Genomic DNA, 113346 nt, shown 5'->3' with positions numbered 1-113346 from the left:
GACCTCGTGGTAAACCATAGCTCACAGCTCATCATGAAGGCATGAGATCAGACCAGATCAGATACCCTCCATACGGCTATTGTAGACAGTCACTTGTTATGAGCAGGATAAGAAAAAAAAATACAATTAGCACCTCATGGTTGTCTTCCTGGACGAGCCAGTGAAGTTGCAGTTAACATCCATTACTGTCCAGACTCATTATTTGGCCATGACAGTTTGAAATGCTTCAAATGTAGGTGTTGCTGCGAAGTGGCTACAAATTCTAAGTATGGATGCTTCAAACACAACATCAAGCCAGCAGGACAGAAGACCTTTGACCTTTTGGATTCAAAATGTTATCACTTCACCATTTAATTCTATTAGCCATAACTAAGCTATGAATCCTTGCGTTGTGGCCAAAACGTGATGTGTGTTAAGTTTTCAATCACAACTCGAGCTTAACAGGTCCCGACGGGTCTCAAAAAGCCCAACGGGTTTGGCCAGGATCAGCCTGAAAATGTGGGCTGATTGGCCGGTTCAGGTAGAGCGTGGGCTGTGGAAAAAAAATACACACACACACACAAAAAAAAATTAACACAAAAAATAAAAAAATTCAAATAAGTAAATAATACAAAAAAAGTGTGTTTTATTTATTTATTATTCATTTAAAATGCAAATCCAACACATTGTAGATATTATATATTGATCAACAGAATGATTGATTTATATCATCTCCCATTTCTTTTGCTGTAGCATGGTGAATTTTTCAGCACCGGTCAGCTCCTTAACCACCTCAACTGTTCCTGACCCTCTCCTTCTCACAGGGAGGCAGGAAGACCAAAAGAGAGAGCAGCCAGGGTCCGTGCCGGACTCTCTGTCCTTCCTCCCAGCCAGAGCAGGGAGTTTCTCTAGCGGAGAAATACAGCGTAGAGAGTCGGTGATCCACCAAACTGGACCATTTTCTGCTGGAGAAGCACGTGGCTTGTGCCATCTCAGAGCTGATGTGTTCCAGGCATTAGTAGCCAACTAGTGTTATTTGGGAGAGTTGGGCTTGGTAGGGCTCAGGCTCAGTATTTTGTGTGATGATCTTCGATGGGCCAGGGTTTGGGCCTTAATTCACACACGTCAGTTTGGTCCGGGTTGTAATTTTTTCAGCCCGTTGAGAGCTCAAGTTGTGTGAGGACACAATGCCCTTAAACGATGACCTTTAAAATCACAAGAATAAGATGAACTCAAGGTCACAGTGACCTTGGTCTTTGACCACCAAAATCTCATGAGATCATCACTATCTTAGTGGACGTTTGTACTAGATTTGAAAAAATGACTTCTTGAGTTCTTGAGATATCACAGTCATGAAAATGGGATAGACAGACAGACGGATGAACAAACCAAAAAAACAATGCATCCGGCCACGAAAATCACAGGCTTAAAAAGGATTTGCAAAAATGGAGCATGAGTGGACCATTGTTTAATTTGAATTGTATCCGTTTATATCCAAAATCATTTCCTATCATCTAACTAAAATGGAATAAGTCTTTGACACCCAATCCACTTTACACTTGGCAGGTGAATTGCTGAGGACCCTAGGAAGTGCAGTGTCAAGTGCAAGCTTTAGAGATAATTCTATGGGACCATATGAATTAGTTGTCCATTATGAACACACTGTGTAATGCATTAAGAGGGGACCTCTATTAATTGTTACAAAGCCAAAGGCATGCTGGGTACAGCTTGTTCTCCATCTCTTGCTACAGTATACAAGAACAGATAAAGAAAGACAAATCAGAGATGTTGCATTATAGCAAACTCAAACATTTCACGCATCAGCAGTGTAACTTTTGGAATGAGCACATTTGTTCGTGGAAATAGCCTGGTTCTAAATTGCTTGCTAGCAAATGACGTGTATATTTTAGCATTGCAAGACACAACTTTGTCATGGCAGGTGTTTTCCTAAGGATCCAAGGAAACACAGTGTCGAGTATAAAGTTGTTTGGATGAGTGGTTGCTGAGAAAACTGCAAGCAGTTGGCCCGTTCCAGACAGGCACATTTTGAACAGGCACTGCACTACTTGTCTGAAATGTGTTTTCATGGAAAGCAGAGGATTCACACATCAGAAAAGCAGGTGCTCATGTGGATACACGTGTGTCTGTTTTGCAAGGACACTTTACATTGAGATGTCTGCAGTTATAGCAAGAGACGTTGAATAATCTCCATTGATAGTTTTTACCGACGGGGATGTTATGTAAGCTGCTAAAAGACCTCCATATCTGTGTGTCTCAAAGAAATACCACCTCTTCGGCTGAGTCATGTCCCATGTTTCAGCTGTGAATGGTAACTATTCCCACTGAGAGTCACCACAGTGTCATTATTGATAACCTATACACTTTACAGTGCACTGGGAATAACACCTGACTCATCCCTTTTGTGTTTCGAGGGACTTCAGCCAACTGAAACTTGTGCTGTGAAAGGGCGGCACATGTTTCTGGGATGGGTGCCCTGTGACGCTGGTGGCTGGTTGTGTTTTAAAGGAAAAATGCACATATCCATACATATATATGGATATTTATTATATATATATTTTCATTGTCAGACGTGCACAAAGTTCATTGTAAGGGCAAGTGATATGGTGTCTAATTTGAGATCGGTCACCCTGGTGGTTGACCTCTGTGCTAAGGATAGAAAGGCATCATTAGCTCCTCTACCTGCTTTTATCTCTCCTGATGCCCGTGTTAATGACATCAGTTGCCAGGAGCATTATGTTAACCTGAGTGCTCCAGTATTGTCACGCACACGAGCTCTGGTGATGGCAGGAAAATATAGATTGTAAACAAATATGAGGAATGAATCCAGAAAGATGTTGAGTAACTTTGGGTGTCACCAAACTGATAGAACCTGAGCTACATGACCTCCTCTCCACCATGGAAACCTAGTAGAGGACAAGCTACACAATCAAGATGCAAAACTCCTGTATGAACATGAGCATTAAAGATGGGGTAGAGCTGTTTGTGCTCTTGAAATGCATGAAACTGCTCCACAATTTTTCCATAAGACAACGGCAAGGCTGCAGAGCAAATGTGTCCATTATCCCTTACTTATTCAATTATTTTCCTATAATTTTAAAACACAATCAAGCCATTTATTGCAAAGCACCTGCCACAAAATCACATTGAGTTTTATTTAAGTCTTTGTTAAGATAATATTCTTAGTGACCTTATCATCTGTATGAACTGCTTATTTGTAGTTGTATAATCTGATACTGTAACTGTTAATGTCAACCAGTATGCTGATGACCTTCATCTGTATTGCTCTATTCAACTGACAGTTGTTACCAGATAAGTATAATCTTGCATTTTTAATCTGTTTTATTAAATGTATAAATTTATGGAGGTTCCACAACTTTATGCAGTCGAAAGGTGACAAATATGTGGAAATAGCAAACTCCACTTAGGATTGATCTTCATGAAATATGACAGCTACAGTAGCTTGGAAAAAAGCGACATGGGTAGTTAAGAGCTGGTGTAAAACTTTTAACAGCTGAAACAATTTAAATTCAGCCAACGACTTTTAGTAAAACAGAAAACACAGGGGAGGCGAACACATGTAAACTAGACTCATAGATAGACTAGATCATAGATACATAAAGCAGGTAGCGTTAGAAACCCAACATTCTGCCTCAAAAAAGAGAGATGAGAGGGGGGTGGAGTTCCCCAGTGTTTTTGGGCAAGGAAGGTGGTTAAAGCCACTGATGAACTCACGCTGTGCTGTTTCACATGGTACCCAGTGTGCCGCAACGAGAAACCTAGTACTTACAGAAGTGGGCTGGCAGCCAGTAATCGGGAAGTGGTTTCATCTACAATGTGTAAAAAATGATACACCCCTTGGGGGCCTCCAGGGGTCAATGATTATATTATTATTATATGTATTACAAATGTAATCATTATTGCTTAAATAAAAGTAAAGAAATATATTCAGATCTCTTTTTTTTTTTTTTTAAATTTGCCTTAATATCATCATTCATTCATTTTCAGTAATGGCTTATTGGGGGTCACGGGGGGGGCTGGAACCTATTCCAGCTGATATTGGGTGTGAGGCGGGTACACTCAGGACAGGTCACCATACTATCACAGACAGACAACCATTCGCCTTCAGCCAGATTGGAGTCACCAATTAACCTGCATTAACCTGTTGGGAAGAAGCCAGAGTACGGAACTCCACACGGAAGGGCTTCCCCGCCCCAGGTTTGAACCAGGCAACACATTCTCACTCTGACGTGAGGCAGCCTGCTTTTACATATTGACGTTTCATCATGCTAACTTTAAAGGACGCCTTTTTCGTTGGTTTCTGACACCACAAATCACTACCCAAGTGCTGGATTTCAATGACTTCGGAGTGAGGGCTCAACCCGGAACCCTCTTGCTGTGAGGCGACAATGCTAACCACTGTCCCACCATGCCACCCCTTGTATCAACATTCATCAAGGGGCGGCAGTAGCTCAGTCGATAGGGACTTGGGTTGGGAACCAGAGAGTCTCCTGTTCAAGTCCCCATCCAGACTGGTAGCTGGAGAGTTGCCAGTTCACCTCCTGGGCACTGCTGAGGTGCCCTTGAGCAAGGCATCTACTCTTATATTGTTCATCAGGAAATTTCTGCTTTTAGCCAAAGCTGTGATTGTTGTTCCAGATTGGGAGGTTTTCTTACCTCACTTATTACAGTAATAAAACTAGGACACACCTTTCTACCATGGTGCCTGAGATTACAGACAAGCTGAAAGGCTGAGAGCACATGAGCTGGATACAAAAGGTGTTCTAACCAGACCTCTTTCTTTGTAGCAAGGGAAAGTGGAAGTGTTGACGCACTGCAATTGTGCTAAGTCATCTTTTAGTGGAGAAAAAAGAAAAAAAGAAAGAAAGAAAGAAAGTGTAAAGATCTTTATAATAAACTTTATAAATAACAGCGTATCATAAGTGAGTTTAGTTAAGATTTGGATTGATTGATTTAGTTTATGTAACTCAGTTAATGTTACACCACTAAAAACCTTCACTGATTAATGTGTAGTATTCTCCCAGCTAAACACAGTAATGTTACAGTTTGTTTAGTAAGTGTGTATTGATATTAACGTTCTGTGGTTAAGGTCATTTTTTATATGCAGTTCCTGTTCATTTCAGTGTTGATGACAGTCGTCAAAAACATCTGTTGGAATGATTCTTTCTTTCTCTTTCAGAAAAGGTTACAAAACTGAGTGCTGCTTCATTTCATATAGACTCACACAAAGCCACACAAGTGAGTAATAGTTACTTCTCTATTGCTGTTAAGTGTAAAACAGTACAGCAGACCTTTTTTCTTTTCTTTTTTTTTTTTTTTTTTTTTTTACATCTGGACAGAGGGAATAGTGTAGTGTAATAGTGTCATAGTGTGGTAGGACACCACCCAGAGATGCAGGTCTAAGGCTGCTGCCAGTCCGGAGAGGATTGACAAGGCCCACAGGACAATTTTAATCTTAACAGAGGTACAAGGCAGGGATGCTGCCTCAGCCCCTCCCTCTTTACGTTATTTATAGAGCCGCTTGCTCAGAACATCAGACAAAATGATGAACTGGAAGGGATTAACATAGCAACAGAGGAGCATAAAATAGGCCTGTTTGCTGACGACATTATCACCTATCTAAGGAATCCAAACGTAACAATCCCCAGACTTCTAACCACCTTGGAAAATTATGGCAAGATGTCAGGATACAAACTGAACATCAAAAAAACACAGGTACTTTGCTTAAATTACCTACCGAACAGTAAAATTAGGAGTAAATATAAACTGAAGTGGGACACAAAATGGATTAAGTATCTCGGTGTAATAATTACACAGAATTTAAATGACCTGTTTGAATTTAATTACCGTACTTTGACCAACAAAATTCAGAAAGATATAACACGTTGGTCAACATTAATTTTAGATTTCAGTTCGAGGATAGAGGTGATAAAAATGAATGTACTGCCTAGGCTATTATACATCTTCCTCTCACTCCCCATTAGGATCCCAGAATTCCAGTTCTCTGTGTGGAACAAATTAATATCTAGATTTATTTGGGCAGGCGCAAAACCAAGGGTAAAACTCACAACGCTCCAGCTAGATAAAGAGCGAGGAGGTCTTGCCCTGCCTGACTTTAGACAGTATTATTATGCGGCTCAACTGCGATACATTGTCTACTGGTGTTCCCCAGAATATCAAGCCAAGTGGAAAAATATTGAACTCAATTTAGATAAAGTGCCACCCCCTGCTAGATTAGGGGGGAAAAAATGTATAGATCATAAGGAAGATAACACGATTTTGAGAAACACTTTGAAAACATGGTTTGAGATTGTTAAGAAAAACAAAATGGAAGGTGACAGTAGGTTGTTGATGTGGCCCTCTCATTCACCTGACTTTGGCCCCAGGGTATTAGATGACACGTTTATTAGGTGGACGGAGAGGGGCATAACAGCAATATGTACACTTGTTGAAGGGAAAACTTTTAAGAACTTTGATAAACTCAAACGGGAGTTTAATCTTGTAAACGGAGACCTGTACCGTTATTTACAGCTACGTAACTTTTATGACAAGGAAGTGAATAGGCACTTATCAGCGGAGACTAATGAGATGATTGTATTTTTGATGGGCGCATATAAAAGAACCCCCTCAAAGATTGTATCAAAACTGTATAGCAGCCTCCAAAAATGTAATGGAAGAAACTCATTATATATCAAATCAAAATGGGAACAAGAATTCAATGTCATATTGTCAGAGAATGATTGGTTTTCCATGTGCAACACACAACAATCTTCAACTAGTTCGAGAAGATGGCAAGAATTCGGCTGGAAAAATCTTATACGCTTTTTCATCACTCCACACATTAAGACTAAACAAATACAACAACAACAGAAATGTTGGAGAGGGTGTGATCATGTAGTAGCCAATCATTCTCATATCTTCTGGACATGTGCAAAAATACAATTATTCTGGAATAATGTTATCCAAACAATGGAGGAAATTTTAAATCTAAGAGTGCCCAAAGACCCACGGACTGTATATCTGGGACTTATCCCTGTTGAAGTAATTGAAAAGAGAGACATTTACCTCTTTAAAATATTGACTATTGCTGCTAAAAAGGCTGGAAACTGGATGAGAAGCGATCCCCCAGGGCCGAGACAATGGCTGGACATTGTTGAAGAAATACATGCCATGGAAAAATTGACTTTTTGTCTGAGAATTAAAGGAAGGGATTTTAATCAAAAGTGGCAAAAATGGACTACATTTAAGGTCAAATCCCAGCCACACCCTTAAAGAAGAAGAAGAAGAAGAAAGGGAAAAAAAGAAAAGAATGACAATATACAACGTCTCCCCCAGGTTGTTATGATGTTATTATTGTTATTATCATTCTTTATTTTTATTTTTATTTTTTATTTTCCATTTCATTTTTTCTCTTTCCTTCCTGTGTCACTTGAAAAAAGCAAAATAAAAAGTTAAAAAAAAAAAAAAAAAATCTTAGTGTGAAAATGTGCTGTTTAATGTGATAGCTTGCTAATAAGCCTTGCTAGCTAACGTTAGCCAGCTAACACTCGGTAAACCTCCACCACCAGAATTGGTCAGCTGGAAACTTTACCACAATTTAAGTAGTCAACCACCAGAAACTCTAAACAGCCTGAAATCACTTCACATTGTTTCAAAATTACCTAAAGTCATTGACTCTCAACTACTTTGCTAAACCATTGTCTAACATTAGCCTAAAGTATGAAACAAGATGGCGGACGGTCTAACGTTAGCTAAGGTGCTACATTGACATAATTTTCCATGTTCGTTCTGTGACCAACTGCATTAAACTAAGACAGCACATATTTATAAATATTAACATCACAGCAATTTATTTCCTTGCTGGGTTGCCTGAAGTCATTGATTTAGGTACCCACTCACCTCATCTCTCCTTTCAACTGCCACTGCGTGGTCACTGACCGGTCAGGTTAAGTACACCACGATTTCACTTTCAAAATGTATTCCTCCGCCATTGTCGTCTTCTTTTAATGGCAAATTGCAGTCTGGTGGAGCATGATTGTCAACTGATGTAGCATGACAAAAAACTGCTATTAATTCTGTATCTTGTAGATAGATGGAGATGCTACACGACTACATTTTAAGGACTATTTACACGGCACCTTAACCCTATGGGCCCAAATGAGGCATAGTGCGTCCAAATTCACACTTGTTCTTTTCTATTGATTTTCTCCGCGACCGTGAGCGGAACCACAGCTTTCCGATAAGACCAAGCACTTGTCGGTAGTCCAGTGTTTTCACAGCAAAAAAAAATGATAAAGTTACACTAAAATGATGTATAACAGAGCTTTCATACAGCTCTGCACACACATTACTCTTAGATGGATTACTTGCAAATGCAGGCTTGCACAGAAATGCCACGCATACTTGAAAGTGCAGGACCAGAGCTTTCCAGTGATACCACGCACATCATTGTGCTGTCATCCCATCATGCTATAAATACAGATCAATTGTATACAAAATAAAATCCTGACGAATTTCTTTACAATCCATTATACATATAGTGAGGAATATCGTATCTTACCACGTCTTAGGCTTGCGTGTGTTTCTCCCTGTCTATACACATTTGTAGTCCAGCTTTCAAGATGCAAATATCTCCATATTGTCCAGTTGACACTCCATCAAACTTTGTATGACAAGACCAGCCTCTTCACCTTTGCGCACCCAGACAACTGAGGCCTAATTATGCATGCTAACAGGGCAGTAGTCGCCATATACATTGAGGGGGACACGTCCCCCCCATTGCCCAATTTTTTTTTTTTAACTGCAAACAAAGTGGCAAATATTATCTTGGAGGACATCATTGCACTTGGTTGACTATTTTTCTGTTATCTTAGATGTAAATATTGCATGTTTCTTTCAGATAAAACACATTTTTGACTTGTGAATGAGTCAATGGAATTTCTTGCAATAATGAAAAATGCTGGCAATCATGTCCGCCTGGCACAAACCCAGTGGCGTGCACAGACTCTTTGAAGTGCAGGGGCGAAAAGAAAAAAAAGGGCACTTTAGCGCACATTTTGGCTCCCAAGAGGGCACTTTAGTGCATGTTTTGGCTCCCAGGAGGGCACTTTAGCGCGCGTTTTGGCTCCCAAGAGGGCACTTTAGTGACAGAATGTTCCAGCATCATGGTTCTTATATTGCCAGACTCTCCCCTCTTCATATATGGCAGAATATGTCAACTTCCAACTTGCTAGGGTAGTTACATGTAAAAATGTAAGAATTTAGTCACACGGATTTGTTTTTTTCATTGATATAAAAATGAATATAAAATACAGGCACATAGAAGGTCATGGAATGATGGCAAATCTGGATTGCCCAGATTGTCCTGAAAAAAAACAAGCATGTGTATGTAGCCTTTATAATGTGATCTTTAAAGTAAAGGCAGTAAAAATACCCCAAAAAAGGCCTAGGGCCCATAGGGTTAATATCTGAAGTGCAAGTCCATCCTCATTTGACAGAGAAAGCACTACATAAAAAGAAAGCATAGAGTGACCAAAGTGTTACTGTGAAGCAAGCTTATAAGAGGTGGATGATAATGGGTTTTTTTGTCATCATTAAACCTCAATACTATGCTGGATTTGTTGGTTGTTGCTTATTAAAGCTCTACTCAAAGTTGGCATGGATAATACAGCTCAAGGAGGGGGGTGAGAGAGTCGCGCATATAAAGCAGTAAATCAGATGACACTTAAATTTTTGACTGTGTCACAACGGTTACGATTTTAAGCTCAAAATTACCCTGTAGACAGGTGTCTCTTTGTCACATTTTGTGTGAATTCAACCGGAGCGTACACTTCACCCTGCCTCTGTGTGCAGCCATTACCCAGCTCCATAAATGTGTACTTCCAAAGTGTACTTCAGCCACACCCTCCGTTTTGTTTTAACAGTCACAGACCTGCTGCTCTCTCAGTAACACAGGAGAGACAATTTTACGTTTGCTTTCGGCATTAACCTACAGAAGGTGAAGTGTCGAAAGGGTTTTCAGAAGGGTTTGGAAAAAATAGCAAAGACATAGGCCTAATTTGGACAACATTTAAAATACACAATAATCACAAAAGAGAAGGTAATAGTAGAAGGCCAAATACCAAAAAATTATAACTCACAAGTCAGGGTATCTGGACCGTTGAATTTTGATTTGGTTTGTTTTTAAATTTCAAATGAATTACGAAGTATCCAATGATACCCTGAACCTTACACAATATGCAGGGTAAATTGTAACATGGACTTTTGATGTGGTTGGTTACACAGGGTCTATCCTCTCCTGCTTCTAGCCAGTTGACCACAATACCACCAAACAGTGACCCTCAAAATTCCACAGAAATTGGACGTGTTTCAGCTGAGTTCAGATTGTTTTCAGCTGACATAAGTAAATTTCTTTGTCATACTCCTTTTTTGATCACTGAGTTATCTATGTAAATCACCGAATCCAACCATATACCATCTTAACAACTGTCTTGCTGCCTAAAACAAAGCACCATTTTAACTACGTAACCAACTCCCAGCAAGTGTTAGCTAGGCTTGAAATAATTTCACCACAGTAGCGTTAGTTGTAATGCAGTGTTACAGCTAAGCCTCATGTCCTCAATTAAATGAGTTATGCTTTGTATTTTTAAATTTACCAGGTATCTTATAGAAACACAATTTTACAATCTTGTCAATATTCATACATTTCATACTCATATTTTGACATGTGGATCTAGGAAACCCATTCCATGTATATCTGAATATTGATGACAGACTAACAGATGGATGGATACCTGTACGGATCCCTATCCTTACCCTGATGAAGATGGAGACCTGTAGTATATTAATAGAATGGTATTGAATTAATTGTGTGAAGCAGACTTTTCCAGCAAGTGTTACAACTAACCTCTTGCCTGTTACAATTTACCCAACCCATGCATTTGCAGATGAAAGGTAAGTTCTAGAAAAAACAATAGCTGTTTATTTCTAGCAGAGATGTGTATGTTGTAAAAACAAAACAAAAAAATAATTCATCTTAAAGAGTTTTAATAACTTTCAGCCCAAAATAAAATGTGCTAGGTTGTGCCCTGCTCTCCCCTAAGTTAATTTGGTACATTTCATTGAACTGGCTCATATACCTGAGCTGAATTAATGACAACAAATACAATTAAGTTGAAATTCCATAACTCAATATGTTAAGCTAAATTAAAGCCAGAAATTGTTTTGACTTATTGGTCAGATCCTTTTTTTTTTACAGAGTTCCTTTTATATAATACCAGGGTGAGAATTTCAACAGTACACGTGACTAAATGTAATCTTTAATTCTGTAAAGCACACATCTATATCCATAACAAACCACAACACACAACAATAATGCTGGGAATTCTTTATTAACTGTCATATGCATCAGGTTTACACAACCACAGTGACACATATTTTAAACAGTTAAACACATCCTGAGAACAAGCGACTGCACACTGCAGAGATGGTAGGCTACAGGGTGACACATGAACAGACACACAGATCAGTGTCTGTCACTTATTGTCAGAAGGCTTCCTACTTGGGGTTGGAGCTACACAATGTTTTAAAATTTGGTTAATTCTTCAATTAATAATTCTTAAAATGAAGGGGCAAAATTGTTGAAAATGTGTTTTGGGGCACTGTTACTGTTCTGCTAATTGTTTTTTTTGTTTGTTTGTTTTGTCAATTAGGACTCAGGGATGAAAATAAAATACATTTTAAATTACCCAAATTACAACTTTCTCAGTGCAGCATAGAAATTTAGTTATGGTCATTGTTTTATATTTTGTCATGAGAAACGTCTTTAAATTTACCTCATCCTCACTAATGATATTGTCTCATGATACATATTTTGATAGGTGCACACAAAATGCACTCTTGTTTGCTTGTTTTGTCATTTTTAAGTGCTTGATCTTGATTGTTGAGGGCACAGTGATGGCTGACTGTGATATACCAACATAGTTTAAAGCAGGTTTACACCACTTGACAATATTACTTACAACATCTAAATAATCTCAACAATATCTCAGACATTTATTTCACAGTATTCATCATGTTACCACATATGTATCATGGCCAACACACAAACATTTTGTTTTTGGGTAACTGCTGTTCTTTTATTTAGCTATGAGCATGGCTTTATTCCTTTGGGGCTGAGGTGATGCAGGAGGAAGAGGAGGATGAAGGAGGTGTTTGTTACATCTGTGGAGAAGACATTCTGTCACATTCAGTTTGCAGAACTTTTATATTTACTGCAGGTCATTTACAAACGTTTGACATGTTTTAACATTAAAGTATTATATCAGTGTTAGAATTTTGATACAGAACCATCAGTTCAAAATGCAAGTAATGATTGATTGTGACCAGCAGAGGGCAACATTAAAGCTACAGTAGGTAACATGCTGAAACCGTAACTTTATCCTGACATGTATAAAACAGATAATCTGTGGGAAAAATCCCATTCCTCTGGCTCCTGCTAGTGCTACTCATGGCATCTGCAAGAATCTACTACACTTGAACAAAAACGACCAATCAGAGTCAGAAAGAGTCTCTAATGCATGTCAGTCACTGCTATTGACAGTTGACAGTTTGAGTAGAGACTCCTCCTGGCTGTTTTTGTTCAGGCACAGTGATGTCTTGCAAATTCCATTAGGAGCACCAGGAGGAGCTAGAGCAACAGAAAATTGTAAAGATAATCTCTCTCATGTGCTACTGTGTGAATGTAGTTCGAGCAAATATGACAAAAAGTCATTTTTTACTACAGTTAACTACTATACTTTTAATACAACTAAAGTCATGCAATGGATGTTGTTAATATGTCTTGAGAAAATAATGTATATTTGGCTTTTCAGTAGACCTTTTCACATTTTATGTCTCGACAGTGTTGCTTTAATATTATTTGTGAGAGATGTATATATATATATATATATATATATATATACATACATATATGTATATTAGCATTTGCATATTAATATTATTTGTGAGATATATATATATATATATATATATATACATACATATACAGTACAGGCCAAAAGTTTGGACACACCTTCTCATTCAATACGTTTTCTTTATTTTCATGACTATTTACATTGTAGATTCTCACTGAAGGCATCAAAACTGTGAATGAACACATGTGGAGTTACTTAACAAAAAAAGGTGAAATAACTGAAAACATGTTTTATATTCTAGTTTCTTCAAAATAGCCACCCTTTGCTCTGATTACTGCTTTGCACACTCTTGGCATTCTCTCCATGAGCTTCAAGAGGTAGTCACCTGAAATGGTTTCCACTTCACAGGTGTGCCTTATCAGGGTTAATTAGTGGAATTTCTGCTTTATCAATGGGGTTGGGACCATCAGTTGTGTTGTGCAGAAGTCAGGTTAATACACAGCCGACAGCCCTATTGGACAACTGTTAAAATTCATATTATGGCAAGAACCAATCAGCTAACTAAAGAAAAACGAGTGGCCATCATTACTTTAAGAAATGAAGGTCAGTCAGTCCGAAAAATTGCAAAAACTTTAAATGTGTCCCCAAGTGGAGTCGCAAAAACCATCAAGCACTACAACGAAACTGGCACACATGAGGACCGACCCAGGAAAGGAAGACCAAGAGTCACCTCTGCTTCTGAGGATAAGTTCATCCGAGTCACCAGCCTCAGAAATCGCAAGTTAACAGCAGCTCAGATCAGAGACCAGATGAATGCCACACAGAGTTCTAGCAGCAGACCCATCTCTAGAACAACTGTTAAGAGGAGACTGCGCGAATCAGGCCTTCATGGTCAAATAGCTGCTAGGAAACCACTGCTAAGGAGAGGCAACAAGCAGAAGAGATTTGTTTGGGCCAAGAAACACAAGGAATGGACATTAGACCAGTGGAAATCTGTGCTTTGGTCTGATGAGTCCAAATTTGAGATCTTTGGTTCCAACCACCGTGTCTTTGTGAGACGCAGAAAAGGTGAACGGATGGATTCCACATGCCTGGTTCCCACTGTGAAGCATGGAGGAGGAGTGTGATGGTGTTTTGCTGGTGACACTGTTGGGGATTTATTCAAAACTGAAGGCACACTGAACCAGCATGGCTACCAGAGCATCCTGCAGCGACATACCATCCCATCCGGTTTGCGTTTAGTTGGACGATCATTTATTTTTCAACAGGACAATGACCCCAAACACACCTCCAGGCTGTGTAAGGGCTATTTGACCAAGAAGGAGAGTGATGGAGTGCTGCGGCAGATGACCTGGCCTCCACAGTCACCGGACCTGAACCCAATCGAGATGGTTTGGGGTGAGCTGGACCGCAGAGTGAAGGCAAAGGGGCCAACAAGTGCTAAACACCTCTGGGAACTCCTTCAAGACTGTTGGAAAACCATTTCAGGTGACTACCTCTTGAAGCTCATGGAGAGAATGCCAAGAGTGTGCAAAGCAGTAATCAGAGCAAAGGGTGGCTATTTTGAAGAAACTAGAATATAAAACATGTTTTCAGTTATTTCACCTTTTTTTGTTAAGTACATAACTCCACATGTGTTCATTCATAGTTTTGATGCCTTCAGTGAGAATCTACAATGTAAATAGTCATGAAAATAAAGAAAACGCATTGAATGAGAAGGTGTGTCCAAACTTTTGGCCTGTACTGTATGTATATTAGCATTTGCATATGTCTCCAGCTTCCACTATAGGTCTGACTTATAACTCTATAATCCCTGTTTACTTACCATATGCTAGTCCAAACTTCTTTTCCCTCTGTAAATCACTGCAGAAGAACAGATTGAAGTAACATTAGAAAAATCATACATTTAAAATGTTTTGCTAATCTTTGTTTTATCACTAATTGCTGGGTGATTTCAGTTATTTTGACTTCAGATAACTTTTTAAATATTTATGCAGATTATTATGCTCACCTGAGCCAACGTTGTTCCCTAAGCAAGTAACTGAAAGGGCAGAGAGAAAAAGAGTTAAATTCAATTACAAACATTGTTGTCATCCACATCCAACATTTTTCATCTTCATCACCTTACTTCATCCTGTCGTTTCTGATCATTTAAAATGTCTGAATTGTCTTTACTGTTGTTCTATTTCAGATAATCCCAAATAAAGATACTGGAATTCCTTTACAGAAGTATATAAATATACTATGAAAGTATATACTGTGATTACAAACATAGGACGGAAAAATAAGCACTGAAACAAGTCAAATATTTTTCATAACCAGACAGTACTGTGAGATGCCACTGTCATACCTGAGTACATTCTCTGAGGGCAGAACTGGACTTTGCTGCCCTCTGGTGTGAGCGGAGCCACCACTACATTATAGACGTCCCCACACTGGACGTTGCCAACATCACAGCTGCTCTCCCCCATAGAGGCAGTGCAGGTGTAGCTGTTGTTGCTGCTCGTCATCTCTGTGATGTAGCTGTGGCTGCTGCCAGCACTGCGCCAGTACACCCGCAGAGAGTTACCGGCCATCCTGTAGAGCCGGACTCCTGATGGACAGCAGGCACCTGTGTGTGAGAAAGACGAGAGAAAGAGAGTGATGATGTGATGTGTCTGTTTTGACTTTATTTTCTCAAAGGTTATAAGATGTTGGTGGATATTTAATGTTAAACCGAATTTAAAACAACGATATAAAGGCCATTTCAAAGACAGTTGGAAAAAGAAACAGTAACAAGACCACCTGTGTGTTCTACACATACTGAGTCTTTGAGCTATAAACATTAATTGGACTGTTTACCCTAAAATCAAAAGTTTTTCCTGTTTTCTGCGGTGCTATTTATCAACCTAGATTATTTTTACATGAGTTGCTAAGTGTTGGAGACATCGGTCAGAAAGATGTCTGTCTTCTCTCACATCAACTGTATCACTGCGCAGAAGGAAGCATGCATCTACTCATGGACAAGCTTGTGCTTGTGACAGCATGAAATATAAACATTAATAATGTCCTCCTCATCTAAGCTGTAACGTCAGCTGGCTCAGTGGTGAGCTAGAAGTATCGGTTAGCTATAAACTAATCTCAACAATCTCACAATTTCAAAGGAGGCTTTCTTGTGAGTGTTGATATAGTTCCAACATGAAGCTGCTCACGAGGTTTGTGGATTATCTTGAGTCACCAGGTTATGATTTTTGGCAAGAAACATATCTGTGGACAAAATTATCGGTATTGTTTGATTCTATGTGTGACAAGTAATACATTGACGTTAACTACTCAAAATACATTTTTAAGCAGATACTCATTAATGAAGTCTTTGCTTCTTACTGGTTAAAAAACATCATCACTCACTGGACGAGAAGCCCTGATAGGTGCAGTTGGACATGCGCCCACTGTGGCTGTATGCCTCCATGGTGACAGTGTAGTTGGTTCCACAGGTGATGCATCCCATGAGGCAGTGGGAGTCTTCTGTGTGGCAGCGGGCGTGACCACGTGTTGATGTCAGAGAAGTGATGAATGTATGAGCCCCTTTGGCATGAGACCATGAGACGTTGGTCACCGCCTGCGTCACCTGTTCCACTGTTAGATTCGGCGGGCAACAGGGTTCTGTAAAAATAGATGATATACATGGATGTTAGGGGTGTAACAAAAAGCTACCATCTGTTTGTGTTTATGTCACAAAAATATCTGTATTGATATCTGTATTTCTATGATACCAATGAGGGTCTAGCCTATATGTATATACACATATGTTGTTAGAAATCATCTGATCTGCGTCACTTTCTGCATTAAATCTCTGTTATTTATACTCCTCATAAATAGTGTATCTACATGTTTAGCCACCAAAATAATACTGTATTTATGTACCTGAATTAATGCAGTGATAAAATATATTTACATTTATATATAATGGTTTTAGAGCTTGGCTCATACTGGAGGCTAAAAGTGAGGAAATCCTGGTCTGCACTGCTTCTTTTTCAAATCGGTTTCTCATAAATTCCCTCAACCTTATGGAAGTGCAATATAGTATAGGAAAACACAGCAGTACCTTTAAATGAATTGTAATTAATAACGTGCAATCTACAAATTATTTGAAATTCCAAAAATACATTATAGACAGTATATCATCATTCTTGAAATCAGTCTTTATGCTGACGATACATACTTTTACTTTAGTACTTTAGTATAGTGAACAGGAGACTTTAATTGTAATGGAGTAATTCTACATTTTTGTATTGCTACTTTTACCTAAGTAAAAGAAGATTTCTTCTACCACTGCCTATCAGAGATTTTGGACCAACGTGTTAGACAGCGCTCTCAGCACAGTTACTCAGACTTCTAAAATCACAGAAGGGTTGGAGCTATTCTGGAGGCCCTTGGTGACCCAACACATCACTAACTTGCTTTTATATTGTTTTTTTTCTTTAACTTGATACCTGTCTGTACCCTTTAATTGAGTGAATCAATCCAAATTTAACCACACTCACCTGTTTCCACAGAGTCAGAGTAGCTGGGTAAACTCTGACCAAAGGAGCTGGTTGCTGTGACACTGACTTCATAAGTGGAGCCGCAGGGAAGGTCGGTGATGTCACAGCTGTTTCCGCTGGTGGTGCAGGTGTGTTTGCCATCATCTCCCAATGCGCTCACAGTGTAAGTAGCAGCCCTGTTGTTTGCTGTCCAGCTGACACTGACGCAGGAGGAGTTTTTCGGTTCCAGCATCAGATTCATCGGCATGCAGGGAGCTGATGGGGATGAAGGAAAGAAGTTTTAAAATGGCTGAGTTCACTGAGTGTGTTTGTACCTTTGAGGGTCTGACCTCAGGGGTGACAATGATGACAAGGCTGTTCAGGTCAATTATGAGATATTGTAAAATTGTTTTCTTACAATTAGTGTAGTTTCATTAAATAAACAAGCAATAACAGACTATTGACTACTATACTATACTACTATATTCAACTAGTAATTTCTCATACTGGTTTAAAGTATGTTGTGAATTGTTCAGTCATTTTTTAACTAATCCTTTAAAAAAAAAAAAAGAAATATGTTTAACAAAATGTTTTTGTGCTTCTGTGTCTAACTCTTAACTTTGAATCGAATTTGAATATGCCCTATAAATAAGTTTCAGTCTTAAGATTTTATGTTTTATGTTAAATCTATGAACCAAAGTTGGCAACACTGTACAAGAGAGATAAACAGAAAAAAGTGAAAATGTAACAGGATATTTGCTGGATACATATATATAATATACGAACAGAAGTTTTCTACCTGTGTTTTGGGTGTGAGCTCTGCATGAACGCTTGCATCCGCTATATTCATTGCAGGGTGTCACCACCACGCTGTAGGCACTGTCACAGCTGAGATCAGAGAGGGCACACACCGGTGCCGTGTCGTTACACAGGATGACCTCTGAACTGTCTGCAGCCCGAGTCTCATACAGATCTGCCCCCTGCGCGGCCGTCCACGTGATCTCCAGTGTATCGGTGCTCACCACGGAGACTGATACACCCTCTGGACAACAGGGCACTGAAAGACACAGGTGATACACAAGCAAATAGACATAAACATATATTGATCATAAGCAGGAAATTGAAGAAAATCAGTCTCATAACTCAACATCTTGAAACATGTCACCTCAGTTGCTACTTACAGGTGGTGTAGTTGAGAACTTGCCCTGGAGGACTGCAGCCAGCTTGGTTGTACGCGAACACAGACATAAAGTAAGTGTAGCCACACTCGCAGTGGTAGGTGCAGTTATTGCTGGTGGTGTTGCAGGTCCCCTCGCTGCCGTCACTTCTCTTGATGAAGGCCCCGTAGCTGTCGGCATGAGGCACTGTGTCCCATGTCAGCGTGCAGTTTCCTTCCGGTGACTCCTCAACAGCCAGAGACTCTGGTGGGCAGGGGACTAACAGAACAGGAGGGCAGTGAGTTCAATCACACTCATATACCGACAGGGCCTTTAGAGCACCCTAATGCTGTGTCACTTTACATCCATAACTGTTAATGTGGTCATGTACTGTGTTTTTCTAAAGCAGTTCTCTCCAGTAATCACAAACTAGTCATTTCCATTTTCAAATGTACATTCTTACGTATAACAGACTAACGATTTTCTTCAGTTAGATGATTAAGGGTGATAATAACTCTTGTAGCTTATTGTAGTGTATTTTTAAGTATGTTTATTATTTAATTATAGTTACCATTAGTTTTAATTTATTAAATTGATGGGTACTGCAGCATGATTTGTCTTTTTAGATTTTCTTATATCTTATATTATTATGTTACAGTCGCTTACATTTTTTATTTTTTAAGAGAATATGATGATGAAACTAACAGCTGTCCCATAGACAAATCTTAAATATGCTACAAGTTGCTGCAGTCCTTAAAGGTGCAGACCTTTTTTCTCTTTCCCTTCTGTGTCTGTGCAGGTTTAAATGCAGTTTAAATCAAATTTATTTGTCTGCTTATGCGCCATAGATTTAATACCTCACAATTATAACACAGTAAAATCTAAATATCTGCAGTTGCGCTTCACCACACCAGTTTACAGACTTGTCAAAACATTATTCCATAGCACATTATTTGCCCTCTTTTTCCCCATTTGTTTTCAGCAGAGCAATTTCACTCAGGATGAATAGAGTTTAATCTTATATTAACTCCTGTGGTGTGCATTAACAGTAGAATAGTTAGTTCTCACACACTAAATTGAACTACAAAACACTCATTAAACTTTTCTTGTTATAAACCTATTATTTTACAATTAAATGCTAAATGTGGTTTTTGGTATAAGGCATGAGTAATATGTTAAAAAAATCTTATATAATGGTGTGTGTAATTTTTTATGTTATTTGATATAATGTGATGTCATGAAATATATGGTAGTTCATAGAGAAAATAATCGGATGATAATAATGATAATGATGGTAATGACTAATCCATAATTAATGAAACATCTGACAAATCAAAGTACATCATCATATTGATACATAAATAAAGTAAATCCTCATTAAATGTAATACTGTTTTCATAAATAAGGCCTGCTTGGTAGAAACACCTCTATTCTATTCCTTTTTTCTATATAATATCAAAGTCAAAATCAGTATCAAGAAAAAAAAACAGTATCAGCCAATATATATAAGTGTGTGGATCTGATCACAATCAAATCTCTAATACTCACAGGTGATGAACACCACAGGGTTGGATGGCAAGCTGGGCCCGGCCGGGTTGCAGGCGGTGACCTGGATAGTGTGTACCTCTCCACAGCCCACTGGCGACAGGGTGCAGGGGCTGGATGTGGAGTTACATGTGAGGTTCTGGTCACTCATCACATGGTACTCGATGTGTCCATAGACCTGCTGATCGAGTTCCCAGGATACAGAGAGTCCGGTCACACTGTTACTCATCACCAAAGAGACGCTGACAGAATATGGTGTTGGAGGTCCTGTTCAGACACAAGGAGAAAACATAAAGACACAGTTACCTTTTCAGGTTAAGATTTTATAATAAGTTGATAAAATATGATATATTTCTGATGTAGTGCACGTCACTGCTCATATTTCTTCACTTCTACTTACGCACCTATGTGTAGAATGTATTTACAATTGTTACATCATTGCCCTGACAGCATAAGTCTGTAGGAAAAAAACTGAGACAGTCCTGGCAAACTGGTCAGCCAAGTCATGCTTCATCCTACCACAAGGGGTTGTCAAAGTAGAGAGAACTTTTACTTGTAAGGAAGTATTTTTCCAATGTTATGTAAATGTTTTAAATACTATTTCCATCACTTTCAGTCGGGTACTTCAAAGCTCATGGAATTATTGCTCCTTTGCAAATATATGATTTCACTTTATATTTTACTGAGGTGGTGGTTTGGGTCTCTTTCTAACCCTAACTACTAGGATTGGGATGTCAGAGGGTTTATAGGTTTCTGAGAAAGTGTTTCTGCTGTTCTCTATGACAGGGTTCAGATATGTAACTGTATCTAGTTATTTGTTATTGTTTTTTTCCCACTTTCTTAATGTATAATATTTTTAAATGTTATCATAAAGGTAAACAGACTTTATAGCTACAGGTGTATGCATGTCGCTCTCCCCTATAGTATGTGATTACACAGCCATCCACAGAGTATATAAACAGTGTCTCTGTGCTTCCTTACTTGTCGTCTGGTTGAGGTACAGACTCATCTCCCCCTTTCGGCCCTCAGGGTCCCAGGCGACACCCTTGATGAAGTAGAGGGAGCCAGCATCCAGGCCAGAGATGGTCAAACTGGTGTCTGAGGTGTTGTGCTTCATGTCAGTGCTTGAGCCAAGCTTGTATATAGTTATGGAATATTGGACGGCATGAGCAACAGGAGCCCAGGATACAATGATGCTGTCGTTGCTGGGAGAGGAGGTGGAGAGCTGAGGAGGAGGAAGAACTGAGGAAGAGAAGAAAGATTGACACGTTTTACATGCTCGATGCAGACTGTACTTAAATACTTAAAGATGTTTGGGTTTTTTTGCTTTGATTGTTTGTGCCCTTAGTTTGCCACATATCTATGAGCAGAGGTGGGTAGTAACTAGTTACATTTACTCAGTTACATTTACTTGAGTAACCTTTTGGATAAATTGTACTTTTCAGAGTAGTTTTAATGCAAAATACTTTTTACTTTTACTTGAGTTATATTGTTTTAAAGCAACAATACTCTTACTTGAGTACAATATTTGGCTACTCTACCCACCTCTGATACATAATTACATATATATGTATATATGTATATATATATATACAAGAAACACAAATATATACTATATACTGTATATATATATATATATATATATATATACAGTATATATAAGAATATATTTGTGTTTCTTGTGCCTTGATTTATGTTATGTTTGTAAAGATTTAATTTATTTTTGTTTTAGTTAAAGGAGTATCGTTTAAAATACCTGAATTTGCAGATTATTATTTTTGATTGATTGATTACATTCATGTTCTTATTTTACAAATAAATCAGACGTTACTCAACAGTTACTCAGTACTTGAGTAGTTTTTTCACCAAATACTCTTTTACTCTTACTCAAGTAATTATTTGGATGACTACTTTTTACTTTTACTTGAGTAATATTGTTCTAAAGTATCAGTACTCTTACTTGAGTACAATATTTGGCTACTCTACCCACCTCTGTCTATGAGTCCCTCAGCTGCTCTTTAGGCACCACCACTGTATGAAAATCAGTTTTTATGCAGTTTACAGGCTAGGTGAGCAACTGACCTCAAATGTGTGAAATTAAATGTTAAAACTTTTTTGTCCTTAGACCTTTGTTTCATCTCTTTTGTTTCCAACATGTGACTGAAAAGCATTTTAAATTCATGTATATTATACTAAAGCTGGATCTCACATATTACATTTGTGTAATTAAATAAAATCAGAGATGAATAATGGCAAACATTGAACAAAAAACAGCGAAACTGTTGAATGGAGTTTATTTGGCTCATGTGGATCAGATTTTCCCCCCGGGATGGGGTGAGAGTTGACAGCTACGTTGTCAGGATGAGGTCAGCCCATTGTGTTTGACACAAAGGGGTCAGGTATAGTTACCATTGACACAAGAGGCCTTGAGGGGCTCTGAGGCATTTACTGGATAAGAAAAACCTGGATTTGCACAAACACTAAAGATGGTGTGTGTATACATATACTCACAGTACTGTACTTAGTGGCTCTGCTGTGGGACAATGAGACAGATCAAGTGACCTCTACAGGGCATGGGGGTTTATGAGGACAGGACACACTGTTTCTCAATGAATGTGTGATTCATTTCTTCACGTAAATCAGCCCTTGGCCATTTTTTCCCCACTTTTATGAGGTTTTGTTCCCTAGCTGTGTAAGTGGAAACACATAAATCCAACATTTCTTAGAGAAATAATGAGACAAACAACAGTACCTGTTTTGGTGGTAATGGAAAGAGACGGCTGATTCCGGCCTCCACGGTTCATAGCCATGATTCTGAGCGTGTACTCAGTGTATGGTGTGAGGGATGTAATTTTAGCAGGGGAGGAGGACACTGTGTCTTCTCTGAAGAAGCCATTGCTGTTCTCAATTCGTATGATGTAATGAGTCGCCCCAGTCACCAAGCTGAACTCCACTATCAAGGTGCTGCTATCCTGGGACTTCACTGTATGGATGGGATCCATCATCTCAGGGGCTGAAAGAGTCACAGTCAGAACGGATCAGAGATGACATCCAAGAAGAGGACAATGCTGTAAAATTTAAATTCAAACAGAAAGATTTTGGTAATGAGATGTGAAGAATGGCCTCTACCTTCTCAGCAATTGTTGGCTGTGAAAGCTACCTTTTTAGCTACAAATTTCAAGTATTAAGTGAAGGGAAACTGCATTTTATTTTGTCTCATCTTCCTGGGTACATTTGAGGAAACTACACACTGTATGTAATAATAAACAAATTCCTCTTAGATATTTTAATCACAATTAAGCGAGACTAAAAGTGACTCTGTGATCCTTTGTTCAGTGCACTTTCGCAGCTGCCCATCATCAAAATAACATTTAAGTGTTTATATTTACATTGTAGCATTAGTTATTACACTGAATTCACTATTTATTTTTTCAGGCTGTTTTCTGTGTTGACAATGAATTAGTGTGCCTGAACACTGAAGCAGAAACTGTGCTGTAGACATTTTTTTTTTCAGACAAAGTCAAACAAATGCAAAACCAAAATAGTAAAGAACTGCTTGTTTTTTAAATGGGAAATGAAACAACAACTAAGCACTAAACAGAACCTTGTATTACTAACTGTTTAAACATTACAGGTATATGGATACAAGTGTACCTCACCTGTGGATGACTCAATAACTGCAGTGCTCAGTGGCATTTGGGAATTATCCAGAGCTTCAACTGTGAATGTATACATGACGTTTGGGGACAGAGAGTTGATAGAGCCCATCACTGTGTTGGGACCAAATGTGGCAAACGCAATGGGGTCGCTCGGTGAGCTTTGGGGGGCGACGGTGATCTTGTACGAACTGGCTCCAGAGTACCTGATCCATCTGAGAATCACAGTCTTGGATGTTGTTGAGAACACGGATACCTGGAGATCTAATGAGAGAGATGTAAGAATATATGTAAATATGTGTAAACATGATAGAAGTGGATTTATAATAAAACATACAGTACCTTGAGCTGCAGCCTGCAAAATAAGATGAGAAAATACTGTTAACAATATGTGTGTCCCTTTTCAAAACATTTTATGAGCCTGAATTTGAAATGAGCTACAAAAAATGGTATTCCATTACTGTACCTGTGAGCAGATGCCCAACGACACAAAAATCACCAGCCACTTGATAACTCCCATTCTTCACGCCTGTCTCTTAAAACACTCTTCTCACTGTTTCTCACACTTTGCTTCTGTTAGATTTTTAAAACTGAATCACTCTTCACTGTTTTACCTTTTTTTAAAACATATCTGATGTCTGTGCTGGTTGAAATACCTGCCTTTGGTCCCTCCCACTGGAGACAAATATCCAGTCACAGGGAAGCAGAGAGATGCACCTTGGGGCAAGTTCAGGTTGGGCAGTATGAGAAGGAAACACCTTGTCAGCTACAGGCATGATATTCAATATTCAGGGATGTATAAGACACCACAGCATAGTTGTCTGAAAAAGTAGGTAGATTCCCACGAAGTTAAGGCCTCGAATTACTTCCTTTAACATTGAGGTGTGAGAACATTTTCTAAATTTCTAATTAGTATCATAATTATAGAAGGCTATTTCTGCCAGGATAGGAAAAATAGCTGAAAAGTTTGGAATAAAGACACTCAAATTTACGAGGTAGTAAGTCAAAATGGGGGTCCTAAGTTAAGACTTTTGACATAGCCCAATAAATAATATGAGATAGTAAGTAACACTCAAAGCATCACAGTTGTGACTTTCATAATATGAATTTAGTAAGTCTAAGGTTTAAATTATTATCTTATGTTTGATTTAATATAAAAGTTTTCTGACTAAGTCATCCCATTGTTATGATTTGAGTCAAAATCCTGATTCATGATCTCATACTTTTTTCTTACTAACGCAATAATGACATAATATCTAATAATTTTGACTTAAAATGTAAAAAAACCAAAAAAAAAAACCAAAAACCATTATGTCATATATAAATAAATAAATGAATATGGCAGCAGACACCTGAGAATGCAGAACAGGAGGATGAACTATCACGGAAGGATGAGCCTCTGCAGGGCATGTATCACCAACAGACTGAAGAAGTGGCCGACATCAAGAAATCCTATCTATCTATCTATCTATCTATCTATCTATCTATCTATCTATCTGCACCTTATTTTTACAGTCTATGATCTACACTCACACCCACACATGTATATATGTAAATTATATAATAAATTATGATATATTAGCCTATAGGTTGTTCAATCAGCAGTATAAAATAATTAAAGTTAGCTCCCTTTTTACTAGCTGCAACATTAAAGTGATGTACAAAGTAATATCACTAAGCTAAATATATTCCATATATAACATATAAATAATGTATTTTTCTGAAATGGTCTTTTGTTTCTAAGGAGTAGTCTTCTATTAATTTTGACAGACTACTTTAACTATATTTCGATAGAGATACTTTTTTTTTTACTGTTACTTAGGTAAAACTTAGAACGCAGGACTTTTACTTAGTTTAGTTTATTAGTTTGATTAACAGGGGCCATGCACAACACAACTGTTGAGCCAGATTTAGCGCTATGACAAATTTCCATCAAATAATAATACTTTGCATCTGCGGTACCTGGGCAAGAAAATATAAAAAGACAAAACAGTACAATACAATACCTGTAACTCATTATTTAGACGGTGGTCACGAGTACTTCAAAAACTACAGCAGCGCTCCGTCGCACACTTGTTGACGCGGGTGACGTCAGAGTGTGAGGACACGGGACAGGAAGAGGCGCAGAGGAAAAAAAAAACAAAATGGCAACGAGCGCAGAACACGGGCTGAAAAGAATAGTTTGGAAAAGTAAGTCCACCCTAACAGCACAGTGTTTATCGTGCATGTGAAAAAGCGTAACACTTCGTTTTCATAACTTAAAAGGCTATGAAGTATTTGCTGTTTTTATTCACTGTTTTTTGCTTTGTGACTTTGCATCTTAACATGACAGTTGACGGCTAAGTTTCATTCTGCTGTTTATCGCAACGGAAGTTTAAAAACTTGACTTAAGGGAGACTTGATAACACTAGGCACCCTTGTTTATCACAAGTTAACCGACATTGACTTGTTTTATTTCACTTCTGGAGAGTAACGTTAGCCGGAGACAGTGAGGTCACTGGCGGTCGTCCGGAGCCCCACCTCATATTTCAGCAGGCTAACGTTAACACAACACTGTACTAAATAAGTTAAGCTAACGTTAACCGACACAAACCTAACATCAGCTTGTCGCAGTTTGTTTTCTTTCCGGTCAAATGTTTGTGTTTCCCACAGCGCTGTCACCCTTGGTTGGGTTGGGTTATGGTTAAGATGTCGCACAGATGACTGTTTGGAGATGGGCTGAGGTTAACAGAAGGAAAATCATAACACTACACTCCGTTGTCGGTTTATTAGACAGCGACACATGAAGCTAACATTAATCCAGTCTTAATTCAAAACGTTATATAATGAATGACACATTTAGTTTTTATGTTGAGGTGTTGATTCAACGTTATACACAGCAAATCATACTTTTACTACTGCAAAGGTGAATTGACAGCTTTTGCAAACTGAACATAGTCACTTTATGAAGGTAACATTAGGATGTACTGCAGGGTTATTAGCCTATATTCAGTCCTGGGTGAACTACTCAGATCCTTTACTGAAATACAAGTCCTAATACCACTAAATAATCCACTACAAGTCCTGCATTTAAAACCTGGCTTAGGCTATATAAGTATTATCAGCAAAATGTAAGTTTGAAAAGTAGTACTCATTCTGCAGAAAAAAAATGTCTCAGCCACTGTTTTACCATTATGATGTTATTGGATTAATATTACTGCTTTATGACTGTTAATGATGCATTTTAATGTTTTAGATGTTTATAGTTGTAATAATAATAATAATACATTTTATTTAAAGGCGCCTTTTAGGGCATTAAAGGTCACCTTACAGAACAAGTGAAGACAGACAACTAAATTTAAAAGGGCTAAAAGACACATCAAACATCAACACAGTAAAATGTGAAATCTACAGCAGGGCAATGGCAATTAAATAGAATAGGCCTGTTTAAAAAGGTGGGTTTTCAGGTGGGATTTGAAAATGGATTATGAGTCAATGTTCCTGATGTTCCTGAACCTGATGGGAGGGGGAAACAGAGGAGTTGTCAATGGGGATGGTGAAACTGGTAGTGTTAGTGAGAGTGGATTTAGATTTCCTGTAAACAGTCACAGAGGGAGGAGGGTGGGAAGGTGGAGGTGGGTTTGGTGGAAAAGTAGAGCTGAGTGTCGTCCGCGTAACAGTGGAAATGGTTATTGTATTTACGGAATATATGACCAAGAGGGAGGAGATAGATGATAAACAGGACTGGACCGAGGACAGAGCCTTGGGGAACACCTGAGGAGAGAGGAGATGGTTGGGATGTGAAGGTTTTCAACTGAATGAACATAATGCGGCCAGGGAGATGGGATTTGAACGAGTCCAGGGGTGTGTCAGATATACCAATTGATGCTAGCCTGTCGATGAGGATAGTTGTGCTAATTTTAACTCCTGCATATACTGCTGGGTACTAGTTTAATCTAAATGAATGCAACATATGCTAAAAGATCATTGTATGTTTTTAGGGTCGCTGTATTGTGAGAACCACATATCTCTCAAAAGTCAGCTTTTCATGGTGTCAGATAAACAGCATGGTTTTCAGCTTTGTATCGATGCATTTTCCAACTGATCCAAGAAGGTTTTTACAGTTTATATAGCTTAAGAAGTAGAAGAATGTTCTCAACCCATAAAGGAACATTTTATCCTTCAATTTATCACAAACATTCAATGTTATCAAAACATCTGAAGATGTGTTGTTTTCATTTGACACAAAGGGGATGGCAAAACTGTAATCTCTAAAGTAAATAAAGCTCTCAGACAAATGTAGTGGTGTAAAAGGTATACTACTTGTTTCTGAGGTGTAGTGGAGTAGAAGTATGAGGTTGCATAACATTGAGATGTTCAAGTAAAGTACAAGCACATTAAAGTGGCCTGTTGTACTTGAGTAAATGTACTTCGTTACATTCCGCCACAGGTGATTAAACTGTGGAGGATTTTGCTCAGGTGTACCCAATAAGGTGTAATTAAATGAAGAGACAGACACTTCAACTGTAAAAGTTTTTACAATCTTTACTTTATTTCATAATCCAGAGAGTGTAATCAGAATTACTTACACACACCCACACACACACACTCCACACACAGTAATTAGTACTTTTTTTCTGGTTTCAGTTATGTTCTTCGTGTTGTTTTTATGAGTCATGTTCTCTATCCTCTTACAGGAATAAAAGATACAATTATTACAGACTGCAGTAAATCTGAAGTATGGAAGGTAGGACAACTCTCCCTGTGCTCAACACAGAGTCATAGGATTGTGGTGGAACTCCACATTAAAGATCCAACTTTTATGTTATTTATTTTACAAATGCACTGTGACTCAGAACAGAAGTGTAATTTCTGGCAACATATTACAGTGTGATACGTAATTTGACTGACCACTACTGATTCATCTTTTTCACAGATATTGATTCTGGACCCCTTCACCACCAAGCTTCTCTCATCATGCTGCAAAATGTCCGATCTGATGTCAGAGAAAATAACAAGTAGGTTTCCATAACAGTGAAACACTCATTTTTACACAATACTGTCAGTAGACTGAATTAACTGCTGTCTGTATGTGGGTGTCTGTAGTTACTCTGATAAAACAATTTATGTTTTCTTAGTTGTGGAGGACCTGTTCAAAAGCAGAGAGCCTGTTCTAGAAATGAAGGCCATCTACTTCATAACACCAACCGCTAAGGTTTGCTGTTATAACCTTGTATAATATTGCATTCACATTCAAATTTTCATGTCTGCAAAATAAGTCATTTTTTGTGCCAAATCGTGTTGTGATTCAATTTCATTTCATTTTTATAGTGTGTGGATGCCTTCATTGCTGACTTCAAGCACAAACCTAAATACAAAGCAGCATATGTTTATTTCACAGACTGTAAGTAACTTAAATCACTTATTTTAACTTCATTCACAATAGCAAAATCAGACAACAGATAACATACAAACTAAAAGCTTTTTCTGTCCCACAGACTGCCCCGATGACCTGTTCAACAACATGAAGCTGTACTGTGCAAAGTACATACGGGTCTGTAAGGAAATAAACATGTCCTTCCTGCCACAAGAGGCACAAGTGAGTGGTTGCGGAGTGTGTTCATTTCGGTTCTTTTGTAATGTCCTATTTCCTCTTTTTATCCAGAGTGTAACTTGCTAACCAAGGAAAATTAACTTAGTGGTCAATGTCGTGTTGCTGCTGTGAGGAACAGATTTGCAGTGTTCTGACTGAGTGTATCTAATGGGCGTTGGCTGCTTTAAGCTATGATGTAATGATTTTACAAACTTTGTATTTCACAGTGGCTTGGGAACTGTGACTGATTGTTCTTTGTTTGTTGGGAAAAAAAGGTCTTAATGTTCTCATTGTTTTGAGATTATTAAAGTAAATTATAGATACTTTTTTGTGTTGATATCCAGGAATTTAATTCTTGAAGAAGAAAAGATTCACGGGCAGCTATATTTTATACTCACATGCAAATTGTTCAAGCAGACAGTATCTTCTTTTTTTTTACTCTGGTGTGTTGAATGCTATTCAGGTGTTCACGTGTGATAATCCTGGAGCTTTCCAAAGCATCTACAGTCCCAACAGTCAAGACAAAAGGAAGACACTGGAGACAATCGCAGACCAGCTTGTCACACTGTGTGCCACGTTGGATGAGTACCCAGGGGTCAGATATAAGAAGTAAGTCAGAGAAGATTTGGTTTCTCAGGCCCTCAAGTAGAGACCTTTTGTGAGAAAGCTGGAATCGAGACTGTAGAATATGTTACCTAACTGTGCCAGAAAAGAAACAAAGCTTAATACAGTAGCAAACCCCACCTTGCTGCAGCTTAGCATAAAATTTAAATGTAAATCCAAACAACAGCAGTGTGTTGCTTTTATTATCTCACATGACATATGATTTTATTTTTCACACAATATACACAAACCATATATATACATGTGTCAAAAGCAGCAGACTACATGAAGCCAAAGAGCTTTTATCAAAAACACTCACCTAGAGTGGCTTAAAGCTATTTTTCTAGAAATGGCTTTCACCAGGACACTGCCTCTAAGTAATATCGGTGTCAGTGCAACTTCTGTGTATACGTACTTGACTGTAATAACTCATGAAAATACATTTATTACACTACCAGAGACAACAACATGGAGAATGCTAAGACCCTTGCGGAGCTGGTGGACAACAAGCTGGCCAAACACTACGAGCTGGATGACAGCGGCAAGAAAAAGGTGAAACACCTGCTGAACAAAAACTGTTGATATAATAAACACACCTTTAGCCCAGGGAGTAATGTGAACCCTGAAAATACAGTATTATTTTCCAGTGACAGCTTTTGAAAGAATGAAGATTCCCTCCTTTGCCTTAAGCAGATTGGATTAATGTTGCACTTCACCAGAAATTTGAAATGGGAAAAGCTTGTGGTGGCCGCTTAAGCAGGATGTGTTGGAGAAAGCAAGGAAAAAAAGCCAAATGTCACCAGACAGTAGCTGCTTTTGTTTAAAAAAATGCTGTGTTATTTTTAATGTTTTTAATCTGTGTATTTCACCCCTATCAAAAGGGAAAGACCCAGGCTCAGCTGCTGATAGTGGAGAGAGGGTTTGACCCTGTCAGCCCAATCCTGCATGAACTGACCTACCAGGCTATGGCTTACGACCTTGTTGATATACAGAACGACACCTACAAGTAATGACAAGCTTTTTCTACTGAATCTCAGCTCATGCACACATACATAGTAGGCTTACACCACAGTATTGCTATGCTCATATGGCCTTATGGTCATTTTTTTGATTAAGTTTCAGTCTGAGTGACTAAAGCAAACAACATTTTTTACATTGGTCCAGAGTTGAGCAAGAGTGAAACAGGCTGCAATGTAACCATTCAGGCAATTTTCGTTCACTAAAAGATCTCGTTTTGTTATTGACAATCTCAGATTATAACATTATGGAAAGGATCTCTACGGAGATAGGCTTTTTTGTTGAGGTATAAGATCGTATTGTTTAACGAGACATAGCCCCAAAATTGCTATGACCAAACCTACCAGACTCCATTTAGTAATTTTTGTCATCGTAAAACACACTTTATTCAAAGTTGACCGGAAATAATCTTACAAAAAACATCCTGTTCCAACAATCACCAACTTTGGTTTGGTTAAGAAAAATAAACCCTTAATTCACACAGTTTGATGTGAAAATATACTGGCCATATACACGCTAAAATTACCGTTTATTTAAATGGGTTCTGGTGGGTTTCTGATTAAACAAAAAGGATCTTACCCTTTAACAAAAGTTCAGTCTCTGTAGGGATCCTTTCCATAATGTTGTCAGACACTTAAAATAATGACCTAAACATGTCAGTGGCAAAAACAAGCACTTAAAGTAGACAGAAATTGACAGCGCAGACACGCCCCAAATAATTACATTGCAGCCTGTGTCATTACTGCCAGCTGCAGCTCAGTAGTGAACAAGTTTCAAAGCTTGTTGTTCCCATTTAGAAACAAAATAATGGGAAAATAGAGTCCAGGTTGAAAATACCGCAGTTACTCCTTAAGGCAATACATTTCTAGCTAACACCACCTCTCTGGTTATTTTTGTATCCAGGTACAAATCCAAAGATGGCTCAGAGAAGCAGGCCCTGCTGAATGAGGACGACGTGCTCTGGGTTAGGTTGAGGCACAAGCACATTGCTGAAGTCACCGAGTAAGTGTGCAAGATCTGAAGAATGGAGGTGTCCCAGTTCTGTCTTCCTCACCCCCAACCCTAACCCCATTTTTTTTTTCTCATAATAGAGCAATCCGCAAGTTAGTAAAGGAAATATCTGCTAGCAAGAAACAGCCAGATGGGAAGGTATCGTGCTGTGGTTTCTTCTTATCTGCTTCCCTGATCTCTTTAGCTTCGGGATTCTTTATACTTATAATGTATTAACCAAACATCTTATTTTATTGTTTTCTAGATCACAATCAGCAATTTGGCCCAGATGATGAAGAAGATGCCCGCATTCCGTAAACAGGTTACTGAGGTATGTGTTACCAGTATTTATTAAATAGCTTTTGGAGTGGTATCTGTAATTATAAGGCTACGTGATTATTATAGTGTAGCTGGGTGTGGTGCCTCCAAAGCCTATTTTCATGTGGGGTTGACTTCATCATGTTTTTAGCAGCAAAACAGATGAAAAAGTCTCAATTTCTGGCCTGACTTCCATCAAAGGAAATCATTTTTGAAACTCCAATAACAATACTTGGCTCTGGTTATGGTGTTCTTGACTTTTCTCTCTGTCCGAATTGCAGAAAACTATTCATCTGCAGTTGGCCGAGGACTGCATGGAACATTTCTCAAACAACGTGGAGAAACTCTGCAAAGCTGAACAGGTCTGTCTGTGCTCCGTCTTCTGTTTTGGTGGAACAAGTGCCAAAAAATTTTACCCTTCAACCTTGCTTGAACAAGTCAGTGGGTGGGCGGTGGTAGGGATAACAGTGGGTAGAAAGCCTAATGAGTGTAAGCACCTGCCTTTATGGAGTGTCCTTGAGTAAGACACTGATTCCCTTAGAGCTCTGGAGACACAGAGAAGGTGTGTTACTAATACTCGTCAGCTTCCAGATGTGAAATATGTGAATACATGTTTAAAAAGTCCAAACTTTTACAATATTCTAAGCCTAAAGACTTCTAAGAAAATGGTTTGTTTGTGTGTAGGACCTGGCAGTGGGGTCAGACGTTGAGGGGGTGAAGGTGAAAGATCCAATGAGGACCCTGTTGCCGGTGCTGCTCCACCCATACAGCATCCACGACAAGATCAGAGCTGTGCTGCTCTACATCTTCAGTGTCAATGGTATACCAATCTTCTCTTGCAGCAGAATGGTCTCCTTTCACTGTCTGGTCATTAGCATTCTGTAAAGTGGTATTTTGCTTTGTAGCTACTCAGTTCCAGGAACCTTAAAAAGGGCGGCGTCACCAAGAGATGTTAAAAGAACAGCTGTAGGCAATGAGAAACATTTAGGATATCACCTGTTGAGCTGTCCTTACTGAAAGAAATTCTTAGGTGACTACTATTCTGAACATTTCATAGATTAGTCTGTTTGATATATATTTTCAAATCTGCCAAAATATTTTCCAGTATTTAATAGACCCCATTACACAAATATACCACAGCATTAAAGTGAACACTCTGCCAGAGATAGGGATACCACTTTCCAGTTATAGTTATAAAATGGGCGTAAAACCTAAAGTTTTCCTTGTTGATCAAGACCTAATAAACTATTATCAGATACTTGCACTGGTTTGTTTGCTTGGTGTGTGTTAACAGGAACAACAGACGAGAACTTAAGCAAACTCATCCAGCATGTGAAGATCGAGGACGAACGAGAGTTCATCCTGAACTGGAAAGAACTGGGGGTCCCTATCATCACATCGGTATGTGGAGAAGAGGAAGAAGGAGGAAGAGATTGATTGAATTGATGCTTTTGATTGTTATAGGTTGTACAAGAGTGTATCCATCGGTTAAAAGGATCAACAATAGGGCGATATGAGTCGCAATTTTAATAGGAATGTTTATATTTGCATTTCATTTTACCGAAGGAAAAAAAAAAGTAAAAATGATTGTGATTTTGCTGGGGTCTGGTCTAAACAAGCATGTTCCCTTATGTCTGAAATATGCTTTGTAGGCTTTGGCGTGTCTGTAGCACTTAACCATATTGCTATTTCAATAATATTTTGATTAATTATGCAGCCTTAATCAGTAATCTTTATCGATAAAACAAATTGTAGCTGTCAGCATGATTTTTCACCATGGTTCACTCTGGGTTTCTTTTTCATGTCTTCTTCTCTTGGTCATTCATTCTCAACTGAATCTGGCCTCTTGTTTCTTGTGCTTTTGTTTCCAGCCAAGTTTCTTCTCTCGCAAACCAACCAGACGAGATCGTTCCCAGGATCAGACTTACAACCTTTCCAGATGGACTCCTGTCATAAAAGACGTGATGGAGGTCAGTGAGAGCAGATTAACATGTTGTATAATGATTTCTATTAACAGCTATCATCTCTACATGATCACACAGCATTTACACCTTTAATTAATCAAATTTACATACTATTCCTTGAAAACTCTTTCTGACTGGATTTGCTTTATGTAACAGGAGGTTTAGCAGCTGTAGATACCATAATGAATTAAGTATTGTAACCCCAGGAAGCAATGATATAAAGTAGGTATAGATAGGATGTAGGATAGGAAGGATAAAGAAAAGAAGTTCCGGCAATAACGTAACTGAGGCCTTACAAATCTCAACATAGCTTGTTCTAGGTCACTGTGTTACCTGCGTCCACCTCTCAAAGGCATTTGTGAGAAAAAATATGAACAGAACTGTGACAGCACCACAAAAGGAAGTTATCAGATTCAGGTCATCTGATAGGCTGTGTCACATACATGTTTGTGTGTTTGTACTGCCTCATCCATTTGTAAAAATCTCAGCATCTATAGGGCACAATAACGCACCACTTGTATTGATCCCAGGGGATGATCCTTCGGTGTCAGCAGCGTCCCTCTGCACCGATCCTCAAAAGCTTTTACAGTATTTCAAGTGTGTTCCATTTCAGATGTTATTATATTGAGGTGATTGTATATTGTATATATTGTGTTAAAACAGAGGAAGGGTGTCACTGTCACCTGCTACCTTGTTTAAGTTTGTTCTCTAGAAAGAGACATGTCACGCACACAGCTTGTTGACTTGCTTTTTCACCCTGTCTTGTGATGAGACTTGCTTGTAGCTGGGGTTTTCTTTAGTCTGATAAGTTGCATTAAAAATCTATGCTTTTGACTGCAGTTCTCAAAATTAGATGAGGAACTGAGAGGCAAAGTAACTCCGGTGTCATAAAATTAGGTTATTTCTAAAACCTGAATACTGCCTCTCAGTTCTGTAATTTCATAGGACTGAAATTCCACATTTTGGTGTCATGTGATGTCTGATAAGGAAACAGTTGGTCATAAAGAAAGCTGAGATTGTATTTTTAGAAGCTTTAAGTCTCATTGTTACAATTTTTCAAATAGGATTTAAAATTATATTAAAAAAATAACAATCCATCAAAGAGGAACTGGCTGATCTGTAATATAACAAGTTCCTTTGTATCCTCTCCTCAGTTTCACTTCCCTTTCCTGTTATTACCTGAAAAGCCATTTCTGTGCTGTCTTCACCACCCAGGCACCTGGTTTCCTGTAAGCTGTCATCAACAGTTTCCTCTTACAGCAGGAAACTGACTAGTTTTTCATTGTGTGGCAGCATAAAATCAGGTCGAAATAAATTGAAACTAAAGTTTAGAACCACATTAAAATGTAAAGTCTGTGACACTGAGAAGCGCTTGACAGCAGATTGCTCCTTTGTCTTTAAATTGTTTTTTCATTCCTGATGCATCGTGTAGTTGGCAGCAGAAATTGTCATGTAGTGATGTGCTCATTCTATAGTCCAAATATTACACCTACTTTGGAGTTTGGTTCTTCTATTATTTGAAGTGATTCACAGACTGTTTTTATGCCATTAATGTGAAAAGTCTAACTTGCATTTCAGATGTAAAGAGAAGGGAAGTAACACCACCTTCAATTTTATATTTTAAAACCTGGTATTAAAGGGTGTGTTTTTTTGAGTTTTTGATGTAAGGCTGTACACTTTCTTGGCGTTACCTTGCCATCAGACAGCTCTTTCCTTTTAGCGCTACATTTTCTCAACCTTTAACTTCCATATTCCTACAGGGAAATTGCCCAACTGTGCCGTGCGCTGCATTACACCACAGGTCAGCTTTTCGGGTCAGAAAGTGCTTTCGCAGAATCCCACGGAAACGAAATTTAACTTTTCTAAATGTATCTAAGATGGTGCATTTGGTTTTTTCTGGGCTTTCCAAAACAAAGAAATGAAAACAGCTGTGGCTAGCTGCACTGAATATAGACATCAACACTCCACCTCCAAGAGTGAGACAACTTGACATTTGCAATGAACATTTCTCTCAAGAGGATTATGTAAAACCACTGCCTAATAAGTGAGAGAGATACTACTGTACCCAACCATTAAGTAAAAATAATGAATTAGTAATTAAGTATTAGTTCATTAGAATTAATAAATTAAATAATTAATCATGAGGTAGGCCTTTTTTAGGTGGCTAAAAAAAACCTACAGCCCCACCTTAAAAACTATCCCTTTAAGTGTTGGTTTGTTGGTCAGACAGAACTATTTGATCTGTTTGGTTTTCACCCACTCATCACAATATTATTAAAGTGACCACTGAGCTGTTAAACTTCAAATCTTTCACACTTTCACAGCATTGCTTAGAGATGTTAGATTTCTGTGCATCTGACTGTATGTAGGATACGTCACATAAGTACAAGCAAGAGCTAGCCAAAAAGATTTGGTCTATGTGTGACTTAACTTTTACAAATGACAGATAAATAACAAATCTGTTCCTCTCAGGATGCCGTGGAGAACAAACTGGACACCAAAGAGTGGCCTCACCAGTCTGAGTGTCCTGCTGCCTGGAATGGCTCCGGGGCTGTCAGGTACAGTAGGTTTTTTTTATTACACTTGACCTGGGTCAGTAGCTTCTTGAAATATTTATAAATGCTGCCAGAAATGCTCCAATCCAGTTTCTTAGGGGTTATTCCAATGACTGACTCAGTGTCAAAAGCTCCTGTATACCACTCTGTGGTAGAAGCCAACACCTTTTCCTTGTTTCCACCTGTTAGAACACTACTGAAAAATATCAATATATTTCCTTATACTGTCAGTTCCTCAAAAGAGACATCTTCTAATCTACACACACAAGGTCCCAATTGGCTTTTGACAGTTAAGAGGGTGGTAAGTTAGCGCCCTCTAGTGATAATTTCCTACTTTGAGCTACAGTTGTTCATGTGGTGGTTTTTTAGGGATTGTTTGAGGTGTAACTGCCACTGGGTTTAATAACAAGAATGATCTGGGTCTATTTATGGAATCTAGAGTTAGTTCTGAATATCTGTCTGTCACCGTCTTCATGTCTTTGTCACCAGGATGTTAATGTGGTTATTTCTCTTTCTTTCCCCAAGTTAAACATTCAGCTCCCATTTCTTCTTTAGAATTGTTTCAGTACATTTCTGTTGTCCACCCTCTGCTCCTCAGTGCCCGACAGAAGCACAAAGCCAGTGCTCAAGATGAGCGCCGGACCGGCTCACGCCTCATTGTTTTTGTTCTTGGGGGAATCTGCTTCTCTGAGATGCGTTGTGCCTACGAGGTCACCCAGGCTGTAAAGTCCTGTGAGGTCATCATAGGTGAGCATTAATACATGATTGCACTAGTGACAGGTTAAATCACCTATTTCTGCTTCTTTCAGCATTTTAAATTTCTTTAGGAGTTTGTACTCAGTGACATTGCAAGGAAATTTCTGTAGTTCTCATCAGTTCCAGTTGGTAACTTCATTCAAATAAAGTAAAAGCCAATTTGATACAGCACCATAAACTCTATTTTAATTGGGCTTTTAGCCTGGGAAACACCCAGTGAATTTTAAACTAACTTAGATTTTATATTTCCAGCTTTTTTACACCACCTGCTGGAGCCAGTCAGAATTGCATAAGAGTTTAATACTCTTATCAGGGACCTAATATTTGTTTAATATTTTCTTTCCAGGATCTTCTCACATTTTGACCCCAACCGGTCTCCTGAATGACATCAAGGCTCTGAGCAAAGGCCCCATGGAGACTTTCACAATAGAGGAAAGGAGCAACGCCTGAGAGGTCTCTAACTAACACCTCCCCAATCTCACCCAACCTCCCTACATCTCATATCACCCAGCACAGTGCACTCAACTGGACTTCCTGAATGGAAGACTGAAGGGAATTTACCTTATACTTATCTTTGTGTTTAATACTCTTTTCAAACTCGGTGCACATTTACGGTAGGCATGAGGGAAAATTCTCTTTTAACTTGGTCAATAACTAAAATTGTGGCCTGCTTATGGCATTTATAGTTTGCTAATTGTCATTTGATCATGTAGATCATATTAAAAGTGAATTGACCTCATCCTACGATCAATAATTCAAGTAAAAACCGTCTGCCTATCTGTGTTTGTGTTGTCCATATAAAAGATTCTGGTTATGTTACGTGTTGAACGACATCTGAGAAAACTTCAGAGAGAGAATGGTGGTTGAAAGTAGTGCAAAGCTAATGTATATACTGTATGTAAGCACTGAGTCTCTGCTGTGTCATTCTGACTTTTTCAGTCACACTTTATGTAATTTTGAAGAGTGTTTTTAACAAAGAGTATTTACGTTTCTTTCTTGATCTGAACAACTGACTAATAAATGGATGAAGTGGTTCAAATCTGGTCTGAGTTCCAATCCAAGGATGAATAAGTTGTTGAAATAATGATGGTAAAAGCACTTAATCCCCCTTGTCAATCAAAACAGCTGTAATGTAATATTCCTAACAAACAATCCTTTTATTAAACAGAGAACCACATGTTCAATAGACAGGTCCACAGGAGCGTATAAACCTGCTGAACAGACAATAGATGAACCAAAGGCTTCTGTAATGTTATACATTTAATTCTGCCCTACTTCTACAGGCTTTATGCTTCAGTTACGTGGCATTTAGGTTGTTAAATGTGTATTCAAGATTGTGCATAATACAGAGAAGTGTACATATTTCCTTTTTTGAGAAGAGAAAACTTGATAGGGGTGTTTAATCTTTATGTGTTTGGGAGCTTTGTGCTGAAAGTTAATAGAACAAACTATAGTAGATTGGATTTGAAAGGAGGGATGCTTTACTGCAATTTGTGGTGTTACTGTATAGCAACAAAAGAAAGGTGAGGATGAAGCCAACGTTGATATCTGGTGGGGTAAAAGTTCAGTAAAATACATGCAAATGGCTTAAACTCTGTCCCACATCCTAACACTGCACAACACACTTGTACAGTCAGCATTTTCACTTCATCTTAAATCTCCCAACTCACATGTGCTACAGGAGTCATTCAATGGGATTAAAAGAACAAATCAAGTAAAACACAAATTAGATTTCCTGTAATTCTTCAAAATACAAACATGATACTTGTGAGACTATCATGTTTGTGGGAAGGAGAGCATATCAGAGCTCATCAGATGTGATGAAACTGGAGAACAAGGCAGCTGTCTGGCAGTGAGCTTTAAATCAGAATCACATTAGAGTCAAATGTATGAATAGTGTACACTCATACAGTAGCCATCAAACAGAACCAAATTTTGTAATTTATTCACTGGGGTTGTGTCTCAGGTTTTGTTTTTATTTTGTAAATGTTACTAAACCAATGCTGTAGTGGAGCCTATACAACATAAATACATAAAGTCAGAATAATAACAGTGCTGTTGTTTTATTGCCTGGTACTGGCTGGTTTTATATTCTAATACTACTCTTATATTTGCATCTTAAAGTGGTGGAAAAGTCCAGAGCCAGTGCAACCAGACATTTTTTAGGTTGGCTATGAGAGTCCATTAGCTTTGTCTTTAACATCATCTACTGAAACTACAGTATGTGAACAGCATTTAGTCTTAAAAAAAATCAAATTAATCATCAACTCATTACTTCTAAGGAAAAAATCCATTTCCCTCAAACAACAGCATTCAGTTTGATTAAATGTTTACTGCCTCATTAATACATGTTGACAGTTCTTGCTTTGTCTTGGTCTTTTGTTTGAACAATTATCTGAGGTAGGACATTTTGGAGGACACATATATAGCATAAGTTCTCAACACAGTTCTATTTAACTGTGATGATAAACATGATGTCAACTGATGTCATCCTCCACCACCTAACCTACCGCAGCATACTGAAGGCTGAAGCCAACATTTCCAGTGTCTGTTACAGGACGAAGTGTCAGTTGACATATCAATACACACACACACACACACTCACAAGGTGGTCCTGCTTCATTGACCCTATATAGAAGAACACTTACACCTGACAAGGATAGGCCTACTCTCTAACAATAACCTACTCTCATTTGCACACTACTATATATATATTTAATCATCCACTACCTTCAGCATGTGGGGGTCATCAAATACGAACAACCTGCATATGGCTCACTCGTGCCTACAGTTTAATTTGGATCTATTTGTTGAGACTACCACAATGAAAAGCTTTTAATTTGTGAGTTTCTAATGTATAAAATGTCAGCAAGGCAGCTACCCTGATCTCAAATCCCCATGTTCCATAGGCAGAAAAAACTCTTATAGTGAGTACACTGAGAAAAATTTAAAAATTCTAAATAAGTTTGAAGTCAAATAAATACAGTAAGTAAACATTTAAAGTAGGTTTGAAGTAAACTAAATAAATACAGTAAGTAAAAATGTACGTATGTTTAAAATAAGTTGGATATATTTAACCCAAAATCATAAATAGAATTAAATGCTATTAATATCCTACACAGTCCACAAATCAACCCATAAAGAAATTCCAAATAAATCCAAGATAATTTAATGACTAGAAGATCATTTAATGATAATTTGATTTAATTTAATTTAATGATAATTTAATTTAGTTGGTGTTAAGTGCCCATATTTGTGTTACTTTAATTGCTCTACAAAGGATACCTTAATAAATTAGTTATAAAATAACATTACTGAAACAACAATCAAGTGCTGTTAAGTTTTGGTACTTTGTCTTTCGTCTGCGCATGCGTAAACCTCCGCTGCTCCACCCGCACAGGATACTATTGTTGTCATGACAACGTCGCTTACAGGAAAGTCAAAACTCCAATCTGACTTCTTATAGATAAAGTTTTCTCCGCTGAGTAGTGCCTGTAACGTTAGCTCTAAAATAATAGTTGTTGAATGAAATGGGTTTAGGTGAATATTCTTCAGAGCGGAATATACCTCGTTAAAATGCTGTCGACCTGCAAAGGTGTTTCAGCAGACCCGGAGCGAGGAGGTGCGGAGCCGGGGGCAGGGAAGCAAACCGACGGCCACGGAGGAGCTGAGAGCGGTGAAGAGAGACGACAAGGGCTCGGTGTTCAGGAGTGGCCCGACGGGTCCAGATACGAGGGAGGATTTGTGAACGGGTTCAAACACGGCAAAGGGAGGTACACTTGGAGTAACGGAGAGGTAATGTCACATTAACAAGAGAAAGAATCAGGCACGACCCTCCTTTTAAGTTTAGGTTTGCTAACGCTAGCTAGCTAAGTTCATTTTAGGAGTTTAGCTAACGTTATAGTTTTGAAACCAAATAGTCAGTTATAATAGGGTTATTCTGTAATGGTTTAACGTGTGTGTGTGAAGGTCAGAAATCTCTTACATAAACATAATGACATTTTTTTTTTACTATTAATTTCCCTGTCTGCTCCTTTGTGTAGTTCTATGAGGGTTCTTTCTACAAAGACTACAGACATGGAGATGGAGTGTACTGCTGGCCCACAGGCCACAAGTTCACTGGCAAGTTCTACCTCAACAGAAAGGAAGGATACGGGCAGCAGCTGTTCCCGGATGGAGCCACCTTTCAGGTGAAACAGATGTATGACAGACATTTGGATACATTTTTTTTTAGTTTATAAATAAAAGTAAATAGCTAATGGACCTCTCCTCTCCTCTCCTCTCCTCTCAGGGTTTGTACCACACTGACCAGAGGTTTGGTCCAGGTGTGGTTAGTTATCCGGATGGGCGTGAGGATGTGGGTGTGTGGCTCGGGGAGCGCCTGCTGAGGCTCTGTACCTCTGTAGAGGAGAACTTTAGCCTGAAGAACTTTCCTGAATATGCTGCCTACATGGAGCCAGCTGTTGCCACAGATTCCCTGACTCAGGTACATGCTGACCACTGTCTCACCCAGTGGTGAACAGGTATGACAGACTGAAACGTCTTCATTTTCATACATGTATTCGCTTTTAAATGATCATGTCATAGTGTTTTTGAAATAGCATTGAGATCCAAGTCTTAGCAATGTTTGACCCAGCCAGTCAAACATCTCTCCTGGCCATATTGCCCCAAACTTGGTCTTCCCACACCCAACCTCACAGAGTTAAATAACAGGTCCATTACACACTTTGCAAAATCAGTAGAACGGGACACCACACATCCACTCAACCAATACCTCATCCCATTACCCTCATGGCACAGGTACCGAACTCTCAAATTCAGGAAAGCTCGACTCGGGAAGAGCCTGATCCCAGCAGCCATAGCTGCACTGAACAAAAGATCCTGTTGACTAAAAGTGTCCACCCCTGTAAATGACCATGTAATGTTTTGTGATGTTTTGCGATGTCTGTGATATGTCTGTGCTTGTGTTATCTGTGATCGATCTCTGTAAATGTACAGTTAGTAGAAACAAATTCCCCTCTGGGACAAATAAAGTAAGCCTAAGTCTAGTCAAACCATCTCTTTAAGACACTGGATCCCCCATGCTGGACAACACTGTAAGCAAAATGTTGTTCCAGAAAGTAGAACCTGGAGTCTCTCTGCATGTACACTGTATATGTTCTTGTATAATTTTGCAGAAGATTCTGAAATGACCTCTCTGCTCCTCTTTTCTCCTCACTAGCCTCCCACCAAAGGTCTACAGTCAGAAGCAAGGGCAGACTCTAGGGTATAGTACTACTACAGTTAACAACTAAATGAACTTTGTAACTGAACTCAAAACAGATCAGTTAATACCCCATCCTCCTCAGGTGGATACAGACGGGGATCTGCTGTCAGATGAGAATTTTATCCTTCCCCCTGGCATTGAGAGTTACTCAACAGATGGTGACCACTTGCCGTTGCCCCCTGGCCGGAGAAAAGAGCTGGATCAACTCTTCTTTGGCAAGCTGTGGGAGCCAGACGCTTACCCACATCGAGGCTATGAGCGGGACCCACTCTCCACCCTGCCCTTACAGGCCCGCATGCAGGCCCATATACACAAACACAGGTTAGGCATACATCAGAAAAGTATTGTTTGAACATTGGTGCCAAAACACTTTTTACTGGTGCCACTAAGTAAGAGAAAGAACATAGATTATCATGTACAGGTACAGTTTTATAAGTAATAATATTTTTACTAACATTTATGTATTTCTTTGTGTGTCTCTCAGAATGCAGACTGAAAATGTGGGCTGGGACGTGGCGGCTGTCCTCTCTCTGAACAGGGACAGTTTTGGTCCTAAAGGACCTTTGGAAGTCAAATCAGAATTGTTGATCCAGCATGCTTCCCGAGGGGAACTGCAGGCTGTGTCAAAGATCCTCCAGACCGGTTTGGTCCACCCTGATGTAGCAGATTCACAGGGACACACTGCTCTGATCGTTGCCACGGTAATACATTATTGCAGATTATTTGCCCGTTGTTTCATGATATAGTTGTTCAGTCATCTGCAAAATATTATTGTAAGAGTCAAATATTCAACAATTAGCAGCATCTCCCATCCTTGACTGTAGCCACTTCCTAAGGCACACCCAACAAAATGACCTTAAAGTGCACATACCAGCATAATGACACACATACCTACATATATACACCCACATACAGTTTTAAATCATTCTCTCATTTTAAAATAATTATTTCTCACATGCATGATAAGTTATTCTTTGGTTTTAGTCTCATGTTTGTCCCTCTGACTGTTTCATTTTGTTTCTTGTACCTGTCAGGTAAACTGCCATAATGATGTCATCCACCTGTTGTTGGATATGGGTGCTGATATTGACAAGTTGAATTGTGAAGGCATGTCTGCCCTGGCTGTGTGTCATGTCCTTTACTACCCTTTTCAGTCTCTGCACACCACTTTGGCTGAGTCACTTGCCAAAACTCAAGTAAGTTTCTACTTAATGTAGTTTTTTTTTACTCTGTGTTTCCTCCTTAGCACTACATCTGCAGGTCACATGTATGAAACCATGTTTTGTACTGACAGTTGAATTGAAACAATTTGCTCTGTGTCATCAGGTTTTGAGGTCTCCATCTGCATGTGGGAACAGTCCCCAGATCAGCCAAGTGGACTTCACAACAGACACATCCAGGTTTAACAACAGACCATAGACCACAAACACAAAGCAAAGTCACTGATAATGGTTCTGAAAATATTGTATTTATAGATTTGTCACTCCAACAACAGTGTTACCACCCTTTGACCAGTGATGTCTCTAAAACAAGTTGATGCATTCATTTCAGTCCCTTGTTTCTTTTTGGTATTTTCAGGACAGCAGCAGATCAAACAGAGCACATCTTATATCACAGCAGTAAAGTGTCTAATAACAGTGAGCTCATCACTGTGGGCTGGCCTGGCCTGAATGAACCTGAGCCCTCTGCGGACACTAAGCACCTACAGGAGGAGCAGAGAAAAGACAAAGAGGAAGAAGGAGAGGAAAGAGACTGCAAGGAGACAGAGAGAGAAGGAAGGAGCAGGAGTGAGGATGAGAATAATAGCAAAGAGGAGGGAAGAGAGACAGAGAGCAGCTGTGATCAAATGTGGGAAAATGGAGAAAGTGAGGAAAAAGTGGAGGAAGGAGAATTTAAGAAGACAGAGGAAGATTCAGAGCTTGGTGAGAGGAGTGAAACTGAGTCAAGTAAAGAGGATATGAAGGTGAGGGAGGTAAATGTAGAGAAGAGAATAAGGAATGTTCATGAAGAGGATGTAAAGGAGGGAGAAGAAAGAGGAAGTCCAGGCGTGCCTGGTGTGGAGCGCTCCATTCAGGTGCTCGATGGTCACATTGCTGTGGGCAGTGTGCAGTGGAGGGACTGTCGAGCTAAGGCAGCAGGAGGAGTTCAGGTATAAAGCACAGAGATCCCGTGTTATAATTGGTTTGATAACTTGGTGCTTTTTTGAACAGGCTTTTGTCTACTCATCTGTCTATTTGCAGCAGGGCAAAGACAAACAACTAAACCAAAAACAAACCTTTGACTCTGCCTGCTCCGTCAGCAGCTACAACATCCATATCACAGAGGAAGTGATGCAGCGCTCCGCAGAAGCGCTGAGTCGCACAGGGATCCCTCAGCGCTCTGACACTCAGGAGACTGTACGCAAAATGGCTGCAATGAAAATTGAGTCAGTCCGTGTTTCCCTCAGTCCTCTCGTTCTGTGTGCTGTCTGTTCTGTTCTGATGACATTGATTTTGTGTGTGTTGTGTCTGTCTGACCAGGCACCGTGTTTGTTTGAACACTCTGAAGCTGTTATTGGAACGGGGAGCTGACCCCAATGCATCCAGGGTCCCCATGCCTGTCCTCTTTTTAGCCATTATGGCGGCTGACGCTGAGGCCGTCAGGAGACTGCTGCTGTGTGGAGCTCGCACTGACATTCCCCTTCCACCTGAGGTAGAAAATATGTTGAGCCACAGAGAAAACCACAGAGTAAAATCTCACAACTCACACATAACAAAAACACAAGGAACCTTTCATCCATCATTTCCAAAATCCATAAAATAAGCCTCCACCTCTCATCTTTTGGTAGCGAAAAGGCCTGTATCCCCTGCATGTGGCCGCAGCACTGCCAGGTCCAGCAGGTCCCACAATCACAGAGTTTCTGCTCCATGCTATCACTGACCCAGACGCACAGGCTTGTGACCAGAACGAGATTTATGAACCAGATAAGGTATGTGTGTTTTTGTCCTTTAAAGGAACAGTTCATCCCAAAGGCAAAAATACTAATTTTTCCTCTTACCTGAAGTGCTGTTAATCACTCTAGATTGTTTTGGTGTAAGTTTATTTGTTTAGTGTGAGTCAGTTTGACAGCTTGTGGTGCTCAAAGCGCCAAAAACAAACCTTTCAAAAACTAAACAGCAATGTTTCTTTTCAGAAATTGTGACCAACTGTTTCACTGTGCAGAAAGAAGCATGTGTCTACCTCTAGCCCACTTAGCACCACTGAGCTAGCTAACGTTACAGTTCATTCGAGGAGGACACCATTAATGTTCACATCTTGCACTGCCATGAGCACGAGTCTCTCGTCCATGAATAGATTCATGCTTCCTTCTGCACAGTGACGCAGTTGGTAGGTGTAGTTAGGTACAAAGAAAATAGTTCCTATATGAAACTGCTCACAACAAGGTCTGTGGATTATTTTGAATAACTGAGTCATGTTGAGGTTTTCAGATATGTTTTTGGTGCTTTGAGCACCTCCAACCAAGTGGCATCTAGTTCCATTATATTCAAGAGAAGGCGGACACATTTACGACTGATATCTTCAACACTCGTCAACTCACACCAAAACAACCTAGACTGAAAAGCACCACTACAGGTAGGAGGAAAAATACGTTGTTTTGATTTATGGGTGAACTGTCCCTTTAAACATTTTCGAGTCCTTTATAGTAATTCTTAAAACAATTGTAAAACTGGTACGAAGGTCTCCGATTTTTTACAGATTTTCATGGATGCTCAGAAACCACTGAGCACCACCGAGAGCCCACATCTCAAAGAAGGAGGTCGAACGGCCCTGCATGTGGCCTGCCAGAGAGACAGTGACTATCGAGTCAGTTCATACCCTACATGCACATGCTCACATCTATACACCCTCACTGATAAAACATGATGCAGTTAACTGTTGTATATGTGTCGCATGTTGCACCTGTGCTCACTGGTCATGTTGAGTGTATTTACCCAGTGTCCAAGGATGACACAGGATACATGTTACACTCACAAATACATGCAGAGCTCAAACAGTTTGTTGTTGCAGTATAAAAAGTTTATTTTACCTTCAACAGCATGACTTTAAATGTTTCTGTAAAAAAGGCTCAGTATTAATCTGAGAAATCTAAAGAAATAAGTTTAACACCTTTACTACTAATGCAAAACTTTACATGGCTGTTGCCTTTCCAAAGAGTAAACAGCAAGGCAGAAGATCAAAAATATCATGAGTCTTGCTCACAATATTTTGTTGTATTTAAAGGACCTGTGTATGTTATTTGCAGAATGCCAGCAAGGTGGTAGCCCTCCTCCTCTCCCACAGAGCCAGCACAGACCTCCTCTGGAGTGGACACTCACCTCTCTCCCTGGCTATAGCAAGTGGGAATGACCTGGTAGACCACACACACACACAAACTCACACTTCGACATATATATGCCTGCAACACCTCACATTGTCCTAAACCTGTTCCTTTTCTTGCACAGGCAGTGGAGGAACTATTGAATGGACGTGCAAATCCCAACATCCCTCTGGGCTGCAGAGTGGGCAGTGCCCTGTGTGCCCTCGCCAACATCAACTACCACTTAGGTGGCAACAGAGCTAAGCTGGTACAGCACAGACATTAATGATGGATGAAAATGTTTGACAGAGATGTTTAAATCCTAAAGGCATTCAGTGGTTTAGATATTAGGCACAAAAAACAAAAATAAGTCTCACAGGCTTTCAGCACTTTCGGTCAGTTTATTTAGCAGCTAAATTTCCCAAATGGAGCTGCCTAACAATGTGACCATGTTGACAAGGTTTAGATTTTTTTGCTTATCTCCACTCTTATTTTTGTCTGTACTCAGGTGTGCAAAGATTATTTTTCACTGTGAATGTAAAACACTTCGATTCAAAGTTTTATTCTGAAAGGCATGCCTGCTCACTCAGATGAGCTCAGCTTGTCAGTATCATATCATCTCATATTTTGATCAATAAAGACTTGACAGCATTATCATAGTCACATATTAGTCAGCAGTCATCAGTGTCTGTGTATATGATAAAAAAAATGGAAGAAAACAAGGAATTATTCATTTAATTGAATATTTTTTATAGTTTATTTATAGTTTTTATAGTCTGTATAGCTACACTGTCTATATTTACGCCCCTGAGTTGAATTCTGTGTATGTGTGTGTGACTTTTATGTAGTTGGACATGTTAGCTAAGGCTGGTGCCGACATCTTGATGCCAGTTAGGATGGGTGATGAAGTGGGAACCGCAGTCGACTATGCACACTACTCCTTCAGCCAAGTAAAACACCAACTGCAAAAACACTGCACACATTTCAGTTGAATTCAGTCAAACACAAAAGCCTTGCAATAAATCATATTTTTGTGACCATGAGGATCAGCTTTTGTGAAGACTGTCAAAAAGTTGTTGACCTGACTTTGTGGTTCTTCTTGAATACATAGGTGGTACAGTTGTACTGGACTGTGTTATATGGGCAGGTGTTTCTAATATTTTGCCCCCCTCAGCGGTGGTGAACACCGGAGAGGTGAATCTGTAGAATGTCGTCTGAATAGCTGTCTGTATGTTATATGTTGCTATCTAGGACTCCCGTATCGCCAACACTCCCTTCCATGCTCTGAACATGCGGGAGAGGGAAACGTTCAAAGCACGGCGTCAGCTGCTGAGCATGATGGGAGATCTGCTGAGACAGACTGCTGGCCAGAGGGAGAGAGAGAATTTAGAGAGAGAACAATACAGCACGTTGTATAGTCAGTACAGTGTATTTTTCATAAGAAAATTATTTTTTGTTTTTGAGTATGTAAATCACAGTGTGTGTATGTACTGAATTTATATAACAGGCACCAGTGGTACAGAGAGGTCTGTGCACACAGGGGCAGATGCCATTTCCTCAAATGCTCCCCTCCCCAGCTGTGAAAATCAACCACCCATTACAGAAAGCCACAGGTACATATACACATTCATGAAAGGCACCTACATTTTTTTAACTTGTTCCTTGCCCAGCTTAACATCACATTGTAGTCCAAGAGTCCAAACTAAGGAAACAAATCTTTGAGGAGCCTGTGTCCAACTGTACATGTATGAATCTTTTCTCAGGAAACCAGCGTTCAAGTTCTGCTATCACTGTGGTCGCTCTGTATGTGTGAAGCTGACTGCTTGTAGACGTTGCCACAAGGTCTTCTACTGCTCCAGGACCTGCAAGCTCAAAGCATGGAACCAAAGACACAAAGAGGAGTGTATACAGGTTACAGGTGGGAATCAGAGCGTCTCCATCCAACAGTTAGAACCCAGCAAACCCAAACAGCACCAGCCTCCAATCTCTTACCCAGGAACACCAAAGCTCAGACCACAAATATCACCGAATAGGTTTTAACAAAATGACAATGTATAACTTTTCTCACAGTGTTTTGAATCTGTGATTTCTGTAGGATAAAGCCATGATGTTTTACAATATTTGGGAAATACTTATTGCATTTTATATTTTGGATGAACAGGGGATGTAAATATATTGTTTATCTGTCTTTCTCAATCCAGCATCTGCTGATGGCGTCCAGAAGAGATCTGCATGTAAATCCCCAAGAGGCCCCAGGCCCTTGACTGCCATGATGAAACCCAAACCAGCCCCCAGGCTGCTGAGTGTCAAGTTGAAATCCCAAACAGTCCCCAAGCCTGTGAGCATGGCAGAGAAGGTCTTGGAGAGCCAAGTCAACCTGAAGGAAAACTACAGTTGCAACTGATGGATACTAAAATTTCACATACTTAAAACCAGCTGAAGTACTTTACTACCTAATATCACACGTCTGTTACATCATCTCTTTTCTGATTCTGAGTCATTAATGTTACATGTTTGACTGAATAGTGATGACTATATACTGTGCCATAATCATTTCTCTTTGTAATATTTACTGGTAGGTTCACAAATCTGTTTTAATATTGGAATAATAGTGTAAGAATGTAATATGAATAACACTAAATAGCTGCATTTGCACATTTACAAATAAATCTAGTGGGAACTGGCACCAGATTTTGGCGTATGACTTATTTTATATCTGCACCTTCTGTCTAAAGCTATTACTGACAACTTTCATTGCCATACCATCCTCTGGTTGATGCATTAAAAGTATGACAAAATATATAAACTAAGCACATAAAGTAAGGAAATTTGTGTTTGGTAGATTATTTTTTTGTTGTAACAATGCTTCTTGGCAACAAATCTTATACCGTTGGAAAGCCTGTTTATTTTCCTTTTAAATGGTGCCACATTTGTAAGGAACATGCATTTGTGGGAAGAGCAGCAGAGCTGAGCATGTGGGTGGCGCCCATGAAAAATTTGCCAAATCTTCTCTGCCAATGCCAAACGGCTTTTTTTTTTTTTTTTTTTGCTGTTGACTCGTTTGGTGGATTGGATGATTTATGGATGATTGGATAACTTCCTTTTTTAAAATGTAAAATCCTTATCAGAAAAGCAGCCACAACTATCAAACATGCAGTGCAGTAAAATATTCAATATTTTACTCAAAAAATAGTGTTAAGTAGGAGAAAATGACAAGTACATTATATTCCACCACTTTTAATAGCACTCACCTCGTTTGTATTTTAATGGCGTATTATATCTGGAAAATGTATTAAATGCAGAACGTTGTTTGAATGTCTCATCCAGATCTTTATAACAACGACATAATATATTTAGGGTTTTTTGTTGTTGTTGTGCAAAGACAGGTGTGTTTTACATGATTACCGTAGATGACCCAATATTGGTCTGTTCTTTGTACTCATAAAAACAGCAGTAGGGTGAGGTTGCTGCTGTGCCCTGCGCCTTGCATCATATACTGATGAGTCAACAGAGGGACGAGCAACCGTGGACCAGGAGCAGACTGACACACACAGCCTGGTAGTGAACACTGACGGTTAAAGACGCATTTTAAATTTACACTAAATAATAAGAGACGAAGCCGCCGGAACAACTGCAACTCCAGACTTCTACTCACTAAACTCCAGCAGGAAACGAACTAATTCAGAGGAGACTTTACGAACAAGCAGCTTCACAAACAGCGGGAGGAAGAAGTGAAGTTTAGTCGGGACAGGAGGAGGTATGAGCGCGGACAGAGAGGAGCAGGAAGACGAACTGCTCGCGCTCCAAAGTATCTTTGATTCGGAGGAGTTCGTCCGAGATGAGTCGAAGTGTGCCGGAGAAATCCGAGTGTGTGTCGAGCTGCCTGCGGGCTTCACTGTAACTCTGAAAGAAGGTAATCGAGCCGGTTAGAGAGATGTTATGTTGTTGATGACATGAGCAGAAGGGTGTGGATTAAAAACAGCTATTGGCTTTGCACATGAAACTAAATGAGACACCTTGTGTGGCCTCCTACTGTAAACAAAATAACTCTTCCAAACACTTTTTTTGCAATGTATTATTTATTAATAATAATAAGTATATAATAATAATAATAATAACAATAATAATAATAATAATTAATAATAAGTTCAGTGTCCACACAATGAGTAAACCAGGAATGTTTTTAAGGTATGAATACTTAATATTTGTAATATACTTTGGTCATGTTGTCATGTTGTTTTTTTTCCTAAGGTGAATCACTGAGGAGGTATGACATTTCATTCCTTCCACCTCTGCTTCTGACCTTTGACCTCCCCGAGGACTACCCATCGTCCTCCCCTCCCTCCTTCACCCTCACTTGCAGCTGGCTGACACACACACAGGTAATCAGTAGAAGCCATGTGGCTCAGTTCAAAGATTATTGGTCACATTTACAACGTGCCAGGTCAACAAAGACAGAGAATAGTGAGTGCAGATTGCAGAGGCTCAATAAAGATTACATCAGTGTGTTTGCCCTCACCTCCCACAGCTCTCTGCACTGAGTGCTCAGCTCACTGATCTCTACCAGGCCACCAGAGGCACTGTGGTGCTCTTCTCTTGGGTACAGTTTCTTAGAGAAGATGCCCTCAGGTTTTTGGACATCAATTCTCTGCTGGAGCTCCCCTCTGAAGAACAAGGCACCCAGTACAATAGCCAGGACTCCTTAAGTGCTGCACTCTCAGAGCCAAAGAATAATCAACACCCTCCAAAGCCAGGACCAACAGATATCCAGAGCTGTAATGTCTCAGATCCAGGTAAACCAGACCTCTCTACTCCAGCTTTGGAAGTTGAACCTCCAACAGGGAGTTGTGCTGATGGCCGAGACCCTTCACCCTCAGACACACAGGAAGCTTTGGCTTTGAGTCAAAACACCTCTAATGATTGGAACCATGTTGCAGAAGCCTCAGATGCAAGGGAGGCCCTTCAAACCACAGAATTTAAGGCTGACGATCAGAATGATCTGTCCTCAGCAGCAGGCACACTGAAGCCTCTTACATTTGCTCAGTCTGATCAAAGTGACCAGGAAGATTTCTCAAATGAAGGAAACATTTCAGCCTCATTATTGGGTCCTTCTAGCTCCTCACACCCACAGGATCTAAGTGAAGAAGGAGCTGCTTCTCTGCCCATCCGCCCCAGAGAATCCCCCCAGAAAGAAGACCAAACATCCTCTGGTCTCTCCCTGACTCCGTCACAAACTCTCCTGTCCCAGATCTTGATCTATAATGAGGCCCAGAAACAGAAAGTTTTTGCCACCACGGTGTTTGACTGTGGCGTGTGCTATACGGGCTGGCTCGGTTCGGACTGTGTGAAGTTGCCGGAGTGTGGCCACATCTTCTGTCAGGGCTGTCTTGCAAAGTTCTGCAGGGTCCAGATAACAGAGGGGAACGTCCGGAGTGTCACCTGTCCTGAGGCAGACTGCACTGCCACTCCTACACCTGCACAGGTACAGTCCTAACCTGTCTGTCTGGTGTTTCTGCCAACTGCAGCCTCTTTCTGAAGCTTTTTTTTTTTGCGTTTTGAAGATTAAGGATGCTGAAAACCTATGCTAGAGCTTTCCTGACAGATGTATTTAGATCCTTCATTTAAGTGAAAGTATCAATACTACAATTTTAAAAATCAATTACAAGTAAAAGGCCTGTTTTCAAAATTTTACCTAAAGGAAAAGTGTGTACAATTTAGTGGGATTGAGTGGCATCTAGCAGTGAAGACTGCAGAGTGCAACCAGCTGAAACCTCTTCCAGTGAGAATGCCTTCAGTGTTCATTGTTCAGGAGGTTTTTAGCAGGAGCCGAATTATCTGCAGAGGTCTCTTACTCTCCAAAACAAACAGGCCCAGTGATTTAAACCAGTAAAAACACAGAATAAATCAGTTTTACGTTACAATGTAGTGTTTATCCAATGTTGATTGGCATGAGAGAGGCGGGCCTCTACCCTAGCACCCACTACTTTGTGCTCACCCTTTTTCTCTGATGACTTAGGATCCAGACATTCAGGAGGTTTTCACAGAGGACGAAATTATCCACAGAGATCTCTTCCTCACCAAATCAAACAGACATGGTGATTTCAACTGGTTAAAACACTGAATTAAGCAGTTTCACGTGACAAAAAAAAAATCTGTTTATGCAACGCCCTTGTGGCCCTGTGTAGAGTCAGTGTTTCTTTTGTTTGAATATACAACAGTTCTTATTTTCAGGAGATTATCCACTAAAGAAAACATACTTGTGTATATTTTATTTAATCACTGCCCCTAAATCCTACACACTGGACCTTTAAGTAAGAGTACAGGGGTATTACTTAAATGTATGTAAAGTATCAAACATAAAAATACTCAATATGCAAAATAGGGTTTATATTATGTTATATTACTGATGCATTAACATGTAAGAAGTCTGTTGAAGCTACAGAGGTTTGAGCTTAAGTACATTTTAGCTACTATATTTATGGTGTTTGGCATTTTCATCGATACAAATGCTTCATAGATTATTTGGTATTAAGTTATTTATCTAGTTAGTTGTTTGTTGTTCAAATAAGAGCACTGGAGTAAAGGTATAAAGAAGCTTAAATGGCAATGCTCAAGTAAAGAACAAATACCTCAGAACTGTACTTAAGTACATGTACATGTCTAGGATGTGTACTTAGCAGGATATTTTGCAGTGTAAAAATGAATTTGATCAGTGATCTTGTCTGTTGGACAAACTATGTAATGGAGATACTTTTTTAAAATCTCTCTGCACACATTTCTTTGGTCTTTCTGACTTGTTACTAAGGCTGTATGTGGAGACCAATACCAGTATAGTATCTGCAATAAGTAGTGACAGCCAAGTGAAGCTTCATGAAGCTTTTTTTTATTTTATGCTTTTTATTCAACAAAAGGTTGAAAGCACACTGAGCACGCTGACCATGAGTATCACCTAGTGGGCTCAAAAAATAAAGAAAATTCTTCATGAGGCTTCATTTGGCAATCACTAGCAATAAGCTTATATTGACTGATATATCGGTATGGCTCAGCAAAACATACAGCTATTTCTAAGCAAAAAAATACCTTGCATTTGGATGTAGATTAACTCCCCAACAAACACATAGTCTCTTTGTGGCCTATTTGGTAGGTGAGGCATCTGGTCGGGGAGGAGCTGTTCAGCCGCTATGATCGTCTCCTGCTACAGTCAACTCTGGACAGCATGGCTGGTGTCTTTCCTTTTATTCTTTTTAAACAGAGAATATATTCAAAGCCTTTATACTTCGTAGTGCCCAGAGATAAGAATATAGTAAATCCTCTGGGAAAGTCAGAGAATATTTTATTAGTCACTGCTTAGGAGTGTATTTAAATGATTTTTTAAAATTTGTTTCACTTAAAGCATGTCATTCTCAGCTGCTATTTTTAAGTCAATTGTAAAAACAAGACTAATATAAGACATCTACACATTTGTTAAAACATAAAATAAAATTTTACATGTGGTTCATGAAGGAGTCTCTGCTCATGTCACTTCTTTCTTCCCCTCCTTGTAGATGTGGTGTACTGTCCTCGGCGTACCTGTGGTTCAGCCGTCATTCGAGATAAGTCCAGCAATGCTGCACTGTGCTTTGTGTGCAACTTTGCCTTCTGTGTCACCTGCAGGAAGACCTACCATGGGACATATGACTGTCAGGCAAAGAAAAACATGAAAATGCAGGAGGCACTGCAAGGCAATTTACACCTGCCACAGTCAAAAGGTACACAAGCATGTGTGTGTGTGTGTGTGTGTGTGTGTGTGTGTGTGTGTGTGTTTAAAACTGGACAATTTAGAAGGAGCGAAACAAACAGTGAGGAGATGTTCTGATGTTTTCATATCAGTGTCTTGATTCATTTTCTACAGAAACATATCAGCTACTTGTAAGGTTAGTTGAAATGATTAGTTAATTAATCGATTAGTCAGTCACCAGAATGTTAATCATAAACTATTTTGATCATCAGTTAATTCGGGGTGGGAATGTCTAGGCACCTCACGATTTGATTACTATTCGAAGGGCAACGATTCAGTGATAAAACGCTTATCGATGCATCACAGTTTTTGATTTCTATACATGATTTATTTTCTCACTGTGTGACGACTTGATACTTTTAAAACATACTGTATTGTAGTGATCAATAATTAAACAGATGAATTTACTTGCATACAATGTGGCTCTTGTCCAGATACCTTTTCCCTTCAACCTTACAGCCAAAATGCTTCCATACCCAAGCATTTAAACCAGGGGGTGCGAGTCAGATTGTATCCACCTGTGGTTGCTCTTGGCAACCCATTGTGGGATATTTTTGCCAGCGTAGTGTCCAGTGTTTGCATACAGTAATATTTCACAGGAAAAAGTTGGCCTACAGGAAAACATCATTACTGGATCAGTCTATTACAAGTTAACTCAAGGGTGTGCCATGCAGTAGACTGTCTGGATGCTGCACTGCTCTCGTGGTTGAGTTCAGCCTTTCTCTTTCCATCAACATCACATAAATAAGCATTTAGATAATCAATTATTAACATTTTTGAATCGATGCCAAATCGTCCACATCGCGGTGCATCTGAGAAGAGATTATTTCCTTCACCCTTACGGTCAAGTCATTTTTCAAACAAAAATGCTCAACATCCACTCATTTCAGCTTTCAGTTATTAGGATTTTTTGCATGTCTTTGTCCATTAATTTAATATATTTGGGTTTTGGACTGTTGGTCATACAAATCAATTTTCATGTGTTTCAAGTGTTTGGGCATTTTTCAATTTTCTGACACTTTATTAGTAAAATAAGTTAATGATTGATTAATGGAGAAATATAAGTGGCAGATTAAGGAATAATATAAATAGTTGTTGCCCTACTGTAGCCCTACAAGAACTGTGTTAACGAGACACTGCTTCCATGTTTGAAATTTGGCTTGGTACATGTTCTGTGTTACTACTGACAATAGCTGTAATACTTTCAAATACGTTGAATCAGTCAATCTGTGAGAGTTACACAAACTGAAAGAGTGGAAAAACTGTCAAACTTATCTTACCATATAATGACGAAAACTCTGTCTGTGGGTGTGTTTGTTCCACGTTTTTCTCCTCACTGACTTGGTCTATCCATGTGAAATTTGGCACAGTGGTAGAGGGTCATGGGAGGATGTGAATGAAGCAATATTACATCAATTGACCAAAGGGGGGCGCTATAGCAGCCGATTGAAATTGCAAACTTTGAATGGGCATATCTCATGCCCCTTATGTCGTAGAGACATGAAACTTTGCACAGAGATGCCTCTCCTCATGAGGAACAAATTTGCCTCAAGAACCCATAACTTCCGGTTATATAGATTTTCCACCATTTTGAATGTTTTGAAAAACACTTAAAATCGATCTCTTCCTAGGAAGTTTGACCGATCTGCATGAAACTCGGTGAACATAATCTAGGGACCAATATCTAAAGTTCCCTCTTGGCAAAAGTTGGAAAACTTACTAAAACTGAGCTTCTATAAGGCAATGAATATTGTGGAGGGCGTGGCTCATCACATAAAGGTGTATAACATCTCAAGGGTTTCACCGATCACCACGCAACTTTGTAGGCATATGACCACACATAATCTGAGGGGACCCCTCCATTATTGACCCCATCAAACAAAATGGGGGTGCTAGAGAGCTAATTTCTTATCTAGGCCTAAACGCCATTTCGATTTTTACTAAACTTGGTAGATATGTAGAACAGGACGTCTCAAGGTGACTGGAGAAATTTAACTCTAATTGGCAACTGGGTGGCGCTATAACAACAGAAAAATGCTTAAAAATGGCTAAAATGTGACCAATCGCTGTGGCTCCCCCTGTGGCTGAATGTTTGGGGTTTTTTTTAATAATTTTTGATATGACTAAGTCATGGTGTGGTATGCTGTACTCAATAGGTATGGACTAGTGTTTTATGATTAGCAGCTCTTCAATCCTGGGTGATCTACTTAGTAAGTAGTTACAAATTAAGAGTTTTAGAATCAAATGCATCTGCAACTATTGAAGACTCCTCTCATTTCTAGCAAAACAGAACTTTATTTGAGGAATTTAAATATTTTTGTCACAGGGGTCAGAGAGGAACCTCTGTCTCAGTGGAAGCAAGTGACATGACTGGTTGATATTTTTATATTGTACATAACATATGGTTTTATTGGTTCTCTGAGTGAAGAGACTATCTCTCCTCTCTGTTACATAGTCCACATGTGTAGGGCTGTTCAGGTAGTCTTGATTTTTTTGGTCAACTTTAAGTTACAGTCCCATCCTGGATTGTATGTTCAGTTTGTGTGGATGCAGATGTGTCTGGATGTGTATCTAAAGCAGTGCTGTGTATGTGTGTCTCAGAGGGTTTGGAAGCTCTGTGGCATGACTATGCCAATGGCAGTAAGCAGAGGAGGCGCCTCCTGGAAAGCAGATACGGCCGTAGTGTACTGCAGGGCACTTTGGAGGACTGCCTAAGTGAAGACTGGATCGTCTCCAATAGCAAGCACTGTCCTCATTGCTTCTGCAAAATAGAGGTATTCAGTTATTCACTTAAAAGTACACATATACATGAACTCACGAACACAGACAGTCATGTGTTTACAGACACATCTTTATGACAGTGTAAAGTTCTGACTGTTTTCAACCACCATGTCTAATGCATATGTTATTTCGTGTGTTGTAGAAGAACGGAGGATGTAACGTGATGTCGTGCTCTCAGTGTGGACAGCGATTCTGTTGGGCTTGCCTCACCAGACTGGGATCAGGTCGTGTAAGCAACCACTTTGCTGAATGTCCCCCCTGTCAGTCCTACTACTAACCTACCCAGTGCTTCAGCTACTTTTACCACCAGTCACTGGCCACTAGCCATGGAGGGAATGGAGTCAGGAAATGTTGCTCTGAGTAAGCTGTGTTCAAATCGTTGTGATTCTAAGTGCACTTTTAAAAGATACTTATGAACGCACATAAGAAATAAAAAAGAACTATAATAATAGGTTGCCAAATAATAATAATGTTACCAAATAATCTCTCAACATAATTTGAATCGGTTAGTGGTGAAAGAACTACTCAGATATTCTACATAAGTAAAAGGAGCGGCTTTTATTGTGTAGAATGGCCCATTTTAGAATAATATTTATATTATTTTAAGCATTATAATTTGTGATGAGTTAATGTACAAGCATCACTAATGTTGCAGCTGGTGAAGGTGGAGCTAGTTTAAACTATTTTATATATACTGCTGGGTAGCTTAATCCATAATAATACATCATAATGTATAAGTTGATTTCATTTTGTATCAATAATCTGAACCTGCAAACTAACAGGTAACTGATGTTGTCAGATAATTGTTGTGGAATAAAAGTGCAATACTGACTTCCAAAATGTTGTGGAGTAGATGAATAAATTAGCATAAAATGGAAATACTGAAGTAAAGTACAAGCACTTCAAAACTATTTAAGCACAGTACTTGAGTAAATGTACTTGAATCTGTACACTATGAACATGACAGGCTATATGGTCTTTTGCTACAAGTGAAGAAATACAAAACCAAACATTTAATTTTTTACTGTCACTGATTCTACTGAAGCTTTACAGTCGTTCACGAAATTACAACAAATGTCATACTGTGTCATGACCACTAGAGGGCGCTAAATAACAAGAATGACAACACGGTGTGGGCACACTCTCAATTAACTTTACATGAGATTCCTTTTGATAATATCAAGAAATGCACTTTGCATTGAGCATGATTTATCATTCAGTATTAAACAATACATCAGTGAAAACTGTTATTTAACATGCATATTTGCAGCTCTAGATGCAAAGATGAGTAATGTATGACAGGAAATTGCCCAGTGTGTCATTTTTAAACCAAGTAAGGGGGTTCATACCAAAGCTTTAATTTCCCTCCTGTAATAATTAGGGTGCCTTGTGGGGCTACAACTGATTTTTTTTAACAACCTACCAATTATTTCTTCAATTAATTGATTCATCATGGGGTTTATAAAGTCAGCAAATAGTAAAAAATGGCCATCATAAGATCCCAGAGCCTGTGGTGATGACCAACAGTCCAGAATCCAAACGTATTCTGATAATTGTCATATCAGAATAAGAAAACATGCAGATATTCACCTTTGAGAAACCAGTACGATTCTTAAACGATTAATGGATATTTGAATTGTTGCACTTTACTTTTTTTGCTAATTGTTGCCGTTCCAGTACCCAGATAGTCACTTTCTAAGCTCCCTTCATTGTTTATTGTTTATTTATTAATTAGGATCCCCATTAGCCGATGCACAAACGACAGGCTAGTCTTCCTGCGGTCCTCATAAAAATGTTCAAGTTACGGCAATACACAGATCCAATTACAATAAAAACAAAACAACAACAAATAAAAAAAACAATAATTACAAAAGCAATAACAATAAGAGACAACAGTGACTCTCAAGCGTTCATAAGTGACTTTACATGTTTTTTAAAAGCTTTCTTACTTAGTATTTCTAATATTCAAAGGAAACTTTGAAACTTTAACTTCCTGTAATGTACCAGTTGTATTTTCAAAGAGTACTTTATCTCAAAGCATCTAAGGAGTTGTTCTACAAGAGTTTCAGCTGTGCAATGACTTTATTGATATCATTTTTATGAAGCTGTGGGACAACAGTGTGCTGTAAATAATAAATAATAAAAATTTTCATTTTTTTTATTTTCTGCAAGTTCTTGGACTATTGCAATTTGCACATCTGTATGCATGGAATTTATGTTTAACAATTGTTTCTGCATTTTTCTTTGTATGTTGTTTATTCATGCACTGCTGCTGTGACATGAACATTTTCCTTCAGGGATAAATAAAGTATCTATCTGTATGTCTGTCTGTCTGTCTGTCTGTCTGTCTATCTATCTATCTATCTATCTAAACGTCAAGTGAGACTGTGACCAGAGTGGTTATGTTGGTTAAAGTGTACTTGTTTTGATTGTTTATTTTTTTTTATTAGCAAATGTCATCCAAGTGAGTAGTGTCCCCATAACTGTTGAGCCCAGAAGAAAAAGGTTCATTATTATACAGAGTCACAGATATTGGTTGCAAAGACTGCTGGGAAATCTTTTATCCTCAACCCCCTGATCCGGACATTTTATAGGTACATATTCAGCCCCTATTCTTCACAAACACACAGTATAAACACATTTTAAAGCCCTTTCAAGGGCATCCTGTAGGTAGTTATTGGGGAGTTTTGGATCTACTCACTGATTTACTTCCTGCCTCCCTCCTGTCCTCTACTGTTTTGTCATAACAGTGGAACAAAGACCACTGTTGCATGTCTCCAGGCTGGCTGGCTGAGATATGACTGGAAATCTACAGCAGTCTTTCATATTACGCCAAAAAGCACTGACTCTCTCTCTCTCTCTCTCTCTCTCTCTCTCTCTCTCTCTCCCTCTGTGTGTGTCAGAGAGCGAGAGGGAGTTACTGTGTCACTTCCAGATAAAAAATCCAGTTTCCACACAGGGGTCATCACTTTCTCATAAATGTCTAAACAACTGTTTGCCTTACTGACCCCTCAGTCCTCTTAGCAGGGCCTGAAGGACTGGCCATGTGTTTGCGCTTGTCAGTCCTCTTTGGTGTTACATTTGAGACATTAAGTACAAATAACAAGACAAGGCACACGAACACCCTTAGAAAATAGAAAGGGACACTTAACACAATAAAAAAATAACAAGTCAAAATGGGGTTAAAAGAAAGAATGTGTGATATAACAATGATCCATCCATCCATACATTATCTGTAACCACTTATCCTATTCAGGGTCGCAGGGGGCTGGAGCCTATCCCAGCTGACACTGGCAAGAGGCAGGATACACTCTACAGTAGACAGGTTGTCAGACTATCACAGGGCTGACACATAGAGACAGAAAACCATTCACACTCACATTCACACCTGCAGTCAATTTAAAGTCACCAATTAAGCTGCATGTCTTTGGACTGTGGGAGGAAGCTGGTGACCCGGGGAAAAAAAACATGTTGTCACAGAGTGCATGGAAACTCCACACAGAAGGCATAACACTCGGACAAGTGACCATCTTGTGATGGGATCACACCAGCATCGATACAGTGATCTGCAATTTAAAATGTATGTCGGCCAGAGGTGTAAAGTGGAGGGCACCAATGGCCCCGTACCTGCACCCTACCCTCCTACCTCCCCTTGCTCAGACCGCACCCATCTTTGACTTTGGCCTTTATTGTGATCTCAACTGGATCTTTGATTTACCCTACATCAGCTGGCACCAAGGAAAAAAACACTGCTGTGCATGGGCTATCTTCAGTTTTTTAAAACCATTTTCACAGCCTTGCTGTAATAAATCCTTTTTTAACATTGCACAGAAGAAAAAGTACAGGTGTAAAGAGTAACTGATATACTCCATCTATCCATCCATTTTCATTCACTTATCCAGGGCCAGGTCATGAAGGCAGCAGGCCAAGCAAAGCACCCCAGACATCCCTCTCCCCAGCAACGCTTTCCAGCTCCTCCTGAGGGACCCCAGGGCGTTCCCAGGCCAGATGAGACCTGTAATCCCTCCAGCGTGTTCTGGGTCTGCCCCAGATGCCCGATCAGATCCTGATCACATGTCCAAACCACCTCAACTGACCCCTTTCGATACAAAGGAGCAGCGGCTCTATTCCGAGCTCCCTCTCCTCACCCTATCTCTAAGGCTGAGCCCAGCCACTCCACAGAGGAAACTCATTTCGGCCGCTCGTGTCCGCAACCTCATTCTTTCAGTCACTACCCAGAGTTCATGACCATAGGTGAGGGTTGGGATGTAGATGGACCAGTTAATCGAAGGCTTCGCCTTCTGGCTCAGCTCCCTCTTCACCACGATGGACCAGCAGCACCTGCATCATTGCATCACTGCAGAAGCCGATTAAGTTTATTTGATGATTTAAGAAAAATTAGTGTCAGGTCATGAACAACTCATAAAAATAAGACGCAGTGTGCTCAGCTCATGATTAGACCTTGAAGACTGGGTGCTCCAATTTAGCATTTTAATATTGTATTGTAAAATCTGTCATAAGCTCTGTATGAGAGGTTCATATTGATCTCTGAGTGAGGCACAGGACTGACAATCAGCTACCAGAACTGCCTGTTTGAAGCAAATGTTTATTGAGTCATTCTGGCCCACAATGACACTATGTTGCATGGATAAACATTCAGTGTAGAAAACTGTAATTGAGTCTGTTTATTTGCTTGTTTCATTCAGTGCTTAAAACTGAATAAAACATGCTCTGTACTCTAAACCGGTGGCAATGCACCTGGAGCATTTGAAGACATGAATTATGTATAAGAGTTATTAATATCAAAGTGCAAAAATCCAAGATAATATGAAGTATTAATAGTCATTCATGTGCATGAATAACTTTTAAAATGTACCCCTGATGAGAGAGCATTTATGCACAGAGGATTTTGGATGTGGAGCTTTTATCCAGCAGCTTTGTGGCTAAACATTTTATGTCTTGAACAGCAGCTACACAGTTTTGTCTCCATTTTGTTGCTGGTTTAAGTTGGAAACAGGCCTATTTAACATCAGCATTAGTGCCTACATACATGCATTTGTACTGCACTGAGTAATAAAGAAGTTGGACAGATATCTAATGTACTTCATACTGCTGAGTGCTGGCCCGATTCAAGCACTGATTTCATAGTTGCAAATAATAATGGTAGAAATCCAAACTTAAACCGGAGGCCAGCACACCACATTTCAGGCAATCTGTTCATATGGTTTGTGAGATATCCCGCTGACAGGCAAACAAACAAACTACCGGGGGCACAAGAACAGCTTTCTTGGCAGAAGTAATATCAAGAATAATGAGTAAAGCCTGGCTATCAGTGCAGTGGAAACTAGGCTATGGAGAATGTCTCCTCCCTGTGAGCCAATAACAGCGTCAGCTAACAGAACGGTTATTTTCCCCGGAGCGGTAGGAGCTGAGCTGTGGAAGAGAACACATGAGACACACATTCACTGTAATAATCATCAACTCTGCTTGGTTATTAACATCATCTGCACGTTTATTCATATTCATCTGTCAGAAAACACACACATACACACACACACAGCCTCAGAAATCAGTATATCAGTCGTCCAGGCATCCATCCAGTCAGTCAGTCAGTGGTATATTGGCAACGTTGTTCAGAGGCACTGAGAGTGTGCTGAGGTTTTCACAGAGAGTACAGGAGTATATACTGTCCTGCAGGGGGCACTGCTAAGAGCCCCCTGACAGGAAATGGAGGTGAGTGGTCCTGAATTCTGTCAGTGTACAAAACTGGCTCAGTCTGTAGACCAGGATATATGGGCTTTTCATGTGACACAAGCATAACCGATTCTATATGTTGTAATTACGTAACATAAATCAGTACAGTGGCGGTGGACAGGCATATTTAGCATATGCAGGAAAAGCAGACAATTTCTCAGGAACAGTGCAACGTTTTGGGAAATGACACTATTCTCTTTGTGGGCAAGGGTTAGATGAAGAGATTGATACCACTCTCATGTCTGTGTGGTGTGCTCAGTATGGATCTGGAGCCAGGAGGTGATTAGCTTAGCTTAGCATAAAGCAAGGGGAAACAGCTAGCCTGACTCTGTCAAAAAACAAACAAACAAACAAACAAAAAAAACAACCATATGTTGTCTGTGATGAAACCAGTTCTTAAATCAATTCACTTGATTGGGTATTCCAAAGGCTTTAGGCTGTATCCCACAACCTTCATCTCGTCAGCAATTTTGGACTCTTCTCAGAAATTTAAGGACCTATGACGTCTATGATAGCACAATACTTGAGCATGAGGAGGTAGTGGTGGTATTTTCTTGACCTTAGAAGCAAATATGCATGACCAACTCAAGGTTTACTTACTCAGCTCTTCAAGAAGATTTAGGCTGAAAGATTATCACAGCTATCCCCGGGTCAAGAATGAACCTTTACGGTCAAATATTTGTGGGGAGTTACTGTGGGGAAACTGGCGACTTTCAAGGAGAGGTCAGGGGAGAAGTCGCACAAAAGTGCTGGCTGGACAGACAAAGAGTTATATGTCTATAAACAGCTACACTACATAACTTCTCCTAAAACCATGAAGACCATGACTGAGACCAAAAAAAACAGATACATGTTAATTAATGAGCTTCAGAGGTGTGGTTGGCAGATTTTTGAGTTTTGGACAGAGCTAGGCTGGCTGTTTTCCCTGTTTCTATTCTTTATGCTAAACTAAGCTAAGCTAATAACCCCCTGCTTTAGCTCCACACTTAAACAACTCACGGGCATTAAAGTGGCATCAGTCCTTATCAATCTCAGACTCATGGTCAGAAAGTTAAAGAGATGTACTACCCAAACTTTGAAACTGTGCCTTTAACAGAAGCTACTTTGCAAATCCTGCTACAAAACCAATGACGTATGTAAAAGACCTTCTCAATCATCCAGGTTGTACTATGTCCCTGGACATGAGTTTGACTGAAAACATTTCACTGTTTATCCAAAGAGCTTCTTTAGTTCTTATTGTTGTGGGAACCTGATTGTAAGCAAAGACTCTTACATGCCTTTATTTTAACAGTGGATGGTCCCACGCTACTGGAAATACCTCGTACCTACAACGGTTGGACTTGAGAAGCATTTCAGATAAACAGAAAAGTCATGACCCAACAATCTGGATTCAGCTTTCTCCAGACAACTGATTTAAACACTTTCTATTGACTATTTGTCACTGTAATTTCACATACCATTTGTCTTTGATGCAAAGTTTGTGCTGAACCCAAATTTTGTAGACCTTAAAATTGTAAAATTTGGCTCATTGTAATCATTTAACAACAAGCCAAAGTCCATCATCTCTTTGTTGTATTCAAAATCAAACCGGCAGTGTCTAATGCTACTACATCTTTTTGATGAAATCATTTGTGCCAAAGCAATTTTCACAGGTTATAGTCACAGTGTTGCCCATCTGCCCTGGTCTGTCAGTCCAACAGTTCAACACATGGATAAACACACAGAATTACAGATATGATACACATCCATAACAGCCTCAATTTCTCACCTTGTAAACATTAGGATACAAATTATTCAGAGGCAAATAATGACAATGGTAGCAAAGTCTTTACTTAAACTAAACAACATATACTTTCCTTTATAAGTGTCTTTTTATATTCAGTGCAAAATCATTAATCCTTCCAATGCCCTTTTGTAGATTCAGCACAGCGTTTCCAATCAACCGAACCTCAGAAAAAAAACATTCTTGAACGGCATCCTGTCTTTCATATTTTCTCTCACTAATTAGAAACATTTCAACAGTTATTAAGTATGACTTTACTCATGCACAAAATAAACCAGATACAATTTATACGGTGCAATATGTAACACTTCTCTGTCATTTACAATGAAGCACTGACGTTCAACTGAAGTCATGGTGCTGAAACACATCAGCAGTCAGGTAACAGCATTGGTTAATAACAGTGAAACCAATAATTCTCAGTATATTATTACAGTCACAGAACAAAAGAAACAGTACCCCGGGTATTTGAGCATGTTACCAGACCATACGACAACGCAACAGTCTTGACGCATGAATGCAATCGTATCAATTTCAGTGAACACAGAGCAAATAAAAGTGCCGATTGCCAACATATTAAACCTGTTAACAGTTAATGGCCATATTTAGATGCCTTTATTTACCACAGTGTTTTTTCAATTGGATTTTTTGGTTGTTGGCTTAAAACATTTGTGCAACCAGTGAAGATCCTTAAATGCAGAATAGTGTTTAGCTGCAACTATATCCATCCAAAAATAGTCCTGTTTAAAAGGAAAAGTTTACCGGTGGTTTGGCATGTTTCAGCCCATTAACTACAAATGGTGTTTACTATGTTATTTTAGGCAATTTTATTTCTTTTCAATTAAGGCCTCCTGCTCTCAAGATGTTCTTGAATCAAGTGGAAATACCATGAGATTGACGCTTTTTGAGTCTCTTTGAAACGCCTTCAAATGAACAAAGAGGCTTTGGGTGAAATGTTAACTATGAGAAACACTTGTAAATTTATATATGTTGATGGCCTCCTTCAGTGTCTGACTCATACACTGAAGGGCCAGTGATCTTTAATGGGTTTTTATGTCTTTTGTGTTTTCCACCAATCTACAGTTGTTGCTGTGATAGCTGTAATATCATCACAACAAAGCAGAAGAAAATGCCTTATAGTTTAGACCAGTGGTTTCCAACTTGGGGTCCCAAGATAAGTGTGAGGGGTCACAAGATGATTTAAGTGAGAGTATAGTCTCTGCCACACAAAATCATGTTTGTCTGGTTTTTTTTTACAACTTTTCGCAAAGTTGTTTATCCAGAAATACTGGACACTGTCACCTTGAGCTTTAGACACAAGGCTGAACTGTACCTGTTATACCTGTTACCTCTGTCCCAAGCGCAGAAACATACTGTTGGGCCCTTGCTGACCCTTCAGCTGCCACCCTCTGTACAGTAAATTGTGTATATATCCTGTCGCCTCCAAGTTCCATCTAACACAGTGCAACCAGCAACCTATATGTAGAAACTTCAAAATTCACCCAGACACTGATATGCTGGAATGATACCACCTGACGAATGCCCTGGTTTTCAAGTGTGCAGTTGAATGCCACATAACCTCAACATGGTCAGGGCAGGGCCAGGAACATTAGCTTCATGTCATACCTCTCTCCTTCCTCTTGTCTCCTGTTTGCTTTTTCAATATGGACTTTCCAATAAAACAGAAAAATGCCAACATAAAAAATGTTTAAAAGAAAAAAAAAGGTTTTCAATATCTCAGCGAGGTTTTTTGATTAAACAAAATTTGTTGTAGGAATATGCAACAAGTCTGAAAAGGTCTTAAAGCTTGGCTTTGACACGTGCTTCCTCTACAAGACAGGAGAGGACAAGATCAGCTAACAATGCAAAACTTTGTTCAATTAACATAGTTTGGCATGGAATAAACCTGGGACTTCTGGGGACTCTGGGGCTTTTGGGCCCCGTCTTGTTTAAAGTAGTGTTGTCAAAAATATAGTTTTCTTGATACATATCGAGTATAAAGAGCTTCAGTGCAGAATTGATACACCTGTGCCTGCTGCACTTTCTCGCTCTCTCTCATTGTTAACCTTTCACACTCCTTCTGTTGTTGTCTGTTCCTAACTACAGAAAGAAAAGTCACCTTTGTCATGGCATACTCTCGTTATATCTATCTAGCACTGGATAATATCACCATCTAGTATTGAAAATAGTATTGAATATTTTTGACCAGTAAACATTCATCTTTGGTTGCTCACACTGAGGCCGTAACCTGTGATGGGGTCTCAGGTGGATATTTTAAGGGGTTCCGAGCCAAAAAGTTCAGGAACCATTGGTTCATTGAATCCAAATACATGACTGAACAGAAACAAAAAAGGTTTCCAGGCTATTGTTTCGTCTTAAGGGCTCTTTAGGTGATGCCTGTTAGCAGCCTGCCATACGATCTCCTCATTTCCTCTATTCTTTTGCAGTTCATTATTTCATGTATTTGCTGAAGGTGTTCAGTCGCTGCTTTGGAGTGTGAGCCTGTCAACATAATAAAAGGTTATGGAACCCATTGTTTCTTGTAAGACAAAGAGTGTTATTTCTAGGAAGAGGAGGAGGAGTGCTATTAACAGACTGCAGTTCAGTCTAATGCGAAGAACTCCTAGCTGTGTCTCACCCACTGCTTTGGTTACAGCTCTGCTTTCATCAGCTCATCATTGTTCCTTTTTTATTACACCATACAGCACAGTGGGCTAACAAAACAGCGGTGCCTGTTATTTTCTATGTTTTTGTTTGTCTCTGGCTCTCTGGCTGTGCCTCTCTCGCATGTTTAAATCCCTACACACCACAGTGCGTTGTCCTCAAAGTGCTTTTCTCCTGAGTATGATCAGGTGTGTGTGATTGTGCTCGAGAGACAAATAGAGGATGTGAGCAGCTGCCTCTCCCCACAGCTAACGAAACCAGGGTGTCGCTTTTATTTCACTTTATAACAACTTGGATTACATGACCAGACCAGGCTTTTGACTGACTGAATCATGTGGTGTGTGTGTGTGTGTGTGTGTGTGTGTGTGTGTGTGTGTGTGTGTGTGTGTGTGTGTGTGTGTGTGTGTGTGCACTTAAGTTAGAAAAGCAAATTTAAAGTGAAACAGGAAGGTTTGTCTTCTTTTTTAAACTACAGATCCACTCTATTTGTGTATACTGTGTAGGTGAAACATGTTGAGATCTGAAAATCTAGAAGAATTATTTTAACTTCCACATAAAATGATTATGAAGCATAAATAAAATCTGTTTTTCTATTTAAAGGATCAAAGAATCGTCAGTCTGTAAATAACATTTCAAAAGACAAGAGCTGTTTGTTTCAAACAATAAAAATGTAGCATTTTAGATCCTGTCATTGTCATCTCTGAAAGAGATGGAGATAGCCAATCTTAAAGGCACGGTGCACTTTCAGTTGTTTAAAGGATGACTGTCTTACTCCAAACGTCTTAGTGGCTGCACTGTGTTCAGCTCAGCACCACCGAACTGGAACAGATAATCAAATAAACAGAAGCAGAAAATCTAATTTGACTCCGATTACATAACTGATCTTTTCAGGATGGGCTTAACACTGCAAAACAGCTGGACTGAAGTCATAGGGAATAAAAAACAAAACAACATAAAACAAAAACAATCTGTTTACAAATCCAGGGAAAATCCATGTCACTCCTCTGCAGCTGCTTCACACTGCAGTAAAACCTGGTTATGTCCCCTCTGGGAATCAAGATTGATTGGGAGAATTAAATGATATGTCTTACAACCAGAAACATCCATGAGCAGTGCACACGTTCAGCAGCAATTTGCAATCTAATTAGAGGTGTGGAGTTAAATGCTTTCGGCTGCAAACATCAAGTTTCCAATGTCGCCCCCCCCCCTCCCCCTCACAGTGCCAGTTTGACTGTGTTGTCAATACAAAGATTGAGCTTGTGGCCTGCCTCAATCAAAGCTTCAAAGTCAGATGTCTCCTGGCATGTGGTTCTCCGGCACAGTCACAAAGATGAGACTAGCAGTTTTTAACGAGACGGATGGTACCAGAGTTACTCTACCAATGAACAAGAGCATCGAACAAAGTGGTACAGAAGGGCCTACGGTAAAATCCACCCACAAACATACAGAGACAGACATTCAGTCAGTGCACACTTTGTACAAGATTCCTGATAATTATTAAATAGATTATGAGTATTTACAAGATACGCTAGGCTAACATTAACCAAAGAATCAATAGTATTTTTGTATATCATCCTATATTTACATCTATAACCTCATTTGAGAATATGTACATATTATTTATGTGGATTTATCACAAGAAGAGAGACACAGAATATAGAAAAACCCAATCAATACTGTAGATTGGTTTCCACTATATGTCAAAATGGCTAGCCAAAGTTTACTCTTTAGCCTAATTCTCACTAAAGGCACAAACAAGGCTAGCCGGGGTGTAGCCTTCAGCCTGATACACACCAAAGGACCACTACGCTAAGAGGTCGGCTAAGGCTAACAGAGTCATCTAACACCACCACCTCTACCAGATGTTTGTTGTGCTTTGTCGTTTTAAATTAGCAAATAGTGCTTTGGATGTTTTTTTCTAAAGATGTTGAATTTGTAGCGCAGTGGTCACTAAGCAGCCCTGAAGTCCCTGCGGTAGGGCCTGTAGAAAAATACCTGTGGGGCTGATTCACACGCAGGAATTGAAACAAGTCTCAAACTTTGTCCTCGGTGATGATTGTGTTCCCAAGGATGAGACGTGTTCTGACCTCAGGTGTTTCCCTCTATACTTCCTTTTACTCTCACCAACCACTTTCTCTCTATTTTCCACATTTTGCATTCTCTCTTAATGCTTGAGCCAGAGAAATAAAAAAAGTCATTCTATTTCTATGGCTTGAACTCTCTAGATGTCCTCATCTTTCCTAAGTGTGCTTCCTCTCCTGTTATTTTTGCACTCCGTGCACCATTAGTTCTCTCTCTCTAGTTCTCCCCCTGTAGCCTGCACAAGCTCAAGATTTGCTTGCAATTCATTTGCATTCACCTGGATCCTGAGTCAGAGCACAACCTACTCAAAACCTCAGAGGAAGGCTGACCAGAGACAGTATAACAAAAGGTGATGGGTTTAAAAACGTGATCTGTGCCAGTGTCTTAAAAAAGAGACGTTTTGACTTCCCCATCAAAAATCCACCCTTTCCACAAACTCCTGTTCTCTGGGCACATGTTCCAGCCTGCTGTAAAATACAGACTAAATTTCAAGAGTAATACCCAGATCAAATAAATCCATCAAATCCAATTATAGCTTCATATGGTAGAACATTATGTCAAATACGAGGATTTAAGTATTTAAGTGTATATCAAATGAATTGCAACAAGATCTTGAGGCCATTTGGGCTAATCCCTTCACTAAATATGCCCTTCAAACACAGGGTAGTATTTGCTTTCCTGCATTTTGGATTTGTACTGTCTCTCCACCTATTCTGTCCCACTCTAATCTCGGTCTACCCCCCCTCTCCCCGCTTGTGTCTCTTAGCTGTAGCCGAGGTTCTCCATCTCATGGCGGTATCTTAACTCTGACACTTTTGCTTTGTGCTGCTTGCTTTCAAGATGCTGCCTGAAGTCCGTCTCCTGCTCGGCTCCACAGTTGCACATGGAGCAGTAGAACTGTCCGCTGGGAGTCACACACATGGCCAAGTCCCTGGGGATGCGCTGCCTCGGTCTAGGGTTGTAGTACGGCCCTAAAGGGAGAAGAGAGAAGAGACAACAGACAGGAAAGAAGTAAATTGTAGCTAAGCATTAAATGGCTGATTCTTAACAGATTTGTCTATCATGACAGCTGGAAGATTATTCAGAGGAGGACTAATGGTATTATTTTACCATGAGTTATTAGTTATTGTAATGGTACGCCAAAATTTAGCGAATAAAATGTCCGAAAATTGTGAAAATGCACAACATTCTCTTAAGTCCAAGGTCTTAAAATTGCTTGTTTTGTCCAGGCGTCCCAAACCCAAATATATTCAAATGTTGGTTCTCAGTCCAGACTAAAAAAAATCTGTTGCATGCCTTGCTAGGAAATTTGGAACAGGTAATCGTGGTGCCCAGAGGATGAAGAGGCCTACAAATGGCGATCCCCTGACTTTTCCTCTAGTACCACCATGAGTTTCACATATGTGGTTTTGAGTGAAATGTCTTGGCATATATCGAATGAACTAACATCAAATTTGGTAAGGACATTCGTGCCCCCCTTAGACTGAATTGTAGTAACTCTGGTGTTCCCTTAACATTTCCTCTGGCGCCACCGTCAGATCAAAATTTTAACATTTAGTAGTAACAGTCATCTATGATCAGTTACCTGCAAAACTAATGACATTCCCTTCAGCCTCAGCTTATCTTTGAGTTTAGTGTTAATTAGAAAATGTTGAGATGTTAACATGCTAAACTAAGATGGTGAACATGCTCAGCATTACACCTGCTTCACATCAGGGTGTTAACAGTGTCATTGCGAACATGCTAATGTTAGCATTTAGCTTAAAACACTGCCATGCCTAAGTACAGCCATTAGCATGGCTGTAGATTTACAGAGCGCTGTCTTACACCCGGCGCAAAGTGGCACCCAGTGGAGCGCAACTTTGATTGCTAGTTTCCAGTGTAACCAGCAAATGTACTTGCACCAATTTGTTTGCCAATAGGTCTTAAATTGAGGTGTGGTCAGGTGCATTGTTGATGGTTTGCTATTTTTAGGTAGCAGGAAGTGTAGACTGACCAAACGTCCTCTTTTGCCCGGACATGTCCACTTTTCACGTCCCGTCCGGGGCGTCTGGGGGGTTTTTATAAACTGATGATAATGTCCGGTTTTCCGTGTGTTTGTGTGTGTGTGTGTTAGAGTGCAGCACGGGCCGCATATTTCTGTCCGAACCCGAACCGAGCCCGACATTATTTAATGACCAAAGCACTGAGTTTCTGTCACACAGTTGTTATGGTTACAGGCTATTTAACAGGCCGGGCGTGCTCAGCGGAAAGGGAGACCTCCGTGTTTGAGACGGGAGCGGGCGGCTGGAGGTCCGACGCTTCTAGCGAGAGGAGAGGGAGAAATATATCAAAATAAGATAAAATAGGAAAAACCTGTCTCCCTGTTTTATTTTATTTTCAGCTTTTAATCAAGGCGGAGGCGGGCAGCTGGAGGTCCGAGACTTCCAGCGAGGGGAGAGGTAGAAACAAACAGCCAATGTGTGTGTGTGTGTGTGTGTGTGTGTGTGTGTTATGTTCAGGTCTTGTCACGTAAATAACAGTGCCCAAGCAATACACAGGACAGACAATAGGATTTTATTTATTTTTACACTACATGTTCACTGAAAGCTGACCGAATCCGACCCGAGCCCGAATACAATTTATAGCTACATTTTTTACCAAACCCGGCCTGACCTGTCGGGTACCGTCGGGCTCGGTTCGCCACACTCTAGTGTGTGTATGTGTCTCCTATTGGGGCCTATCTGAATTTCTGTCTTTGAGAGATATTATTTTGTAATATAACTGAATTTTCTATCCATACATATAAACTTTATATATAATAAAATTATAAGGCATCTTTGAGTAAACTGCGAGTATCATTTAAGTAGGCTATGTCGTGGCCAGGCCGAGTGTCCTCTTTTTTGGAAATCAAAATATGGTCACCCTAAGGAAGTGAGTGCATTTTTGGGTGCATTATTCAGAAAGTAAGACCACGCCTACATTGGCTGGTTCACAACCATCTTTATAAAGTCTATGTTCACAACGTGCATACAATCTCCTTGTTACACACACAGGGACGTGCAGATGGGTTACAGGTGGGTGAAATAATACATAAAAAAGACAAATATGGCTGACATTATCTAAAATATCAACGTAGCAGAGATCACAGCAGAGCTACAGAGCCACTGTCCGATTGCATGAGTAGCAGCGTAAATTCATTGGTTATTTCAGAAGCTAAAAGTTTAGTTCTGTTTCCTCCATCAAGTTTACAACTACAGTTTCATGTTACACCAAAAACACACCTATGATTAATGAAGGGGCTAACTAACACCCCTTTGCCCCTTACTCCTTACGTTGCACTCAGATTATGCACCATTTAACTAGCAAATGTGGCTGGACACACCCTATATGCACTTACAGCATGCACTTTAGACCATGTGCTATAGATCTTTTAAATAGCGACCAAAGTCTTGTTGCTCGATAAATGACTTACACAGCTGATTACTAAAATTGATTCATTCACCACTCATCTTAGCACAAATTAGATGTTTTCCACGTCAAATTTTAGGCTGGGGACACACCCAAAGCTAGTCCAGCATCACACACTTACATTGGTATATCACTGATGTGTGTGATAAAGATACACAAGTCATCTGGGATTACAACTAGGTGGATCATTGGAAAGCGTATTGCTTGTTTGTGCGTGTGTGTGTGTGTGTGTGTGTGTGTGTGTTACACAGTAGAAAAATGAGAAGGAGATTCGAGAGAGAGATACAAAGACAGCGAGAAGGCAACCGCAGGAGAGAGTGCAGCTATTTTGGGATTTGTCCATCAAGAAAACTGATTAAATCAGCAGAACGTTGTGGTGTGTGTGTGTGTGTGTGTGTGTGTGTGTGTGTGTGTGTGAAAAAGAGAGTGGATGAGAGAGAGAGTGAGAGAGGAAGTGAATTGGCTCTACTTTATGATTTATCCTGAATTATCTTGATCCGAGGTCTTACTGTTTTTGTCTGTGGAAAGACAGACACATAGCGGCAAGAAGGAGATGGTTGTTTGACGTCAGCAGAAAGTCTGACGTTATCTACTCTGTATCTGTTTTCACACACACACAAAGGTCGAAAGCAGACACTCACACTACACTAACACACAGGCAACATGGTAAAGTTAAAACTAGCTTTCAGCCAAAAATGATGTCGGCTAACCCTGTGTCAAATAAAAAACTGGTAAAATGTGCACAGCCATGTTACTCTCATAGTGCAGCTTCATGTCAGCTTTTCCAAAACACCCAAGGAGGTTGATAAGTGGGTGCTCCAATAAGTCTATAAAATAAAATTAAATAACAAACACTGGGTGAAATAGTCCACTTTTTACAACAGTATTTCTTAGCTTTATCTGCACGGTGTCAACTGCTGCTACAGCCAAGAAATGCTGCCTTAAAAGGCTGTTAGTAAAGAAAAATGTAACATCTGGTGTAGGCCACTGAAAGACACCAGTTAGGTGTCAGATAAAAAGCTGACTTTTTCATGATACACACAAAAAAGTCTGTTTTCAATTCAGAGTTTCCATATGGGGCAGCCTTAGGAATAGCATGTTTAGTATTTTCTAGTGTTCATCATATCTTTTTAACCAGCTGCAGCAGTTTACTTCACTGACGTATTCTGACATCAGTAGATCTGGAATTTTTCTCTCCCCCAGGGGATCCACTACAGCTCAGTGAGCTATTGGAGCTCATGGCGGCATTATGTGCAGCAAAGCTGACTTTCCAGCATACAGTACAGTATATACATTGTATGTATACGCTATGTGTGTAGAGGTCATTCTGGATTATAGCACATTAAAATAAATTGAGCAGCCATGGGCCGTATAGCTGTGCAGTTGCTCACTGTGCAGCACAGTTTTAGCATGGAGTTCTGGATGCCAGTGCAAAGGGATTACTGAGAGCTAAATTTTCTTTGAACCCAAAATAATCCAAATACAAAAGAAATAACCAGGACAAAGGAACAGTTGACTGCTGATTGTTTCTTTTACATAGCTTTTTGTATATGGTCAGATGTAATATTTTCTGTGGTTATGATTTCTTAATGGGGCAACATCAGCTGCTAACAGTAGCTCGTTAGTGTAGCTGATATGGGATTGTTCATTGTTTCACCAATAAACCACAAAAATAGCCACTGTTGGGTTCGTGTGTTATACTGTTTAACAGTTTAACATTAACAGTTCAAAACATGAGTTTGCATCTAGGTCTATGTCAGTGAGTGTCTCTGTTTTTAAAGGTGTAATTTATTTATTTTTTAATATTTTACCTGGCATGGAAGCAGGTAGCTGTGGGCTGCGGCGGTTTTTCACCAGTCTGTACTCGCTGCCATCTTTCCTGTTTCTTCTTGGGGCTGTCTCGCTGCTGCCTTCCCTGAAACAGGCAGAGCCAGAGTCACAGTCACTTCAGTTGTATCCAAAAGATGAGTAAGCCACATCATCTGGCTATGTGTTTCCACACTTTCAGCTTGGCTCGTTCCATAATCAACAAAGCCAAAACCAGCTATTTTTCTCAACTTTGTATTTGGGAGAAAGTCAAACTAGACAGTTATATCTTCAGTTATATCTGTATATCTTCTCAGGTCATTCAGATTAACATAAATGAGGCATACAACAAAATATGACTTCAAATTCATATTGGTTTGGAGACCTTAAATCAGTTGTGGCTCTCAGAAGATTTGAAAGATAAATGCTAGGCCAATATAAAGCTAAATAAGGATGAGACCTCTTACCTTGCAAGAAAAAATTCTTTACTTAAACCTACATGTTATTGGAGTTCTGTTGGGCCTCAGCGAGCCGTAGTTTCTTGGCATGGTTCTTGCCCTGGTAGTGGGCCTGTGCCACTGCCAGTGAACTGAAGGAGGCGTCACACAGCTTACAATAGTCATTCTCTGTGGCCAAGATGACCCGGGTCGCCCCCTTGTACTGCGCCTGCAGACACAGGACAAAGCAGTACAGTATACGTGGTGAGAGGAGTTAGGGAGTAAACACTGAGAAAGACAATACATTTTTAGATCTAGTTGGAGGAAGAGAAGAATTTTCAACAGAAAATATACACCAATGCAAGGAATTAAATCATTACAGAAATCACATCTAAGAGCTTAGGTCCAAAATAGTCATATTGTTAGTTTGACATTTTTAAAAGATAATGAAAACAACAGACAATTTCAGGTTATGTTGCCCATTATATTTACACTTTTAAGGCTTAATACAGTCATGTGCAAAAAGGACAGTTACAGGTACAAAATTTCCTGAGATCTAAATTGTAAAGTTGTGTGCTGGCAGATTTGTAATTTGTTCATGTGTTTAGTTGACGTTTTTATCAAAAGTGAACAATGATGACAGCAAAACAAGCACTGCGTAGCCAGACCTAACTCCAAAGCGATGTGTCAGGGCTAGAGAAAGGTCTGGAATCACCGCTTATCTAATCGCTCTGGCTTGTTTGGGTTTCTTCAGATCAGTCACAGTCTTCTTAGGTGGTGCTAAGCCCGAATGCAGTGACAGTGATCTTGCATAATAGTGTCAGAGGTGAACCTGTTTTGGTGAAACATTTGCACGTGGGGAGGCGAGCCCAGTCATTAAAATGTCAGTGCAAAAGAAACCACCACAAAACATTAACAGTCATATGCCATGTGATTCAACTTTTAGTGATAAGAAAGACAGACATAATTTGATAATTGGTGCCCTAGAGGTGAAGCATGACTGTACTTAAGCTCTGGATGAGCTCACTAAACCCGTTAAAACCCCAGACAATTTGCTGGCTATACACGGCTCTAGCAGAACATTACTACAATCATATCACATGTGGATGAATCTGTATATTCTCCAAGATAATGTCCCTGGCACATGCTGCTGCCAGAGTTACAAGGCGTGGCAAATAAACTCCAGCTAGCCATGTCAGAAAATGGATCACCATCAGGCATGAGAGTCTCGGGCATGTGGAGTGTGGGCTTTTCCGAGGTGTGTTGTTTTACTCACTGCAGGTCTTTACAACAATTCACCAAAACAACAATGCAGGCATGCCTTGTTGCACAATCCAAATCTTTACCAAAACATGCCATTTTCAGTGTGTAAGTTGCTAACTCAGAGGTTGTTGTTTCCGGTCGCGAAGAAGATTTGTAAATGGTAACATGCAAATAGCAGAAGGAAGGGAGAATGCTAGCCGAAATGACAGGCTTGTAGCTACAGTCTCAGTCCACTACGTCTGAGTCAGACTAATGTTTCAATGACATGGTATAACCTCAAACCATCAATAACTGATTTTCTTGGCCACCTCGGGACAGCAGGAACAAGTATCAACATTGACATGACATGACATGATCTTCAAGTTGATATGGCGACCTTGTTAGCAAACAGCTGTTAATCTTCACATTTAGCAGTTACAAAACAACATTATCATTCATTTGGAGTTGTGTTTCTGGTTGCCTTGTAAATTTAGGTCAAATCTTAATTGTCCTTTTAGCTCTGATTTTGGTCTGCACCAACTCCTGAGGGAAATATCTGCTAGCTGCTAAATGTTTCAGTGTGTTCACCAGCTAGTCTCTAACTTGTTTGCTTGCTGTTTGATGCCTGTTACAGCTGAAAACGACACCACGAGAGTAGTAAGAGTGAAACAAAACAGTAAAATGGTGGGCCAGAAGGCTAACTATTGAGCTGAAACTCACCATAAAGCTCTGTAAAGCCGAGGGGAGCTGCTGATTCAGAAGATAATTCTCAGTAGATACATCACAACGTAGGATCCGGGTCACATCATTAAATTGTTTTCACATTGTCACTTGATACATAGCCTTGTTTAACTCTGAGACGATGTAGCATCACAATAAAATGTATTATGTATAATAATCTAATTGCAGCAGAATGTGTAGAGACAGTAAATTCTTCAGTGGTGATAAGATGATGAGTTTCCGCTGTCCAAATAAAACAGAATGACTGTGCAGCTCCTTACCGCCTCCTCACAGGGAAACTACCTCTATCAGCAGACTGGCCACTTCAGCAGCAGTCCACCCACGTTCTCGACTAAAACTGTAGCATTTAGGTAGGCTGGTGCTGAGTTTGGATCTGACCTGCCTGCCTGCGTCACTGTCGTTTGATCCTGAGCTGAGGGATGTCTGGCCAGCTGCCTCGACGACTTCTGGGATTCTGATGGCTGGAGGCTGTTGACTGCCAGCGTAGAAATTTCTTAACTTTTTACTGTGGTTCTTCCCCTAAACAGACAGATAAAGAGATATGTATTTATTTATTTATTTATCTTAATATTTAACATGTTTCTTACATGTGGATTTCAACTGACCTGGTAGTGAGCTTGTGCCTGCTGAGCAGAGTTGAGGGTAACGTTGCAGAGTTTACAGTACAGTGGTTTACACAGTTCCCCCAACCCCAGAGAGTCTTCCTGCTCCTCCATCCCCAGCAGAGAGCCCTCATCCTGGGGCTGCTCGCTTGCTGGGGCAGCCTGACCCGGCAGAGGACCAGGGATGAGGCAGGACATCGGGGCTGGAATTAGAGCTGGTCCTGGGGGTCTTGGGGGGAGGTGTGAAGGGTCAGGGCCTGGAGCAGGAGGGGAGGACATGGGGCTGGGAGGGAGGGGGAATCGGCCGGCTCCGGGCGCGACTACAGGTGGGGGCACCAGTGCTTGGGCAGGGTTCAGAGGTGGAGGCCCCAACGGTTGTATGAGGTCCATGGTTGGAGGCACTATAGCTTGTGTGTGATCAACAGGTGGGGGCCCCAAGGTGTGTGCCATTGGTGGAGGCCCTAGTGGCTGAGCTGGGGCCATTGGAGGGGGGCCTAAGCTGTGTGGTGGGGTAATGGGTGGGTGTCTTAACGTGTGAGTAGCAGTCATGGGAGGGGGGCCTAGAGTCTGGGTGGGAGCCATAGTTGGGGGTCCCATTGCCTGAGCAGGGGCAAGAGGTGGTGGACCGAGAGGCTGCGTAGGCGCCATTGGCGGAGGTCCCAGCTGGTGCAGAGAGTCCATGTGGTGGAAAGGCTGCTGGGGATGGCTGAAGAGACTCAGGGGAGGTTTCAACATGGTCTCCGGGCCTGTGAACAGAGGCAGATGCCTTTCTTTTAGACGGGGGCAGAGATTGAAATCAAAGACATTTCCTGCAAGGAAATTCAGTACCCTTGATGTGGGAAAAAGTGTTGTATGGGCATTAGTACTACTATATTCAAGGAAACCAGAAAGTATTCAGAATGTTCCTGCAATGATAGAACATATTAAGAAGTTTTTAGCCACGTGGGCTGGTTGGTCCACCACTTCAATCCAAATTAAAATAGCTCAACAGCTATTGGATTGATTGTCATGAGATTTGGTATTTATGGTCCACACAGGATGGATCGTAATGACGTATCTAGCACCAGCAGAATGACAACATTTTCACTTATCCAGGAAAATATCTCAAACAATTACTGGATGATCTGCCACAAAATTTGGTTCAGACATTCAGTTTCTGACTTTTTATCTCGCGCCATCATCACGTCAATTTTTCATTTTGTCTGATACCACAGTTTGTGAACAAATCCCTGCAAAAAAAACGATGGGATTCCCATCAGCCTCGCCTGCAGTTTGTGTTAAGCTCTAAGTATCATATCAGTTCACAGTCTTATTACTCTGCATCTAAATCTGGCTCTGAATCAAAATATATACAAGCCCTGACAGTCCATGATAGTAATTGGGATCATCCAAATTTGTTATGTACCAAATTTGGTTTAGTTTACAGGATGAGCAATGAATAATGATGCAATCAAATTTAATCTGTTGAGGTAGACATGGGTGGGATCTCTTGTGGCAGGTTTATCTTAAAACAAGGAATCCAGAATTTTGAGTCAATGCCACACAGTTCAGACATTATATGCAAAGAATCTGCTTTCTAAATGGCACCAGACACTGGGCTCATATTGCTTATATGTACACCAAATTCCACTGAAATCTATAAATGTATTTTAAGATATCTCATTGGCTAACAGACTGAAGCAGACTGGCTCAGGAGGCAGAGCAGGATATCCACTAATCAGACGATTGGGGATTCAATCTCTCGCACCTCTGGTCCACATGTCAAAGTATCCTCGGGCAAGAATACTGAACCCCAATTGCTGCGTCTGTGCATGTGAATGTCTAAACTGAGTAGCAGATAGCAAGCACCTGTCACGTGAATATGTGTGTGTGAACTGGTCGATAAACATGTGATTTGCAGTAGATTAGAGTGCTGATGATGCTTCAGATACTGACTTACGTGGATACTGTCTATTGACAGATCATCAAATGGACACTGAAGAGGGACTTGGTGAAAATCAACTGAGTGATGTACAGTGACACTAAGAGAAGAAGCATTTTTTCCTCGAAGCCCTGAGGCAGGAGGGATGTAAAGAGATGGGCAAATGGAAACACATTCTCGGACAGAGGAGCTTCACACTCCAGTGGGCATGAGAAAGATTAGGCTGAGCCTGCAGCGCCTGCAGTCATGTATACGGGACGTTACATACACATGCATGTGCATACACACAAACGGTGACAGTGACAATAAAAACTCCTCAAGCTTCTTTGATCCGAAGAGATCACAGCCTCAAGTGTGACTGCTTGAATAGACTGATGTAGTGTGTGTGTGTGTGTGTGTGTGTGTGTGTGTGTGTGTGTGTGTATGCATGCATGGTAGACCTGGGCATGTATGTATAAGAAAAAAGAAGAAAGAGCATTATATTAGAGAAGGCAGTGTGCTGATTTCTCTGTGTGATCGTTTGTGCTGCTCTAATGCTCCATTCTGTGTGTGTGTGTGTGTGTGTGTGTTTATAACAGCATATATTGTCAGGTCAGTAATAGGCCAACAGCTGTCTCAAAACTCCCCATGCTGGAAGCTTTTATCTGGAATCCACTTGGACGCCCAATGGCAATGATTCATGGACCCAAAATAACATCCCGAGGTGTTTGTGTTTCCGACTGCTGCTCGCTGTCAGTCTGTCTGTCCAGTCTGTCGGGCCGCCTGTCTGTCACCTGGCCTGGCTGACCTCAGGAGAAAGGTATGCTAGACAAGGCACTGACCTTACAGTCCTGTCAACTGCAAGATGAGACTGTGGGAGAGTCAGCAGGGCTGGAGGGGTTGCCAATATGCAGCAGTTTTGTGTAAATAAATATCAGTTTCACTGTGTATTGCCATTGCTAGTGCTGTTTAGACAGATCCTGCTAAAAAGAGCTTGTATATTTGCTGTTTTTAGGAGCTCCTTCTTAAGAGATATTCTCTGGCAGGGAGCAGCAATAGTGATTTATTGACAATAAACATTAGAAGAAGCTGGTCTGAACTGGCCATTGTGAGTGGACAGTTAAAAGAAAGCAGCTCTAACAGGACCTCAAGCTTCATAAGCAAAAAATCTAAAGAGAAGTCACAGACACACTTAAAGTCATTTGCGGAAATATCCTAGCAATGAAAGCTTTTGTATTAAAGATGAAGGCAAAACAGGGAAAACATGGTTTTAAATGAAGATATTGTACCCATTCAAAGGTTAAACATGGCCTAAGAGGTAGTACAATACAGCATGTTTTGAGTTTGTGCCTTAAATATTCATATAAATTCATATTTTTCATTCAGACACCTCCTCAATGATCACTATAAACGCCACCAATCAAGTTCTACATACAGCCCATCATCAACCTAATCAGCAGCAGCCTCATGAGAACTCTTCAACCCCGATTGAGACAGCCTGCACAGCAGTCCGGAAGCCTCACCGCAGCCACAATTATAAGCACAAAGGGCGACTGGTTCTTTTTGCTTGATATCATACCATTAGATAGTTCAGAGTACATATTGTGCCACCACAAAATAGATGACTAACTATGTGCGCATTTATTGTATATCTGTTACAATATGATGTGAGCTTGAAGACATCACTGTGAACTATTTCTCCAACACTGCCTCCCCACCACCGAGTGTTTTCTCTTTCCTGACCTCTTCCTCAACTCGCGGTGATGCTGTCAAATTACTGTGCATCACGACTTAATGTAGCCTTTACTGTGGCTGAAAACAGGGCTGATACCTCTCCATAGGTTTGATGTGAGCTAGATGGGCCAAGGTCAGTTTTGTCCTCCTCCTCCTGAGAGACCCAGATCCAAGCCCATAAAGTGCAATCTACAGAGCTGCAGCACATACTGTGTGCATGTTCACAGCAGTGGGCCTTGCTGCAAAGTCAAAAACATATTTGTTGTTTTGCATTTGGGTTTTTGGAGAGGAATCAACTTTGCAAGTCAAAGTCGGGCTTATGTAATATCGCCCTGAAGCAGAAGGCAGTTGATCAAGAGATTGACAACACGGTAATGTTCATCAGAGATGTTGTTCTCCACGTCTCACAAGAATCAGCCAGAGTTGGGAAAAAAATCTCAGAAGTTATTCATTAGTTCATCACTCTGTCTGATAATATCATGTCCTCCACCGAGAATCTCTAAATAGGCCAAGTCTTCATTTTCTCTAGAGTTTCTCTTGCCGTACTGTCTTGTGTCACATCAATTATGGAGCAATGAGAAGCACATGCCTCCTGCACTTATTCCGTCTGCTTCAATGGGCACAAGACGACCGCAGAAAACAGCAAAAACCACATATGTCTTACTGTACTTAGCAATTTACTTACTGTAACATTCCAGTAACACATAAACTTTTATATTTCTGCAACACTAAAGATTTCAATGTCGTTCATGATGATTATTAACATAAAGTGAGCATATACTTATTTAAAGACTGTGAGCACCAGTCACCTTGCCTATGCATTAGGCTGTTATTTCTGTATTGATTAGCAATTATCAATTGCTTATTCTGGCTGGCAAAAAGCTATGAAATAAGACAAAACAGAGAAAGACAAGCAAATGCTCAGTTTTGTTCTTTTAATCTAGTAAATCCTTGTTATCTTCACGTATATGATGACATAAATGACTGATGGTTCACAAAAATGATCAAAAACATCCTCTTTAATGAGATACTCATTTCAGCACTGTATACATTTGACACCCAGTTAATTACAATAACTTCCACTGACTTCAGTCTAAGACTTCATGCAGTCTGTGCAATAAAAATGAACATTACCAGGTGGATTGAACCCTCTCATCCTGTAAATTTGAATCATCCATGCAGCAACATGACCATGATACATGATGGCCTCAAGCTCCTTAAAAACCAACAGTATCGCCTGCCTGTGCAGGTGCAATGAAAAAACACTTACTGTGTAATTGCCACATGTTACCATCATCTGTGTAGATCAAGCAATGCAGCGAAGGGAGCAGCAGCGTTCCCTTGTTCTGACAGCCACTTGATTAACTGCCATACACCAGGGATGAAAGTGAACATTGCATTGAGGCTGCACACTGTTTCAAATTACAGCCAGCAGACATCAGCACAAAACCTGAAGTCTCCCTGGAGCTCTCCTACAGCAGGTTACAAGAGACCATTAGAGTATCTCGACAAACCTCAGATTTTGCATCGCAGCATCCATGCTTTATAAACTGAACAGAATGATAGCTGGTGCACCCCTCTACATGACATTATGGTGATGACAGCAGCACCAAGGCAACCGGTTTCAACATCCACCTTCCCCATCTGCAAATGTCTCTGGTTGGATTTTCTCCATCCCTGCACATTAGCGCATAAGCCCGCTGACAGTCAGAGGGGAGATCCTGTATGGCAAGCCTCTCCTTACCTGGCAATCGGGCAAGATAATGGTTGCTGTCACCGTAGCTGACAGGCGGCGAGGTGTAATTTCTGCAGTAATCCGCACTCTGGTAGTACGCTGCATCCCCGTTCTTCAGCTGCAGCGCCATCATCGCAGTCACATCCCTTTGCCAACTTATCCTCTCCTAAAAACCGGGCGGCCAGGCAGGATGACAGTCCCTACCACACGCTCAGACACTGGGGCTTTCACCGGAGGGGGAATTCAAAGAGGAGAGGGGAATACAGAAAGCGACAGTTTACATTAATCCACAACAATAAACCACATTACGTTTTTCTTTTGACGTTACACACTAAAAAGATGTCCTGGACGTGAAATTAGATTTTTAAAGACATAAACCCTACCGAGGATCCTCCAGCGTCCCCCTGCCTCTTGGTACAGTCCATTTCCGATGCCACCGCTGCTGATTTGCATGGTTGGCAATCATGACACATTGTATAAATATGTTACACCTCTGTGGTGCACTCTAATCACCCATGGGTGGCTATTTATGAGTCCCATACCTGTAGGGCAAACAGTCGAGATGGTGCTGTAATGAAAATTATGTTACTATATGGGCAAATAAAATAAAATAGTGTTCAAAAAGAAATGTAACTGTGGAAACATGATAAAGTATTAAATAAGTTACAAATACTGTATTCTTTTTTTATTATTGTTGTAATATTGTTATTATTCTTATTATGGTTGTTAGTTGTACTGAAGTATTTCATATATTACACTATCTATACTATATTCCTTATGTTATAATATTGATATTACTGTTCCACATTAAAAAGCTAGTCAGTGGGCTTTGAGTTTATTATTATTATTATTATTATTATTGTTCTTATTATTATACTGTGTGCATTTTATATTTCCCCATATATGATATATATCACTGTTATTTATTTCCATATATTTTATTTTTTATCATTTATGTCTCAAAGTGGCTGAACTACCTCAATTAAGGTTGCAGAGTTTAAATGTAATTTCTGATTTATTTATTTAATTTAAAATGTTACATATCTATTTCCCTACCTCTTTAGCCTTTCTTTGTGCTGCTGTGAAGTGTGAGTTTCCCTTGGGATCAATAATGTCTTATCTTATCTTCTCATCCTGTCAAATTATGGGGTGCTCTGCAAAAACAAGTGGGTGTCACGCCCACAAACACTGGGACACTGTTGTATCTTATTATCTGTGCGCTTTGATGGTTTCGTTTGACCCCGTGATAACATTTAAATTTAAAAAGAATATGGTTTTGTGATTTTATGCATAATTGAGGCGACATGTTTACCACTAACACATCACAGAGGCAAATCACACCCAGTTTCACTTTGTGTATGTGTGTGTTTGTGTGTGAGAGGAAGGGAGGAGGGCCCCGGACAGACAGCGTGGCTGCAGTGCCGCAGCAAGACAACTCGTCCAGTCGACCAGCACTTCAGCTGCTCATAACATCCTCAGCCTGAGCCCCTCTGACTGGACATTTTGGGACATATTTTCTGTAACTGAACGCCTCACAACCCACATCACGAGAGGATTTATTTTCGGTGTGGAGTAACGGCTGTTGTCTCGGAAAGGTGGCACAGAAGCTGACAGACGGTAGATAACAGCCTGCTTGTTTGCCCGGCGCCGGGAGCCACCAACCCGGGCCGTTTGGGATTGGTGGGGTTGGCTAGCTGGAGGGCTAGCATTAGCTGGGGAGAGCCTCTCATACCAGCATCCGTAAACACTTCGCTGCGTTGACGCCAACTCAACAGGGTGAGCTATCATGCTAAATTAGTTATTTTTTATTTTTTATACCTTTTAATAGACAAATTGGTTGAATTTAATGTTGAGAATGTATTTACCAAAATGGGCTCAGCGTTAGCCGCTAGCTAAAACAAGGGAGCTAGCTAGCTATTCCCAAACTGGTCTACAGGCATTAGTCGACAGAGATATATATGGTAAGACAAGGCCGACGTGGTTAGAGAGGATGTTCCTAAATTATATTTGATTGTTATACAGAAAAAAACGTTATCACTATATCTGGAGCTCACAGTGCTGTGCAGCTGTCAACTCTGAGCTGTCATTCCCAAACAACCTATGTTAGCTAACCTGCTGCTAGCCCGTGTGAGTCTGCTGTTAGATGCACAGTGTGTGTGATGTTGTTTGTGTTCATGTCTTCTCCTCCCAACACATATTTTTGTGACAGCATGAAGATGGATTGAAACATGAAGGGTGGAACTGTCCCATCATCCAAATAGGAGGGCGTCTCTCTTAGGTAACGTTATGCTTCACAAATTCCTCTCTCCTGTTGACAGTCCTGCAAAGACATTTTACATCTGATGTTGTCTCCTATCTTGTTACTGACTGTCATGATTGCAAAGCTAATTTAATAGACAAAGTGAAATTGAAAAAAACGATCATGGAAGTGTTGTCTTGAAACCACATTATTGGGTAACGCGATGCAATTCTGTTAACCACAAATGTATTGTGTGTGGCACAGACTGAGCATAATGATCTTGTCAACCTGCCACTGCTAGCTACAGTATGTGCCACTGCAACTAGTTTTGCAGTTGTGTTTCAGTATTCAAAGCAAGCTTGTGTTGTAGGCCAATGTTTCCACATTCCCCACATCCTGTGTTGTGAGGAAGCTTCCTCTTTTGTCCTAAAGTGCTTAGCTGCATCCTGATCAGGGTCACAGATCGCAGAGCTGCTCAATGGTTGGTTTGTTTTAACTTAGGGTTTTCCGTTTTGGCTTGTTTTTGTACATATTTAATGCTACCGTATTTTGCAAATTAAGTTTGCTGTTTTCCTTTTTCATTCACTATCAGTGTCACGCATTTGTATCTCAACTGCATCTCTTAACTTTAACTGGGTGGAAAATTTTCCATCAGTTGGAGAATTAACGGCAGAATTCAAATTTTATTTTTCTCTCTGTTGTTCTTTGTACATCAAGCAGCCATCCACCCATATGCAAAACAATAGAGTTGTCATTCCTGTATGTCAACCTTAAGACGGTCGTTATAGCTGTGTCAATTTCATCTATGCTTTTAGCGTGTTTCCGTGGCTCTGGCACAGGAAGGTGATCTTAATGAACAAAGCTCTGATTGGCTTGGTTGCTCATCCCACCAGGGCAACAGCTGTCAGTGAGTACAACACCAGATGTATTTGAATTACTGGAAAAATGTGAGACTGGGTGGTGATTCAGAGGCCAAAGTTCATTCAAAGCCAGCAAGGAGACTCACCAGCATGCCATAGATATGCCCTGTGGTGTCCTCCCAGTTACAAACCCCCAAAACATTTCCAGAATCTGGTGCATGAGGGCATTTTGCCAGGTGCCTTTACCATTGCATCCAAACTGGGACTGAGCTGCAATGTTGTTGGGTGCCTGCACTCCTGGTAGATGGCACAGGGAGATATGAAAGCAATATTGGTACTGTGAAATGAGACAAGATATCACAAGGGATTCTGATTATCAAATTGGCAGATCAGATAAGTGCTGTTCTTAGGCGATACAATGACCTTCACTTATTTGAGTCTAGCTGTGGGAAATGAACAGTGAAAGCTTGGTTCCTATGTCCTTATGCTGTTTGCTCATGATTTTTTTTCTTACAGAAAGTATAGTTGAAAAGATTAGATAACATATTGTTTGAACACACCAATAGTTCTTTGATCTTTTCATGAAAGTGTTGCAGTTGTGTAGTTAAATCAGTAATGGGTTCTTTAAAGACTTCACTATGTTATCTTCAGTACAGTTTGCTTATGTGCAGCTCTACATAAGAGAAGTCCTCATTCTCATTATGTTGTAATACAGACCTGGTCGAAGTGAGGAAACTCAGAGAACATACATGCCAGTACAGTGCTGTTTTGAGGGTGTATGTTTTGTCTCAAAGTTTTTTGTTGTACTTAAGATATAAAGCTAATGTAGTCTAGACAGCTAATATTGTCCTGACAGAACAGCAACCACAATTACAAGAACTATGCTAATTTGGGAGAGCAAGAAAAACAAAACACTAATGTAATAGATAAAAGATGGATATTTTCTGGATAAATTATGATAATAATAACTCTTGGTTTTCTTCTCATCCTGAAGCATTTCTGAGAGTTGTTTATGGCCACAAGTTGGCTGAAGGTTATATTAAGGCATGTTGTAATTTTCAAAGAGCCCACACAAACACATACTTTCCCATCACTGTGTCACAATCTGTTGCAGTTGAGTCACTGTGTTGTTTTTGTGTTTGTGAGTGTTGGACATGAGCAGTCTGTCTAAAATACCCTTGTCAATGGAGTCCCACAAGACCCTGCTATTTCCCAGTACTCCAGCACAGAGAATTGAATGAGCAAATGTTGACTGGTAGATATACAGCTACAGCTAGTAAGCACTTATCTTGACTAATTGTTTTTGAAAAAGTATCTTCACATATTAAATTGTATCCTCGATGATCTCTGGAGGTTTGGGACAAAAGCCAGCATCAAGGGCAGATACAGTAATTTACTCTGTTAATTACTGATGTCAGAATAAATATAGTAGATAATGTCAAACCACCATGGCTTTGGACCAGCCAGCGTCCTATGAGAAGCTGCTGCTTTAGATGTGTGTGATGACATGGAGGCAACTGTTCATTCAAAACAACAATGGCAGCTCCTTAAAAAGGGTGCATAGATGCTGCAATAGCATCAGTTATATCAGAGCTGGAGAGTATGAGCTGGTTGAAGTTAGCTCATGATAGATGATGATAGACAGATCATCCAATCGCCTGCCAAGTATGTTTTGAAAGTGCCTGCCCCTTTCCAAACTGTTTCCAGTAATGGCTTATCAGTTGGTTCTGTGTTAAAAACTATCTGGGTCATCTAGCTCATTAATATTTATCACAATTATTAATTGATTTTAGGGACAAAATATTCTTATTGCGCTTTCACATTTAAATGGACAGAGCACTGCTTCCACTCCATTGTTGTGTTAATTCCTGCTAATGTAGACCTACAAATCTTTGCACCAAAATAAGACCAGTCCTTATTCACAGTGCACCTCCTGGAAACAAAATAAGATTGTACCAAAACCTTCTACCAAAATTAAATCAACAGAGCACTGCTTTCACATTCATGTTGTGCTACATTCCTGCCGATTAACCAATATGGAATGTGATTGCTGTGGTTATTCCAGTCTGTCTTTGAGAGCTAAATGGATATGAATGAATGAATGTTATGTTTATCATATATATATATATATATATATATATATTTATACAGTACAGGCCAAAAGTTTGGACACACCTTCTCATTCAATGCATTTTCTTTATTTTCATGACTATTTACGTTGTAGATTCTCACTGAAGGCATCAAAACTATGAATGAACACATGTGGAGTTATGTACTTAACAAAAAAAGGTGAAATAACTGAAAACATGTTTTATATTCTAGTTTCTTCAAAATAGCCACCCTTTGCTCTGATTACTGCTTTGCACACTCTTGGCATTCTCTCCATGAGCTTCAAGAAGTAGTCACCTGAAATGGTTTTCCAACAGTCTTGAAGGAGTTCCCAGAGGTGTTTAGCACTTGTTGGCCCCTTTGCCTTCACTCTGCGGTCCAGCTCACCCCAAACCATCTCGATTGGGTTCAGGTCCGGTGACTGTGGAGGCCAGGTCATCTGCCGCAGCACTCCATCACTCTCCTTCTTGGTCAAATAGCCCTTACACAGCCTGGAGGTGTGTTTGGGGTCATTGTCCTGTTGAAAAATAAATGATCGTCCAACTAAACGCAAACCGGATGGGATGGCATGTCGCTGCAGGATGCTGTGGTAGCCATGCTGGTTCAGTGTGCCTTCAATTTTGAATAAATCCCCAACAGTGTCACCAGCAAAACACCCCCACACCATCACACCTCCTCCTCCATGCTTCACAGTGGGAACCAGGCATGTGGAATCCATCCGTTCACCTTTTCTGCGTCTCACAAAGACACGGCGGTTGGAACCAAAGATCTCAAATTTGGACTCATCAGACCAAAGCACAGATTTCCACTGGTCTAATGTCCATTCCTTGTGTTTCTTGGCCCAAACAAATCTCTTCTGCTTGTTGCCTCTCCTTAGCAGTGGTTTCCTAGCAGCTATTTGACCATGAAGGCCTGATTCGCGCAGTCTCCTCTTAACAGTTGTTCTAGAGATGGGTCTGCTGCTAGAACTCTGTGTGGCATTCATCTGGTCTCTGATCTGAGCTGCTGTTAACTTGCGATTTCTGAGGCTGGTGACTCGGATGAACTTATCCTCAGAAGCAGAGGTGACTCTTGGTCTTCCTTTCCTGGTCGGTCCTCATGTGTGCCAGTTGTTGTAGCGCTTGATGGTTTTGCGACTCCACTTGGGGACACATTTAAAGTTTTTGCAATTTTCCGGACTGACTGACCTTCATTTCTTAAAGTAATGATGGCCACTGGTTTTTCTTTAGTTAGCTGATTGGTTCTTGCCATAATATGAATTTTAACAGTTGTCCAATAGGGCTGCCGGCTGTGTATTAACCTGACTTCTGCACAGCACAACTGATGGTCCCAACCCCACTGATAAAGCAAGAAATTCCACTAATTAACCCTGATAAGGCACACCTGTGAAGTGGAAACCATTTCAGGTGACTACCTCTTGAAGCTCATGGAGAGAATGCCAAGAGTGTGCAAAGCAGTAATCAGAGCAAAGGGTGGCTATTTTGAAGAAACTAGAATATAAAACATGTTTTCAGTTATTTCACCTTTTTTTGTTAATTACATAACTCCACATGTGTTCATTCATAGTTTTGATGCCTTCAGTGAGAATCTACAATGTAAATAGTCATGAAAATAAAGAAAACACATTGAATGAGAAGGTGTGTCCAAACTTTTGGCCTGTACTGTATATACATATATATATATATATATATGTATAAATGTATATATATATATATACATATATATATATATATATATATATATATATATATATATATATATATATATATATATGTATATAGATCTATATATATATATATATATGCATGTAAGGACACAGATTCAGTTAGGTCATGTTAGTAACATTATTTATCTTGCCCTTCATGCATTCATTAGACTGCAGATTGTGGTGTGTTTTTTAGGTGGTTTAACAACTTAGTTTGCGGTGCAGACACAAGTCTCATGCACTCTTTAATGTGATTTGTTCTTACCTAAATCCAAAATACTTCAAACAACAGATGAGGATGGTTGATAAATGGATCGTTTTTCGTTTTGCCTGTCTGCTGTCGTACCGATTATTTAACTTTTTCACAAGCAGCTGCAGTACGGAGCATGCGTAGCGGAATGACGGATCTTCAAACATGGAGGGTGGCTGTTAGTTTAGGAGGTGTTTGATGTTTAATGTGCAACAGAGTTTTATATGATCTGAGAACACATTTTGAATATTGATATCATAGTCAATCATGTTAATTTATTGAGGGAAGCCAAAATCTTGACCTTGATTAATATTCAATTAATTGTGGGCCACTAACGTGCAAGAAACCGACACTATGTTAGGTTGATCTGAATACATCTGAATGGGTCAAAGTCTACTAAAAGACCTGACGTTCCTTTGCAGATAAGCTGGATAGAATTCTTTTTGGATTGCTGAGGTAAACTCAGAGATGAGAGCAGTGATTTAGTCAAGGCCTCTTTACTCTGATCGACTAGGGTTGAATTCTGGTCTAACTGGCTTTGGTGTGAAAAGATGATTTCACACCCCTGTGATAACTAGAGGACTAAAATTTCATTTCTAATTTCAACACTGATTCTGGATGCTACAACTCAATCATTTGTGAAAGTGGCAAAAGAGTTATATAACATTTTTAATGCACAGATGTAAGAGGGTAGGCTGGTAAGGCTTGAGATGAAGGTCTTTTGCTGGATTTGATCTTATTGTTGGTGACCTGGCTGAATGTCCAAAAAGGCAGTGACTTCTTTTGTCTTTGCTTTTAGTGTCAAGTGTTGAGCCAAGTACTGGCTTTTTTTCAGATTGGACTGGATCTCAGCAGAAAGATGAGCAGGGTCTCTTTCAGGATTGTGCCACGATGGTGATGATGGATTATCATTAGGAAAGAATATTTCAGACTGAAGGTTGAAGGTCGACTAGAGATTTTACAAGATGACACCTGCAATATGGGAGAATATAGGAGCAGCAGACCTGAGGCAGTTGACTGAAGTTGAAGCAATACAGCTTGACCCTGTCCTGTTACTGAGTACGTAGTGACATGTTTGATTGTTGGAACAGGCATGATTTTAGGATGAGTGAAAATTTATTTTCTTTCAAGACACAATTAGGAAACTATTTGTATGGACCTTTTATCAGTTAATTGTACAGTGCGATACGAGTGGTAAGATAAACCAATTGCTTTCATGCTTTGAAAAGTGCCTTTTACTGTAGATGCTTCACATGTCTTATATTTAAAGGACAAGTAGAGATATCTTCGAGCTTAGTCTTTACTTTTGCATGGACACGCATGTGTGCATTTTTCAGGACATGCCTTATGGGTGTATGTGATCACCCACTCAGCCTGAATCTAAGTAATATTTCTGATGATATATCAGTAAAATCTATTCACCAAAAAACAAATATCTGGACTGTAAGTGCAGCCTGTTGGTAAGATATACTTGAGTGACATAAAGCACTAAGCTATGCCCATTTCACACATGCTATGGATCCTCCGCAGTCAGTCACTGTACTTGTTTTAGTCCCACTTCTGTGTGCTTGACTGAACATGCTTGTTCTTTTTAACTCAGTGAACACAGCTGAGCCTCAGCCACAGTGAGTAGGCATGACTGCAGATTTACTGAGCAATACTGGCGACTCTCCTCAGCAGAAATTAGCTCATTTTGAGCCAGACATCACCAGATCTGTCTTTTTTAAATTAAGTTGCCATATGTAGAAAACAGTTGTTAAATCAGCAAATTATAGTTGCATTTGGTCACTGAATTAATATTTTTGTTTCACCGAGTTTTTAAAATCACAAGGCACATTAACAGCTGCTCATTTGGCAACAATACGGTGGTTTCATTTGCATCATTGGTCAACCCAGTTACACAGACAACATTTTTACATATTGTCTGAACAGATGCAAGAAGTAAACTGTATTTAATAAACAAACTATACCTTGTTTTTTTACATTAAGTATCACCACTGGGGGCTTGAATTGAATGGGGCATTCAGTCTGTTGCTTTACACTATGAGGGTCAGAACTTGCTTGAAAGTGTTGTTATCTTTCAGGTTGTGCTCACAGCTTAACTGTGTGACTGAGCTGGGAGACATAGAGGAAGATGCCTCCCAGGCCGTCCTCAGGGGAGCTATGGGGCATCCACTTGATGCCTCCCAGGTATGCACACTGAGATTCTATTATGGATATAAGTGCATTTTCTTTTATTGTGAACCCAGGCACTGACAATTATTACTCCAAAAGCTCCAAAATTTACATGTCTATGTAGTTATCATATTATTTTGTATATATATTTTTCACTGAATGTTAAGAAATTCTTACTATGCCAAACAGGCATAGTAAGTGAAAAATAAATAATTGATATACTGATGCTGAGTGTGTCTGCAGGATCCTGGTGGACTGCCTGCTGCCCAATGGGATGATTCTTACCCTGGAGTGTCTCCGTGAGGCCACACTCATCACCATCAAACATGAGCTGTTCAAAGAGGCCAGGAAATATCCCCTCCATCACCTCCTACAGGAAGAGACGTCCTATATCTTCGTCAGTGTTACACAGGTAAGAACTCTCGACCTCAAGTTGAATATTTGTTGGGCATAGGTGTCCATCTAAATGAGTAAGCATAATAGAAATCCATTGTTGAAAGTTTGATGGAACAACCCCAGACTGCTGTTCATTAAAGGAGAACTGTAGTTTCTCTGGAGATTGCACAGGTGTTCATAGAAACACTCCACCTTTTGTGAATGGAAGGCTCATGGAAATAAGTGGTTCACATCTTGCTTGTCTCTCTGCAAAACATCTTAGCTTTAGAGAATGCTTCTCTGTACTGAAAAACAAACCATTGAACTTTTCAAAAACATCGGTTCTACACCTGGAGGAAGGCAGTCAGCTCTTACAAAAAATCACAGTCACTTTTCATTAAAAAAGAAAGTGGAAATGTTTGAATACAGCCTCTGTTTTTTTTCCTGCCCGCAGGAAGCAGAGCGGGAAGAGTTCTATGATGAGACTCGAAGGCTGTGTGACCTCCGACTCTTCCAGCCCTTCCTCAAGGTCATCGAACCAGTTGGCAACAGGGAAGAAAAGATCCTCAACAGGGAGATTGGTGAGAATTTTTTCTACTGTGATAGCACCAGTTGTGTTGTAGCTGTAGTTACTTTTGTTTTTTATTTCTTTTGTTAGTCAAATAACAGTGAATTAAGATATATTGAAGAAAAAAATGGTGATAGCTGGACTGAGTGAAGACACTAAGTATAGGTAACTGAAAAAAACAGGTGCTCTTCAAGGATAGGGCAAATGGTCACAAAAGAATAGAAAGAAATGTCCTTGCTCACTCCATGCTGAGTGCTGGCAGTCTAAAAAGGCGCTTGAAGTACTGTTAAAAATCATTTATTCACACATGGATAGACCAACACGTTTTGACTGTTTTTTTAATATTATGAATTAAAATATAATTTGGAACATGACTAAATGATTGGGAAAGGGAAATTGCACAAAAAATCAGTAACTTTCTAGCTGTTTAGCTGATGTACTTAAATAAAACACTATTTTAACATTTCTCTAAACAGACCGATCTAGCCAGAACTGCCTCGAGACTGAAAAAACACTGACTCTGCTTTTTATTCTGCCAGGTTTTGCTATTGGTATGCCTGTGTGTGAATTTGACCTTGTGAAGGACCCAGAGGTTCAGGACTTCAGGAGAAACATCCTGAATGTTTGTAAAGACTCTGTGGAGCTGAGAGATGCCAACGGGCCCCACAGTAGAGCACTGTATGTTTACCCACCCAATGTGGAATCCACACAGGAACTTCCAAAACACATCTATAACAAACTGGACAAAGGTAGGCAACAGCTTTGGTGGTTTTCTTTTTTCAGAGCACAGTCTAACTAGTTTCATAGGAAATGAGAAAAGGAGAAAAATAAGAAACAGAAAATTAGTGTAATTATTTTTTGAAATAATGACACAAAAATGAATCACTTGGAGACAACAGGGACCAAGAGGCGAGCATTTTACGCTCCTATCAATGCTTGATTGCTACTAGCCAGCCTTAACAATGGAAAGGAACAACAGTAATGAGCAGGGTATTCAATAAATTGATTGAGGTGCTATTACTGTGAGGCTTGATACAATACCCTCAGACCTCAGAATAATTAAAGGTGGATAGTTATTGTTTCTGGGTTTGCTGCTTGAGTAAAATTTGATTTATTGATTTTTTCCTCAGCTTGGTTTTTTTTTTTCTGTCTCTTTTTGTAGGTCAAATTATTGTTGTGATTTGGGTGATTGTTTCTCCAAACAACGACAAACAAAAGTACACATTGAAGATCAACCACGACTGTGTGCCTGAACAGGTGAGATGAATATATACTAAAATAAAAAAAGACAACAAATCAGTCATGAGCCACCTTAATTTATAAATTCAACATAGGGAAATTGAAGGGTTTCACTCTCGGCCAGTAATACTCAATATACGGTCCACGGGCCCTCAGTTGATAGGGTGCTGGGTGGCCTGCCGACCATTTCTAATGCACAATGAAAGTAAAGTGTCTGAAACTGGGAATTCTTTTGTTCTTTACTCCGAATGTAAATAAGTCGCAATTGTGCACACAAAACAGTGTCGGAGAGGATCACCCAGACTCCCTGACAAACATTCAGGCTAAATCCCGAATGTCCACAAATTCTAGATATGTCCCTTCATACACCTGACCTGTGCCTGGCTACTGAGACTGGCCCCTGGCCCTCTGTCATTTTGCAAAAGTGGCCCCTGGGCATCGCAAGTTGAGTATCTCAGCTCTAGGCCTTACCAAAGTCTAATGTAGGCTGTCTGTGTGTATCTTTTTCTAAAGGTGATTGCTGAGGCCATTCGTAAGAAGACACGCAGCATGCTGTTGTCCCCAGAGCAGCTAAAGATGTGTGTTCAGGAATATCAGGGTAAATACATCCTCAAAGTTTGTGGCTGTGATGAGTACCTGCTGGAAAAGTACCCCATCAGCCAATATAAGGTGAGAGACATATGGGCAGAAATCTATAAAAAAAAACAACAACAAGAAAACATTAAAGGGTTAGTGCACCCAAAAATAATAATTCAGCCATTATCTACTCACCCTCATGCTGAGGAAGGCTCTGGTGAAGTTTTAGAGTCCTCACATCCCTTGCGGAGATCGGCGGGGGGAGCGGCTATCACACCTAATGGCTGACGGCGCCCCAGACTAACGTCCAAGAACACACAAAGTATCTCCAGCATGCTCATCCGTAGTGATCCAAGTGTCCTGAAGCCCTGACATAAAAAGTTGTTTCGAAAAACGTCATTTGAACTCTGTTTTTAGCCTCACTGTAGCCTGTAGCTCTGACTGCTTCTCACGTGCGCGCGCTTGCGTGAGACCAGCGAAAGCATGAGCTTTGCTCATCCGTGTTTACATCACGTGACACGTGCACTGCAGGGGGAGACAATGGTAACTACAGTAGCTAAAAGATAATTTGCACTACGGTCTTTTAGCAAAGGACAGCCCAACATGTCTGAAGACTTTGAAATTGAGGAGGAACAGCATTTCTTTGTTGAGCCGTATTTGTTTGAGCCCGAGTATACGGACGGAACTCAGGCTACTGGACGAAGCAGCCGCAGCTCATGAGCCTAACCCTCAGCCAGCCGCAGAATACCGGAGTCGAGCACTGGAAACCTGGTGGTGTAGTTGTTTCAAATGCAAGGCAATGCCAACAGATGAGGAAAGTCTTTGCTGCTCAGACTGGGAATTGGCGATGGCTGCAATTGAGAATTTGGACATCAGTACTGACAAGTTCAAATGACGGTTTTCAAAACAACTTTTTTTGTCGGGGCTGCAGCACACTTGGATCACTACAGATGAGCATGTTGGAGATAATTTGTGGATTCAATTTTGTGTTCTTGGACGTTAGTCTGGGGTGTTGTCAGCCATTAGGTGTGCTAGCCACTCCCCCCGCCGATCTCCGCAAGGGATGTGAGGACTCTAAAACTTCACCGGGGCCTCCGTCGGCATATGGGTGAGTAGATAATGGCTGAATTTTCATTTTTGGGTGCACTATCCCTTTAAACTTGCAGGTTTAGAGCTTAAATGACAAGTGTCAACATTGCTAGTTTACATGAATGAAGAGTTGAAAAGTTAATTGGCTAAAATGGCTAAAAATTAGCAGGCATAGTTGGGGGTAGTCTGCACAGAAACCCAACAAACTATGTTGTAAGAGGGATGAAGCTAATCCAGAACTTTTTGATAATCCCTATCAAGATATAGCCTAAGCCTGATGCATTTATTTATTGTATTTATTTGGGATAGCATTGCTCTTCATTAAAACACTGGAATCAATTCCCCGTGCACAGTGATGTGAGCCCACGCTCACAGTCCATGTGAGCCAGATCAAAGTAGAAGATGCACCAAGTGTCACTGTTTCCTCTACAGTCACACTGCAGCTGCTGGAAAATGACCAATTGCGATCACTGGTTACACTTATGCACGCTGTAACTCTAGCAGCTCTGTGTACTTTTGTTCTAACCATCCTCCTCTGCGTCATTCCCTCCCTCTGTGTTTCTCCCTCTAGTATATCCGTAGTTGCATCATGCTGGGCAGGATGCCTAACCTGATGCTAATGGCCAAGGACAGCCTATACACTCAGTTGCCTACAGATAACTTTGTCATGCCATCATACTCTCGACGCATCTCCACGGCAACATCCTATATGAATGGTGAAGCAGCTGCCAAGTCGCTGTGGACCATCAATGGAACGCTGCGAATCCGGATCCTATGTGCCACCTATGTTAACGTCAATATACGGGACATAGACAAGGTGGGGGCACTCAGTGCTTACAGGAATATAACCGTGTCTGTGTTGATCAGTCAAATTAAACACGCTATGATCTATTCTTAAATGGATGTTAAGAGAAGACTAGAATTTGCCAAAGTGAGAGGAATTATTTTTTGTAATAAAATTGTTGTGAACTGTATTTATTGTATTTTTTCAAATTATTGAATGAAGATGTTTTTGAGCAATATTAGTTGTTATTTCAGTTGTGCAAAGTTTCCCATCTCCAGCTCCCTCACTTCCTGTGGAAACAAACAAGTCATTGTCCAGGTCTCATGTGAACAGACCTTTAACCAGGGAAAGCAGTTCTGGTCGTTGATGTTAGTGTGCTGTCATGAATCATTTGTGTAAATGTAATGTCCTCACAAAACTGCCAGACTCCACGCCACTTAAGTATAAAGATCATTTAACATGACAGCTGTTACATGCTATTAATGGTGTTCTTGTGAGATAAGTTGTCCAGCAGGAAAATGTTAAAGGGAAGTTATATCACATCTTATACTGTTTTTCTTGTTGCGTTTTGCTTCTCTTGTTTATTTATAGATATATGTGAGGACAGGTATTTACCATGGAGGTGAACAGATGTGTGACAATGTCAACACTCAGAGAGTACCCTGCTCTAACCCCAGGTAATTGTCCACCCTTTATTACAATATCTTTTTTTCCTCACTACAGTGGTCCTTCAATGCATGATCTTTTAATTACAGCAATAAATTATTTAGTGAAAAGCTTTTACAAAGTGTTTTAACAATGTGAGACAGTAATTATACAGTGAAAATTAAAACCAGAAAAATGACATTAAATACAATGTGATAAATTAAATTATGGTAATGGAAATAACTACTACTTTAATTCACTTTCTCTTGATTTCAGTGAAATAGTGCTTTAGACTGTTTACGCTGCTAATTTACTTTAAGTAGTCCTAAGGCAGGAGGGTAACATTAACAGTTTAGTGCTGGCTAGTAACACTAAACTGCTGTATAACATTACTGTTAAACCCAAGTCTGGTCCACTCTTTTACCTCTGGAGAGGTAAAAGAACCTGCTGAAGGTATAGGTTTAACTCAGCCCTGTGTAATAGCAGTGTAAGGTGTCTGAGCATTCCGTTTTCTATCATTGAAAGCACTTAATTGCACCTCAGAGACCTAAGTGGCGCAGCTTTCTTTGGGTCCTCCTCTTGGTGGTGGTTGTAGGCAATGGCAATTTTATTTATGTGGCACATTTCATCACACATAAACTCAAAATGCTTTACATGGAAAGACAACATACGGAAGAAAATACAAGAGTGTGCGTCATTAACATAATAATACAGAGAGCACAAAAACATCAAAAACAATCAAATAGAAACCCCTAGCTACCCAAAAAACATATCGGTGTGATCAAATGAGCACACACGCGCACACACACACACACACACACACACAACACTATAAACCTGATATAAGAATAAGAAAGGTTTAACTTTGCGTTTAAATGTGGACACAGTCTTGCTGGACCTCAAGTCAGCAGGCAGCTTGTTCCCAATAGCAGGACCACAGTACAGTAGGGCACCCTCAGGAACTGGATCCAGTTCTGGGTACAGCTAGAAAACCTTTGTCTGATGACCTCAGAGGCCTGATCAGGTTATAGACCTGCATTTGAGATTGTCTCTGGTTGTGTTGGTTGGCCCCAGTCTCATAAATTATCTCTGTGTTGCTTTCATTCTTTATCTACAGGTGGAATGAGTGGCTCACGTATGATATGTACATCCCAGACATACCCCGTGCTGCCAGACTCTGCCTGTCCATCTGCTCTGTCAAGGGCAGGAAGGGAGCCAAGGAGGTAGGATAGAAAGTAGTGAATGAAATGACTCCACAGTGCAACTTCAGTAGACAGGAAGTGGACATGCAAAAATTAGGAAGTGTCTTACTAAGCCATTCAACCAGGCCCCCAGGAAACAGCTCAGCCTTGCTTCTAATTGTTTATAGCGGCCACTCACGGTTTTGCAGCGAAAAAATCCCCTGCTGCCCTAAAAGCATTTTCTCCATAGACCACCATTGTGAAAGACACGTCTGTAAAACTGTTGACACCTCGAACTGCAAACACGGTCAATTATGAGTCTAGTTGACATCTACTATGAAATTTTGATTAATGGAGGTTGTATATTTGTAAAACTTTCCTCAAGCTGAGAAAAGTGATTTAAAAGTGTGTTGTTATCATAATGTAAAGCCAATACTGTGCATATTTAGTGGGCTGCATACTGCGAAAATAAAACCAGAACCTAGAAACTTTTTTTTGTTGTTGTTTTTTTTTTTTAAAGATATTTTTATGGGCATTTTTTGCCTTTAATTAATAGGATAGTGAAGTGTGAAAGGGGGAGAGAGAGAGAGAGAGGGAGAGACATGCAGCAAAGGGCCACAGGCTGGAGTCGAACCCAGGCCACTGCGGCAACAGCCTTGTACATGGGGCGCCTGCTCTACCACTAAGCCACCGATGCCCCTGAACCTAGAAACTTTTTTGGCATATGCACCTGGCAAGCATTTCCATGGGACTGAATAGATGCCATCCTGGCACCCACTATCTAGGTATTATTATAGATCTATGCATTCAACCCATCTAGTTATGAATAACTATGGAACAGTGAAATAGTTTTATTGAGGGGAAAATGCAACAGTACAACAGCTGAATTAAAATACTTATTTGTGAAAAGTGAAAATTTTGTAATTTTAAAACCTGATCATACAAATACAAATAGCAGTGTATGTTACATTACAGATAGACAGGCTGTGTGGCAGATATTACAGCCTACAGCTAGCAGCAAGCAGATGACCTCCACGTGTCTAAATCTTTAACACCGGCATGCTAAGTCATCCAAGAGGACCTTACATGCCTCTTGTGTGTATGTTTGTCTGTGTGAGTAGCATGTGCTAGTATTGGTATATGAACCTACACCCTAATCTATGTGTCAGTCTGCCTGAGCACAGGGTGAATGGGAACTGTGGTATCGTCTTTGGTTCTGTTTAATTACTAATCAGCCAAGAGCTCTGTGGTGGCAGAAAACATCGACAGAGACACAATCAAGCTGAAGGGACTTTTCCATTCAAGTTAGAATATGCTTCGCTTGAGCAAGCCAAATTGATGGCATGAGTAAAATGGGCTAATTGTTCTCACGCAAACTTGTATCAAAGTATTTGAACTAAAGACGTTGACAACAAAAAAACTGAATACTGAATATAAAAAAGAAAATGCAATATTAGGGCTGAGAAGTTCTCAGAACAATATATTGTATTAACTGAGAAAGGATTATGATTTTCATTTATGTAGCTTAATATTAACATATTCTGGAGACTTACATCAGATTTACAATAAAAAGTGACATTTTACTCTAGTGTTTAGAAACCATGTGGTCCAAAGCTGTTTGGAGTGCATCTGTGTTTTTATGCGTCGGCTCTGATACTTGTAACACTCACCCACACTGATTGATTTTTTTGCCATCTCTCTCTGGTGGAAAAGCTGGAGGAAAGAGAAGTGAGAGTGTGTGTGTGTGTGTGTGTGTGTGTGTGTGCGTGTGCGTGTGCGTGCGCGCATGCGTGCGCAAGTGTATCAATGAATGCTAGACATAGATATTGTAACAGACACCTGGGGTGAGCCGTATCCCATGCTGCGCCTGGCTAGGCTGAGGTCAGGTTAGCGGATGCTCTTTCAAGCCCCACCTGAATGAAAGATAAACACTTCTCTACAGCAGCCTTTTGTTCCAGCACTTACTATAAATAGGTGCGTTTTGACTGGCTGTCTGCATGTAACTCTGTCTGCCTCTCCATGCAGCCCTTTGTCACCTGGTTCCATTGCTGCCCCTTAGTGAACACTCGCACTGAAGATCAAGATGTTATCTTAAACATTCCCTCTGTTTGTGTGAAGGCTTACATGGTAGCTTTGGTAAAAGGAGTACTGTAGTTTGAAGGTTTTCTGATAACCTTTATACCTAAAGGTGACTCGGTGGTACATATTGTCAAGAGCTTATGATTTCACTGTCCCTTGCACCATGATCAGTTATCTCATAATCAAGCACTAGACAGTCCAATTCAGAGTTTAGCTAAACTTTCTGCCTGTAGAGCAAATAACAGGTGGCCACATTTACTGGCTTACCAACTTCATCTTTCAAGATGAATAAGTTTAGGCATCACATTCTAGCTATTACTGTTACTGAGCTGCTTCAAAAACCTGTTTTTAAAACCAATCCAAAACCAACATATTGAAGGCAAACAGACAGCATCCACATCTCCTCCATCTGTCCTACTGAAAATAAAACTTCAACTATGGAAGTCCATTAATTCATAGGGAAAGACATGGAATGAGTTTGGCTGGACTCAGTAGAAGGCCCTTCTGCTCATCGTATGATATATATAGACGTGACCTCAATCATTTTGTTGACCTTGATTTGCCGGTTTTGGTTACATTTGTGTTTGTTTACATCAGAATGTCACCAACATTTTAGCCAAACATGATGCCAAAATAAACATTATCCATTATAAAACTAGGCTGCGGCAGTTTTCACTTTTTTTTCTCTCCACCCCTCCCTACTTGTATGAGTCTGAAGAAAAATAAAACAACACTTTTCACTACGCCTGTAGCTGGACTTCTGGAGTGGAAGAGGAACAGTCCTGATAGTCATCAGCTGACCAGCCCCAGGCAATGGGCAAACAGTCCATTGTTTGTAGTTTTGCCCTCCAACACTTTTGTCCTCCGTAAAATTTACCAGCAAACCGCCTGACTTTGATGCCGTCTCTCCCCATGTGCTGACTCTCGGAGGTGTATTAGGTCTTTAACAGAGTAATTTTGAGCTATGCCAATAAAGGCACCATAATTTAATATATGCGTATTGCATATATTAACAAATAGTAATTACTTTATAAAAAAATATGTTTGATTTTTTTTTATATTGTAGTTCCAAAGTCTGAATATTTTTAAGAATTAAAAGTTAATTGCTCTTAAAAAAAGGCTATACTTGCATTGTTATGATATTATATTACTATTATATCAGTGGCATAAAATGGTCTTGAACTGACAATATATCATTCATCACAATTAATTCTGGGACATATATCGTCCAACAAAACTAGCTACGGTGACAGGCCTACTGAGCAGGCTAAAAACTGAGCTATATGTGTTAACTTGTGGATATGTATTGTGTGTGCCTTCACTACTTTTTTGTTTTTAATTATATCCAGTGACTATTGTGTGAGTGTAACATGATGTATTTGATACAGACCTTTTTCTGAGTCAGTGCTTTTAATGTGTTTTTAGCATAAGGAAGCCGTAATGAGATTATTTACTTCCACACTGAATATGTTAAAAGCCTCTTTGAATCAGAATTATTCACCATCTGTGTTTGCATCTGTTTTTTCGCATAAGCTTCTCACATGAAGCTAATGACGTTTGCAATCAGTGGCTCTCCCTCTCACTTTCTTTACTTCTATCTCTCCCTTTAGGAGCACTGTCCACTGGCGTGGGGTAATATCAACTTGTTTGACTATACTCACACTCTGGTGGCCAACAAAATGGCTCTGAACCTCTGGCCTGTCCCTCATGGCCTTGAAGACCTCCTCAACCCCATAGGAGTCACTGGATCCAACCCTAATAAGGTATTTGAATTCAGCATCTTGCCTTCCTAAGTAAAAAAAAAGTACCATTTTTTACATGTTCATTTGGGGACTGTGCCAGAAACACAGCATAACAAAGTGACAGATTTACCTATTTCATTGAGTGTTTGGCTGCATTGTGAGAAACTGTGATTTACACATTGTAATATTATTTTAATCTCTGTTGTCCAGGAAACCCCATGTCTGGAGCTGGAGTTTGACCACTTCAGTAGTTCAGTCAAATACCCAGAAATGAATGCAGTCGAGGATCATGCAAACTGGACCATCTCAAGGGAACTGGGCTTTAACTACAACCTCTCTGGACAGGTAATAATCTGCTCATCAGCCACCAAATAGTGGGCTGCAAAGGTGCAAAAACACAGCGGGTTGTTTAATGTTTTATAACACAAACACATGTAAATGAATGTCCTTTAAGCTCATCTCAGAGATCTCTGGGGAGCAAGCAGGTGTGAGGGGTATGTGCACTTTTGGAAAAACACTATTATACAGGTGACAGACACGACTGTGAAGTGATGAAGAAGATATTAGCCCGATAAAGAAGTCTAATGAACTCTTCATGTGGCTCAGTGGCGCCATTGTGATCAGTTATTCATGATGGTGTTGGTGATGCCGTGTTATCAGATTTCTAAATGATGTGTGGCATCAGAACCATGACTTGCGTGTGGCTGGAGTTACTCTGCCATGTGAGAGGATGTGAATGGTGTGAGACGATGTGTTAAGTTATCCATGAGGTGTTTGTCAAAGGTGAGGGGGGGTGCCTAACTCAATACATGGTGTGATGATGATATCATCCTACTTGAGTCTGACCAGGAAGCTGATGTTTTCTCAAGCACAAACAATATTTCATGTAGCATCCCATGTATACATTCAGAAATCTGACCTGGTTTTGTGAAGGAGAATGATTGGGATGATTGAACTTTTACACAGATTTTGTGCTCTTGGCAAAGTGATGGCCTAAAGAAAGAAGCTCCAGTTCAGGATTTGAGGGTATTATCAGGGTTTTTAACAGACTGAGCCTTAAGCTGAATGTTCAAGGCATCATGCTGCATCGTGCTTCCATTGCGTTCTGTCTCCGTCACAGTTTCATTGGCTACTGTAAACGTTTCAGAAGTGAAGTATCTGTAGCATCTTAGCATGTTTTGTTGAGATTTCTCATGTTTTACAAGCATAAAATACACATTTGCAGCTCATCTAGATGTAGAAATGGATTATTTTAGGCTGTATTGGATACGTGAACCTTTTGTTCTCCTACACCTTCTCTGTCATCACTCATTTAAAATGTCATTATAGCTGATCTCACAGTACAGCTCGTCATTAACTGGAATTTTTGTTTATCTTGTCTGGTGATGTTGTAATTGTAAAATAATGATTTTACCTGCAGCTCAGCAGCTTGATAATGACTGTTTGTCATAATAGTATTTATGGGCCGTAATCAAATTTGTACTAGTTTCATTGACTGGCAGCAGAAACAGAAACATTTTGCTTTCTTCTTTCATTCTATCAGTATCTACAAGCACAAACAATTAGTTTTGTTGTGTAGTGTATTGTTCCAAACACTATACAGACTCTTTTTGAAAGTAGAGATAGACACTATGAGCTCAGAGGAACTGAGATGTTTAGAAAACCAACAGTCAGAACAAACACTAAAATAAACTGTATTTCCGTTAAAGGAGTACGTCTGTGGAATAGTTCCACTGATGAATTAAAACTTAGCACTTCTTTATTACAGTTAAAAACATTATATAAAAAGTCAGCAATTCAAAGATACATGACAGAGATCTGATTTGGCTTCATTTTTTTGTTTTGTGGTTTTAAATTGTTCTTATTTCTTAGTTATCAGCCTTTTGTTTGTTTGTTTGTTTGTTTTTTGAGTATGTGTGCGTGTGTGTAAAGAGAGTGGGCTAAATAAGCTTCAGCTTCAGCCTACACCTTTTCGGTCAGTATGTTGATATTAGTGTGAACGAATTATGTATATTTTGAGATGTAAGACCGAAATAAATTCATTCATTCATTATATGGAAAGATAAAGTCACAGACAAAAGAAATGCATTATTAAAATTAATTGATTTCAAGACAATTGGCAGAAAAATACAGCCATATAAATACATTCACATATAAATTTCACGTATCCGAGATGTGAGCTGCTCCGGCAAAAACAGACCTTATGATAATTTGAACACAGCTTTTCATTTTGCCAATTACTAATGTGACACCAGGGTTTGCCAATATAGACAACACTGGTTATCTCAGGTCAGTTTACCTTTTGCACTGATTTGAACTGTGGTTAAACATTTAAACTTGTGGTGGACGCGCTTGAATAATTTAAATTATAGTACAACAGTGGGAATCTTGTAAATGACTATAGCCAGTAGACATATTTCTAAGGTGGCCTGTTGTTACAGGTGCATCAGATACTGTGCGATGCAAGAGAGCTGGACTGTTCAGTGTTGATTTATTTATGATGATAGTATAATGTGGTGTATTAAATAATTCCTTTATCTGTGCCTTGAGTTGTTTGAGAAGCTTCCCTAACAGTAATGGGTCTTAATGGATAACGGTTGTTAATGTTCCAGGTTATATTTGTTTCTCGTAATGGCTGCTTGTCACAATGTCCAGAAAGGAAAATATAAAGATCCTGTGGTGCAAGACAAAAAAAGCTCTGACAATTAGTGACATAATAACGCTGCTGGTTAATGTACTTAGTAATGATAAAAAAAGGTTAATAATAAAATACTGTGTTTTACTGCATTTCTCTGTTTTATTACAGCGTAAATATGGGGAGGGATCAGGGGTTTGAAAGACATGATGGCCAACAGGCTGTTAATTGAAGTGTTAATAATGTTATAAGGCGAGTATTTTCTTTCTGTTGTGTTTCAGAGTAACCGGTCGGCCAGAGATCACGCCCTGACAGAGAGCGACACTGAGCAGATAAGACAGCTGAGTAACAGAGACCCTCTTTCAGAAATCACTGAGCAGGAGAAAGACTTCCTCTGGAGACACAGGTAACCTTCCAACCAGGAAATATATATTACTTTGCCATAAAGCACCACTTTATGAAAAGTCACAGATTTCTTGTATGCAGCTGTATGTAAAACCAGATCCAATACAAGTGTCCTTTAGGTTAATGGCTAGAACATTTTTTTTTTGTTACTCTTAAACATTTTGTTTAAAAAAACTAAACAAAATACATTTCTGGGATTAACTGTAACCACATATGTTGTGCTGGATATTCTACATGTGAAAGAAATGTGGTAATACAATTGTTTTTTTAAGTAATCCTGTTTTTATTTCTCTGCCAGGCACTACTGCATGAATATCCCTGAGATCCTTCCTAAGATCCTTCTCGCTGTCAAATGGAACTTCAGAGATGAAGTAGCACAGGTAATGCTGTGCCATTTCATACCTGCATGTTACGTACATACTTGATCTGTGTGATTTTGGTTTTCTGCTTTGTAAGTAACAAAAAAAAAAGCTGGGAACTGACTGCTTTTGTGTTTTTAAATTTGAATGTATACTTCTCTAAAAATACTAACACTAATGCAGATACACTGTGTTTTGAAGTAATTTTGGCAACTTAGCTGTTTCTTGCAAGATCACTGACTTTAAAAAAGATGAACGGAATATAATTAAGTTTATTTAGTTTAAGTATTTATTCATATTTCTTGGTTTGTTTGTTTCCCAGATGTACTGTCTGTTAAAGGAATGGCCATCTATTCGTCCTGAGCAGGCCATGGAGCTGCTGGACTGTAACTATCCCGACCCCATGGTCAGGCAATTTGCTGTGCGCTGTCTTGAAAAATACCTGACTGATGACAAACTGTCTCAGTACCTCATCCAGCTTGTACAGGTAGGCCTAATTGAGATTTGGTGCTATTGAAATCAAGGAACTGATTCATGAAATAATGGGGTAAAAAGGAAGACATTGAAGAACTACGAGTGCTATGACTCAGGTGGACTATGAAGTACCTTTCTCCTGAGTGTCTTTGGCAGCCAGCGTTATATCAGTTGGAAAGCAGCTGTTCTTTTGTGTTGAAGATTTTCTGCTCTGCCTTAGGTTGTATTTGGTGCGTGGTTTAAAGAGACTTCATGTTGAGAGACATTATTGAGTTAGAAATGACTAATCTGAACCTCTGCATCTCCTCTGGCTCTTTCCCTCTGATCATTCCTTCCTCTCTCTCTCTCTCCCCCCTGTTCTAGGTATTAAAATATGAGCAGTATCTTGACAATCCGCTGGCCCGTTTCCTCCTCAAAAAGGCCCTGACCAATCAAAGGATAGGTCATTTCTTCTTCTGGCATCTCAAGTGAGTCACCATTCAGATTGCTTTTACTTCATGTTTATGTACCTTCCTTCCTCTGTGTCTTTCTAGAAAGCTAAAAATTCATCTTGCCTCCCTACTTCCCACTGTTTGTCCCCCCTTCATCAGGTCAGAAATGCACAATAAAACAGTGAGCCAGAGGTTTGGGCTGCTGCTAGAGGCTTACTGCAGGGCGTGTGGCATGTACCTCAAACACCTCAGCAGGCAGGTAGAAGCCATGGAGAAGCTCATTAACCTCACTGACATCCTTAAACAGGAGAAAAAGGATGAGACACAAAAGGTAAGGATAGCAACAGCACACACACATACACACAGGAATATAGCCATTGTTATTTTAAAGCTATACTGTGGCCTTTGCCAAACGAGTTAGAATGAACTGATTAAGCCTATCGCTGCCAGGGAAAGCTCTCTGTGTTTCACAGTATACAGGATTTATAGTGTCTGGTGTCTGTGGAGACTTAGCTGCACTTGCGCATTGGAAGTGATGCGTTTTCCTTTAACCAGCCAGAGGTAAAGGGACAGGAAAAGGGGAGAGACCTTAGCAATGGAGCAGCAGCTAGGAGTATGGTAGAAACAGTTTCTAGTGTGGATGGAGACTAAGGGCAGACACGTAAGCTGTGGTTGGTGTTTGTAAAATACTTCTGCAGTGCTGTCTAAAAATGTACCTGAAATTTTGAAGAGAACGCTCCTGGTAGTGGGGGAGATGTGATGAGCTCACCTGCAGGCATGCATCATAAGCATGTGTCGACAGTGTTTGTATAATTACTCTCACTGCCAGAGAGGGGAGACAAAAGTTCCACACTTCAGCTTTATAATAGCATCTTAAACAGCCAGATTTTAGGAGGGATCTGTGTTGCATTAGAATGCCTTACCAGTTATTTATTATTCATTCAACTATTTGCAGCTTTTTTAGATTCATAATTTGCCCTCAGAGTCTTAACACTACATAAAAGGCAGTCATTTTTAGAAGATTTCTCTTTGTGGATGCGTGTGTGTAAATGGATGTGTGCGCACACATTTATGTGCAAATGCACGTGTGTGTTGTTGTGTTTGTGTGTGTGTGTCCTGTGGAGGTCCAGATGCGGTTTCTTGTGGACCAGATGAAGAGACCAGACTACATGGATGCTCTGCAGAACTACACTTCTCCTCTCAACCCTGCACACCAACTGGGAAACTTGAGGTTAGAAGCAATAGCGAATGAGCTGTGTGCATGTGTGTGTAGTGTGGTGTGTGTATGGATAAGTTGGGTTGTGAGAAAAATAATGACATTGTTTAATATCATGAATTGATTTGTGCACAGGTTAGATGAATGCAGGATCATGTCATCAGCAAAGAGGCCATTGTGGCTGAACTGGGAGAATCCTGACATCATGTCCGAGCTGCTCTTTCAGAACAATGAGATCATCTTCAAAAACGGAGATGGTAACACACACACACACAGACAAACATAAATGCCATAGAATTTTACATAAATGTGTCTATGCCAAATAAATTCGCACACTTCCACTTGATGAAAATTCTAAATACTGAGGATTATAGGAAGCCTCTGTTTTTAGCATGTGATATATTTGGCGGTTATGACTCTCAAAACATGACCATGTTTCCTAATAACACTATTGTAAAGACATATTAGAAGGGTTTTTTTCCTCTCACTCTTACCACCATATGCACTTGAAAGAAACTCTGAAAACTTTAGCTCAGTTCACTCCCCCGATTTGTGCTACAAAGCGATGCAACATATTTCAACGTCAGAATCCTAAATGTTGACACAAACTGTGAAGTGCTGTTGAGAGACTGCAGAGCTTCTCCGTAATGGTTGTCTACTATAATCATACTAACTCATCCTCATGTTGTGCATGAGTATAAGCTGTCAGTCTCCCAGGATGTTATTAACTGCAGCTTTCTTCATTGTGTGTGTTTGTGTTTTAGACCTGCGGCAGGATATGCTGACGTTGCAGATTATTAAAATCATGGAGAATATTTGGCAGAATCAGGGACTTGACCTCAGGTACTATCTGTCTCCTGTTATCTCAGTCATTATTTCTCTTTCTGTTGGAATCTTTTTGCTTCAGTTTCTGTATTCTCTCTGTCCTGCTGCAGTGCATGAGGATAAAAAAAAAAAATCTGCTCTGTGTGTCTCCAGGATGCTTCCGTATGGCTGTCTGTCATTAGGAGACTGTGTGGGTCTCATCGAGGTGGTTCGCAGCTCCCACACCATCATGCAGATTCAGTGTAAAGGAGGCTTGAAAGGAGCCCTGCAGTTCAACTCAAACACTCTGCATCAGTGGCTCAAGGACAAGAACAAGGGCGAGATGTGAGTTCTTCTCTGCTGATATTATTTCCTGCAGCATCTTTGCATCATTAGACAGTATGAAACATATCTGTGGGACCCTAAAAGAAATGAGAGTTACAGCCCATTTACTTTAAAACACTTTCTCATCGCTCATTTATTTCTAAAATACAACACTAATGTTGTCAGTGCTTACTGGTTTTTGTGGGTGCGTATTGGTTTGTTCTTGCAGGTATGACATGGCTGTTGATCTGTTTACGAGGTCCTGTGCTGGCTACTGTGTAGCTACATTTATTCTTGGGATAGGAGACAGACACAACAGCAACATTATGGTCAAAGATGATGGACAGGTAACTTCTTTATGCACATATACACAGCACACAACTTTTGTCAAGGTGGACAAGTAACAATGTTCACACTTCATTTAAGTTAATTTACTAGGGATTTGTTATTGTCCAGTACATATTTGATAAAAGTAAATAGTTTAAGCCAGTACTCTGCAGACTGAATCTTTATACCCCTCTCTGTAAAACAACTCAATTTGCTGTTGATGCCTTAGGTTTTCCTGTGGGTATACAGTAGGTTTACTGGATTGAGGAAGTTGCTGAACTTTCACTTCCTGCCATCCTCTTTGTTCTGCTCTTGTCCAGTTGTTTCATATAGATTTCGGCCATTTCCTGGATCATAAGAAGAAGAAATTTGGCTACAAGAGAGAGCGAGTTCCTTTTGTACTGACACAAGACTTCCTCATTGTCATCAGCAAGGGATCCCAGGAGTGCGCAAAGACCAAAGAGTTTGAGAGGTGCTGCAGCGTCTTATCTCTTATTTTCTCTCACCTTCTTTGCTGCTAACTGCAGCTAGTACAGTCTGTTGGTTTGTTGGCTGGTCGATGCCTAAAGCTCGGCTCTTTTTGTCGTATCATCAGCTTCTGCATCAACAAAGATTTGCTATAGTGTTTTACTTTAACCGAGTTTAGTTATAGGTGAAGGTATAGGGTCGGTAGGTACCATTTGGCTACATTCAAATTGTAGGCAAAAGTGGCCCAAATAGGGATTTTTTTGTTATAATTCTGTGCTGGCAGAAGGCACTTGGTGAATACAGACATGGAAGACAGCTGTGATGGAGGTAGTCAGCGGAGGAACAGTGAAGTGTTAGGCATTATAAGTATTTGGGGTGTGTTTCATTGAAGTTATTCATGTCACGATCCCACCACTCCTGTCTCTGACTCTGTATCTACACACACCTCTGTGCAGAAGTCGCAGCCATTGCTCCACAAAGAATCATAATTAAACATTTGTCTCTCTTTCTCTTCATCCTCATTATCTGCTGCTCAGAAATTTACTGGCTCCCACTGCACATCAAATTATAAATGAAACCATAAATGCTGACTTCAGTGATCCCCATGATTACTTCTGTACCACAGCATGCTGTGTGGGTTGCCTTTGTTATTGCAGGCCATGACCAGTTCTAGTTGGAATCTGATACTGGCCACGTTTAAAAAATGATGTGAGAACAGCCAAACAAAAAATCAGATCTGAGCAATCAACTCAAACTGAGAACTAAGGCTTACAGTGTTAACATAGAGAACGTATCACTGCCTTACTTGATATAAAACATAGCAATTAGCATCTCTCCTGTCTAGCTAGCAGGTCGAAGGCCCGTTTCACCAAATTTTGAATGTACACTATTTTCTTGCTGTAAGTTTGACACGTTTTTATAATCAAACGTAATACTTGTAATCCATACATGAGCCCTGTAGGCAGTTTTTGAACGATGATCATTTGTGAAACGGCTTGCTGTCACCATTTACGGAAACCATCACTACCCTAAAATCTTCTTCAGATGGCATCAGAGTAGGAATCAAAGGGACATGCTCACCAAGCTTTGGCGAGTGTCATTGCCTGACACTGAGCTTCATTTTTACTTCCTTTTTTCTCTTGCAGCCAGTAAACACATTTCAATAAAATGTTCACTGTTTTTTCATCTTTCACACCACTCCTTTTTCCGTCTCCCTCCAGGTTCCAGGAGATGTGTTATAAAGCCTACCTGGCCATCCGACAGCATGCTAACCTCTTCATTAACCTGTTCTCGATGATGCTGGGCTCTGGCATGCCTGAGCTGCAGTCATTTGATGACATTGCCTACATTAGGAAGACGCTGGCCCTGGAGAAAACTGAACAGGTAATATGACTTTTCTCTTTTGTGATGTGATCCATTGGGTTCTGATCTTATTTTGTGTTTTTTAGATAGTTCTGAAACCTCTGCAAAATTATTACACCTACTCATTTATCTCTTTATTTTTTTCTTCTTTGTGAAGGAGGCTTTGGACTACTTTATGAAACAGATGAATGATGCTCACCATGGAGGATGGACCACCAAGATGGACTGGATATTCCACACAATTAGACAGCATGCGCTAAACTGATCTCCTGCACACCAACAACAAAATACCAGTCCCACCTTGGAGTAACAGCTCACTGATGATGGAAGTTTGCAGCTTGATTTTTTTATTTTGTTTTTAAGACACCAGTTAAAGCACTATTTTTTATTTATCCAAACGAGGTCCCTGTTTTTCTGCATTTTCCCCTCCATAATCATCTGCCTCTTTCTGTGGTCTTGATGGTGCCCTCGCTCTATTCTCTGCTTGTTCTGGGGTCCACAAGAGAGTCCTCTCGTCCTGGTGAAGACGTGCCCTACCTGGCCGATGCTCGTATCCTTGGCTACTATGCTTCCTCTGTTTTTTCCCCAACAAGGAACAAACTGGGTAACAAAGGAAATTTTGCCCCTTACCTTGCTGCTCTTGCTGGAAAAACACACATTGTATCTGCCAATCTATAAATGTAGCCACAAAGTAAGTTCAATTTACTGCCCTTCTGCTGTATAACGTCTGCACTGTGGCTCCACCCCAGAAAGGAGGTGCTTGGGAACCCTTTTTTTTTTTTTTTTTTTTTAAATCTCATCACTGCTGAGAAGATAGCAGGCAGAAGGAACCGTCTAAGTGATCTCTCAAGATACAAGTGTTACTCAACTTGTTGCACAGTGCAGGATTACTGGAGTATGGGGGCCTCTATGATGACTACCACTGCACAGTCTTCCACCATCTTTGTGGTGAAGTTGCTCTCCTGAGCTGATTCTGTGTCAGCTTTCCCACCTTTTAACCCTTTTGTGAGGAAATTTCGAAACTCAAAAACTGCAGAAGAGTCTTTGTGTTGTTTTGCACAGCTCCGCAGTCTCCCATGGCCTCATGAAAAAGCGCTCCACCCCCAGGAACATTTGGTGGTGGTGCTGCTTTAGACTGTTGCATACGATATTAACTTCAGGGTGATGATGCCTCTCCATCAGAAAAAAAAAACAGCACTTAGAAATACCAGAATAATATACAGATTTATTATGACTTTTTGAATTTATTTATGTATCTAGTCTCTTTCAGT

General features: G+C 40.0%; 6 protein-coding genes across 9 annotated transcripts; 4 read left to right on the top strand and 2 right to left on the bottom strand.

The window, feature by feature from the left end:
* Positions 1–11402: 11402 nt before the first annotated feature.
* LOC125896195 (fibronectin type III domain-containing protein 7-like) lies at positions 11403–24312 on the bottom strand. Its single transcript, XM_049588585.1, has 14 exons — positions 24259–24312; positions 24135–24147; positions 23796–24056; positions 22889–23149; positions 21118–21378; positions 20140–20403; positions 18616–18870; positions 18234–18491; positions 17456–17710; positions 16320–16574; positions 15283–15543; positions 14944–14973; positions 14758–14795; positions 11403–12240 (listed from the first exon to the last, which is right to left on the bottom strand). The coding sequence occupies exons 1-13, from the start codon at positions 24310–24312 to the stop codon at positions 14764–14766; spliced, it is 2460 nt and encodes an 819-aa protein (XP_049444542.1). The 3' UTR covers positions 11403–12240; positions 14758–14763.
* A 1570-nt stretch (positions 24313–25882) lies between these two features.
* stxbp3 (syntaxin binding protein 3) lies at positions 25883–38606 on the top strand. The gene is made up of 19 exons (XM_049587941.1): positions 25883–25982; positions 28469–28518; positions 28708–28789; positions 28910–28986; positions 29103–29175; positions 29270–29370; positions 29828–29973; positions 30426–30519; positions 30849–30973; positions 31888–31986; positions 32076–32133; positions 32240–32305; positions 32574–32654; positions 32977–33112; positions 33587–33693; positions 34164–34262; positions 36729–36814; positions 37410–37558; positions 37914–38606. Exons 1-19 carry the CDS (start codon positions 25937–25939, stop codon positions 38015–38017), a joined length of 1779 nt encoding a protein of 592 aa, XP_049443898.1. The 5' UTR covers positions 25883–25936; the 3' UTR covers positions 38018–38606.
* A 2346-nt stretch (positions 38607–40952) lies between these two features.
* ankmy1 (ankyrin repeat and MYND domain containing 1) lies at positions 40953–49878 on the top strand. 2 transcript variants are annotated; one of them, XM_049588788.1, is made up of 20 exons: positions 40953–41362; positions 41611–41757; positions 41859–42053; positions 42789–42833; positions 42916–43154; positions 43318–43534; positions 43868–44029; positions 44160–44233; positions 44412–44982; positions 45074–45258; positions 45353–45524; positions 45661–45801; positions 46569–46676; positions 47116–47223; positions 47315–47437; positions 48018–48119; positions 48421–48586; positions 48677–48782; positions 48933–49087; positions 49371–49878. In XM_049588788.1, the coding sequence occupies exons 1-20, from the start codon at positions 41144–41146 to the stop codon at positions 49571–49573; spliced, it is 3438 nt and encodes a 1145-aa protein (XP_049444745.1). In that variant the 5' UTR covers positions 40953–41143; the 3' UTR covers positions 49574–49878. The 2 variants fall into 2 exon arrangements, with proteins under 2 accessions (XP_049444745.1, XP_049444747.1); XM_049588790.1 differs by lacking the exons at positions 40953–41362; positions 41611–41757 and having other exon boundaries at positions 41952–42090.
* An 810-nt stretch (positions 49879–50688) lies between these two features.
* Positions 50689–60013, top strand: LOC125896380 (E3 ubiquitin-protein ligase RNF14-like). The gene is made up of 7 exons (XM_049588896.1): positions 50689–51082; positions 51421–51551; positions 51698–52651; positions 54314–54392; positions 54714–54917; positions 57548–57720; positions 57870–60013. The coding sequence occupies exons 1-7, from the start codon at positions 50929–50931 to the stop codon at positions 58002–58004; spliced, it is 1830 nt and encodes a 609-aa protein (XP_049444853.1). The 5' UTR covers positions 50689–50928; the 3' UTR covers positions 58005–60013.
* A 9125-nt stretch (positions 60014–69138) lies between these two features.
* zmat3 (zinc finger, matrin-type 3) lies at positions 69139–83849 on the bottom strand. Its single transcript, XM_049588760.1, has 6 exons — positions 83664–83849; positions 78289–79031; positions 78062–78202; positions 75763–75929; positions 75269–75372; positions 69139–70978 (listed from the first exon to the last, which is right to left on the bottom strand). Exons 1-6 carry the CDS (start codon positions 83785–83787, stop codon positions 70770–70772), a joined length of 1488 nt encoding a protein of 495 aa, XP_049444717.1. The 5' UTR covers positions 83788–83849; the 3' UTR covers positions 69139–70769.
* Positions 83850–85073: 1224 nt separating this feature from the next.
* LOC125895453 (phosphatidylinositol 4,5-bisphosphate 3-kinase catalytic subunit alpha isoform-like) lies at positions 85074–112883 on the top strand. 3 transcript variants are annotated; one of them, XM_049587300.1, is made up of 26 exons: positions 85074–85430; positions 85864–85932; positions 92902–93007; positions 93236–93404; positions 93822–93948; positions 94475–94684; positions 95098–95192; positions 95688–95843; positions 97411–97656; positions 98215–98300; positions 99386–99491; positions 103139–103291; positions 103481–103615; positions 106187–106311; positions 106609–106690; positions 106992–107156; positions 107507–107610; positions 107734–107905; positions 108705–108805; positions 108926–109047; positions 109555–109633; positions 109769–109939; positions 110148–110265; positions 110566–110717; positions 111934–112096; positions 112233–112883. In XM_049587300.1, exons 3-26 carry the CDS (start codon positions 92952–92954, stop codon positions 112338–112340), a joined length of 3201 nt encoding a protein of 1066 aa, XP_049443257.1. In that variant the 5' UTR covers positions 85074–85430; positions 85864–85932; positions 92902–92951; the 3' UTR covers positions 112341–112883. The 3 variants fall into 3 exon arrangements, with proteins under 3 accessions (XP_049443257.1, XP_049443256.1, XP_049443258.1); XM_049587299.1 differs by having other exon boundaries at positions 108699–108805; XM_049587301.1 differs by lacking the exon at positions 92902–93007 and having other exon boundaries at positions 108699–108805.
* The last annotated feature ends 463 nt before the right edge of the window (positions 112884–113346 follow it).

The sequence above is a fragment of the Epinephelus fuscoguttatus genome, linkage group LG10 (assembly GCF_011397635.1).
Source record: "Epinephelus fuscoguttatus linkage group LG10, E.fuscoguttatus.final_Chr_v1".
NCBI classification, from domain to species: domain Eukaryota; kingdom Metazoa; phylum Chordata; class Actinopteri; order Perciformes; family Serranidae; genus Epinephelus; species Epinephelus fuscoguttatus.
The sequence above is the reverse complement of the archived record's forward strand: the minus strand, read 5'-3'. Positions and strand labels throughout refer to the sequence as shown.

Bases quoted from the DNA above. Each gene is read 5' to 3' on its own strand.
- LOC125896195 (XM_049588585.1), bottom strand. From the start codon at position 24,312: ATGGGAGTTATCAAGTGGCTGGTGATTTTTGTGTCGTTGGGCATCTGC. The intron at 20,404-21,117 runs GTAAGGAAGCAC...GTGTCTGAACAG, and splicing joins GTACCTCAACCAGACGACAA to GACCTCCAACACCATATTCT. The intron at 15,544-16,319 runs GTGAGTGATGAT...TCTCACACACAG, and splicing joins CTATCAGGGCTTCTCGTCCA to GTGCCTGCTGTCCATCAGGA.
- stxbp3 (XM_049587941.1), top strand. From the start codon at position 25,937: ATGGCAACGAGCGCAGAACACGGGCTGAAAAGAATAGTTTGGAAAA. The intron at 29,974-30,425 runs GTAAGTCAGAGA...TTACACTACCAG, and splicing joins CCAGGGGTCAGATATAAGAA to AGACAACAACATGGAGAATG. The intron at 31,987-32,075 runs GTAAGTGTGCAA...TTCTCATAATAG, and splicing joins CACATTGCTGAAGTCACCGA to AGCAATCCGCAAGTTAGTAA.
- ankmy1 (XM_049588788.1), top strand. From the start codon at position 41,144: ATGCTGTCGACCTGCAAAGGTGTTTCAGCAGACCCGGAGCGAGGAGGT. The intron at 45,259-45,352 runs GTCAGTCCGTGT...CTGTCTGACCAG, and splicing joins ATGGCTGCAATGAAAATTGA to GCACCGTGTTTGTTTGAACA. The intron at 47,224-47,314 runs GTAGACCACACA...TTTCTTGCACAG, and splicing joins TAGCAAGTGGGAATGACCTG to GCAGTGGAGGAACTATTGAA.
- LOC125896380 (XM_049588896.1), top strand. From the start codon at position 50,929: ATGAGCGCGGACAGAGAGGAGCAGGAAGACGAACTGCTCGCGCTCCAA. The intron at 52,652-54,313 runs GTACAGTCCTAA...CCTATTTGGTAG, and splicing joins CCACTCCTACACCTGCACAG to GTGAGGCATCTGGTCGGGGA. The intron at 57,721-57,869 runs GTATTCAGTTAT...CGTGTGTTGTAG, and splicing joins ATTGCTTCTGCAAAATAGAG to AAGAACGGAGGATGTAACGT.
- zmat3 (XM_049588760.1), bottom strand. From the start codon at position 83,787: ATGATGGCGCTGCAGCTGAAGAACGGGGATGCAGCGTACTACCAGAGT. The intron at 78,203-78,288 runs GTCAGTTGAAAT...CTGTCTGTTTAG, and splicing joins AGGCACAAGCTCACTACCAG to GGGAAGAACCACAGTAAAAA. The intron at 75,373-75,762 runs GTAGGTTTAAGT...TGCCTGTTTCAG, and splicing joins CAACAGAACTCCAATAACAT to GGAAGGCAGCAGCGAGACAG.
- LOC125895453 (XM_049587299.1), top strand. From the start codon at position 92,952: ATGCCTCCCAGGCCGTCCTCAGGGGAGCTATGGGGCATCCACTTGATG. The intron at 93,949-94,474 runs GTGAGAATTTTT...TTATTCTGCCAG, and splicing joins GATCCTCAACAGGGAGATTG to GTTTTGCTATTGGTATGCCT. The intron at 107,906-108,698 runs GTAAGGATAGCA...TGTCCTGTGGAG, and splicing joins AAAAGGATGAGACACAAAAG to GTCCAGATGCGGTTTCTTGT.